Raw genomic sequence first — 144,179 nt, forward strand, 5'->3', positions numbered from 1 at the left:
AACGTAGCGTAGCGGTGGATCTGAGGGGCTTCTATGTCACTTCTGCAGCTGTGCTGAGGTGCAGTGTGTCTGCTCACTCTGTAGCTGTCTGGGCCCAGCCTGTCTCTAGTAGAACTGTTCTTACTGTTAACTCAATTCCTACTTCTACACAAAATGGAGTCTTATTGAATTATTCTGAAGTATTTATTATGAGAACATAAACAGAAATAAAAGGAGAAAACGTTTTGGGAATGCATAAAAATAAGGTATTGTAACGCGTAGCTCACCACAAACCAGGTGCGATCGCGAGGCTGAGGTAGAGAATTGTATAAACGCCAACCCACAACTGCGAGGGCGCGCCTACAGTGTAGATTGGTCTTGCAAGCCGGGTCAGGAACATAGAAGGTAGGAGTAGTCGTTTATACTTGCCGGGTCTGGATTGGAGAATAGCGGATCGTTGGGGTACTTTGCCAAGGTCAGGATTGGAGTGTGGAGAGTAGTCCGTTGTGAGGATAGCCGAGGTCAGGAGTAGAGAGTTCAGAATGATCGTATGTAAGCCGGTACAGGAGAGGAGAGATGCGGAGTCCAAATATGTAGTAGGGGTCAGGCAGCAGCAGGAACAAGGCAGGATGCAGCAAGGCATAAGGCAGGATGTAGCAAGGCACAGTGTCACACAAGGTTATGTTCAGCAATGAGTGAATGAGCAAGGCAGATATTTAAGGAGCCATCAACCAATGAAGAGCCAGGGCGGAGCAGAAGAGGGAAATCCTATAGGCTGCTGGGTCACACAGGTGTGCCCTATGACACAGCCAAATTAGAAGCGGAGGCGGAGATACGTGTCGCCCGCATCGCCGACGTGGAAGACTGGCGACCTGGTCGTGCGTCACTTGCGCACCGCACATGTCCCTCTGCAGAGCGTGCCCGAGTCTTGTAGGCGGTACCGAGCTCGCGCTGATCCGTACGCGTCACTTGGGTCAGGGGGCGGAGTCCGGTGCGCGCGTCACCCCCGGCCCGGGCCTGCCTGTCACAGGAGCGGGAACGGAGACTGGGAAAGAGGTTAAAGGGGAGGCTGGGTGAACAAGCATGCCACACGCCTGTGCGGAGGTGGGGCCTGGAGACGGAGCCCGCGGGAGGACAAACTGACTGCATGTAGTCCGCGCGCGCACGTAACAGGACCATGAGATCGCGCATCCTGGACGTCTGTCATGGCAGGGGTTCTCGGGTGAGGAGAGGGTCTCCAGCCGCCAGAATGGCGAATCCTCACAGGTATAGATAAGAAACAAAGCTCTCTCAGGGAGAGCAATGGGAACACGCTACGCAGAGGGCAGCAGCTCTGAAAGGAAGAATGCTGAACAGGAGACAGAACAAAACGCATGTAGCCACAAGACAAACAATGGTTTCACAGCAGGGCTACTATAACATGAATTCTGTTGCTTGCACAGGAATAGCTCTAATATACACGCCACACATTTTTTCTAGTATCATATGAGTATGTTATACAATGTGGTCAATCACTAAAGGACTCCACAGTAGGATGATATGAGCCCCCACAACCCCTTTGAGTGCAGAATGATTAGTAAAGAGAACAGAGGACAGAATGGATACAAAATGTACTTACCTAATTGAGATTTATTTTTTGTTTAAAAAAAACAGTTAAATGCAAGAAATGAATATACAAATATATGTATCTATACATGTATGCTATTTTTGGAAGCCCTTGCAGAAGCACATTGTAATGCACGTGCTGATGTACAGGACTTAGTTCTTCTGCAGCAACTTCACATTTGGAGCATTGTTCTTCCATACAGATAGTCTATACTTTGTATACCTATACTAATATGTACATATACATTAAAATATATGTGCAAAATACATGAATATATTATCTAGCTTTGATTACAAATGTTATTGTTTAGCCACAAAGCTGTTACCAGCTTATGATTTCTTGGATTTATTGAACTTGTAATTATGTATTTCTTTATTCCATAAACACCAGGATTTTACATTTTTTCTTCAGTTATGCTCTTTGTGAAATAAATCTCATCATATTTTAGCACAATTTTTTGTTGTTGTTACTAATTTCTGAAAGCACATGATGCTTTGAACTATAAATAATGAGAAGCAACAATTCACTCTTACATTTGTAAGTTTGACTTTTGTATTTCTTAACACAAACCGTTATGTAAATGATGTAGCCTGGAGAAGAACATGGCCGGGTGTCCTGAGCCCAGTGGTGGAGGGCACCTGGCTCAAAAACCGCCACTCCTCAACACTCCCAAATACCTCACCCCCTGTCTCAAAAACCTCAGACTTTGGCCCTCTGCTCAACAATTGTGCCCTGACCCCTCCCCCCCCCCCCCAAACCGCAGATCATCCCATCCCCTTGCGCTCATCAACCGCCAGGGCCTAGCCAGATAGTGGATGGAGTCCTGGTCCATCCGGTTGGTGGGCCTGTTGCCATGTGTCTTCAAGACCCTATCAGCTATCTTTAGAAAGAGTGTGCTAATTAATTTCCCAGGATCCATCATGTCAATTTGTTTTATTTCAGTCAGCTACAAACACAGAATAAACATGGACACAACTCCCAAACATACTTAATGCATTTCACTCCAGACTGGGCTTTGTTAAATCTTATCTTGGTGAAATGCACCACCATTTATAATTTTAGGTAACAGTTTGTCAAAGGCCATTGATCGCAATGCATCTTGCACATAATATGCCAAATAGAAACTGAAAGCTACAAATATAGATTACAACTACATTAACATTTGTTATATTTTTAATTTGATTAGAAATGTTTCTTTTTTCAACTTTGGCACATTAAGTTTGTTAATAAACATAAATTGTAAGGAAACCCCAACCCTCTCTAATAGTGCATCTGAGATCAGATGCATTGTAAGGAACCCCAACCCTCTCTAATAGCTCATCTGAGATCAGATGCATTGTAAGTGTAACAGTGTTTCCCCCCCCCCCCCCTCTCTGGGAGATTCTGCCATTACATTGCATTGTGCATACCTGCTGTCTTACAGTAGATCTGAGTCTCCTGCGGTGTTGTGGAGGAGCACAGGACAGTCTTCTGGGGTAATAACTGATTCTTTCTCAAGGTGACAGCGCCTCCATCTCTTGCAGGCCCCAGGGATGTGTAGACTACAACTCCTACAGGAGAACTTATTTCCCCTCCCCCTGATAGATTGTAGTCTCAGGCAGGAAGATATATTTTAGCAGGATCACTTTATTCTGACAGCACACTCAGTTCTTACAGCATGCACATCAGAGATTACTTCTTGGGGCTTCACCCTCAGGATGTACCCTAGACCACTCCAGACCAAGGGGCCCTGAAGCAGTACTTGCTCTTCCCTTACTCCCTGGTGGGGTAAGTGGTATAGACTCCCATCCACTCCCCAAGGGGAGGGAATAAAGATTGGCAGAGCCCTGCACAAATGTTGTGGTAGACCAGCATCTCTCAAGCAGGTAGAGGCACTGACTAAATTTGGTATTGCAACTCCTTAAGTACAAGGGAAGCAGGTACCAGGTCTGAGTCCCTGATTGGACACACACAGGCCTAGTCCCACCGCCTCCCCTGTGACTCACTGAAGCTGCTGTGGGTGGTGTGACAAACGCCCCTCTTTTGTAGTGCTGACGTCTGTCTGGGTTCTTCCCGACACAGTCTTCTAGGGTTAATTATACAACAAACAGGATCATGCAAAGTATTATGCTGCTTAACTCAGGCTTCTGCCTGCTTTATTTTCATCCAAGTAAGGTACTGCAGCTTTAACATGTGTAGGTTAGAGGTACTCAGATACTTTCATTCAGCAGTTCACACATTTCAGTGTTACAGTATTTCCCACACTGTTATTTCAAGAAATAAAACCAAAATCATATAAGCAAATCCTATCCCTTTCAGGGATCTAACTACACATCAGAATCAGTCTCTCTAACAGCTGCTGGCCAACTAAACTGGTTCCCCAGCTTAAAACAATGCTCTCTCATTTAGGGACACAAGATACAGCACAGTCTTTTAGCAACAGCAGTAACCATTTGTTTGTCTTATCTGTTTGGGGTGTCCAGGCAAATCCTCTGATACTGTGATACGTGGAGAGGCCGTCAACCTCGATACTGGATGCAGGAGAGTAGCGACACCCCCAGCCCCCAGGCTCCAAGGAGAGAGAGTGAAATGCAAAACCTCTCTGCTCTAAATACCTGTGCATGTGATTAGAAAAGCAGGTGAGGGAGAACTAGAGCCATTGTAATCTGTGGTCTGGATTTTCCATCCAGCTGCCTGAGTTAATGTGAAGCTGTGGAACGGATAATTTTTAGCTATTCCTGCACTTTCTGCTCTAAAATGGGGCAGAAAGCTGCCTAACATCTTTGGACTATGTCACATATCCCCCTCCCCAGCTCACACCTACTGGGGTGAGCGGCCATGGACCTCACTGGGGTGAGCGTCCTACCTGAAATGCTTGAGCTAACTGCTCAGTACAACATTAAGTATTTACATGACACGAATATGAACTTCATTATAAATTTACCAACCGAAAAGGGCATTTTTTTTTTTTTCCCCATATTGTAAGCTACCAATATTTTTTCTCTTATACTACAGCCTTGTAATCTTAAGGGCCATCAACCCTGTATATTAATTTGTAGTTTAGCTACATTTTCAACACAGAGAACCAATATAACATTGTAATATTGACAAAATGCTTATTTGCATAGTTAAGTGTCCGTGACATAGTCCACACGTGTAATAAAAAAAAAAAATCGGTCAGTTCCCCCAAACATTTTTTTTTTTTTTTTTTTTGACTTCCAGTCTATTGCATCCTTTGACTTTATTTCATAGCCCGCTGCAACCTGCAAATGACTGGACTGTTTCTTTAGCTTCTGATGAGACCCTTGGACCAGATTCTCCTTGGCTCCACAGTGTGGTCCAGATTGGTGAGATATGGAACTATTCAGGCGCCGTGTTAACCTTCGTTGTTTTTTCTTTTCAATCTTTGATTTCCCTTTTGTGGCCATTACCAGGCCTTTGGGTTTTGGAGACCTAGTTGCCTCTGTACAAACGTAGTCCATATTAACCATGTCATCAGGATCTGTCAACAAGTTTGTTTTTTCAGGAACTGCCACCCACTTGGCTAAAACATCTTCTGTGTTGTCCTGGGTGTGTCCACTAGTTTGATAATCTTCTGGACAACGTAAATGAAATTGAGGATCTGGATTTTTGAATCCCAGATCAGGGAGTATATTCTCAGGAGGGTGCCTATCTGTTTCTGGAATAACAGCAGCACAATCAAAGTCAATTCTTTCTCCTTCCTCTTTGTCATCAGTGAGGGCATTGAGTTTACTTTCCCTGGTCTCCTTTTGTGACCGTGTCTCTTTTAGCCTTGGAATCTCTTTCTCCAACTTCATCTTTATAGCAAATCGTAATATTGCAACAGCATTGAAGATACACGTATAGGAACGTACAGCTTGCTTGGTTAGGAGGTAGGATTGATAGCCCGACTGAACCACTTTAGCCGCTTCTCCCATGTCCGTCATCTGTTTCAGAGCGAGGTTTAACTCTGTTTCATTTTCTCTATTCTTGACCTGCAGCTGCAGGTGCTCCTTCCGGGTCTTGTCCAGCTCCAGCTGCAGCCGGGCCCCCTCATTTGCCGTGTGGTCCAGCTGCTTGTAGATATCGGCCATCTCGCTTTTATAGCGCAGTGTCAGGCAAACCACCTGACGGACGGACACCTCCTCTCTCTTGGCGCACTGTATCTCGCGCTCAGCCATCTGCTTCTGCAGCTCTTCAACCTGATCGTGCCAGACCTCCCTCAGGGTCTTCACCTCTTTCTGGTGCTTGCTCTGGGTTTGCATCAGCGCCTCCATTTTTTGGAGCTCTGCAGTTTGTGTCGCCTGGATCGCCGCTGATTCTGTATTCTGCAGTGCTTCCTGCATTTCTAACTTTTCCTGGATCAATTGCTTCTCCACTTTTTCTGCTTGGTGAAGCTTCTCATCACCTTCACTGATCTGGTCAGTCAAGTCTGAATTTTTCTGTGTCAGACTTACATTCTCTCTTTTTACAGTCTCTAAATTACTCAGGGTATTCTCATAGGTTTTCTTCAATGTACACAGCTCTGTGCTGCGAGCGTAGACCTCATGGCGTGAGAGTTCCAGCTCTGCTTTAAGCGCGCTAGCCTCTTGCCGAGAAACCCCCAACTCTGTGATGAAGTTTTGCACATCTTTCTGGGACATCTCATAGCATAGTTTCCAGTCAGTTCTTGTTTTCTTTGATTCGCTTGGCTCTCTGCCTATGATGGTAGCAGTAGCCTTTGTCATCTCTAGGCGTGTCGTCATTCCTGGGACGATTGCGCCAGGCCCTATGGGCTGTTGCTCATCTCGGCGCCTTTCTGACGCATGTCCTGACAGTGCAGGTTCAAGTGGCTCGGTCACTTCCCCTGTGACTTGAGGAACAGTTTTCTTTCTTTTTGCTTTATTAGCTCCAGAGATATCAGTGGTACTGGGCACACACTCACTGTTATCAGCTTCCACATCTTGCTTGCACTCACAGGGCGTTGCTTGCTTTTGCAGCTGTTTGTCTTTGAAAATTTTGGGGCACACATCTTCCATGTGACCTACTTCACGACAGGCCCAGCATACTAAATTCATCTGTGGGTACGGCTCTCCTCCAGGGTCGTGATCATAGTATGGCCTGAAGGGACACTGTTTTGTATGGTTACGTACATTACACAACAAACATTTCACGTCGGCCATTTTAGAAACCCGGCAGGGACAATTTGCTAGCTGCAATTTCACTTACTTCAGCAGCTTACATACAGCACTTGCTAGCTGCAAATTCACTCACTTCAGCAAAAGGCATAAGCTTTACAAACAGCACTTGCTAGATGCAAAAAAAAATTTTCTCTTCAGCAAAACATTTTGGTTTTCTGTTTGGGTTCAGGGTGCTATTGCATCCACACTTCGCACATTCTCTGTGTATGCTAGAAGCACAACTGATATACACAGCGGGACAGACTTCACTCATAGCATCTGTACTTTAGTTCAGCTGGGCGGCCATTTTAAACCCCCGCATTTATTTGCAAACCCACAGACTTTTTAGTGTCTGCCCGCATTCTCCACCATATGTGACAAACGCCCCTCTTTTGTAGTGCTGACGTCTGTCTGGGTTCTTCCCGACACAGTCTTCTAGGGTTAATTATACAACAAACAGGATCATGCAAAGTATTATGCTGCTTAACTCAGGCTTCTGCCTGCTTTATTTTCATCCAAGTAAGGTACTGCAGCTTTAACATGTGTAGGTTAGAGGTACTCAGATACTTTCATTCAGCAGTTCACACATTTCAGTGTTACAGTATTTCCCACACTGTTATTTCAAGAAATAAAACCAAAATCATATAAGCAAATCCTATCCCTTTCAGGGATCTAACTACACATCAGAATCAGTCTCTCTAACAGCTGCTGGCCAACTAAACTGGTTCCCCAGCTTAAAACAATGCTCTCTCATTTAGGGACACAAGATACAGCACAGTCTTTTAGCAACAGCAGTAACCATTTGTTTGTCTTATCTGTTTGGGGTGTCCAGGCAAATCCTCTCTGCTCTAAATACCTGTGCATGTGATTAGAAAAGCAGGTGAGGGAGAACTAGAGCCATTGTAATCTGTGGTCTGGATTTTCCATCCAGCTGCCTGAGTTAATGTGAAGCTGTGGAACGGATAATTTTTAGCTATTCCTGCACTTTCTGCTCTAAAATGGGGCAGAAAGCTGCCTAACATCTTTGGACTATGTCACAGTGGGAAAAACCTATAATAACTCCTGGCAGACCTGCTTTTACCAGGACTTACTGCCAGGGAGGACAGACTGGTAGCCAAGGAAACCAGTCCTGGCTATACTCTCCCTCTGGTGGAATCCAATGGTCCCCACTTGAAGCCAAATTTACGGGTCCATCCTGCAGATGAGTAACCTGAAACAATACTACATGACATTAACAACCAATACAATGGTATACAGTTAATTATACCGTCATATGCACACGCAGGTATACCCACCCACCATTAAATCAGGGATAAATAATAACTTGGGACACTCCCAACATGGAAAATCCCTTTAATTGTAATGCCTGGGATCAGGTTTCTTTACTATTCTGCTCTCATGATTGGCTACGTTAACAAAGTACACTCTGACTGGACCATTTTCCGGCCGGTACTCGACCCTATCCATGTAGATCCCTCTACCTATACTCCATACTCTCATGAGGTCACACAGCCTCTCCTCAGTGTGGTAGGCAGAATAACTGGGCTTGAAGCGCATATAGTCCAGAATAGCATCCCTAAGCCAGGACTCTCTGTTAGCCTCAATCTCCCTCATGATGGGTTTGGGAACATAGAGGTACCCATACCATGAGATTGTCTATATCTAGCTACAATAGCCCTGTCTGCCCTGCTTAGCTTGGTCAGCTTTTTACCATGGGCGTGTCCTGGCAAGACCCAGTATTTTGGTTCTTCTTTGGACACCTCTTGGTATAGTATGGAGGGTGCAGCAGGCTTCATGATACCCAGCTGTATCTCACTACTTCTCTTCCTTAGCGCCTCCGCTGTCACCTCAGGAGTAAAGGGTCCTTCCTCCCACCAGTGATCTACTACCTCCCCATCTATTAGCACAAATATGGTGTGGTTTATAGCCAAGGAGTATCCCAGAAAGAGAGGATCCCACCACTTGCGTTTAGTACCCGGGGACACAATAGAGGAAGCCGACTCCTCAGTATCCACCCTGGAGGATACACCTGAAGTCTCCGACCTACAGGACAAAGAGCGACTTGGCTTATTCTTAAACATTTCTAAATAAGACGTCGGGTTCTTAACCGGGATCCTACTGGACACCGGAATCTCCCCCTAAGACCCCTCATCTGATTCCACCCAGTCCCGGTAGTCAGTAGATGGTTTGGGGATCTTCTTTTTACCCACTGATCCGTGGTGACTAGACCGAGAACCTGAACAAGATGGGGCATGAACACGGGCAATAGAGACAGGGGCTGAGGCCTTGAAAGCAACAATGTCCGGGGCAGAGTCCTTGAACCTTGCTAGGCCACGACCTGTCGCAGGTGGTAACATCTTAGTGGTTGTGTCCGCAAGCCGTCGCTTTCCTCGGCCCCCAACCTTATGGATATAGCTTTCCTTTTCTTGCCTGGATAGACCAGTGCTCACCGGAGCGGTCACAGCATAGTCCAGGTCTGCTCCGGCAGTCACCTCGGAAGTGACGTCATCTGAAGACCTCGCAGGATCTCGGTACAGGTCCAAGTCCTGCAATGGTCGTGGGGCTTCTCCGTGGTTCTGGCCGCAGCAGCGCTTGTCACCTCATGGTCTCTGGACTTGGCCGCTCTACACCGCAGGTAGGTGGCTCTCTTTTCAAAGGATCGCTGGAGTGGTCCACCGGATGGCACATCACCACAGATTAAAGGCTGTCTTCATCATCCGATGATGGGGGTAGGGATGGCTCTTTTGGGGAGAGGTTCCGCAGCGCTTGACCCGCACTGGTGGCAATTGTTCTGAAGCCGTCCGGCTCCGATGCCGCCAGGGGACATGCTCTGGTCTCTCCTAGGCCTGTCACCGCACCTTGGGGTCTTTGGGTTCCAGCCTCAGGAACCGGGGTGCACGGGCCCCCTGGAACGTCTGTTAGGACGCACAGGCTCTTGGTGGTCGTAGCATCGAGGCCTTCCATCTTGATCAGCGTAGCCGTAGGGCCTTCAGTGGGTGTTCCGAGGGCTAACAACGGTACTACTGGCCATAGATAAGTCCCGCACTGATGGCAGCGATCTGTAGTACTCGGCTCACCTCCGGGTGCTCTTCATTGCGAGCTCAGGGACTTCGGGAACTCTTGGCCTGCCATCTCCACCACCAGGAAGCCTCCTTGGAGTTGATATATGGTTAGGTGACACTCGGCCATTCTGTATTTGGTTAAGGCAAATTTGAGCAGCAGCACTGTTAGAAGGGCTCTGTCTTGTTCACCAGCTCCGAGGAACTGTGGGTGCGGCAGCTCGCATCCGGCTCCTCCCTCAGTGTGGATGAGATTCTCCCTTTGGTGGAGTTTAAAGTAGGGGGACACAGTAGCGAGGTGTGACTTCGGCTCTGCTCTGAGCCGGTCACAGTGTAGGTGGGCGCGGCTTCTGCTTTCGCGCCGAGCACCGCACAGGCTTTGCAGAGGAAAGCTTGCAACTTTCTGCAAACTATCCACGTGGTCTCCCAGTTCGGCGGGAACCGCCATTTTAGATCACACAGTCCACGGGGTGCACTCCCTTGAAGGGAAGCAGCCATTTAAGTTGAAATAAAGGGATTCATTACCGCGCGACCCTCACGATTTTGCAGGGGGCCCGCTCTCCTGGTACATCTGCAGCACATGGTAGTCTCTGGTAGTGGAACATCAATATACCCCAGGCTAGGCAAACCCTCTTTCTGTGGTACACTGCACACGATTACAGCCCAGTTTGAGTACCCTGTGACTCCCTGTGCATCAATGGCTAGAACTGTGGTGGCTCTTCCAGCAGAGGTTCCAGCACCTGAGTACGTCCAGACACCCACCTAAGACCCCATCTAGCAGTACCTTACGCCACGCCGTCTGGCTCTGACCCCCCAGTCTCCCTTCAGGTAATTCTGGCCCCTGGCAACTAGATCCCCTCCAGATGCCCTAGGCAGCATCAGACCACAGGGTAACTCCGAACAGCAATAGCCCTCTGCTTCAGCACAGTTTGCCCTGTAGGTCAGCACAGGTTGTAGCTCTCTGGCGGGGAAGTTGAGCCCCGGTTATGGTATGCCGGAGTCCCCTTGACACTAAACCTAGCCTCCCTCCTTCTCTGTCACGCTCACTGGAAGCATACCTCTTATCTTACAGTTCTGCTTCACTGAAAGCATGTCCTGATGATCTCAGAAGCGCCTCCAAATGTATTTCCCCCCTCTCTGGGAGATTCGGCCATTACACGGCGTTGTGCATTACTGCTGGCTTACAGTAGATCTGAGTCTCCTGCTATGTTGTGGAGGAGCACAGGAAAGGCTTATGGGCTAGTAACTGATTCTTTCTCACAGTGACAACGCCTCCATCTCTTGCAGGTCCCAGTGATGTGGAGACAATCCCTGCAGGAGAACTTCTTTCCCTTCCCCCTGATAGATTGTAGTCTCAGGCAGGAAGATATATTTTAGCAGGATCACTTTATTCTGACAGCACACTCAGTTCTTAGAGCATGCACATCAGAGCTAACACTGACTAAATTTGGTATTGCAACTCCTTAAGTACAAGGGTAGCAGCTGCTGTGGGTTTGGAAAACCCATGATAACTCCTGGCATACCTGCTTTTACCAGGACTTACTGCCAGGGAGGGCAGACTGGAAGCCAAGAAAACCAGTCCTGGCTACATAACGAACCTCAACCCTCTCTAATAGCTCGTCTGGGATCAGATGCATTGTAACTTCTTCTGTATTTGGTACTATTTTCAAATGGCCTGAAAATTACAGGGGGCCCTTTAGAGATTCCCAGGGTACCAAGGCTTCCTAGGAACCCCTGTTGAAAAACACTGAGTTTAAGTATGATGGTACTAGGGCTTTTATAAAGTAGAGAACCAACTTTGCATTTGCATACTCCCATAACGGGATAAAAATAAATCCGGTTCAAATACAGTTGGCACGAAATTAAAAAAATATATGTCAATACTTAATTTCTATTCAGATGTTTATGAACTTTAACCTAACCTTTGTTACACGAATGCCTTGGTATTTGCATCATACACTGTAAGGGTTCCCTGTGAGGGTGGAAAAGGTTTGACATACACAGGTATTCAGCACCAGTGGTCCAGCAGGTGATAATACTATGTTATGGAGTGTCAGTTTAGTGAGACTTGACATCTTTACACGTGGAAAAACAATATATACATATATAAAAATGTGTTCTCAGTCTGTTTCTTGTCATGCCGTTCTACTGTCATTGTCCTACACATAATAACAGTCATGGAGATATATAAACCGGTACTTCATGCGGTCCCCTTGCACTGCACATTCCTTGCGCCCGCCCGCTCCACTTGCACTGGAACAGATCCATCCGTGAATCATTTACAGCAGCGTGCTTTTGGGCGCCCGCCCCACTCAGCTCTCGGAGCTCGCTGATTGGCTGGCTGCGGGCACTCGGCATCCGGTTAGTGACGTTTCACCTCTGCGAAGAACTTTCCCGCCAGCGCCAAATCCTGTTGAGCCCGTTCCAGAGAGGGGACGCGGGGATCTGCCTGATATATTGTGTGACCGCTACACGGGCTCCTGCTGCAGGCAGCATGTCTAAGCAAAGCACTCTGTTCAGTTTCTTCACCAAGTCACCGCCTCTGTCCAGCAGCACGAAGGGGAAATCCGGGGGCATCTCCGCTTCCCCAACTGAGGCTGACGTCCCCTCCTTGTCGGGGGGCAAGAGGTCCAACTCCTCACCCAAAGAGGGAGCCAGGGAGAGGCCTGCGGGGGCTGGGAGGAAACGCGATGGCGGGAAGAAGCCGCGGGCTGCGACCCCCAGGTACAGCAGGGCCCACTCTCCCGGTCACCAGAAGGGTGGGACATGTATATCAGAAACTGCTGCAGTATATAGCAGGGCATAGTTACACTAAACTGATTGAGCAGGGAGCTTAAAATGTAATGTGTGTGTGTGTGTGTGTGTGTGTGTGTATATATTTATCAAAAAATACTGTTGGACTCTGTAGAATATAAATCCGGTTTATGCATCAAGCAAGCACAATGGGTCAATACAGGAAATAAGGGAGCAACGTTTCGGACCTTCTGGTCCTTTAGTTGGCTACAGGAGCTAGATAACGGACCGGAAGGTCCAACACGTTCCTCCCTTTTTACTGTATTGACCCATTATGCTTGCTTCATGCAATAAACCTGATTTATATTCTACAGAGTGCTACAGTAGTTTTTGATTTGTGTACTATCAATTTCCATGGCTGGAGGTGATGCCAGCTGCTCTGCAAAGATAAGTAACTTATTTTTTGTGATACCCTTTGAGTGCCCTTAGCTGTGTGTGTGTGTGTGTGTGTGTGTGTGTCTATGTCTATATACACACACACACACACACACGTACGTGCTCTGGCTTTGCAAGTATTTGCTTATATGGATTTCAGGCAAAAGGGGGCACGTGTGCTCATTTCCATATCATTTCCCAGAATCCCTTGCTACAGTGAAAGCACTGAATGATAGGTGTCTCAAGACGTGAATGTGCTCACAAGTGATTCTTCATTATATATATATATATATATATCAGAATAAATGAGTTCTTCAGTATTAGGTGATGGCTTTTTTTTTTTTTTTCTATTTGGACTAACAATTTGTCATAGGACAAGCTTTCTCTCTTCCTCAGGTTGGCAATACTATTGCAACTGGACTAACATAGCAATTTCGTTTTTTTTTTTATGTATGTGTACATATATATGCATACATGCTTTTCTGAAGCCAGGGTCACGTTTGGTATGAATGGCTCCCAATAGCATTAACACAGTTCCCTTTTAAATCACTCCAAGTCCTGTAATATTTCCTCCACTTTATTGGGAAAAGGCAGCAGGATACAGATACTTGTGGATGGTGTGTAGTGGTGATTATTAGTTAGGAACCGGTAAAAAAAGATGGCCTCACCAAGGGGGATAAACAGAGAAGGGGTTCTTTACTCACTGTCTCCAGGGTGGAAAAGGAAGTGAGATGCAGTGTGGGTAAAGGAATAGTCTAGGGGCAGACCATGTCTGAACAAACAGGAGGGGGGGCAGACTAGCCCATTCTGGTGAGGATCTCAGAAACTGCAGTAGCAGCTCACTGATTCCATGCTCGGAGGCAAAGAATGCAACATTGTTGCAAGCCACACAGGCACAGTATGTGTCTGCAGACTCCATGCAGCTGGGAATAAAATCTGACAGGCAGAAGCTGCAAAGGAGAGAAGGGGGTGAGTCAGAAATGTGGTTCTTGTTCCATAACACATGCATACATGCTTCAATATCACAGGATAGTGGGTGGTACGCGGCACATAGGAATTTTTACACAGTCCCCTGATGAGTTTACAATCTGTTTTTGGTGCCTGAGTCAGTGAGAAACTGTTGCCTAAAGTGACGAGGAGCTGGGTGGCTTGGAAAAATGTATTCCACCTATAATTTATTTGTTATAGTGCACCTTACTTGCTTGGCTGTGTAGGAAAGTCTTGTCTGTCTCTCGTACTGGGGAACATGTGGCTGAAAGGGATTAATGCATGAACCTAAACATGTTATCCTGCATGTGATCAGTTGCCCTGGAGCTGCTTATTTCCAGTATAAGACTGTACCTGGTGACATGTGCTTGTCCAGGCACGGAAGGAGATAAGTGATTTAGAATGTAATTATTGGTGGCTCTGATCAACTAGACCGTTGTTACTATGTAACTATATAAGGACTAGTTTTCCTAAAGAAACCATGTAAAAATTGAGAAATTAGGTTGCTCAATCGAACATTTAAAACAATACACTGTCCGTCTGCTTCACTCACAGCACTATCAGCTGCTGCTGGTTCACTTCATTGACTCATTCAGAAAGCGGAAACCAGCACATGCCGTCTGGAGAAGATTTATTTTACTGTGGGAGCTGGCAAACTCAAATTTGCCAAACTTTCATGGCCAATTCGCCACTTGTGGCGATTGGCGACAGGGTTGCCCACCTCGGTTCTAGGAGTTTTAACTGGGGGGGGGGGGGGTCGTGTGTGTGTGTGTGCACACGGGAAATCCCCAGAAGTGTTTCCATACTATCTTTAACGCTTGAGACCCACTGGTTCCCGAGATACTTACTTTTAGTTGCCAGTGTTTTCGCTGTAAATTTAAAGATGGCCATTTGTACTTTCCAATGGGGAACCCACGCAATCCACTAGCTGATGTCGTGGCTTCTGAACCACAGGACCTACAGTATTTGGCCAGAATTTTGAGTTCCCGGACAGAAGCTGGAGCTGGCAACTGAAACATAGTGTATCGTGAACTGGGAGATCTCCAGAGGGATTTACTGTATTGCTGCTTTCATTTCAACCAAACATTCACACGCTACTAAAGTATACATTGTTTCTGAGCTGCTATTTTGACATTGCTGTGGTGAATTAAATCACAAGTCTGGGGCTGGTGTTTTCGGTTTATGTCGGTACTTTTGCATAACTGGAGTAGCTGCCATGGGGGCTTTCACAGGAACAAAAAAATTGACACTTTTTTTTCTTAATGATTTGCCCTAATTCCTTTGTAATTTCAATGTGGTGACAGTTTATTCCACCACAATTTACACGAGTTCCTCACCCCGTCTCGCATTTGATAGCTGTGGGAGTGATGGTTGACACAGCTCCACTCTTCTGTCTGGATTGTCTTCTCATATCCTACTCCCAGGGCCCATTTATGCGTTTAACTAATGAATTTTATTTATTTCTAAAATGTTTTACCAGGAAGTAATACATTGAGAGATACCTCTCATTTTCAAGTATGTCCAGGGCATAGAGTTAAGATGACAAATAATATACATGGTTACAAATACAGTTACATAAGTGAAAAGGGTATACATTATATACAAGACATTGCATGCAGTGTTAGAGATAATATATACCCTATTTCCTCGATTCTAAGACGCCATCGATTCTAAGACGCACCCTTGATTTAATAAAAAAATTGTGGAAAAAAAAAACCCAATATATTAAATGTGCAGATTTTTTTATTTTTTTAAGCAAACAGTAGCATACATTTATCTGCACTAGAGAGAGGCAGATACAGAATGGGGAGAGAGAGAGACAGTATCGGATGAGCAGAGAGAGAATGGATGGGGGGAGGAAGGAGAGAAAGGAGGGAAGGGGGGGAGAGAAAGGAGGGAAGGGGGGGAGAGAAAGGAGGGAAGGGGGGGAAAGGAGGGAAGGGGGTGGGAAAGGGGGGAAGGGGGGGAGAAAGGAGGGAATGGAGGGATGGGGGTAGAAGGGGATGGGGGAGAAGGGGATGGGGAGAAGGGGATGGGGAAGAAGGGAGACAGTGGAGGGGAGGGAGACAGTGGAGGGGTGGAGGGGAGGAGGGGAGGGAGACAGTGGAGGGGAGGGAGACAGTGGAGGGGAGGGAGACAGTGGAGGGGAGGGGGGAGGGAGACAGTGGAGGGGAGGGGGGGAGGGAGACAGTGGAGGGGAGGGGGGGAGGGAGACAGTGGAGGGGAAGGGGGGAGGGAGACAGTGGAGGGGAGGGGGGGAGGGAGACAGTGGAGGGGAAGGGGGGAGGGAGACAGTGGAGGGGAAGGGGGGAGGGAGACAGTGGAGGGGAGGGGGGGAGGGAGACAGTGGAGGGGGGGAGGGAGACAGTGGAGGGGAGGGGGGGAGGGAGACAGTGGAGGGGAGGGGGGGAGGGAGACAGTGGAGGGGAGGGGGGGAGGGAGACAGTGGAGGGGAGGGGGGGAGGGAGACAGTGGAGGGGAGGGGGGGAGGGAGACAGTGGAGGGGAGGGGGGAGGGAGACAGTGGAGGGGAGGGGGGGAGGGAGACAGTGGAGGGGAGGGAGACAGTGGAGGGGAGGGGGGGAGGGAGACAGTGGAGGGGAGGGGGGGAGGGAGACAGTGGAGGGGAGGGAGACAGTGGAGGGGAGGGGGGGAGGGAGACAGTGGAGGGGAGGGGGGGAGGGAGACAGTGGAGGGGAGGGGGGAGGGAGACAGTGGAGGGGAGGGGGGGGAGGGAGACAGTGGAGGGGAGGGGGGGAGGGAGACAGTGGAGGGGAGGGGGGAGGGAGACAGTGGAGGGGAGGGGGGGAGGGAGACAGTGGAGGGGGGAGGGAGACAGTGGAGGGGAGGGAGGAGACAGTGGAGGGGAGGGGGGGAGGGAGACAGTGGAGGGGAGGGGGGGAGGGAGACAGTGGAGGGGAGGGGGGGAGGGAGACAGTGGAGGGGAGGGAGACAGTGGAGGGGAGGGGGGGAGGGAGACAGTGGAGGGGAGGGGGGGAGGGAGACAGTGGAGGGGAGGGGGGGAGGGAGACAGTGGAGGGGAGGGGGGGAGGGAGACAGTGGAGGGGAGGGGGGGAGGGAGACAGTGGAGGGGAGGGGGGGAGGGAGACAGTGGAGGGGAGGGGGGAGGGAGACAGTGGAGGGGAGGGGGGGAGGGAGACAGTGGAGGGGAGGGGGGGAGGGAGACAGTGGAGGGGAGGGGGGGAGGGAGACAGTGGAGGGGAGGGGGGAGGGAGACAGTGGAGGGGAGGGGGGGAGGGAGACAGTGGAGGGGGGAGGGAGACAGTGGAGGGGAGGGGGGGAGGGAGACAGTGGAGGGGAGGGGGGGGAGGGAGACAGTGGAGGGGAGGGGGGGAGGGAGACAGTGGAGGGGAGGGGGGGAGGGAGACAGTGGTGGGGAGGGGGAAACACATAGAGAGACATACACAAACACAGAGACACACACACACACACACACACACACACACACACACACACACACACACACACACACACACACAGAGTGACAGAGAATCACACAGAGAGACACATACACACACAGAGTGACAGAGGATCACACAGAGAGAGAGAGAGAGACACATACACACACACACAGAGTGACAGAGACACACACACACACAGACACAAACACACACAGAGTGACAGAGAATCACACAGAGAGAGACACATACACACACAGAGTGACAGAGAATCACACAGAGAGAGACACACACACACACACAGAGTGACAGAGACACACACATACACAGAGACACATACACACACAGAGTGATAGAATCACACAGAGAGAGACACATACACACACAGAGTGACAGAGAATCACACAGAGAGAGACACATACACACACAGAGTGACAGAGACAAGGGAGGGGTCGGAGGGCTCGTGGGGCTGGCAGCCGAAGCTGTGAGTAGCGGGGGGGGGGGCGGATTGTTCATGGGGCTGGAAGCTGTGAGTAGTGGAGGGTTCATGGGGCAGGAAGCTGTGAGTAGCAGAGGGGGGGCGGAGGGTTCATGGGGCTGGAAGCTGTGAGTAGCAGAGGGCTGGAAGCTGTGAGTAGCAGAGGGCTGGAAGCTGTGAGTAGCAGAGGGCTGGAAGCTGTGAGTAGCAGAGGGCTGGATGCTGTGAGTAGCAGAGGGCTGGAAGCTGTGAGTAGCAGAGGGCTGGATGCTGTGAGTAGCAGAGGGCTGGAAGCTGAGTAGCAGAGGGCTGGATGCTGTGAGTAGCAGAGGGCTGGATGCTGTGAGTAGCAGAGGGCTGGATGCTGTGAGTAGCAGAGGGCTGGATGCTGTGAGTAGCAGAGGGCTGGAAGCTGTGAGTAGCAGAGCGCTGGAAGCTGTGAGTAGCAGAGGAGGGGCGGAGGGTTCATGTGGCTGGAAGCTGTGAGTAGCGGAGGGCTCGTGGGGCTGGAAGCTGTGAGTAGCAGTCAGGGGCGGTCAGCTCTTGGTGCCGCTACAGCCGCACTGCTGTGGGTCGCAGAGGGGGGGCCAGCACTTCAAGCAACCAACTGAGACAAGGGGGAGAGCGGGCGGGGGGCCGTGGTTCAAGCAGACGGCTACCGCGCTTTTTGTTAAAACGCTGAAAGCTGCAAGCCCTCCGTCTGCAGCGCCCCCAAGCAGGTTTTTTTTTTTTTTTTAGTACATCGATTCTAAAACGCACCCCTATTTCAGAGATGTGAAATTGGGAAAAAAAGTGCGTCTTAGAATCGAGGAAATACGGTATTATAGGCGTATGTAACAGTTACAGACCAGATTAAAATGTGAGACAGCTTTAGTTTTGAAAGAACTTAGACTTGTGGTGGCAGTGAGAGTCTCTGGTAGGTTGTTCCAGTTGTGGGGTGCACGGTAAGAGGAGGAGCGGTCGGATACATTGCTGAACCTTGGGATCATGAACAGTCTTCTGGAGTCAGATCTCAGATAAGTGCTGCATGTGGTAGGGGTGAGGAACTTGTTCAGATAGATGGGTAGCTTGCCCAGGAAGTATTTGAAGGCAATACAGGAAAGGTAAACGTTGCGCCTAGACTCAAGTGATGACCAATCTAGTTCTTTGAGCATTTCGCAGTGATGTGTATTGTAGTTGCATTGGAGAACAAAACAGCATACGTATTCAATTGTGGAGGATGCCAAGTTTGATAAGGTGGGTTTGGGGTGCTGAGCCATATACTATGTCCCCATAGTCGATAATTGGCATTAGTATCTGCTGTGTGATACGCTTTCTGACCAGCAGACTTAGGGAGGATTTGTTTCTATAAAGAACACCTAGTTTGGCATAGGTTTTGGATGTCAGAGTATCAATGTGCATCCCAAATGTTAAATGGGGTTCAAACCATATGCTCAAGTATTTAAAACTAGTAACAGGGGTTAGGGTGGTGTTAGCGTTGGTTCTGATCTGGAGCTCAGTCATTGCAAGCTTTAAAAATTTAGCCTTGGTCCCAAATACCATTGTTAGTCTTGTCAGTGTTTAAAAACAGTTTGTTTTGGGAAATCCAATTTTCAAGTCTCAAAAAGTCAGATTGAAGTATCTGTTCAAGGTCAGAGAGGCTATGGCTGTGTGCATTTAAGATTGTGATCTGCATACATGTGTATTAAAGCTACCTTACAAGCTATGGGAAGATAATTGATGAACACTGAGAAGAGTAGGGACCCCAGAACAGAGCCTTGCAGGACACCAGAGGAGGGGTTGGAGTTAGAGCCTGAGATGGACACATATTGGGATCTACCTGATGTAGAAATTAAACCAATTTAAAGCATGCGTCCCTAGACCAGAGCACTGGAGTTTAAGCAAGATAACAACATGATCAACAGTTTTGTAAAATCTAGGCATATTGCACCAATCAGTTGTCCCCGTTCCATTCCACACTGGATTTCATTGCAAACTTTTAACAGGGTAGTTACGGTGGAGTGTTTGGGGCGAAAGCCAGATTGGAATTGGCTAGGGAAATTTGTCTTGGTATAGTAATTGCTTAATTGGAAGTGGACACATTTTTCCATGACTTTGTATAGTATTGGGAGAAGAGGGGTTAGCCTGTAGTTCAACAGTGTTTTTGTCCCCACTTTTGAAGATTGGGACAACTCTGGCAGTTTTCCAGGTCTTGGGGATATGGCTTGCAAGCAGAATAGAGTTGACTATGGAAGCAATTGGTTTGGCGATGGCTGGGGCACCAAGTCTTAGGAACTTAGATTGCAGTAAGTCAGGTCCACATTGGCTGCTTAGTTCTAATTTGAGAAGCGCTTGTGTAATCTCCTTCGGATACTGGGACAAATTGAAAATTGTGGGCAGTGTTGGGAGGGAGTGGGGTACTCACAGAATGAGATTCATGTTTGTGGTTTGGGATGCGTTTCTCTAAGTTAGTAGCACATCCCACAAAGTAGTCATTGAATTCATTTGCAATGTCAGTGGGGTTTGTCAGAGTAATATCCTCCTTAGATATTACTTGGTGGTTGATAGTTAGAAGGCTGCAGTATATTGTTGATAACTTTCCAGAATTAGCTGGGTTTGATGTATTCTGGTGAAGATTGTTAGAGTAATATTGTGCTTTTGCATGTCTTGTTTGCCTTGTGCACATATTCCGCAGGCATCTGTAGTGATTGAGATCAGATTGCAGGGTGCTGTATCTAGTTGCAAACTCACTGTGCTGATAAGGCCTGCATTAGTGGGGGGGGCATGTTGACGATATAATTGAATAAAAACTTATGTTTTTAAACGTTTATTCAAGGCGTTGTGTATGCATGTGGACACAAACATAAGGAAAGGTAAGTGCTTCCTTGAAAATTACTATTTTGAAGGGAAAACTTTTGCTTCCGCTAGGATAGTTTTCTATTTCATGGTATAGGATTCAAAAGAGCTGATCATTATATTTTGTCAATTTTAAATGTCTTAACATATTCTTATTGAAATAACAGGATAGGAATGAAGCCAGTGAGTGTAAATGTGCTTATTTTATTTGGAGGGAGAATTGCAAATGGTGTGGGAGCGGATGCACATTTACATGTATTCTTTTATGTAATGCTAATTTTAGTTCAGGTGATAATTACGTTCCACTTACCAAAGATGTAAAGGTTTTTTATTTTATTTTTTTATATAGCATTGTATGTGACTTCACTCAAGGGGACCTTGTGTGGGCCAAGATGGCAGGTCACCCTTGGTGGCCCTCTCTTGTTTATAACCACCCAAGAGAAGACACTTTAATCAGGGGAAAGGGCAAGTCCCTTCATGTTCACGTGCAATTCTTTGATGACAACCCAACGAGAGGATGGATAGGTGCAAAATATATAAAGCCTTACACGGGTAAGATATGCCCCCTTTTCTCTCTTTTTTTTGTGAGCGCGTGCATAATTGTACTGGAACATAATCTCGGGCCGCGGGCGTGAACATGACAGCCCTCTATGGGGCCGGCCCCAGTCAGTCCATGCGCACGCATGCACATGGCGCAACCACATTTTGAAAAGTGAAGAAATTTGACTTGGCGCGATGGTCACAATGGCGGTTCAGCCAATGAGGGCGAACCAGCCGTGTGACATTGTGGCCGCGCCTTCATCATGCCTCCATCGCGAGTGATCTGAAATCCTCAGATCGCTCAGGTGAAGGCTACGAGCGCTGCCAGGTGCTCTGTTGCGTGCGCTCACTGGGGCCATAGCCTTATAGTGCCAATTGTCAACAGGTGCGTGTTCATGGATTTGCTAATCTTTTGCCACCTTCAAAAAGCGTTGTTGTTACTAGAGCAGAGAGCCTCGCTATCCTTCTAAGCAGTGAATTTAAGGCTGCCATCCCACCCATTATTGATATTGGGTATTTTTTATTTATTTTTCCCCCTCAGAATTAAAACCGGCAGGGGGTTCTCCATAGCTGAACTACGTTGTTTTTAGCTCGGGACCCCTGTTCCTGAGATACGTATTGGTGTAGTTGCCAGTGTTTCTTCCCTTCCTTGATTTTTCAATCATGGTGCCTGCAGCCATCCAATAGGAAGCCACAACTTAAATCTCTCCAATGACGACTCGGCTTCCTATTGACTGGCAGGCTATGGTGGCCATTTTGATTTTCCTGTCAGGAGCTGAAACACCTGAATTTAAACTAGTGAGTAGCTTGAAGAGGTGAAGGGTCCTCTGCTAAATATACCATGGTTGAGCTCAGAGAACCTTGTATGTTGGAGGGGTGATTGTTCCTTTTAAAAAGCTTAATTTGTAGAAATTGTTTGGATTATGCATAGCACACCAAAGTGCAGATCTCCTCAAAGATCGAGATTACGAAGTAGAGCTCTACTCACAAGTATATGATGAAGGGTCCATATGGGACCTGAAACGTTGTCTTTCCACTGTTCTTGGCTTTCACATTAAAGGAAAATTTCATTATGAACTTGTGATTAGAGCTCTACTTTGTGTATCTATCTTTGGGGATATCTGCACTTTTGCAATTTGTGTTGTTGGCTGCACAAGCAGGTTTCTCCTCGCCTGAGGCTGTCTCCTCGTGCCTTTTGGAATTCTACTATGCATAATCCATACATTGATCCTTTTTGTAACTTTTTTTTCAAATAAATGTATTTTTTTTATAATAAAGGTTCTACTGCTGTAGAAGTCCAGAAGGGTGGCATGTTTTTCAGTACCAAATCTGAAATAATAACGGCAATGAAACTGGCAGATGATGCCATGAAAAAAGATAAAGAGAACCGCCTTCAACTGGCTGTGTGCATGGAACCATCTGACTCAGAGGAAGACATGGAGGTAACTATATTATGTGGGAAGTATGTTTGTGAAGGACGGGGCTGAGCACGTCTCATCACCAGCTGGTTGACAAATGCATAGTTCACATTCCATGTAAATTTCATGTAGATTGGGATACCTTTCACTTTTTTTTAAATGTTTAAAAAGTAAAATCACAATAATTGAAAGCAGTTGTATGTGGACAAAATGGAAATGTGAGTAAGAGGTACAGTTATATGGAACATAACAAAGTATATGCAGAATTACATTTTAAAGGTGTGCAGTTCCACATAGCAAACAACCAAGAGTTGCAAGAGTGCTCCAGATATGCCTGTCTATTAATGACCTGTAAAGCAAAAAATCATTCAAAATCCTTTTTTTTTTTTTCCATATAAAGCGGTGAGTAGTTATGTACTGTACTGCATTTGAAATTGATGTTGTTTGTTTACGCTTTAGGCCCTTATTAATGATTTGTAATGTACTAAGCTTCCTTGGCTTGCATTCAAAACTATTTAGGAAGCCACGGCACTTCCTCTTTTGAAAGTCAGTCATATTGGGTGTACTGGGAAGCAGAATCTTGACAGATTGGCATCTTGGATAATTTAAAGAACTGCTGCATTTGTTAAAACAAAATAAAAACAGCACGAAGCAAGGCCCTTTCTTAACAGATAAAACCAATACTGCTATATACACTTTACAGGGAGTCAACACGTCCACATTTGAGTTTTTTATTTTATTCTGCACAGGTGGCGGAAGGCTCTGCTTCTAGTGAGGAGGAGTGTGAAGAACAAAAAACAATCGGACCAATCCGTCAAAGTAGAAATGATGAGAAACCCAAAAGAAGAAGAATTATGATCGAATCTGACAGTGACAGCAAAGGCTCTGATGATGAGTTCAAGCCAGATGCCAACGAGGGTGCGAGTAGTGACGGGGCCAGTAGTGGAGTGGATGAAGGTGAATTGTCAGAACCAAACTCTGCCACAGAAGAAAGCCCAGTCAAAGTCCCCCTAAAACGCAAGAGAGAAGCTGAAAAGACTCCTGCCCAGAAAAAGAGGTTGCAAAATGATCTCTCAGAAACACCCAAAAGAGCAACCAATGTGTCTGCCGAGGCCAAGTTGAAGTTATCATCATTTTCTGCTCCTGAAGCGTTTGAATCGCATGTAAACACTGGAGGAACAGGTGGGATATCTGTTTGGGACCATGACAAACTTGAGTGGCTCCAAGATGGAAAGCGAAAAGATGCCAAACGGAGAAGGCAAAACGATGCAGATTATGACCCATGCACATTGTATGTCTCAGAAGACTTCCTCAATAAATGCACTCCAGGAATGCGAAAATGGTGGCAGCTGAAGTCTCAGAACTTTGATTCTGTTATTTTCTATAAAGTTGGCAAATTCTATGAGCTGTACCATATGGATGCTGTTGTTGGGGTGAATGAACTGGGCCTAACGTTCATGAGAGGCGCTTGGGCTCACTCTGGTTTTCCAGAGATTGCCTTTGGACGTTTCTCTGATGTTCTAGTACAGAAAGGTTACAATGTTGCCAGAGTGGAGCAGACAGAAACTCCAGAGATGATGGAAGCACGCTGCAAGTCCATGTCGCATCCAACCAAATTTGACAAGGTTGTAAGACGGGAGATATGTAGGATCATTACTAAAGGAACACAGACATACAGTGTTCTAGATGGCAACCCATCAGAAAGCCATAATAAATACCTTCTGTGCTTCAAAGAAAAAATGGAAGATTTTTCTGGTCAGCAGAGAGTGTATGGTGTCTGCTTTGTGGATACCTCGGTGGGAAAATTTCATATTGGTCAGTTTGATGATGACCGCCACTGTTCAAGGTTTAGGACTTTGGTAGCCCACTTTTCTCCAGTTCAGATCTTGTTTGAGAGGGGAAACCCCTCTGTAAATACCAGGAAAATACTTAAAAGCAGTCTATCATCTTCTATTCAAGAGGGCTTGCAATCGGCCTCTCAGTTTTGGGATGCATCTAAAACACTAAAAATTTTAGCTGAAGAAGCATACTTTGCAAAAGACGGTAAACATGATAATGGCACTTTACCACCGGTTATAAAAGATATGACCTCAGAAAGTGATTCTTTAGCACTGACTCCTAGTGAAAACAGTGAATTGTCTCTGTCTGCACTAGGAGCGTGTATATTTTATCTTAAAAAATGCCTTATAGATCAAGAGCTGTTGTCTATGGCAAACTTTGAAGAATACGTTCCTGTGGATATTGGTATTGACAAAGCAAAAGATTCAAGCAGTTTTTTTGCTAAAACGAGCCAACGTATGGTTCTTGATGGAGTAACATTAACAAACCTGGAAATTCTCCAGAATGGAACAAATGGGTCCGTGGAAGGAACCCTGTTAGAAAAACTAGACACATGCGTCACACCTTTTGGAAAGCGTCTTCTTAAACAGTGGCTATGTGCCCCTCTCTGTAATCCCATGTCAATTAACGATCGCCTCAATGCAATAGAAGACCTCATGGCAGTCCCAGACAAAGTATCTGAAATTGGGGAGCTCTTAAAGAAGCTCCCTGACCTTGAGAGGCTTCTTAGCAAAATTCACAGCATTGGCTCTCCACTCAAAAGCCAGAACCATCCAGACAGCAGGGCTGTCATGTATGAGGACACGACGTATAGCAAAAAGAAGATTGCAGACTTCTTATCGGCACTAGAAGGGTTTAAGGTGATGCGTGATGTGATTATTATCATTGAAGATGCTGTTGCTGACTTTAAGTCGAGAATACTTAGGCAAGTTGTCGCTCTTAAAGGTAAAACTCCCGAAGGACGCTTTCCTGACTTGTCAGCAGAACTTAAACGGTGGGATACATCCTTTGATCATGAGAGAGCTCGCAAGACTGGAGTGATCAGTCCCAAAGCTGGTTTTGATCCAGACTATGATGAAGCATTAAAAGAGATTAAAACTGTCGAACAGCATCTTAATGAGTATTTGGATAAGCAACGCAAAAGGCTTGGATGTAAAAGTATAGTGTACTGGGGGACTGCCAAGAACCGCTATCAAATGGAAATTCCTGAGAGTGTTACCGAACACCATTTACCTGAACAATATGAATTGAAGTCTACAAAAAAGGGATTCAAACGTTACTGGACTAGGGCGATTGAAAATATGTTTGGAGACCTTGTGAATGCAGAGGAGCGAAGGGACACTGCTCTTAAAGACTGCATGAGGCGGCTATTTTATAATTTTGACAAAAATTACAAAGAATGGCAAACTGCAGTGGAATGCTTTGCTGTGTTGGGTAAGTGTTTGGGCCAGGGGTGGCCAACTCCAGTCCTCAATGGCAACCAACTGGCCAGGTTTTATGGATATCCCTTCTGTCGTTGATTGAGCCACCTGTGCTGAAACAGCGATAGCCTTAAAACCTTACCCGTTGGTGGTCCTTGGACTGCAGTTGGCCACCTCTGGTTTAGGCCTTTGAATTGACCACATACATTTTGGCTTGACTTACCAGTACTCGACGGCTACATTTTTTAATCTACCGCTTTCTGACTTTCATAGGGATAACCTGACTACATTGCTATTCGGCATTCTTTTGTTTTGTTTTTTAATATAATCTGAATTCTAATAAAGACTGAGGGTTAAGATATCAAAGGAGGGAAAGGATGGAAATAAAGTAAATAATGTTGGTAGAGTAAAATGCACAGTTTTTTTTTTAAAAAGGATAAGATTTTGCTTATGCCAAAGCAAGAAAGTACACTTATACAAAAAAAACTTGAGACCAATAGTGGGAACATCCTACAGAGGACCAGAGGCGGTGGATCCTAGTGAATGTTTAAAATACTGTGGAGGATGCTAACTTAACTGCTTCATATACAAGACAACTGCTGTTATTCCCAAAGCCTGATTTTATTGAAATACATTCATTGCTCGTAGAATATTCACATGGCTGGTATTATGAACCGTGCTACACATGGGTAAATCTTGCAGACTTAAAAGCAAGAAATTAACACATCTTTGGGGATAGCATTATCTACGTGTTTGTTTTTTAATTGTTTTTTGTTTTTTTTGTAAAGATGTCCTCATATGTTTGGCTCGGTACAGTGGTGGCGGCGGCGATGGACCAGTTTGTAGACCTCTAATTCTGCTGCCAGACGATACTGCACCTTTCTTGGAACTTAAAGGGTCACGCCATCCCTGTGTCACAAAGACCTTTTTCGGGGATGATTTTATTCCAAATGATATTGTGATTGGTTGCAAGGATGAAGACACTGAGGAGAGCAGCAGTGATGCCCACTGTGTGCTTGTGACAGGCCCAAATATGGGAGGCAAGTCAACCCTTCTGAGACAGGTAACTGGATGACGGGGCTGTCTGTTATACACATACAGGCAAAGTTATCACGTCTTTCTTTTCATTTACAAACATTATACAGATATTGACTTGTGATGAGGGGGGTCCTTATCTGTCCATATCACATAGTTGTGAGCATGATCTCCCCATGAAAACCAGCAAAATAGGCATGACTTTCACCTTGTCATAAAAGCCTCCAAAGCCTGACATTGTAAGGGCCCTCCACCGGTTAAAACTGCATTGCCTCAAAAAATGGGTGAAATTTAAATCATGACTTTAACTTTTTGCAGAGTTTACACCTGCTTTTCACTGGCATTAGCGCTTACATGCGGTATTGGTGTTTAACTTCCCTGGGAGTGCAATTTTCAACCACTAATAACTCCTAAGTGCCCCATCGGAATTTAAAGGGCGGCATTGCTAAAGACTAGCAAAAGGTCTTCACAATGGTCGAGTGCTTTAGATACTATGGATTGTTCTTAAATAACGAGATGCTGCTTGTCAATCGTGAAACTGCTTGTATTTATTTTATCTGTATGAATATACATGCCTAATTATGAGTGTACTGTGGAATCATTACCCCGAGCTTCACAGCCCAGGAAATCCTTGATCCTTGCATCTACAATTGCTTTGAACTATTGCTGTTTGTACTTGCATGTAACTCTAAATCAGGAGGGGGGGGGGGGGGTTTACAGCTGCAATTTTCAGGACCTAAAATATTGTACCAAATACAGAAGAATTTACAGTGCATCTGATACTGATCTCAGATGTGCTATTAGAGGGTTGGGGTTCCTCAGCACTTTACTATGTAATCGGGTTCTTTAACCAGAAAGTTTAACACTACTCTGAAGACCAAGTACAGTTATGCCAATGAATCGGCACATTTGCAACCCTTAATTGGCTATTCTTACTTAATTTTGATTAGCTAAATCCTCATTTGGACTATTGTTTGCTTGCCAACATTCACCATTTCCTTACTACTAGTCTGTACACAATTCTAATCACCTTCTTGACAATTTTACCAGCACTATGCAACCTTAAGATACAGAATTGTTTTATTCGTTTGGAGACTAAATGATTAGAGATATATATTATTGTATATATAATTTTTTTTTTTTTTTTAACACCTTGTCTTGTAGACTGGTCTCCTAATAGTTATGGCTCAGCTGGGATGTTATGTGCCTGCTGAAATATGCAGGCTGACTCCTGTTGACAGAGTATTCACACGACTGGGAGCTTCAGACAGAATCATGGCAGGTGAGGAGTATTCTTACAAAGGTGTATTTTTTTTAAACTGCGATCAACTATAACCCCCTTATAAATGCGCATCAGATTTACACTTGCTGCTGTATTTTAGTGGGTTTCAGATCCTAATAAATTCTTTAAGTATTGAGGGGGTGGGGGGGAGAAAGAGACGTTAACAAATATATTATCGGGCAGATAAAGTCTCAGTTCAAATATCTCCCTATTTTAATGAATTTATTTCTCTAATTGAAGGGGGGCGATACATGGGAGTACTGTCCTGAACCTAACACAGGAAGAGGGCCTGGCAGTGTTCAGATGATCAGAGCCATCTATAATAAAGTGTTTACAGTCTATGGGCAATTTAGTTAGCCATATAGTCTGTCACATTCTCTACATGAGCATTACATACTTGTCCAGGTTATGCAGTTGTACTTAAACCGTACTTGTAATTGCATGGAATTATTACATGGAACATTTTTGGATGTTGATAAACATTACATGACTTAATTTGTAGGTGAAAGCACGTTTTTCGTGGAACTGAGTGAAACGTCTAGTATTCTCCAGCACGCAACAGAGCATTCCCTTGTGCTTCTGGATGAACTCGGTACGTCTGCTTGTGTTTACCGGCCCTTCTTGAAATAGTTCAGTGCAGTAAAGGTATCGCTGACATCGAAGGTCAAATGGGGAGATTGACTGCAGAATGCAGAGCTTAGTGAATGTGGGCTTGAGCTCTCACGCCCCTTATTAGTGCTTTGTAAGTCCTAATCTTTCCATAGAAATCAAAATTGAAAGCTCTAGTCAGCACTTAATAGCTTTTTTGGTTACAGGGCTTAAAACCCCCACTTGTCTGGAGCAAAAGTGACAAGACTTGTGGAGCTGAATGACCATAGGTACTGCAAAAATATCTGTGGCCGGTTTGCTGCTTGATATCCCACCCAATAATGCTTTGTATAGTCATATGCAAGGCATAGTGGGGGGCAATTCTGAGGAGCAGAGTGGCAATTGACAACTTTGTTCCTAAAGACTGTGCTGCAGCAGCTACGGTCTTTCCTGCCCCAGCCCCCATGGTAGACACGCCCTGTGGACCGGTGCAGGCAAGTCAAGTTTGGCCTCAAGTCAAAACCTGACCTCAAACCAGAGGTACCATATTAGCTAGAACATTTGAGTTTGTCTGGAGTGGTTGTACAAAAACAGACATTGACACTAATTGTGCATCAATGTATGTTCTTTTAGGAAGAGGCACAGCTACGTTTGATGGCACAGCTATAGCCTGTGCCGTTTTGAAAGAACTTTCTGAAAATATAAAAAGCCGAACACTGTTTTCAACACACTACCATTCTCTGGTGGAGGATTATTCGTATACCCCATCTGTACGTCTGGGACATATGGTAAGTTGAGTTACTATTTAAGTGTAAAATCTATACCAATATGACTCAGTTGAACCAAAGTATGCAATCTCTTTTCAGGCCTGTATGGTTGAAAATGAGTGTGAAGATCCAAGCCAAGAGACCATTACCTTCCTATACAAGTTTATTAAGGGTGCCTGTCCTAAAAGCTATGGGTTCAATGCAGCAAGGCTTGCTAACATTCCTGAAGATATCATTCAGACAGGTCACAAAAAGGCAAAAGACTTTGAGAGAATTACTCTCTCCCTGAAAATATTTAGGTAAGTTTTAAACTTGAACCTGTTACATGTTTGGTTAGGAGGTGCACACTATATCTTCACCAGATAATTCAAATATCTAGATTAGTGAAAGGGGGTACTGGACAGTGGGAGAAATAAAGATCAGTAATTGTTTAGACGTAACATTCCTATCGTACATATGAAAATGGAGTTCCCACGTGCTTAAATTTACAGCCCAATGAAGAAGCGGTGCACTGAGGGTAAGTAGAGAACCACACGCAGCTCTAACACAAAACGACTAATTTATTGAAAAAAAGGGAACAAACATCATGAAGCTAAGAACCTCGTCAGACGTTCTTAGCTTCATGATGTTTGTTCCCTTTTTTTCAATAAATGTGTCATTTTTTGTTAGGGCTGAGTGTGGTTCTCTACTTACCCTCAGTGCACCGCTTCGTTTGGCTGTTCCGGTTACCTTTGCTGGTTGCACGTGGATCCCAGGACACACATCACTGCAGGCATTCACTCAACGGTGGTTCACCTTTATCTCTTTGGTTACACCGGATCAAGCAGCGTGACAGCAGGTATTTTCATTGGGAGAGGGGACGGTGGGTGACTTAGCGTCAGCCTGGCTGTTCTCTGGATGGTCGGCGACTCTTAGCGTCACCTCACCCCTCTCCCCAGCCTGCTCCACTGGTTTCGCTTAATACGCTTGTTTAGAGTGATAGTTATATGCTGCAGACGTGCGCCATTATGTTCTAAGAATAAGACATTCTACGCTTGTTGGCCCTTGAGCACTGGCAGCAGAATTCTTCTGTGTTTCCTCTGCTTAAATTTACAACCAAAAGAGGGGGGGGGGGGGGGGGGGGCGGCTCTTGTGATGCTAGCCAGGAGCAGACTATGCCTTCATATAATTTATCAGCATCTTCATTGTAAAAGACAGTTCATAAGACTCAGGAATCCAAATGTCCAATATGATAAAACACACTCCCATACACATGCCACTAGCCTATATAGGTATATCTTATGTGGTAATCTGGGTATTGTGCAGGACTGATCACATGAATGAGGTAAGGTAAGTTACTCACTGCTGACCTTGGGGGATTTCCTGGTCCTGTCGGCGTGCTCCTACCCAGGAGTATCGGCAGAAAGTAATAGAAGAAACGGCGGTGCATCTGCTGCTGCTGAAGATAAATAGTAACCCGCAAACTGCAAAGATCTAGGTGCAAAAATTTTTGCGCCTAGATCTTTGCAGTTTTTGGGTTACTATTTATCTTCAGCAGCAGCAGATGCACCGCCGTTTCTTCTATTACTTTCTAAATTTACAACCAATAAAAGAAATGTTAATATAGAGAATCTTAACTGAATCCATGCTCAACTCCTCCTATTAAATATACATTTTTGAGAAATGAGTTGACCATCTAGTATTACACTGGAAGGATTCGACTGCAGTCCCCTAATTTAATTTTACAAAATGCTACAAGGACTGCTTTGTGTTTTGAGAAAATTAGTGCAGTTTCATACTTTGGATGTGACAAACATGGACTTTCTCCTAAGACAAAATACTTTCAGGCGAAATGTAACTTCTATATTCCCATATACTTATACCTTACATAATCTTTACTGCACCACTTATCTGTTGGACCGTAGCAAGCATGAAGTTTGGACATGTTACCCCAGCCCTGGCATCGTATAGTTTATTCCCTGCTGGCTTTACAGAATAGACTAATGTAAACTGCAGCTGAGATGGAGTATTTATACCAAGCTGGTACAAATGCAGTTGTCTGGCTTGTGGATGAGTCTATTTTTTCCCCCCATGTATTTCTGCCCTGTAGATATGCTTTACTGTAACTCAGGGGAGTGCTAATTGGGGGTGCAAGATACTCTTGGGGAGGGGGGGAGAAAGGTGGTTGTGTGGTGCAGCACTAAGAGCCACGTGCTCTTCCCAAATGCATTTAAATTAAATGCCAGGGGAAAGCACAAGGTCTTCTGGTGACGTTGCCATGGCAGAAATGCTGAAGGTCAGTGGGGCCACACAGGGAAAAGTTTGCACCCCTATGCTGTAACTGATGTCTAATTTACAACTACAGTAATAGTAGGAACTCAGTGACCCTATACCAATGTTTTCAGCCTCCAGGCCTCTCTCCAAGCATCAATTTAGTATCCAAATACATCCCTTTACTCTGATCTTAACAGCTATTTTTTCCCCTCCACAGGGAGCTACACCACTTCATGGAGAATCCTACTGCTGTTTGTCAAGAGTTCCACAAACTGGTGATGATGATTTAATAACTTGCTAAATGCAATTACTGTTTTTGGTGTTTATTCACAAGGCTGGTTTTCACACATTATGATCTAATAAACTTTATTTTTTAAAAATGACCATATTTCCATTTTTTTTTTTCTTTCCTAGGAAATTAAACCCCTTTTTTTAATTCATACCTACCCTCTACATAATGGTTATTGAATACTCCACAATATATTAAGTCTAGATGTTATGGTACATGCATACACTTTCAGGCTGTTTGATTACCCACTGTCACCAATACATATAAATGGGGGAGGGGGGGGGAGAGAGGAGAGGGAAGAAACAAAAGCTATGAAACTGGATAGGGCTGTATATGCTTGTCTCAGCTTCATCATAGCAGGAAACCTTTTGTAGATTTCCAGCAGTTTACGAGGGTTGCACGTTCCAGGCTGTTCAAAAAAAAAATGAACAGTAAAATACAGGAGCATTCTGAGGAGACTTTACAGTAAACTTTAAACTAAAGTCAACACCCGCCAGTTCCCAAGAGGAGTTATCGAAGCATCCATACACCGCTTCAGTGCCTCTTCCATGTCTCCTTACGACAATTGTTCTTGTCCAGGATGTTGTGAAGACTATTGCAGGAGCACGAGAGGAAAGGAGACAACATTCTAACTTCAAAAGGATACCAGAAAAATTGCTGGATTAAGATTAGTGTTTTTCTCTTTCATAGAAAGAACGTAGATACTGGGACATGAGTACAGTTTACAGCAATTCTATGGTGTGCTAACGAAAACGGGACACATTCAAGTACAATAAATTTTGCTTGAAATTAAAAAAACTACATGAGATTAAAGCATTAAAATATCTCAATCTGAATACATGTTTTTAAAAAAAAAAAAATCAAAAGAAATGCAGAAGTGCTAGCTCACATTTTACCATGTTACAAAAGCAATTGGTACCCATGTCCATAAGGGCAGCAACAACAAATGCTGCCTGTCTACACAAAAGTACTACTGCAAATTGGACTGCCTTTCAATGCTACTTGCAAAAACACCAGCTGAAGTTGGTGTCTGTACAAAACAGTAGCTTATTTTCTTCACTTCTGTCCCTTCGAAAGTCTTTGACCAGAGTAATGCTAAAAATGCCCAGTTCTTCCTTTTTATCCTGAGTCAACATATTGCCTCATTCTTCTCTACTTCCTTTTTTGGCAGGTTGAGTTTGACAGTATCAACATCAGTCTTCCAGCAGAAATGGGCAATTTCTTTTTTAATTTCTCCAAAAAAAAAAAAAAAAAAAGTTTAACAGTTGTTAGAATGGCAGGTCTTCCCCTTCGTTAAGTTCAGTTGTGTTGCAAAGTATTAGATTCTATAGGTGGAGCAGAGTCATATAGTGTATCTGTGTCATGTGTGGGCTCTCCAGCTAATGTACAGGGGTTAGACAGTGTTCCCGCACCACAGTCGCAGAAAAACCTTGGAATGAAACAAAAACACAGGTTAAGAATTTAACAGTCTTAAAGCAGCAGTTCGTCATATCCTACGTGTTTTTTTTTATATATATATATATATATATATATATATAAATCAGTTCTGTACTATGAGAAAATTGTTGCATTAAAAAGACATTTTCAATGTTTCTAATGTAGGAAGCATTTCTAAAGTGACAGCCCCCTTCCCCTTCTGATAGGCTCTGGCTCTTGAGACCTGCCCTCTCTAGCAGTGCACCAATTGTATCTAGTAACTGCCCAGTCAATCATTCTAGGAACTACATTGCCTAGAATGCTGTGCAAGAACTGAATTAAATAACCCTGAGCAGGCGATCTATTACAGGAGAATAGATCGATCTGCAGCTTAGCTACCGTAAATTCCAGACTATAAGCCGCACCTGTATATAAGCTGCACCCATTGAATTTTAGATTTTTTTTATTTTGACCATATATAAGCCGCACCTCACATTAACCCCCCCCCCCCTGGCACCACACATTAACCCCCCAGCACCTCACATTACACAGTAAATACCTGCCGTCCAAGCAGGAGTGCACGCGCTCGCTCTAGCAAGCAGCAGGCAGGAAGTGCCTCAATGCTAGAGTGTGCTGCTACGAGGGAGGGAGAGGGAGAGGGAGGGAGGGAGAGGGAGGGAGAGGGAGGGAGGGGAGGGGGAGGGAGGGAGGGGAGGGGGAGGGAGGGAGGGGAGGGGGAGGGAGGGAGGGGAGGGGGAGGGAGGGGGGGGGAGCAGAAAGCGGGAAAAATTCACATATAAGCTGCACCTGAATATAAGCCGCGGGGTTCAATGTGTGGGGAAAAAGTAGCGGCTTATAGACCGGAAATTACGGTAATCACTTGTCAGTGTGCAGTTTGTATTGATGCACATAAACGGGAGCTTGAACGTAATAAGGAAAAAAGTGTAATGCAACATACCTATCATGTCTAATAAACTCTACATCATGTCCTTGGTGACACTTTTTAATGCAATTCACGCAGATGGCGTTACGGTCTGTGGTGTTACAGGTGTGACATCTGAAATAAGGGCAGAATACAGCAGTGAGTTTACCATTATTTAAGCTCACCTTTGCTTTTAGTTCAGGGGTGGCTGACTCCAGTCCAAGGGCCACCCCTGCTTTTTAGTACATTAAAAGTTATAGCTCTATACATACACACAAATTCACAAACCCTTACTACATCTCTCCAGGACCCCATATTCACTCAACTTATTTCAAATGAAATAAAGCAGACTTTTGGTTCTCTAAATTACATTTCTCTGAAACGCTACACCACCATTAAAAAAAATTCCATATAATAAACACCACCTTGTTTAGCAATGTGGAGTAATTTTTCAGCATAGGAAAAACAGCACTTTTAACCACCTTTAAATTTAAAACCGTTTTTCTCACCCATCCCATTGGGATATCCCAGATAGGCCATGTTTTAGGGATTATCATATAATCACAAAATAAATTAATCAAGCACACATGTCAATTATTCCTAAATTCAGATTGAGAAATGCTGGTATAAGAAATCATAGCCAGCAAACAGTTCTCTTTTTGAAAGGCCAGGATATGATCACCAAAATCCCACAGATCAAATAATCTATATTACTTTGCCATACCTCAATGCTAAAGGCCTGAATAGTGCAACAAACAACAAGGTGATAAATAGGCGCTCCCACTGAATCAACGTGATAAATATAAAGTGAATCAGGTGAAAAATGTTAACAATAATTATATGAATATATTGTGCAGATAAATAGGGCATTAGTGAATGAATATACTGTGAATAAGTGGAATAAAGCAGAATTAAGTTGCAACCCTCTGCTCAAACCCTGTGGTTGAGGCTGTCTTCACTGGTCCCTAATAGGCTAAGACAGTCTTCAAAAATCCAGGGGGAGCATGGGTGAAAATAAACATAATAAAAGAATATAACATCTAAGTGCAGGTGTCTTGAAATAATTTGTAGATCATATACATATCTTGGCTCATATAGAGTGCCTACTCAGTGTGGTACAGCAATGTTGTTCTTGTGTGGGGGACTCAGATAATTGGTGCCTCAGTGGAAAAGCGAGCGAAAAACCATAGCGCAGGTCAAATGGTAACAAAAAAAATAAAAAGTGAAAGGATAGGAATCGTTCTCACATGGTGCATTATTTTTAAAAGCATGTAACAGCAAAATATGGTATGGGACATCGTGAGTTGTCACCCTCTCACCGCCACCGTCTGTGCTGCAGATGGTCTGGGACGTCTTTTCTGCCTTGCCGGCGTCTCGCGTGCTCAGCTATGTCACATTCGGGTTTCTTGGCGTCATTTCCGGTTTCTTTGCTGGATAACATGTCTACGAGTGCTGTGGTCGCTCTGGAGCTTCAAATTAACAATTTGACCTCGCTCAGACAGGCCGCGTTGCGATGCACGCACGTCTGTCGCAATTTCTGGTTGTTCAGTGGGAGTTTTCAAACTGAAAACTCCACCGGCGGCAAAGCGCAGCGTTGTCGCTGCGACATTTTGCCGCCACAACCAAAATTGAAATTTTGTGCTACTGTCGCGTGACGTGAGCTGGTTCAGCCAATAAAGGCGAACCAGCTCTGACTTGTGCGTTATGCCCCCTGCCATGCCACGACCCAACTCCTGCAGTTTGAGCAGAGATCGCTGGGCTGCAGGAGCGCGCGGCGGAGGTGCGAACGCAAGCACGCTGAAGGAGCGGTCTGTCTGAGCGAGCCCTTACTGAAACGCATAGCGTAGCAGCTTCAGAGCAGCCACAGCACTTGTAGACGTGTTATCAAAAGAACCCGATGTGACGACGTGAAGCCCGCGAGAGACACCGGCAAGGCAGAGAAGACATCCCAGACCATCGGCAGCACACACAGACGGTGGCTGTGAGGGTGACAACTCACGATGTCCCATATCATATTATGCTGTTACATGCTTTTAAAAATCATACACCATGTGAGTATGATTCTTATCCTTTTAAACAATGTAGGTTTGTTTTTACCATTTGACCTGCGCTATGGTTTCTCTCTTTACCACTAAGGCACCAATTATCTGAGTCCCCTACACAAGAACAACATTGCCACAGTTTTGGATTTGCCCATTTATATCCACCACACTGAGTAGGCACCCTATATGCGCCAAGATATTCATATGATCTTACAAATTATTTCAAGACACCTGCTTCATATATGTTTTTTTCTTTTTTGTTGATTTTCAACCATGCTCCCCCTGGATTTTTAAAGACCGTTAAAGGCCTGAATAGTACCATCCTCATGGAAAGGCGGGTTATACTATACAACAAACATGGTTAATTAAACATCATTGAGTGGTAATAGAAATCCCAAACGCTATTTCTAAGAATTCCATTGTTTACCTGTAGAAGTCATGCATTGGATAGCTGGTATAACTTGATATCTTATATAGACACTGGCCTCTATTGACAGCTTTTTCTATGGCATCTTGATTGTTCATTATTTTATTATCTGTAAAAGTTATCAAAAATGTTCTAATTATTATTCAGATTTTAGCAGAGAAACAGTCTATTTTATATTTATTTAAAATAAATAGTTGTAACAAGTGGTCGGTGTAGCTTCAAAAGCAGAATTACAATTTGGCGGTTTTATCATTTCTTTCCCCCCCCCCCAAAGAAAGCTATTAGCTCGAGGCGCCTAAACTGCAGACCCTGTGACGTTAAGGAATCAATTCATGGACTGCCAGTAATTTAATGTCACTTAAGTGAAAAATATCAGTTTTTTGTTAACGCATACGCACTGGGCTTAACTATACTATAAAACATCCCTTTTCGTCTCCACAGTTGCCAAAACAAAGTTACACACGAGCCAATAAAACATTTGCATTTTTGTTCCCCTTATTACATAACTAGACTGGCAGTAGAACCATATTTTTTATTATTTGGTGCTAATGTGCCCTGCATCGAATAATCTGCAGCTCAGTACAATGGGGCTGAGACAATAGCATACTGAAAACATTACCAAATGTACATATAGTGTGGCACGCAAAAAGTCCCTTTCCAGTGAGCTTATAATGTATATGGCTCTACACCAGCTGATACCCTAGAAATACAGAGAATTTTTTTTTAATGTTACTCATCAATACTCAATTAGTCAAATCAGTAATCGCTCCGTTAATGAAACGTACTGGTATTTGGGATCGGTGCTGAAATCAAAGCACCCATTACTTTGAGGAGGTGTGCTTGCACATACCCAGTAAGAAATTTTAATATGAAGATAAGCCAAGATAAGGAAAAACAAACGCACGAGAATCATACTTCAGAAATGACTGCAGGTGTCATTGGTTACAATATTAAGAAAATGAATTGGCTTTTTTTTTTTTTTTTTTTAAACAAATACAAAATGCCATAGCAAAACTAGATGCATGGCAAGTGAACAATTTGCTTAAGAAAATCGCTTTATAGCATTAAATTACACAACGAGAGTGTAACTTAAAACGTATACATTTATAAATGGCTAAGCCATGTGAATAAAAATATATATGGGTGAGACATACCTTTCATTGTTACGTTTACACCAGATGCTAGAAATAAACCCCCAAAGCGGTTGTTGAAAATCTGATTGCCTTCAAGTGTTGCAGTTGCATGATTTGTAATTTCAATACCTTTAGTTGGAAAAAAATATTCACGTTGAGATATATAGAGAGAGACAGATATACTGGTGTGAGAAGACGTTAATTTACCTAGAAATGTCATGACTGTAATACACAGTCAGACATGCACATTTTGGGAACCCCTTTAAACATGACAGAATATATATAGATAGATTTCTATGACATTTCTAGGTAAATTACAGTCTTCTCACACCAGCATTATACAAGGGTTAGATTCCAGAGGATACCATTTTCAAGGAATCGAATATTGTGTTAAAGGGTGCAGAAAAAACCTTATACACAAGTACTAAGACTATATTGTTATGCAGCCCTTAATAGGCAGAGTTTATAGTGGCATCGCACGCGCCTGTCACTCAAGCGATTTGTGCTCATAGGGTTTGCGCGACGGTGAGGCGTGGCCGTGACGTCACCAGGCTGGTTCGCTGCAATTGGCTGAACTGCTCACGTGACTCGAAAAGACAAAAGTATTTGTCTTTTCAAAAATCTGCTGCATGGGTCGCTCTTATTCGCTCGTGTGCACTATGGGCGGCCTCAGAGGTCTGTTTGCAACGCACGCACTCTCGCACCCACTATAAACGCGGCCTTACATTTCAAAAGACATTCAGAGCCATACAAGAACATTTCTTTCTTTTTTTATAAAATTGAATGAAGATACATTTAATAAAGCTCAGTTTAAAGCAGCACTCCTGTGGACCCCACTATTATTATTTTTAAATAGGTTTGAAGCAGGGGGTCTCTAGAGCTGAACTGCATTGATTTCAGACCTAGAGACCCCGCCTTTAACGAGATACTTACCTTCATAGGGGGTGCTGTATCTCTCCGCTGTTTAAATGTCACGTGGGCCATCAGGAAGACGCAAGTGATGATGTCATGGCTTCTTAATGGCCCGCAGGACACTTAAGCCGCCATTATGTTACCCCAAACTATCCCAGCTGGAGCCGCTACCGGCACCCCCTTTGGAGGCGATATCTCCAGAGGCCCCCCGCTATCTATTCAAAATAAAGTGTCCCCAGAAGTGCTGCTTTAATGAGTCAGTGTCATCCTACAGGAGTAGCAATGACTATTCATTTATTGTTTTACACAAAGGACATTTACTAGGCATGTTTAATTTTGTATCATACTTTCAGAATGGAATCCGTCTAATTATTCATTTATGAGGCTTCATAAATATATCTCAACGGTCAATGCGATTTATTTCTAACAATCCATTTCTTAACTACGACATGATCGCTGCAGCGCATTACTTCCTCAATTAACAGCGATTTCTGAACTAGTCTAAGGAAAGGAGCATGTAAATATTCCATGATGGGGGGTTTTTTTTTTTTTTTTTTTTACTGCAAATACTAAACATTTCTTGAAATTTAGATTTCTTTTTGATCATATAAGGATCTTAAATCAGCAATGCCAGCTTTCTCCCACCTCTTAATTTTTTATTTTTTTTTACCAAGATGAGAGCTCTGGGGGCTCCCATGTTCCAGAGATACTTACTAGTGAAGTAACTTGGTTGAAATGTCCCTCCAGTACACAAAGTGGCCACTATAGCTTGCAATCCTGTGGGCCAATAGGAAGCAGCAACTCCAGTTGCAGCTTCCTGTTGGACAGCCATCGATATCCCCTGTAGGTAACTCCACCGTAAGTATCTCAGGATTCAGGGTTTTCTGGAGCATCCCCCTCTATTCTCATCGCTTCAGGATATAGGTTTCCTTCAACTGCTACCATAGTAAACCTATGAGGCCCACACAGCTCTGTACACCGATTTAAAATACAAAGAACTCTTATTGGTATGCAACAGCATCACAACTTACAAATCTTAATGGAAACAGTAGCCGTATGCTGCCCTGTTCATGCTTCTTGTCAAATATATAATTGAACCTATACCAACCTGCAGCAAACCCATCGAATATTCTATTCTTCCGTAAGACCGGGTGACTGTTTGTGCTGATGAGCACCCCTGCTTGAGCGTTCCTGAAGATGTCGTTCTCTTCAAGAAGTCCTGTAAAATCAAAAGGATTACTCCAAAGACACTTCAAACTATTTACTATATGTCCAGATCTACCCTATTATTATTTAGCTGGGTGACTGGTCAACAAAGTGCCTGAGTTTTCCCCTGCAGGAGCTAGAGAAAGATGGAACAGGTCAACGTGCACATTATATATTAAAAAAAATAAATGATATAGGAGTTTATAAGAACAGCCTTTTAAATGTAAATCTACAATTCAAGGGCAATAAAAATTAAAAAGGGATTACAATATACTATTGTATTGGGTGACGGTTAACAACCATCTTTGATTTGTGACTTCGTTTAGGACAATCATTTCTATTTCTATTTAATTTTCCTACAATACACACATTTTTTAGGCTGCAGTCTACCTTTACGAGTTATCATGACTGTCCACTATTAGTTGGAGAGGTTCCCTTCACGTGATTCAGTGCATGCAAATGGGCAGTCATTTGCCGTTTTGCAAAACCAATGTTTTCATAATGGGGTCATTCAAATACTAAAGAGCTAAACAAAATCGACGTGTGCTTCTGCTCTACATTTTCTACTGCAAGATGTTTAGCAGAGATCTTCAAATGACCGAGCAGCATCTAAAAATTGAAATACGTACCTCTGCCTCCATTAAATATACAGATGCCACCATCTCTCCCATCATGAATTTTGTTTCTTCGTAACGTCGGGTTGCTATCGGTTTTGATCCAAACTCCAGCCATTGCATTATCAAAAATTTCATTGTCTTCTATGAATCCAAGCCCTAAACAGGGAGGCATAAAAATTAAGTGCAGCAATTTACACCTTAAGATCAAGAAATGTTGCAAATGTGCACCAAAATAAAAATAGACATACCGGAATTATAAACAAGTATTCCTCCATTCTGGCCTCCCCAGATTTTATTGCGTCTAATTTTGGGGTTGCTTCCAGTTCTACATACACATGGAGGGGGGAAAAAACATTTTGTTTTCTTTAAAAAGCACATTTACACAATATTTAAGATTTCTGTTGGGATAAAACTGGCTTACAAACAAAATGACTGCCATTTGGTTTATCAATTGAGCATTTAAGTCAAGTAATTATTAAACATTTTGCAATGCAGCTTTACTTATGCATTTTACCCTATAGCTTTTGAAAATGAATACACTGAAAAACTGACAAATTAGTAAGAGGAAAGAAAAAAGATAAATGCCACCAGATGAAAATAAAAAGCCTAACCAAAACCCAATCTCGGGATGGTAATCATTCAGTGTTTTCTTTTCAAATCGCAAACCCTACTTTTTAGTGAGAAAAGACAGATAACGAATGAAACTTTCTGTTTGTTGGTCTCCTTGCATTATTTTTTTTATCCATTCTTTCTTTGCTGGTTGGTTTTAAGTAATATATAGGTGCCAGGGTACCTCAGAGGAGCACAAGTCGTGTTTCCTACTACCTCAGGATAAAAAACCCATCTGCATTAAACTGCGGGTACCCTGGTGGCCGTCTTCGATTTCCTTTAGGATACTCACCGTATCTGGACCCCAGAATACATATGATTATAGATGTCATTGTCTTCTAGAACTCCATGGCCATTGTCATAGAAGTACACGCCAACCTGATTGAGAATGCCAAAACATTAGTTAAGTGAGGAAAAGATCATTCAGATCAACGCAGGACAGTTGCTTAGTGATTATTACTGACCTGCTTTCCGCTGTGTATTCTGTTCCTCCGTAGCACAGGCGTGCTTCCTGTTGTCACCCAAACGCCAGCCAATGTATTACTGTAAACCTCGTTTTCTTCAATTACACCCTGACCTTTTTCATGCTGTAGTTTGGGAAATAAAATGCAAAATACCACTATATATGACCGACCACTCAGCCAAGTTGAGTTCAGAGTATATTATCCAAAAAGTACAAATACACTGGTGCTTAGGGACATGGTATACCTATGATGCATAAAGTGCAAACTAGAGAATTTACACCAGATCCCTCTCACTACTGCACTGTGTAGAAAAATATGTCAGACTTAGTAAGCCAAAGAATCCCAATATTCTTGATGTAGCAATTTAATGAGTCATGCTAAAATAGCAATATTCTAGGGAAAACCAACCAGCAAGAGTACTAAAACATCCATTAATTTCAATGCAAAACGATAAAATGTTATTAGTGATACTACTAAACAACGACGCATGTGAAAAAATGATGTACAGTGAAGAATAAAAAGCCCCAGGATAGGCGACCTCAGCTGCCATCAATGCAGCGCGAACACACCTCATTCATGATGAGGATTGGTGTAGGATATTCGACAAAAGAGTACTTCAGTCAACAGCGCGGTCACGTTCTTTAGCTCCTCCCCCCCTGAAGTGCGCGCGAGCACATGAAACGGTCGTTTGGTTTTAAGTGACGCCACGACGGTGGTGTCAATGGGATATTTGTAGCCATCCCACCATACCAGTTGCTGACAGATGTTGCAATTCCTTATTTGAACCAAGTGGAGGATCCAGGGCACTACGGATTTGTAGAAAATAAATTTAATCTAGGCACACACAACGTTTCGAGCTGTACAAAGCTCTTTCTCTGAAAGAGCTTTGTACAGCTCGAAACGTTGTGTGTGCCTAGAATAAATTTATTTTCTACAAATCCGTAGTGCCCTGGATCCTCCACTTGGTTCATATACTTTGAAATTACACCAGACAGGTTTTTTCCCTGAACCACGGAGCACCGGTATCTCTAATCGCAAGTATATTGCTTTTATTATACATATTTTGGTGTGCAGACATAACTCTTCATTTGATTGCAGTTCCTTATTTGACACATATTTCTACACCAGCTTATGAACTGACCTAGTTTAGTAGTATCACTAATAACAATTTATTGTTTTTCAAAGAAAGTAATGGATGTTTTAGTACTCTAGCTAGTTGGTTTTCCCTAGAATATTGCTATTTTAGCATGACATTAAATTGCTACATCAAGAATATTGGGATTCTTTGACTTACTACGTCTGACATGATATTTTTCTACACCTGAGTGCAATTGTGAGCGGGATCTGGTGTAAATTCTCTAGTTTGCACCAGAAATAAAATGCATAAATGTTAAAAACAGAAACACAGAACTTCAAGTTATTAAAATATTTACTGTGTTTGCTGCAAGAGGAGCTGCAGGGCATTTGCAGTACAACAAAGCGGGTAATAACAAAATAATACCACTAAAACATTTGCAATATTCTACATACCCAAAGTTATGTAAACTTTACAAACGTATGTTAAAGCGGCAATCCTAGCTGCTCTTTGTTCCCCCTTAAACAGGGTTATAAACAAGGGTGCCAGCTGAAGCTGAACCACATGATTTTCAGCTTCAGTTGCAGAGATACTTACCAGTGAAGTTACCTGTGTCTCTGCCCCTCCAGGGGAAACAAAGTGGCCACACAAATCTTGTCAGTCCTGTGAGCCAATGGGAAGTCACAACAGCATCCATTGTAACTTCCCATTAGACAGCCATTTAAATTCCCTAGAGAAACCAGGACGTAATGCAGGTAACCTGACCGGTATGTAATCCAAACCCTGTGAGTCTAGCATATTTAAATTCAAATAAGGGTAAAACTTACCACATAGATTCCACCATGTTGACCATCATGAATTTTGTTGTGTCTGACAATAGGGCAACTATTTGTCCGAATCTGTATGCCTGCTAATGCATTACCTATTAACATAAAATATAGTTATAAATTCCTGATGCATACAAGGGGGGGGGGGGGGGGGGGGCGGAACAGATTCAAAATAGAAAGAAAAACAAAAATCACCATATATGTCATTTTCTTCAATAAGGCCTCGTCCGTCACCAAAGATGTATACTCCACCTTGATTTCCATTAAAAATTGCATTTCCCCTTGGAAAACAAAATAATCACTTCAGTGTAAACATAAATACAAGAAACAAACATGAATCATGGTACAAGTCCAAAGTGTTGAGACTCATATCATCCAAATGAGTTCTGCACTAGGTGTTTGAAAAGGTTTACAGAAATCTTCATACGATTGGCCAATTTATCAAAGGCAATCATTTGTTGTACAATGGCCAGGTATGGTATTGTACACAAGTACAAAACGCCAGTGTTTTAATTGGGCATGGAGTAGCTGAATGGTGCATTTTTACTTCGAACCAAACGGATACAATGACTTCTGTTTAATAGGTTAAAACATTTGATTCCTTTATCACTGGGATGCCATGTACAAAAATGACAACTATATACTCTGCTATTTAGAACTCCGATGTTCAAAAGCTTGACATATTTCTTATTGAACCAACATATGGTTAGCACACTACTTCCTCATTCTCCCTCATTTGCTACCTCTCCCCTCTCAGAATTGTAAATTGAAAACAGTTTATATACAAGATATATAGTTGGTTAAAAATGATTAGGTCAGCGTGAGGTTGCACCATTACATGAATAGTCGCCCAGTTCTCTCATCAATTTTACTGGCCGTCTTCAACTAGTGTGGGAGAAGCCTTTTATCTCATGGTAAAGGCAGACTTTGACCTCAAGGTCCAAGGCTAACAGACCATCTATTGGGGTTTCTAAGAACGCAACTGTGACAAATTACAGTGGTGAGAAAGTTTGTGAACCCCAATGATAATTACAGAAATTCCGTCATTTTTCCATGTAAACCTTCTTGAATCAAAACCAGTCTTTTATTAAATATTATTCTAAGGATTTGGGGCTCCATCAATCCACAGACAGACAGATAGTCTGCAAATGGAGAAAGGTCAGGACCACAGTCACTCTATCCATGATTGGTCGTCCTACCAAAATGTCTCCAAGAACAAACCGGCAAATCATCCAGGAAGTCACAAAGAACCCTAGAATAACAGCCAAGGATCTGCAGGCCACTCTTGCCTTGGCTAATCTGACTTAACTATCAGGAAAAGACTGAACAAGAATGGTGTTCATGGAAGGATAGCCAGGAGGCAACCACTACTCCAAAAAGGAAATTGCTGTCTGTCTGATGTTCACTGGACAGATGAGTCAATGGTAGAACTTGTTGCCTTCAATGAGAAACGTTATGGTTGGTGAACCTTATCCCAACCATTAAGCATCTGGTAGGAGTGTGGTGGTTTGGGGCTGCTTGCTGCCTCAGGACCTGGACGGCTACCCATCATTGACACAACCATGAATTCTGCATTGTATCAGAAAATTCTAAAGGAAAATGTCAGGCCATCCATCCGTGAACTGAAGCGAAAGACGGCCATGAGCTGAAGTAGTTCTGTAAGGAGGAATGGGCTAAAATTCCTCAAAAACGTTCTGAGACTGACCAGCAGTTAAAGGAAACGCTTAATTGAAGTTATAGCTACTCAAGGGGGTGCCACCAGGTACTGAATCTAAAGGTGCACATACTTTTTTATACATGGATATTGAATGTTTTATCAATTATGGATAAATTAATATTGAAAAAAAGTATCATATTTGTGTTATTTGTTTCATCAGGTTATCTATATCTATTAGCAGGATTTTGATTAAGATCCAATAACTTTGAAAATCCTATGGGCTTCACAAACTTTTTCTCGCCACTGTACATCATACAAATATTGTGCTGTTGTTCATTTTGGACTGTGAAATTCAGTACACCATAGTGGTGTACATACTGAGGATATATAAAAAGCAAATACATTTTTAAAATCACTAGTACCACTTAAGAAATATTCAAGATGTATAAAAGATGATCAATGGTCACCATACTGAAATATTCTGGTCTGAATATCTATAGAAGTCTAGATAAAGTTATCCGTTTTTAATAAAGGGGGGAGGGGGGGGAGAGAAAGTATGACATCCAATCTTTTAGGTTGTAATTCCATTTGTGGAGTCTTCAATGTGCCAAAGTCTCTGTATTTAGTTTGTTCCCCTTAGGATATAACGATCTCACCATTTTTTGGCATGTATTCAATAACCGGTTCATCTGTAAATAGCATTTACAGACTAGCATTGAAAAAAGTATTTAAACGTGCTTACAAAAGACAAGCCTTCTAAACATTACTGTCAACTGTTCACTTGTCACCACATGGAGTGGAGTTCCACATTATGGAGGTGTTTTAATTAAGTACCGTATTTCCTCGATTGCAAGACGCAGGTTTTTTCCCTTTTTCACGTGGCTGAAGTAGGTCTGCGTGTTACAATCGATGTACTGGGGGGAAAAAAAAACAGCCAGGTGGCGCTGCTGGAGATGCCTGCCGGGTTTTCTGTGCAGCAAAAATGTCTGCGATCAGAGGCCCCCCTCCGTGCAGAGAGATCATGGCCGCCCCCCCTCCATGAGGTGCAGAGAGTTCAGTGGAGATCCCACGGACAGGGGTATGTTTTCACAGCAGCCCCCCTCCCCCCTGTCAAATCTCTGTGTGAGCTGCACGTGCAGAAGAAGATCTGTGTGTGCATCTCTGTATATGTGTGTGTCTGGCTGTCTCTGTGTGTGTGTGTGTGTGTGTGTGTGTGTGTGTGTGTGTGTGTGTGTGTGTGTGTGTGTGTGTGTGTGTGTGTGTGTGTGTGTGTGTGTGTGTCTGGCTGTCTGTGTGTGTGTCTGTCTGGCTGTCTCTGTGTGTGTGTCTGGCTGTCTCTGTGTGTGTGTCTGGCTGTCTCTGTGTGTGTGTCTGGCTGTCTCTGTGTGTGTGTGTGTCTGGCTGTCTCTGTGTGTGTGTCTGGCTGTCTCTGTGTGTGTGTCTGGCTGTCTCTGTGTGTGTGTCTGGCTGTCTCTGTGTGTGTGTCTGGCTGTCTCTGTGTGTGTGTCTGGCTGTCTCTGTGTGTGCGTGTGTCTGGCTGTGTGTGCGTGTGTCTGGCTGTGTGTGCGTGTGTCTGGCTGTGTGTGCGTGTGTCTGGCTGTGTGTGCGTGTGTCTGGCTGTGTGTGCGTGTGTCTGTCTGTGTGTGCGTGTGTCTGGCTGTGTGTGCGTGTGTCTGGCTGTGTGTGCGTGTGTCTGGCTGTGTGTGCGTGTGTCTGTCTGTGTGCGTGTGTCTGCCTGTGTGTGCGTGTGTCTGTCTGTGTGTGCGTGTGTCTGTCTGTGTGTGCGTGTGTCTGTCTGTGTGTGCGTGTGTCTGTCTGTGTGTGCGTGTGTCTGTCTGTGTGCGTGTGTCTGTCTGTGTCTGTGTCTGTGTGTGCGTGTGCGTGCCTGTGCCTGCCTGTGTGTGTGTCTGTGTCTGTGTCTATCTGTGTGTGTGTGTGTGTGTGTGTATATCTGTGTGTGTGTGTGTGTGTGTGTGTGTGAATCTGTGTGTGTGTGTGTATTTGTATCTCTCTGTGTGTGTGTGTGTTTCTGTGTGTGTGTGTCCTTCCATTGTCTCCCTCTCCCCATCCCTCCTATCTCTCTCCCCCCCTTCCCTCCTATCTCTCTCCCCCCCCTTCCCTCCTATCTCTCTCCCCCCCCCTTCCCTCCTATCTCTCTCCCCACCCTTCCCTCCTATCTCTCTCCCCACCCTTCCCTCCTATCTCTCTCCCCCCCTTCCCTCCTATCTCTCTCCCCCCCTTCCCTCCTATCCCTCTCCCCCCTTCCCTCCTATCCCTCTCCTCCCCTTCCCTTCTTTCCCTCTCCCCCCTTCCGTCCTTTCCCTCTCCCCCCCTTCCCTCCTATCCCTTTCCCCCCCTTCCCCTCTCTCTCCCCCCCCATTCTCCACTCCTCTCTCCCCTTTCCCTCCCTCCCCCTTCTCCCCCCCTCTATCCCCTCTCTCTCTCTTCCCCCCCCACCTCCCTTCCCCCCCTCTCTCTTTCCCCCCTCTCTCTTCCCCCCCCCCCCCACCTCGAAAAAAATTCTGCACATTTAATATGTTTTTTTTCCCCAAATTTTTTTTATTAAATCAAGGGTGCGTCTTAGAATTGATGCCGTCTTAGAATCGAGGAAATAGGGTAATAATCCCCGAAGAACAGGGCATTACTGGCCAATAATGCCCTGGCTGGAAGAGTTGAAGGCCCGAGGAGAAGCCGAGGGACTTTAACCCAGCCAGGGCATTATTGGCCAGTAATGCCATGTTCTGAGGGGATTATTACTATTATAGGCTTATTTCATAAATAATAGACACTTTTGTATAGTTATATAGATTTTTTTATTAAAATAAAATGGTAAATACATGAAACCACCTCTATATACGCTTACACTGCAGATATCTATATCCACACACTGCCGTCCCCTCTGTGTACACACACACACACACACACACAGCACCTCTACACACACAGCAGCTCTACACACACACACAAACTCTGCTGCTACACACACGCTACAACAATAAACACTGCTGCTGACACACTGACACACATGCACACAGACACACATGCACACAGACACACATGCACACAGACACACACAGACACACACACACACACACACACACTGGAGCTCTATACATACACCGTAGCTCTACACACACACACACACCACATCTACACACAAACTCTGCTGCTACACACACATGCTACACCCATAAACACTGCTGCAGACACACACACACACACACACTGGAGCTCTACACCTACACACACACACACACACACACACACACACAAAAAGAAAGTGCAGACAGCCACTTACTTCTTTGCAGACCCCCCCCCCCCCCTCCCAATTCAACTGAATCTGCTCAGAAAATCTCAGTCAGCTCGGGAGGGGGAGGAGTCAAACCGTGGCTTTTTGACCAATCCCCTGCCCTGTCTCAGCTGTTCTGAAAGCTGATTGGCTGCACTTTGCAAGCTGCTAAAATTCCAGGCATTACGGATTGGATAATGCTCGGAATTTTTACCAATCAGAGAGCAGGGTTTTCAATAATGCCCTGAATTTTACTGCTTTAGCCTATAATAATCTATAAAATATTTCACAATATAACAGGAATAAAAAATGTAAACATGTATCTACATAGATAATGTATATGGATTGGCACTACCAAAATGCTAGTAAAGTATTAGTCACAGGCTATGGCTCTAAAATTATCTGGACACCTTTCAAAAACACTAAAAGAAATCAATAATTGTAAGTATAGGAAATATCAAAATCTATAAAAAAATGTTCACTGACCTATAAACAATGGCACACATTTGGGACATTCATAATGAATTACTGACTTCCTTGTCAAGATTATACATTTTACCACACTGCAATACAAGTAGTAATGAACTTACCTTATGGTTGGGTCACTATTTGAGGTAATCCATACACCTGCAAAGTTGTTTGCATAGATTTTGTTCTCTAAGAACTGGCCTCTCCCTTTTTCATGGACATATATTCCTCCTGTCTGGCCATGATGGATTTCGCATCGCACCACTGTGGGGTTGGCATAAGCTTTCACCTCAAAGCCTGCTATTCTGTTCCTATGTATGTTGCAGCTCTCAAAATAACCCTGCAAACAATATACAAATGTAACAGGCATACATTTGTGCAAACACCTTTGCTTTTCTAACACAAACAAGCTTATTATCATAACAATATCTAACAAGTACGCACATAAAAATACCAAAAAAGGTTAAGATAGACTATTATAAAAGGTAACTCCTTACCAAATAAAGAGCAGTTAATAATTTAGCAAACATACAATCAATTATAAAGTTAGGAAGATAAATTATAGTGAACAGACTACACAATAAGATGTCATGACACCAAGTGTAGCCTGAACCTCAAACTTCTCACAATCACACCCCCCCTCCCCCTCTATTGCCCATGTGGCTTCCTTCTCACCCCACAGGCTCCTCACACCTCCTCCTGATTGGCTTCTGCTGGGTAATTCAGCCAATCAGGATAGTGGAAACTGCCCTGCTCTGGGGAGATCAGGGAAATCCCAAGGCACCCTTTTGATCGTCTCATGGAACCCCGGAGTGCTGTGGAACCCCGGTTAGGAAACACTAGTCTAAGTATTAAGAATGCTAAACAATGTTTAATCCTTGAAGTCAGAAAATACTCATACTAAAAAGGGTACAGTTTCAACATTGCCTTTTACAGAATCATGGATATACATGGCATGCAGACAAGAAAATTGTCAGAACAATTAAAACAAGCACTTACCATGCCGTGGTCAAATGTGAAAACACCAACATCACGTCCGTGATGAATGTGATTTCTTCTAATAATAGGATTGCCGTGGTTTTTAACCCATATTCCAGCTAACGCATTATTAGAGATTTCGTTGTCTTCATAAATCCCCTATGAAAAAGATCAAAAATGATTCTCAAATAGAATGTAAAGAGGCAATGAAAGCAAATAGCTGGAAAGGGTATACAATATACCTGTGCGTGATCTGTTATATACAGTCCTACGTTTTCACAGTCACTGATATTACAGTGTTTGATAGTGGGACATGCCCCCTGGCCGCTGACGCATACCGCTGAGCCAACTGCAAGAGAAGGAGAGTCAGCTGTCAACAGACACATTTATGGCTCACAGTAGCTCATCTGCGATATCAGCGGACAAGATTAAAAAATATTATTATTATTGTGCCTGGTCTTTTTAGTTGTAAAAAGTACAGTACGTTCAGGCACCCTGTGTTTTCACTCCTTCAACCCCTTCATTGCCACGACAGTTGTCTCACGTGTGGCCAGTGAAATGCAAGATATTTGCAATAAAATGTACAAACAATGATTTGTGTCAGTTTTGCAGTATATCCTTGTAAGTCATACACTTTGTACTGAAGAAGTTGCATCATTACTTGGTATTGGTCCCAAATGCATAATGTGTCTTGTGACCTCAGCAATCTTAATATGCAAAAACTATTTGATTTTTTTCTTCTTTGCCAAGTATTATCTAATTTGGCTATCCACATTGTGTCAGAATTGGCCATATTACACACCTATATAGTGTGTGTGAGATATATAGATAGATATTAAAAGGAAGAGACAGCACTCCCGTAGAGTAATTGAAAATAGCCTGGTGCTAGTCCCCTAAAGATACGTTACCATCCGGATTGAACGATAAAGTAGAGTAAAAAAAATAAACATAGCGGTGCTCGTGTGGGAAGGATAAGTGAGACAGTGAGGAACATATACAGAAGAACAAATGGAAGAGCATATACAGATGAACAGAGCAGAGCAGTACGCATGCGCAGGGAGGCTATAATCTGTCGGCTGAGAATGAAGAGCTGACTCAGACATACGGGACTGCCTAAATTCACAAGATGGCAGGCCGCTATTGATTGGAGACCTCGTGGGATGCACGGGTGATACACATTTTCTTGATTGTTTATATTGTTTGTGAGTGTGGCAGCACTGGGGATCAGGTATATAAGTATTCACTTGGTTGGTAGCACTGTATACATATCCCCTTGATAAAGATCCCTCTGTGGGATCGAAACGTCGGTTCTATGTGATGTTCATATCAATATAGTTATTTGAAAACCTTCCTACTGCATCGTTCAATCCGGATGGTAATGTGATAAAGAGATATATATCTATATCACATTACCATCCGGATTGAACGATAAAGTAGAGACAGCACTCAGTAGGTAAGTATGTATATGTATGCTGTTCATGCAAAGTCTGCAGGCCTGCATGTCCTCAGGCCTGTTGTTCTATACCATCTTGATTGCTGAGAAGAAATGCCATGCAATGTCTTGGGCTGATTGCTGGATGAAACTGCCAGTTCAGATGGGACTGTTTTCATTATTTTCATCTTTTACGTAAGTGTCTATATTTTGCCTGTTATTGTATAATCTGTTGTGTTCACCTTTATCAAGGAATAAAATCACTTTATTATATCTTAAGTCTCGTCCCAGTTCAAACCCAGGTATATATATATATTTATATATATAGTTTTGGTGTAAAATTACAGCCTGTCGCAAGCTCTCGTGACAGGCTTGTAATTAACTGGAACCATGTTAAAAATGGTTATTGAGGCAAAAAGTGACACTGTGTGCTCATTTGCATGTCATTTCCCAGAATCCCTTGCTGCAGTGGAAGTGCTGTATGCTGGGTGATAATGGGGAAAGGCGGGGTTGCAGACCTGCCTAAGACATGCAGATGAGCATACAGCTATATTTGCCTATTTGCTTTCCTGTGGAGGGTTTTTGTCACTTTTTTTACTCACCATAACTTAACTCAGTATTATGGTTTAGCCTATCCCATAGCCTCTCTTGCATTCCCAGTAAAATCAACCCCACACTGATGAGACCCATCAAGGTTGAAACAGCTGTCTGTGGGTGGTTTTCTGGGTATGCACCTTAACCCTGGCTGTGCTCAAAGCTGTGACCATGCAGCAAGCTTAAGCCTATAGGGAACCATGTTAAAAATGGTTATTGAGGCAAAAAGTGACACTGTGTGCTCATTTGCATGTCATTTCCCAGAATCCCTTGCTGCAGTGGAAGTGCTGTATGCTGGGTGATAATGGGGAAAGGCGGGGTTGCAGACCTGCCTAAGACATGCAGATGAGCATACAGCTATATTTGCATATATATATATATATATTTGCATATATATATATATATATATTTGCATATATATATATATTTGCATATATATATATATATATATATATATATATATATATATATATATATATATATCCAATTGGCCCAAGCAGCACACGTGTGGTACTAGGTGGCGAGTAGATTTTTTTGGTGATTTGTCGATAGATATATATATATATTGCAGAATAAATGAGTTATTCAGTATTAGGTGATACCTTTTTTATTGGACTAACAATTTATGTCATAGGACAAGCTTTCGAGAGTTATCCTCTCTTCTTCAGGCCAAGCAATACTGAATAATTTCCCTGGCTGTGCTCAAAGCTGTGACCATGCAGCAAGCTTAAGCCTATAGGGAACCATATTAAAAAAGGTTTTTGAGGCAAAAAGTGACACTGTGTGCTCATTTGCATGTCATTTCCCACAATCCCTTGCTGTAGTGGAAGTGCTGTATGCTGGGTGATGATGGGGAAAGGCGGGGTTGCAGACCTGCCTAAGACATGCAGATGAGCATACAGTTGTATTTGCATATTTGCTTTCCTGTGGAGGGTTTTTGTCACTTTTTTTACTCACCATAACTTAACTCAGTATTATATATATATATATATATATCAATTTCCATGGTGGTGGGATCCAAAGTAACTGACAAGATTTTGGCACGCTATTTTCTCATGTAATGACAGTAACTGAACAGTGATACAGAGGCACAACTTGTACTTGTCGCGTGCTGTTCCGTGTCGTCTCCTCTTTGTGCCAGAGTGATACCATAATCACCCAGAGACCTGGGACGGCATACAGCCTTCTGCTACAGAAGCACAGCATGAGGCTGCAAAGTGAATCGCCCCTACACTGCATCCTACAGATTAGAGCAGGAGTACACATCGTACAGTGTGAATTTTTTTTTCATTAAATAGTAGGATATGTTGTGCACTCAATCAAAATAGATGTTACCAGGTGCTCCAGGAAACAAACTGCCATTCGTCATTAGTACAAGGGGACAAATATGAAGGGTTTACCCAGCACTCCAACATGTGACATTTCCGTAATTATTTTATTAAGTTACGTGTAATTGAATAAAATAATTACAGAAATGTCACGTTTGAATGCTGCGAGAATCCTTCTGTCATGCTCCCCCCACCCTGACTACCAATGAAGTTCAATGTCACCTGCTAAGTCAGAGGGGGAAGGGGATCTTGAAGTTTAGAGGGAGAAGAGTAAAGTAATAACTCTGATTCCCTGGGAGTCCAAAGTAGCAGATGGCAGTTGGTGGGGGCAGACTCAGACCCCCCTTCCAGCTGCAGGAGGATAACATGATCAGTATAAAACATACAGAATGTTAGCAAGCGCAAAACCCAGAAACCGTATTCTAGATTTAATTGTGCCAACTGGAGCTTTACTGGGAAAGGGACCTCAAATATACAACCAGAAACAAAGACGCCCCAATGCGCATCCAATATGACAAATGATTTAGACAATTTCTAAGTTTTTCTTCTCATAAGTACTGGTCATTTAGTTCTATGTTTTGGGCAAAACAGATCTTGCCTGCAACGATGTCAAGGTAAAACCCTATCAGCAAGTCCTACACTACCAATTTGTATTTTCTCAACGGCATAGAGAAAAGAGGAAACAAAACGATGGTTATATCGCATGGGGTGTGTGTGGTGCCCAAGGGGATAAAATGTAAGAGCACTATATGTGCTATATTGCCATTAAAACCAACTTATATAAATATTAGTGAGAAAGAAAAAAATCTTCTAAAAATATATTTCCAACGCTTATTGCTATAGCAAATGTTATCACCGCCTTTTTCCTGGGGGTAGAAATATCTCACTGGACCACTACATTCACATGTCTGCTTGGACATACTGATTAAATAGGGATGGGATGAGCAAGCTAAGAGGAGGGGCCACATACATCCCAAACTATTAATAGACGTACACAATGTTGACAAGCTCAAGACCCAACCGCACAGTATTCTAGATTTAATTGTGCCAACTGGAGCACTTCTGGAAAAGGGACCTCAAATATACAACCGGAAACAAAGAAGCCCCAATGTGTGGAATATATAATTTTTTCCACTGTACTTATTAGGGTACTTTTTCTAACTGTACTGTAGCTCTCACACAGTGGTACTAAATGTCAACCCCTTAGGCTAAGGCCTGCAGTCCTGGCGGCGCGTGCACGGCACTTCACTGCGATCTGCGGTCTGTAGGGAGCAGTTTTTAGGCGCGGGGGGCGGGGTCATGATGCACATTTTCTGATCCATGTGTTTCCAGCATTGAGGGCTGAGCATGGTTGAGGAAGGATCCACCCCCTTGCCGGCGATCTCCCTTCTTCATTGGCTCCCTGAAACACCAAATGACACGTCGCCACTGGGGATAACAATCCTATTGTAGCCCCTGCTGGCTGATGCGTCACAGTGCGAAGTGAGCCTGCCAGTGCATACAAGTCACGCGTCCCATGCAGTTGGCTATATTATTGTTTTGTTTCCTCTTTTCTCTATGTAGTGGAGGAAATACAGAAGACAGTATAATATTGGTAGTGTAGGACTTGCTGATGGGGTTTACATTGATGTGGTTGCTAGCTTGATATGTTTTGGCCAAAAGATTGAACTAAATGACCCATACTTATATCAGTGCTCGACAAACAAGGGAAAAACCCACCTCGCGCCCCCCACACGGCTCTTACCAGCAGGGAGGTGTCCAGCGGCATGGTGTGGCGATCTCCATCTTCTCCCCTGCAAATTGTACTCTTTCCCCTTCAGGTCCTGAAAAAATGGTCACACCGTGACAAATAATGCTGTGTTGCCATGGCAATGGGACGCCGTGATGTCACACGTCGTCACCTTGCCATGGCAACATGGTGGTCATTTTTCCCTGCAGGGGAAAGAGTACAATTTGCAGGGGAAGACAGATCGCCGCACCACGCCGCAGGACCCCGCCGCAGGTAAACACTTGACAGTGGCCAAAATGCACTCGTCTGTGGCGAGCGGGCGAGTGCATTTGTTGAACCCTGCTTATAATAAAAACATACAAATTAACTAAATAATTTGTCATATTGGATATGCATTGAGGCTTCTTTCTTTATGGTTTAATATTCTAAGGGCCATGCAGATTCTACACTTAGAACATTTATAAATATACTAAGGGCAGTGAAGGGGTTAATCAACATACATCGAGCACCAATTTATTTACCAACAACCTGCTTAAAATCACAAGCAAGCAAAAATGCTTTCCATATGAACACAAAGCTCTAGCCAACTAAACATTTTTCGCTTTTTGTAAGAAACTGAGGCAAAATTATTTAACAACCTTTGTACAGCAAGCAAAAATACCACTTGTGAGCACATTCACGTCTGAAACATGTCCACAAACCTGCCTTTCGCCATTATCTCTTTGCATACAATGCTTACACCACAGCCAGGGATTCTGGGTAAGGACATGCAAATGGACACAGTGTGTCACCTTTTGTTTCCTGTCCATTTTAACAAGGAGCCCTATAAGCTATACAATTTCAGTGACAAAACGCAAAGAAGTTTGAGTTACAATGCTCAGCACACGCCACATCTCGTTTTTGTTATAAGCATTATACGGACTATATTGTAATAATCTATATAGAATTTATGTGATATATGTTTACATACGTTGCATCTTTTGCACTTCTCCAGTTTATATTAGAAATGGTACATTTGTAAAAATTTTGCTATTTGCACTTCTATATTTGCACTCACTGGGAATTCCTCTAATATCACCGTTCCTTTTGTTTGTTTGTGTATGTGCACACACACACACACACACACGCACACGCACACAATACAGCTGCTGGAGCGTGTGTGTCCACGCTCCTGCACAGGCAGCCGCTTCTGCACAGGCAGCCGCTTCTGCACATGCACAGCCATCAGCAGCCAAATAGTTAACTTCCATTTCACATGTTACTGTCCATGAAGGCGTTTTGTCCTACTGCAACACCCGCGTCTGTGCATACACGGCCAGCACCAGCTAATTACGTCTGACATTTTCGTCTCCATGAAGGAGTTTTGTCCCATCAACATTTACTAGGTGCCACTAAAGAAGTTTCACTTCAAAAAGTGACAAAAACCATCCACCGTACAGTATAGAACAAATAAAAATACCACATGTGAGAACATTCACGTCTCAAACAGATCTGCAAACTTGCCATACCCCATTATCACGTAGCATACAATGCTTCCACTGTAGCCAGGCTTTCTGGGTAATGACATTTAAAAAGTGTGTTATCTTTTGCCTTTTGTCCATTTTAATATGGACCCTTGAAATGTAACACCTTTATTCATCTATAAAAAGTTATTTAACGCACAAGATTAATTTGAAGCTGTAATTACCGATTAATAACGGTATGTGTTTTCTGGTAAAAATGCTGAAAAAACGCATGACCGATTAGACTGTTGTAGGCCCCATAGAAGCAAGATCAATCATTTGGTTTCTCTAAATTCTGAAGGGATTGGATACAATCAATTAGTTACAATTAATTAAAGGGAATTGTCTTAAAGCGTCACTTACCTGTGCAAGTACTTCGAATGATACAGTGATCAATAACTGGACTGCAATTTACGGTGATCTCTAAGCAATGATGGGCATTATGGTGCTGGGCTGATTTATCATCAGGGTTAAACTGAAAGAAAAGTAAATTACATTTAATCTGAAAATGAAGTTCACTCAAGTAACAAGTCATCTAATTCTAGATTCTATAACTATACCACAAAATACCCATAATACAATGTGAACATCTTGTGCCAATCAGAAGTGTATTGTTAATCTAGTGCAACAAATTATTTTTATTTGTAAAATAAATGTATCAAAATATTTCCAGTCTGAACGGCAATCCTACTTTATATTATATATTGCTATTGCAACGTGACCCAAATGACGCCGCGTTGCCGTAGACAACGTAAATGAAGTTGCAGGCCTCACGCGATCCCCCGGCATTAACTTAAGTGCTTTGGGGGAAGAGTGCGGGGCCTCTGCAACTGCCGCGTCCCCCCTGAAAAACCTTGCGCCTCCATGTGGGGTGTGCCCCCCAGTTTGCCCACCCCTGATATAGATAATCCAAATCCCATCTAATTAGCTACGAACCAACGCACACACAGTTTTACTTGAGCATTAACTCTTATTTAGCAAGTCAGTTAACGAACACCAACATTTTCTAAACTATAAATACAACAAAACTGCGTAACCATAATAAATATGAAGCAAACGGTGTCTTACCCTGATTGTCATATACCCAACATACGCATCCTCTGAGCCTTCCATAAAAACAAACGTGGAATCTCTAGTGTTCTCAATGATAACTTTGTCCGCTACTTTTCCTGGTGCTGTGAAGTTAAACACAATGAAATGTAACCAATGCAAACACTTGACAAAAAATACAGGAAACAGCAGAAAAAGGTCAGCTGTGGAACCCACATACACTGCGGTTCACAACATACTTCCTAAATAATGAAGTAACTTTTTTTAATCCTTCGTGTCTGTATCAAAAATGTTTGGCAGTGCAACTTTTTAATGCGGCTAAAATTCAAGAAGCCTAATATTGTGGCTACTGTAATTGGCAGTATATCCCCGATCTCACAGGGGTGGGGCTGGGGAGGGGAGGGGAGAGCGGTCTGGGAACTAAAATGTTGTGTAAATAAACAGTCACATTTCTAGTTTCTTTAAAAATGAAACCCTTCCTCCTTAACCTTCAACGGGGATCTTAGAACACCTTTTACAATCTTGCACAACTTACCAAACAGTATGCATCTGATAATATACACAAACTGAAAAGTGCCTATGTATTTTTGAACATGCATACTTGTGTATTTAGCCAGATATGTTGTCCTTTACATAGTTTGTTATATTTTAGGTTATGCAAAAAACATTTTTTTAATATGTTTGGAGCACCTAGACATCGCTACGGTGCATATTGTATATTATGCGAAGTTGTTTCCCTGTGCTGAAGGAAAGTTTAGCCCCATTAATTCGATTGTAGCTGAATTGTAGGAAGCGGCTTTACAGTATATTAACAGTGGCTGTTAGATGGAAATAGCTAAATAAAGTGAAGGCAAGATACAGAAGTAACATTGTAATAGCCTATTAACATTTGTCTGGCATGGTCAACGTGTGTAGGTAGTTTGTAACCATAAACGGCCACAATTACTCGCACACAAGAAAAAAAATGGTATAATTCAATTACAGACACCATAACCAGCGTCCAACATATCAGCCACCAGAGACCTTCCTCAGGAGTCCCCTATTTTATAAATAAAAGTATAGATCAGAAATAATACCAACAAAGGGAAAAATACTGAAATGCAAAGAAATGAAAGACATTACAGGGTCACTTTTACGTTAGCAATATGTTGCATCATAGTGCAAGTGCCAAAATAATTACCTGCACCAATCATGGTTATTGGAGACTCTATGTAGATCCATTCATCTGTGTAAATGCCAGAATGCACAAAGATGAGTCCATCAAAATGTGCTTCCTGTACGCCACCCAAGGCATCCTCAATGGTATCATAGTACTTAAATAGAATAAGAAAAATATAAATATAATATAAATATAAACCAGTCACTGTCCCAGAATAAACATCCTTTAAAGGAAAAAAATATATACCTACATAAATACCATACACACAAACTGTACTTACCAACATATTTTCTCTTCCTTTATATCTTGTGGGGTTACTGTAAAAGTGTTCTGCGAATCCTGGCTTAACGTGTGCGCCTTTGTACTATAAACAAAAAAATTATTAATAAATGGCATGTGCATTTTGGAATCCAAGGATTTTGGGACCTTTGAAATATCCATCTTACCCTCTTTCTAAAGGACCAAAAACAGTTAATATTTCCAAAAATAGCACCTTATGGAAAACCATGTGCTAATTTTACCCTGAAATACCTTGCATAAACACACAGCTAAAACCTGTTCAAAATGATCATTGAATGCAAGACAAGTCAGAAGAGATTAGGGGCTTTATTTTGCAGTCTGTAGCAGCCGTTTGGGTGGAATTTTCTCTTCCGGAAAACAGCTGGACTGGCTGCTTCGACTACATGGAATTAATCCTTATGTGTTACACAGAGAGAAGAAATAACATTTTTACACTGCCATCTAAAACTCTATAAGCTGCAGTGGTCTCCAAAGAAACTGAAATCTTTGCAGATTATGATTATATTGGACCATAAGAAAAAATGACTTGGATTTTTTTTTAAACATATGAAGGTGGTGCATGAGTGCAATATAGCATACTGTACAAATCATTTTAGAAAAAAAATGTGAAAATATGCAGCGATGTACATAGAATTTTGCATGGGCAAAGTCCCTGAATACCATACAATCTAATTTTGGTGAGAGTACCACCGACACTGGTATTCGAACAAGTTTCAAAGGCTCACATTTTTAGCTCCCAGAGATACAGCTTTGGTTGCAGATTTACTTTCTGGATTTTCTAAGATGGCACCAAGCCTTCTAATAGGCAGAGCTTTCCTATTGGACGGACTAAAATCCCCAGGAGAAACCAGTGAGTAACATTAGTAACTTCACTGGTAACCATCTCTGAAAATGGTGATAGAAAAGAGCTGAAAAGCACAGTTCAGATCGCAGGGATCACCAAAATGCTGCTATAATACTCGCTGAAAAGCAACACGTTACTGTCTCCCTCCCCCCCTCACCAATGTGTTGCCAACTTTCAATCTGCCCTCAATACCAGTTAATGTTTAATCTATTGCCCCCTTCAGATGTCTATAAGCTTTGTAGAATGTAGTAATTCTGTATCAGTTTGAACTAGAAAACATTCCTCTGCAATTTGCAAGTAATTTGTTGCTTGCAGTTCACTTATCACACCACGCATGGGCAGTACTGGTGGAAAAGTTGGAAGTTAAAACACACAGCTCTGCAACACTTGTGTAATATTAGAACAGTTATCAATTTGGCCATTTGAAGACTGTAGGAAATGACAAGCAATGCAGAGTTTAAAGCTGCAGTTCATGCAATATCCTGCATGTGTGTTTTTTTTTAATAAATCAGTTCTGTAGTAAGAAAAAATACTTTTAGCATTTTCTGTTTTAAAAAAACAACTTTGAAAGACCAATTTTCTTGTATTCTATTTTAACAAGCATGCTTCTTCCTATAGCACCGATTTACATTCCCCATATTTAAAGATGTCGCCAAACTTTGCCGATCAATAGACGGAGAACGAATTGACCGGCAGCTATGCAGTTCTTTAGGTAATTAGAGATTGCACACATTAAACTATTGAAGTAAAAAAATAAATAAAATAAAAAAAAGACTGAACTGCAGCTTTAACGTGAATACAGACACTTTAAACCATCTCCTGATAGATCTTATATATTACAATAAATCAGAAACTGTGGTGCAGACAATGAAAGCATCATACAAAAAAAATTGTTACATTCATTGGGCTTTATATTTCATTTGTGACATGTATTACATCCCTATACCTTAAAGACAATATCCTAAATTAAGTACTTTATGTCATTATACAAAATGGTAGAACAGAGTTCCACCCTTCTTGGTGTAATTCCTGGAATGTACCAGGTATATTAGACCTAGTTAGTCAGATTTACAGCTGTCCCTAGATGACATGATGTATTCTTTTAGATGATGACCAAATTGCTTTCACTGGTAAATGACCTCAAGACGGAACAGCTGGACAGCAGATTGGTGCCGAGCACAGAACATAGCAGCACAGGGCAAAACCAAGACCATTAATTGATATAACTCTATGGCTTCCCTTAGGCCTGGGACATAGTGAGTTTGTCCGGGCTGAGGCTCAGGGAAAGCGGTGCTTTCCCTGGCCTTACACAGCACGCCGTCAGGGGGCGGGACGGGGGCGGGCCAGTGACATCACGGAGCTGGTTCGCCCTCATTGGGCGAACCGCTCACGTGACCGGCCCTGCGCTCCGGCAAGCAGGAAAATCTCAAACCTCCGTCAGACACACGCTTCCCCAAGCGTGCAGACGCGTGCGCGAGCCCCTGCTAAAGCCGCTCTCATTGCGGCTGCAGGGGCTCAGTGCCGAGCAGCAGCACGGTTCAGCGCATAAGCGCTGACCATGTCCGAGGCCTTAGACGTAGCGTCTAGGTCATTGAGTTTGACACTCCAGGGGCCCCTTGACATAGTGGCTATGTAATGGCCTTTTACTGCTCGTTTTCCAGGGGAGGTCCGGTTCTGCACGCCATGCAATCTGTTTCCACATTCAGTTTCAGTGACTCTGCGGTCAACAGATTGTGATGGGCCAGGGCGAGGAGATCTACACCAGTCTTCAAAATTTATGAACAACTGAACAGAAATCTTTTAAAAATAGTATAGCAAAAGTTTGGATTAAAAATGTGCACTGCCTTGACATTAAATGAAGGAATTTTATACATACTTTTTCTATGGCTTTTGAAACAAGGATAAGTTGGCTGTAAACCACTTGAAATTTGGCACTTAAGCTGGTACTAACCGTACTTTACCCCACTCACCTTGGTGTAATGAAGATGGCTTATTAAAAGTACAGATCCATCCGGATTCAGATTTCAGATATTAACTACTGGGCAAATTATTAAAATTTTAATATTTTCACTTTCGTGAAATATGTTTTGAAGTTCTAAAGTCTACTTTGACAGTAATAAGTATATTTTCTCTGGTCACCATTGTGGAATTAAGCAGGAATAAAGCACCGCTTTGGCTACTGAGCACCAACTGAATGGAGTATCCTCCTGGCCATAAATTATATCTGGAGGTCAGGGTACAATACATATGCATCATGTAAAATAAAAAATAAAAACCATCTCCCCCTAGAAAAAGGAGCACTGCATTCTGCCGCTTTAAAAAAGGTAATTTATAAGCTACTATCCCCTCCCCAAAAGTAGAAATTCAAATTTCCCCAAGAGCCATGCGATTATCGACGAGCAGAAACTATTTCCTATGTAACGACTCACTGCATGCTCAGTATAGCTTATTTTTCTAAAGTACGTTGGGCTTTTAAAAGCACATATTCATACCAACTGCTGGAAGCTCTCCTTCCATGGGTTTGGATGCTCATAGTCTTCAGGATTAATCTGATAGAATTTGCCAGGTTCGGGATGCATCATTGGACGTGTATACTCAAATACTTCCATGTACAATCGTTTCCTACAAATAAAACAAATGACATATACATGAATGTAGGTAAAGTATCACATTTACAAGGTTAGAGTGATCGGATTGGACAAATAATATATTTTCCTTTTGTACCTAAGGAACCTGCAATGTACCGAAACAAATATATCACAAATCCTTTTGCCAGAGAAATGTTTAAAGCCATTTAGCAACGTCAGGTGTTTGAAAAGAGGACGTTTAAGCTGAAGATTTCTTTTGAGATTGGGTTTCTATGGCAATAATGTATCAGTGTTACAGGAGTCCGTGCTGTCTCATATAGTTGTTACATTTTATCCACAGTCCTCTACATCAGGTGTGCGCAAACTGGGGTTCGCGGTGCTTACAGAGGCCTCGCGCTCTTTCCCGCCTTTAAATAAAATGGCGGGGGAGCACGCAAGACCTCTGTATGTCTCTCACCTTCTCTCCAGCAGCTTCTATCAAATGACGCCACCCATGCCGGAGGAAAGGTAAGGGGGGGGGGGCAAATAAAAACATTTGCGCACCCCTGCTCTAGATCAAACCTGTCAAACCCGTGGCCCGGATGACATGCAGCCCACAAGGTGTTACCATGCGGCCCGCGCCCGCTCAGCAGCAACAGACCACATCAGGTATGGAGATGCTGCGCACACGAGCCTACCTGCCTGATCGCCTCCACATGTTACCCACCCAGGAGAAATAGAGAGATAAGGGGTAACAGGCGCGAAGGAACCGGGCGACGGAGAGGTGAAAGGGGGAAAACAGTGACTTACGTTTTTTTTTTTTTTTAAAGCTTTTTTTATTATTTATTAAAAATGACTATGCATAGGTTGTAGTGACTATTTTCGTTTTTTCTTCAGCCGCTCTGATGATGCGGCCCGAGTCTTGCAGTCGGACTTAAGAATTGGCCCCCAAGCTAGTCTGAGTTCGACAGGCCAGCTATACATTGAATTGAACGTCTTTACCCCAACAAAAAAAGTTAACTAATAATTGACAGATGTTCTAACCTTGTACGTATTGGTAAATATTGCATGCAGATGCACAACAAGGGGAGGGGGAATTAACAGAGATACTGCTGCCCTGACAGAAGTGGGAAAGAAGAAATGACATTTTTCAGTGAGAAAAAATCCCCTTTTCTTCATCGTCCATATATCAGTGAGCTATTATGGGATAAACCACAGCAATACAAAAAGAGCTGGGTTAATTGGACAGCTTGGAGTAGTTTAAGTCCAACCGCAGCTTCTGACAATTATGAAATGTCCAGGTTATAATGCTTCAAAGTATTGATACCCATCCGGGTTGCAGCCATACATATATTTTCACCCATAACGTAGCTATAGTTCTTGTAGGGTAAGATTCTAATTTCTCTGGAGGTATCTTGTCACGATACGCTATGGCTATAGGCATCTTGTGAATTATGCCATGTAAAAAAAAAAAATTGCCTTTGTATATTCCCAATTTCCATTGCAATTTTCATAGCTTTAATAACTGTATCTTTGGGGGGAAAGGCAGGGTAATGTTTCACCCGTCTTCCTCTGATGCATTTGGTCAGATTTAGAGCCTAATTCTAGTGTTTCTGCTCCTTATATCCTTTAAAAAAAAAAAGAAAAAAGAAAGAGTCCTGCATCCGAGTGTTTCATCTCCTGCTGCCAGATTTAAGCATTCAATGCACAACTTATTTGTATATTTGACTGGTAAGGGCTGTTCACATGAAGCACAGATAAGGTTTAGCAGTCTTAGGCAATGCTTTCTTATGCCTGGATGTCTTATCAGAGGAGCTGGGATGTTTATTTCATTCAGGATTAGAACTTGGAGGGGTAGACATTACTGCAGGGCAACCAAGAAAAAATAAAACTTGAAAGAAAATAATAAGAAGAAGCAATATCCTACGTGTTGTTTTTTTAAATAAAATCAGTTCTGTAGTATTAGGTAACACCTACTACATTTCTTTTTATTCAACTGCACGTCATTTTTAATGCGTTTTAATATACTGAGCATGCTTTGATTTCTCTAGCACAGGGGTGTGCAAACTTCTTGAGCTGCGCCCCCCTGCCCGGGAGCCGCAGCGTTCACGCCCCCCTCTCCCTCTCCAATGACTCGGCGTCAAATGACGTCGCGGGTCATGTGACGTCACGTGACCACTCCGCGTCATTTGATGCACTTGCCATGGCGATGTGTGACGTGACATATCCCCGCGGCGTCATTTCATGCCGCGTCGCCGAAGACCCGGCAGAGAGCAGGTAAGTGAGTTACAGAGGCCTCACGCCTCCCCTGGCATTTAATTTAAATGCCGTGGGGAAGAGCGCGGGTCCTGTGTAACCGCCCGCGCCCCCCCCCCCCTTCGGGGCGCCCCGCTGCACTGCCACCCAATTGCAGACTGCCATAGGGACAGCGAAGAAAACAAAACCAATGATAAGACGACTATAAAGGTTTGTAGTGACAGACTTCGGTTTTTCAATGTAAGTAATTCCTGGAATTTGGGGTGACACATTTGTACAAAGACATGTGAAGGCTTCCTGTGGCATGCTGAAACCGTTTTATTTTTTCTAAAGACCGAAGTGATTAATGATGAACAGCGACATATCCGGACACGTCATACAGAATATGCAAAGTCCGCAGGCACTACTGAAGTAAAATGGATATCAGCTGCAGTGCTTTGCCTCACCTCATAACGTATCATGTTTTTGTATAAAAAGAAGTTACCCTTTGATAGCACCGATCACTAGCGATAGGAGCCATTTGCAACCATCTCCGAATTTAAATGGTGCTACGGAATACAACTAGAAAAATAATGTCAGGCACCTTTATCAAATGGGAGAGCTTTTATTTCCAGAAATTGTGTGAAATCACATGATGCTACTGCCTTGGTCTCCATAGCTGCAGCTACAATCAGTAAAATAGCTAACAGAGCCACAGTAAAGGCAAATATTAAAGAGTGCACCCATCTCTCAAACATCAGTGTTCAATGAACAAACACAAGAGTTCTTGACACACAATTGAGCACTTGTCCTTTTTTAATGTCACCCCTTTTTAGCAGGGAATTCCATAAAGCTTCAACATTCTGCATTAAAAAAGACCCTGTTTCAGACCAGCCTTATATTTTAATCACCTTAAACAAATGCTCATATTAACCAACCTCAGGCACGAATTGCGATTGCCAAATAGATTGTTTCTCCCAAAAATTTTTTAGCAGTAATGTACAAAAATGTAATATTTAATCATTCTTGCGAAGTTATATCTATTTTTGCAACTCATTGCATACAACTTGCTTTCAATTTAGCATTTGATTACCCAAAAAAATCTATTCCACTATAAAACTGAAATGTTGCCCATAGAATACAATATTTTGCATTTAAATAATTCAAAGTAGAAAAACAAAATGCACATTTGCAGCGGTCTGTCTAAAAATATTGCAGCACCAAGTAACTCTCCAACTTTAATCCTTTGACAGGGTAAGGCAGAAAAAACTGGCCAGGAACATACAGCATGCCATTTAAAATGGCTGTTCATAAATACACTATTTTTCAAAAGATTCTCAGATGTGCTCAGATTCTTTCTTGCTCCACGTTTGAGTGCTTGTGTATTTTGCTGAACAACACTTTCAGAAGCCCTTTTATCAGCACTCTTAAAGTACAGGCTATACAACAAATGCTCAAACGTGAGATTTTTAAGCTAGCCTAGTAACAGCCACTTTCATTTGCAACCTGTTTATGTTCTTATGAGCAACGTATGAAAAACACACAATCCACGGGTAGTAAGTTTCCACTTACCACAAAATGGGATCATTAGCGAGTTCGCTGAAGCGTTTGCAAACACAAGCTGCTCTACAGAGATCCTGCTCCAACAGGTAGGAGAAGATCTTTAGAACCACTTCATCTGGTAGTTTTTCTTGAAGATATTGCTCTGCAGGTGCTGCTATTAAAGTAGTATAAAGAACAAAAAACTCTTAATTTTATACACAGAATTTACAGCTCAGAGCCCCCCGCCCCCTTTGACTACATCATGTACATGTGCCACAACCATAAGGCCGCGCTTATAGTGCTGGCGACGTGACCAACGACGTCACCCATTGCCACCAGCGAAAGTTATAATTTAACTTTCAGCGACAGGGTTATTGATTGGTTCAGACACAGTCACATGAGGCGACAGTCTCTGAAAAATCAAATTTACCCGGCTTCCAAATTTTTGGTTGCTCCGTCGCCCTAACTATAAGCTCTCGCAACGGAGTCAATTGTTTTGTTTTGGAGCGATGTCGCGTCGTGGGCACTATAAGCGCAGTAGGACAGAAACATTAAGGGCGGTAAGCAAGCGATATTCATGACTGTCAGCAAGTCAAAGAAAAAACATATTGTTTCCATTACACAAATAGTACATATGGTTTAAAGTTGAAGGTCATGAAATATTCCTAAATACGCCCCAAAAAATAAGATCAGGGTTTTTTTTTGCCTAATTTGTGGGGCTACCTCTTTAAAAAAAAATTGCATGCTGAACTGTACCAATCATAACATGTATTTGCAATACAGTAAAAGGGTTTCTATAATAAAGCATCAGTTCCTCCAACATTACGTATTCAGAGTTGTAATTACATTTAAAATAAAAAGAATTGCTTTCTATGGTATTTTTCTATTTTTACAACCTCTAAGTCTGCAAACTTATTAATACATATAAATAAAATGAACCCCCTCTTTCCCTTCTCTAGTTAATGCTGATCATATGCGAGGGGAACGTCTACTTCTATTTTAAGTACTGTAGCAACTACACTGGAGATGCGTGGACCTATTTGATCCAGTGGATGACTTGGAGCTGATGAGCTATGGAACCCCCTTGTTGCCCAGAAATGTTACATTTTATTCTTGCACACCCACACGCACATGCACGTACCCCTCAAGCAGCAATGAGTGAAACTTCAAACTGTATTACACAAGGTTTCTAAGGAAACCCACAACGGCAGACACTTCAAGAAAGGAAAAACATGGGAAGCAGCATTCCACAAACTCCCCAATAACGTGGCTTGCTTAAGGTTGGTGCCTCATTCCGGGGGATGAGCTTCATGAGGTCAAAACGTCTGCCATTACCACGGAATACATTATACTTTGCATACAAATGTTTCAGAGCCTGCTTTCCCCCCCACCTCCCCAACCCCCCCACTGTTCGAGACTAGACAATTTTTCTGGAATATTTCACATATTTTTGTAAGTACAAACCTTTAAATGTAAGGGAAATTTTAAAGCTACATACACATTGTTCTATCTTATTTTATATCACTTTTAAAAAAAAATTGAAATGAAAGTGACCTTACCAGCCAAATCTTGGGATTTCCCAGACACTCTGGCACGTTTTGCTCGATGACCAAAGTTTTCGGTTGTCGAAGTGGAAGCACCCTGTAGAAAAGGATAAATGGTTAATTTAAAGAGGCAATTCTGCTGAACTGACAAACAAATTATTTTACAGTTTTTTAAAGGACTAACACAGCTACCCACTCTTGCTTACACGGTTTTAACAATCCATACGGCTTATTCAGAATGCAGCTATAGTGGTTCGTGCATTTAATCAATACGAATTTCTTTGGGGTTGCTCAATTATTGCTTCCCCTCCTCATATCTCTTTTGTCCTCCATTAACTCTACGCTGCTCAATGACTTCGTAGAAATAAAAGTCATCGTTGTGCAGGCGCTGCATTAAAGACAACTCTAAGGCCTCGTTCAGAAACAGGAGGTGGAGGGCGCGCGTCCGCGCGTCTGTCTGCTGGGCGGTGTGTGTACATCATCCCCAGCAGACCTTTTCAAGCTTTCAGGAGGCGGGTCTACGACCTCAGCTTAGAGATGGGTGTTACAAATATCTACACACAGGAAGAATCTGTGCACCGCCGGAGAAAATATGGAGAGGCTGGGATGTGTGATCGTGGATTCTTTATTAATGGAGCATAGCAGCAGAGTCTCTGGCAGATCCTCTAATGCGTTTCACCCCATAGGGCTTGCCTTACGGGGTGAAACGCGTTAGAGGATCCGCCAGAGACTCTGCTGCTATGTTCCATTAATAAAGAATCCCCGATCACACATCCCAGCCTCTGCATATTTTCTCCGGCGGTGCACCGATTCTTCCTGTGTGTAGATATTTGTTGCTCGTGACGGCATCGGGAGCACGCCGATTAGATGAAGTGTTACATTCCCTGCCGGTTGCAGACCACCCACCGGGACCAGAGAGTCATCTGCAGGTTGCGGTGTGTCAGCATGGACAGGGGATTTTTTTCATCCAACAAGGACGGCCGCACTAACATCATGAACTGTGAGTTTCACTACAACCTTGCTAGAGCTCATATGTGAGCCAGTTGTTTAGGAGAGACTTCATCACATTGATGATCGGATTGCCTGTTCCCTCCTCTTGCCCTTCTATATGAGATATAGAGAGGCATACAGCATTATACAGCACATTACCCAGCAGCTTATATTCTTCTGAGCGCCGGATTGGTAAACATATCAAGTTTACTATATTACATAGGCATGGGTGTTGCTATGTTCAAATCATTTTCAAGAATGATTTGATTGGCTGCCGAAGTACCAGTGACGTTGCTGCAGCTTGAAAAAACAACTTGAGTTGTTTATTGAAACTGTAGCAAACGTCAACTCCGTACTTCGGCGACAAGGTAGCTGCTACCCTGACAACCGATATTGACTTAAAATACTTTGTTTCGAACGTGCGCGCGCAAGTGTAGTTGCTACTTTAAAATAGGGGGGGTGGGGGTGGCCTAGCGCTCCGTCACGACTCCTGCGGCTCTTGTCCCTGCAGCGTCTGTCACAGCGGGCTCTGCAATAGCCAGCGGGGACCTGGCCTAATTGTTTTTTCAGCGCAGGCATGTCTTTAAGCAGGGGTGGTCAACAACGGTATTTGGAATGGTCCGTGTGATGGACCAAAAAAAGAACAAAGAAAAAAATTGGCAGGAACATTTTTATTTTATTTTTTCGCTAAAGGAACTATACAAAATCCTTACAGTAAAAAAACATGACAGGAGAAACTCATGAATATTAACAAAGATGTTATTAAAATTGTGTTCATTTTCAAAATGTAACAATTAAAAACGTAAAATAAATCAATCAGTTTAAAGTATAATTACATGCAAGTTATTTCCCATATTTATTTAGTTAACAGACTTTTTTCAGCAATGAACTTTGTTAAAAAGAAGTACGGATCTGTACTGACAGAAGCCGATGTGGGCGTAGTCTGCTTCTGTTAGGTTTTTATTATCCTTGTTTACTTTTGGCCTTTAGTTTAGGATCCGGTATAAATTAATAGCTGATGTAAAATTGTTCCCCATTAATTGGCACACCTGAAAACAAAAAAAAACATAATAGAAGGTTGGCCACCCCTGACTTGAAGGAGAACAGTGATGCACAAGTTCGGTCCTTAAGGGCCACAAACTGGCCAGATTTTCAGGGTAGCACTCACACAAGCAATTTGTCCAGGTGAAATCTATAGATAACCGAATGCACAATTAATTAGGAAAACCTTATCCTGTTTGTGGTCTTTGAGGACTAAATGTGTGCATCATCTCTAGCATTCCCGGTTGCAATAGGGACAACAATGACTGTAGTTTAGAGTGTAAAAAACAAAAAAAAACAAAGAGGGCAGTCCCTCTTAAGACTAAAGTAAACTTAGGACAATGGCATTGTGACAGAAGCAGCAGCATGGCAACCGCACATTAAAGGCTAAACCCGCCTGGAGCCTCTGACCCCCAATATGGCTAAACCGCTTTAAGGGTTAGCCCTACTCCTGAGAAAAGAGTTGTTATATTGCATGTGGTAAATGCATTACAGTAGGTGTTAATGTTAACCACATTATCATTGTGTTTTCAGGTTGAATACATTACATTTGTCTGGGGCATTGTTGCGTTTGGGAGCTCGGCCACCTGCTAAGGGGACACTCGTTTCAAGCCACGGGCATTGCCCTCTCCCTGGCAGCTCGGAGCCAAGATTTGTGGAGAACCCTAACTCTGCCCAGTTATGTTACTGGATAGCACTAGCTGTCGACGCTGATCTGATTGGCCCGTTTATGTTTCCCACCACTCCTGGCCCTGCCCATTCGTTGGGCAGTGCATGTAGCCATAACCCCACCGCATCAGCAATTAGTCCATTTCGGCTGGCCAGTATCCTCCGGATTGGTGTCCTGCAAGTCTGTACCTATGATGCCCGACAATTGAGTGGTCTGCACGTGTTTTGTGATGGGCATGTTTTACATGTTAAATGTTGACCAGCAAAAAAAAATAAAGTACTATGAAATATTTGTTTAAACGCAACTTTTCCACTCACTTTGGAGAGTTTTTACAATCTTCATCTAATGAATGTTGTTTGGTAATAAGGCCTCGGGCATGGTCAGCGCCTAGGCGCTGACCCGCGCTGGTGCATGCCAGTGAGCCCCTGCAGCCGCAATGAGAGCGGCTTTAGTAGGGGCTCGCCTGCGGAAGCGTAGGTCTTATCCAAATTTTAGATTTCGCGCTCATGGGAGCGCAGGGCCGGTCACGTGAGTGGTTCGCCCAATGAGGGCGAACCAGCTCCGTGACGTCACTGGCCCGCCCCCCGACGGCGCATTAACCAAGGCCAGGGAAAGCACCCTCCTTTAGTACCCCGAAGTGGCTAACGGCACCCATTCAGCTCCAGAGACCTGCTGTTTCAAGTGTGTGTGTGTATGTATGTGTATATATATATATATATATATATATATATATATATATATATATATATATATATATACATGTGTATATATATATATATATATACTGTGGTTGACAAATCACCAAAAAATCTACTCGCCACACAAAAAAATCTACTCGCCACCTAGTAACAAACGTGTGCTGCTTGGGCCAATATTTACTCGCCCGGGGGTTAAATCCACTCGCCCGGGGTGAGCAAATGTATAGGTTTGTCGAACACTGTATATATATATATAATGTGTGTATGTGTGTGTGTGTGTGTGTGTGTGTGTGTGTGTGTGTGTGTGTGTGTGTGTGTGTGTGTGTGTGTGTATACATACACACATTTTTTTTTGAGGAAGATTGAAGCTAAAAGAATCTATATTATTATGATGTTTTTTTTTTTTTTTTTTTTTTTTTAAGTGACTGTTCTTTCCAATAAATCTCTGCGGAACCTCCTTTATTAAAAGAATGATCTGAGTCAGGGGGTCATCTAGAAGCAAATGTGGTAAACATCAGAGGTGGAGCTACCATAAGTGCAGCCGCTTCATCTGCACTAGGTCCCCGACTGGTTAGGGTTCCATCTTTTCGGCTGTTCTGCAGAGTCAGCAGCACTCACTGCCTGGCACTTCGCCCTCTATTCCCTGCAGGTAGCAGATAAGAGGTGCAGAATGGACTCTCCAGCCCCTCCTATGTAGGGCAGCCTGTATGACTGACAGGTTGCACATCCTGGGCCTCTCTGCTACTCTGATCCAGGTAAGGGTGTGTGGGGTTACTGTAATGCATGTATGGGACATATCATTTGGTGTGTGTCTATATGGGAGTGTGGAGAGTTAATTTGGTGTGTATATTGAGTTTCTATACATAATTTCAATACACTTTGGGATTGTGTGTATGATGTATGTATATATCTGGTGTACATTTGTTTGTATGGCACATCTGGTGAGCATGCATGCTTTATGGTGTGGGTGTCTTGATATTTGGGCAGGTTGTTTGTGCTTGCCCCCCCCCCCCCCCAGTTTAAAGTTTGCCAGTCAGCGCTTGGAAGTCAGGGGGAGGAGGGGCGAGAATTGCACATATATTTTTTTTAAATGTGTCTTTCCATGTGGGGCCCAGCTCATACTTGCACTAGGCCCCACAATTCACTAGCTCCGCCCCTGGTAATCATACTCTGAGACCCCTGGGTTTAGGAGAATATTCACTACATAAAAGAAACTATATATATATATATATATATATATATATATATATATATATATATATATATATATATATTTATTTATTTATTTATTTATCTGCAGGGATTTTTAGTTGTTCTGGCGTATTTATTTTATTTAAAAATCAGTGTTTACAATAAGATGGGGGGAGGAATTTACATTTGAAATTGGTGTTTTCATATGCCCCTTATTTTGCATTTGTGTCCTGCCTGTGGCTGGGCTGCTACAAGAGGTGGAACTCCATAGGAATTTATGCTTAATTTCCAGCTGGAAGTGCAGGATGATCAGTAGGCGGTATTTGTTTGGTTAAAACACCGGAATACTTAAACATGAGCAAGGAATACAGAACGTGGTTTTCCCCTTACCTCCATACTGCTCTTCGTTGGACAAGCGGTTCTTTTTGGGACAATAGTTTTCCTGCGAAGTTGATATGGACTATTCTGTGCACCAGGACCTGATTCTTCTGCAACCATGTCTGCAGGCACTTCATCTGCACAGCAATAGGGAAGAAATGGTTACTGACAGTCATGAACAGTTATTCACAATTTAAATTACATCAACAGGGTATCTTAAAAACTATTGTACAAAAATCTGAACAAGGCGGAAAAATGCTCATTCATTTAGTTTCAAACACAGGAAAAAAATACTTGGCTTCTAAAAAAGCAAATCTTTTAGCGGATGTTAGAAAACCAATTGTGGCCACATTGGTGAGCTTGCACTGCGCTCACGGGTTTAGATATGTGATGAGCTGAATGAGGCAACAGAATACGGAAAGTGAATTGTACTCTTGATTGAAGCGCAGGCGAGTCTGAACCTGGATTTAGATATGTAACATCGCAACACGTATGATCCATAAATATATTTGTTTGCTACCGTCACTTAATTACTGTACTTAAAACCGTACCACTAAAAAATGTAACTGACAATTGTATTCACTGTAAATTTATCATTAGAAATTTTTCAAAAGTACACACCAAATTAGGTTTGCTTTTGGAAATAATAAAATTGCTAACAAAGCATTAAAAGTGATTGTGAAAATTGAAAAGGCTAAGAAAAAAATCACTGAGGGTATGGGGTGATTAAAATGTCCGGTAAGGATCATTCGGGCAACTAAAGTTGATACTTAATTTGGGATCCCTATGCACACAGCTCATAACAAAAGCAGCGAACCCAAAGGTTCTCTCTTTCCTAAACATCACAAATATAAACCATCAACTAAACGGACACATTTTATAAAAAATAGCTTTGCCGTTCTGGTGTTTGGATGAAGTTTCAACTGGCCGATAAAAATTGCTCAGCTCAAACAGTCTTAATGTCCAAGATAAATAGATTTTACATAATTACAAAATAAATAATTATTTTAATGATGCAATACACCATTTACTTTATTATTAAAATCTATTGCATCAAAAGAACACGTCTAATACAAAAATTATTGTTATGTTAATTATACTCAATTATTTTATCACTCAAAACATGTTAAAGGTATAACTAACCATATCACCTCAATTTTGGAATAACTGCAGTATTTTTAAAAGGCAAATCCAAGAGGATTCAAATAAATTGCAAACCCCAGCAAATTGCTTTTCTTTGCATAAATCCATGCAACTACAATACCAAATCTAAACAGCCTAGAGATCTGTAGGTTATACATTCCTGAAAATATTAATTATGGAGTCCAGCCAAACAAACACACACACACACACACACACACACACACACAATAGTTGAACACGTCACATCACTAATCCCCTCAACATCCCCTGCACTACGGATCAGTGGTTTAGAGAAATTATTTCAAGAATGAAATGTAAAGACTTCCAAGATACAAACGTGGGAGCCAAACAAGGTAAAGGCTAACATTTGTAACAAAAAAAATTCTTTAACTTGACATTACTTATTTGAATTGCTATATTTTGATCTCGTCTACACAATATATTGGATAAAGGATAAAAAAAAAAATAAACAAAAAGGGGGGAACTTACATCATGTTATTAGGAACAGCCTACTCTGTATTCCAAGTGAAATTGCTGTGAACCAAACACACACAGGAAACAGCAAACACTTAGGAACAAAACATCAACACGTCACGTTGTTAGGTTACCAGTTAAAACGCATTTTAGCTGGCAAAGGTTTAATCTGTATACGGAATACTTTAGTGCTGGAGAGGCCTCGCATAGGTTGTATAGAGAATCGAGTTATTTCAGACCGATCTGTCAATGTAGAGATTAAGAAGCCAGCAAAATATACATGGCTAGTTTTGCTACTTCGATTGGTTATTCAAAAGTCATTAGACCGTAGAGAGAGATTAGCAGCCTGCGACATAAAAATATAAAACTTCAACTCTAAAAATTCAACTGTAAAAATAACAGAAGCAAACCTGTCAGAAAACTAAACAGGTAATGCCACTCATATACAGAAGTATGATAATGCAAGCCAGGCAGCAAGCCAGTTTCCTAGGCTGCACACAAAAGCAAACGGAGCACAGATTTGCAAAAAAAGTCACAGTAAAGGAAATGAGCTACCATGTGACAGAGCCTTACCAAGGACAACTCACACAAACTAGGCATAGCAGAGCCAAAAAACATTACATGTGCAGCTGGCAAAGAAAAACCACTTACCACTCCAATTCTAATTGGTTTCAGGTCAAACAAAAGCATCACTTTTAAGTTCTCTTATTCAATCTGGTCAGTGGTGAAAGGGTCTAGAGCTCATTGCCTTATACAGCAAGATCTCGTCTAAGCAAACTGAGCAACGCTGGCTGATTAACAGGAGTTTACAAAATGCAAGCATTACTTCTGCCTGAACCTCAAGTCCCTGCCCCAAAGAGCTTTCAATCTAATTTTTGTGTCAGAGATAGGTTTATAAAGTGACTTGCCCAAGGTCAAAAGTAGATGAAGTCCTAGCTACAGGACGAAACACGTAGGGCGGAGGCTTTTGAATATTTCTTAGTATCCCCTATCCAGAATTTACATTCAGCATAATTCCCTTAATATCTGTGCATCCCTTGGACTTTATCCCCGAGTTACGGCTGTAATCTCGGCCGAGTGACCTCAGCAGTACAATCTCGCGACGTCAGCAGAGGAACCAGGGAGCTCAGGAGGGCAGCTGCAGGCGGAGGAAACCTACCACAGAGAATCTTGGCGTTCCACGTGGAGTGGAAGCAGACCATCACTCCAGGCAGCAGGACGGAGAGGATTTTATATCCTATATGCTTGTATAACAAATCTACGTAAGTACCAGCACTCACTGTCTAATAGCTAAATGATGAAAACAGTTGTAATGCAGAATAAACATTTAAAAATAAAATGAACCAGAAATAAATCAAATGTGTTTGCAGAAACCAGTATCACAAATGGGCATGTCACAAAGTGAGGGGTGGGGGGGGAAAGAAGGAAAAGGGGAAAAAACATGAAACACAAGGAATATACACAAAAAAAAACCGGAGAACGGAAAGTATGCTAGGGGGGCGACGTTTCGAGGGACTATCTCTTCATCTGGCCCATTCCCCCTGGTCCAAAAGGACCGAGAGGTACTTCCCTAAGCCTCCCTTCCCCTATACCTGGTCAAATCAGACACCCCTGAAAATAGCTAGTAAACATATAGTGTAAGCTAAATACAGCTAAACAGCTAATAGCAGGGCAGCAACGAGCAGCTGAAGGAGCAAAGCCACTGAGGGTTTGACCACTTCATTTATTTTTCTCATTAACCTTTCACTGACTGTGTGGACTCTTGGTGCTCATTTGCAAGCTGCTTTCTTGCAAGCTGTGTTCAGCTTTAACTGTACCATTAGTGGATTCTTGCTGCCCTGCTATTAGCTGTTTAGCTGTATTTAGCTTACACTATATGTTTACTAGCTATTTTCAGGGGTGTCTGATTTGACCAGGTATAGGGGAAGGGAGGCTTAGGGAAGTACCTCTCGGTCCTTTTGGACCAGGGGGAATGGGCCAGATGAAGAGGTAGTCCCTCGAAACGTCACCCCCCTAGCATACTTTCCGTTCTCCGTTTTTTGTTTTTTTGTGTATATTCCTTGTGTTTCATGTTTTTTCCCCTTTTCCTTCTTTCCCCCCCCCCACCCCTCACTTTGTGACATGCCCATTTGCGTTACTGGTTTCTGCAAACACATTTGATTTATTTCTGGTTCATTTTATTATTAAATGTTTATTCTGCATTCCAACTGTTTTCATCATTTAGCTATTAGACAGTGAGTGCTGATACTTACGTAGATTTGTTAGTACTATACAGGGGAATATGGGTCCCCTTTTGTTCCGTGCACCCTGCAATTGCATATATTTAACACCATCAGAGTGCTGTCTATCGTCCCCTTTTACCCTTATATGCTTGTATACTTCTGCTACTTTGTAAGTAGCGATCTACCTTTGCGCATTGACCATTACAAAACGTACTTCACCATATTTTGTCTCTTTTCTATTTTGTTTCAGAGAAATCAAGGACTCTAATATATCCCCAGTCTATTCATGCTCATATTTTATTGTTTAGTTAACAGTTTGCGCCCGTGTTTTCCCCTTTTCCCTATATATTTGCTATTGTGTGTAGTTTAACACTTAGGCAGCAATTGTTACTATTTTATTGTTTAAATGTTTTAATTTGCGTATATATATATATATATATATATATATATATATATATATATATATATATATATAAGCAATACGATACCGTTTGAGCGAATATCAGAGGCAGCACTCCAAAAAGTAGTCAAAAAAATTGTATTTAGTGTGACATATAAACCGGTTTATATGTCACACTAAATACAATTTTTTTGACTACTTTTTGGAGTGCTGCCTCTGATATTCGCTCAAACGGTATCGTATTGCTTATTTGATTCATATAGGATTTGCACCCACCTATATCTACCTGACGGAGTGCCTTGTTCTCATTTATTCACTATATATATATATATATATATATATATATATATATATATATATATATATATATATATATATATATATATATATATATAAAGGTTATTGTGGGTAAAAAAAGTGACAAAAACCCTCCACAGTAAAGCATAAAGCAACTGTAAATATTCCTGTATATTCATTTGCATGTCTTAGACAGGTCTGCAACCCTGTCTTTCCCCATTATCGCCCAGCATACAGCTCTTCCACTGCAGCAAGGGATTCTGGGAAATGACATGCAAATGAGCACACAGTGCCACCTTTTATCTCAAGCTCACATTACATGAGCAACCCTTAGCCAATGCATGCCGCTTTAGGCTAAGGCCCCACTGCCTCAGACCACGCGCCCGCACTGCAGACAGGCGGCGCGTGGAGAAGCACTTGGGGCTTTTTCTGGTCCAAAAGGGATCATTTTTGCGAGTGGGGGGGCGTGGCCAAACGGGTCAGGGGCGTGGCCATGACGTGAGGGGGCGGGACCGCCCCTCAGCCGTTCAGCCCCTCAACTGTTCAGCCGCTCACACACACAGACAGGCACTCACGTACTCAGGCACACACATGCACTCACGCACTCAGGCAAACACATACACACACACAGACAGGCACACACTCACAAATACACACGGGGGGTGAATCGGAGCCCGGGGGATCGGAGCAGGGGGGGGAATCGGAAGGGGGACCCCCTCTCCCCCCCAAGAGGAGAGTCTGTGGGAGGGAGCAGGGGGGACTTCCTTGGTGCTGCAGTTTATTTAAAATCGCTGCTTTCCCTCCACACTCTCCTCCCCACCCCCCGAAGCCTCCCCTCCTCATTGGCTCACAGCCACACCACGTGACGCGTCGCCGCTTGGGATTACAATTCTCTTGAATCCCCTGGCGGCTGACGCGTCACAGCGTGCAGTGAGCTGAGCAGTGAGGGGGGACTGGGACCGGCTCGGGAGATTCCGCTGCTGGTGGGGAACGCTCGTGCGGCCGCCCGCGCCGCCGGGCGCAGCGGGTCCAAGCCCTTAGACACAACTTTTAAGCAAGGGCTTGGGAGATGCAAAGCCAGTAAACCCACTCACAGACATGTTTCAACCTTGATGGGTATCATCAGTGTGAGGTTGGTTGCTGGCATTTGCTCAAATGAGATAAGAGTCGGTATTCACCACACTTAAGGTTATGGTGGGTATAAAAAAAAAGTGACAAAAACCCTCCACAGTAAAGCATAAAGCAACTGTAAATATTCCTGTATATTCATTTGCATGTCTTAGACAGGTCTGCAACCCAGTCTTTCAACATTATCACCCAGCACTTCCACTGCAGCAAGGGATTCTGGGAAATGACATGACATGTGTGCTCATTTGCATGTCATTTCCCAGAATCCCTTGCTGCAGTGGAAGTGCTGTGTGCTGGTGATAATGGTGAAAGACAGGGTTGCAGACCTGTCTAAGACATGCAAATGAATATACAGGAATATTTACAGTTGATATAGTTATATATCTATATCTATCTATATATATATCTATCTCATTTACTTCGTGCTACAGAATCTTTAAGGAAGCAGATTACATTAATAAGTGGCTTCCCTTTTTCATACAACCCCGCATTTAAAACAAGAAATGTAAATTTTCCACTTTTTTTTTTTTTTTTTTAATGTTCTAAAAATGGACTTGTATTTTGAACTCGTTTATTGAAGTGTACGACGGCATGTTCAAAACTTGGGTAGAACCAGTCTAGCTACTGTGACTGATACTTCACCCATACTTTTAGTTGTAAGCAACTCTAGAAATTATCCTTTACCAGTCAAGATTCCAAGCAATTACCTGCACTGACAACTGGTGGCAGGCATTTCAGAGGTGTTCGATTACCGTGAACTCTAAAATCAGACAAATGGTACAAAAAATATTGAGAAAAAGAGCAAAATGTCGACCAGCATTCTAACAAAAGACATGGTTATTAAAAATATATCTATATAAAAAAAAAAAAGTTTAGGAATTTTAGGATTGCATTTAAAGACTTTGGATGCGTTTCTTTTCTCACCATCTCTCCCAACAACAAAAAAACATGTAAAAGGAGAAGGAACAGGTTTCCCTGCCTTATTTATGTACTCCCACAAACCTAGTCAGCAGCACGACTGAAAATGCAGCATACACCCTTGAAATGCTAAGATCAGAAAACACAAACGGTGAACCACACCCATTTCAGAGGCGCACTATGTATGTATTGGTCTTCAGGAGTCTGCATGATTATTTTTTTAAGGACACACAGTAAAATACAGCTCATGGCACACACTGGATTTCATTACATCACTATACTCTGTGCTGCGAGGATCGCGTATCCAAACTGCAGTAACAAACAGCTCAGAGAGGCCAATGCTTCCTTCTTTTGTGTTACCTCAATTAATCTCCAAGTGAAACTGCAGCATACGAGCAACATTTCCTATTACAGCTGAGAAAATACGGTTTATTTTGGAATCGCTGTTGAATAGAGTACTTGGAATTTAAAATAAATAAATAAATACCACCCCAAGCTTGTTGACAGTGCTGCTGAACCTGGCAGGACATGAAAATGACAATATAATATAAATGAGTAGAATCATAGTAACAATGAAGCTGGAGAGGTTGATGCAGCAGCGACAACCACATGTGCTGTGCTGCAGTCAGATTCCATCACTCCCTGCAGCATGACAAGCTCACCATTGTGTCAGGCTACCATCTTCTGCGGCTTCCAGTTTAACCCTTTGCCAGCTGTCAGAAATTCAGATGACAAATTACCAATATGTTCTCAAAATATTTTCAGGAAATCAGAGGACACAATTACATTCTGCAGTGGAAGCTTACAGTACTAGAAATAAAATAAATTAAATTGGAGGTGAAAATCCTTCCATAATAAAGTAGCACAATTTAAGTAATGTCTACATTTCCCCTCCAATTTGACTTGAAATTGTAAAATAAGTGGTACAGTATATGTTTTAAAGAGATAAACTTCCTATTCGCTATAATCTGGGCTCCTTTGACAGGAGCATCCCAGGATACATCAATAGCCACAATAAATGCGTGCACTCCACTTTCCCCTTAGGCCACGATTATATTCGCTGCGCGCGTGCGACGCCACCGGAAAGAAATCAATGGAGAGCAATGAAGGCGCACGTAGTGCACGTGACCATGCTACCAAGTGTGCGATTTTTGAACCTACAATTGGAATTGTTCAGCCAATGCGGGCGAACCGCTCACGTGACATCACGGCCACGCCTCCATGTCGCCTCAATGCCTGCAGTGCATGTTTCGCATGCGTGACACCACGCGGTCACGCATGCAGTATAAACGCGGTCTTAGAAAGGTTATTCCGAGCAGACTTTCAAAACCCAGAACATTAGGAAAGTTGGCAGTCCAAAGCAAACTATCTTTGCACTTATTTTCAGACTACAGCAGGGCCCCGCTTCTCGGCGCTCCGTTTTCTGGCGATCCGCTGAAACGGCGGCACCGAGAAGGGGGCCGCCATGTTGAAACTAAAATCACGCATGGGCGGGTGCGCCCGGCGTGCATGCAGACCGCAGGTTGTGCGCGCAGCGTATAGATCGCACATGCGCAGAACGGCGAAAATGCCGGTTTGCGCATGCGCAGCACTGAAAATCTCACGATCCGCTTTCCGGTGATTTTCACTATACGGCGGGCCTCTGGAGCGGAACCCGCCGTATACCCGGGGCCCTCCTGTACATAATAAAGACTTTATGCACTGAACAAAAAAATATTTGCCAGAATATGTGCAACACGTGGACTCTCAGTTAATGGAATCAGCCAACCACAGATATAATTGTTCTAAAATGTGGCAATTTTCCCAAGTGAGACTAAAAAAAGTCAAATTCAGATCAGTGGTTAGAGCAATTAAAAAAAAAAAAAAAAAAGTCCTCATTTGTCTAAAGTTTAACCTGAAATATTTGTAAATATTAATCTTAAAGCTGCAGTTCAGTCAATATCCTGCATGTTTGTTTTTTTTAATAAATCAGTTCTGTAGTAAGAAAAAATACTTTTAGCATTTTCTGTTTTTAAAAAAACAACTTTGAAAGACCAATTTTCTTGTTTTCTATTTTAACAGCCATTTGCTAAGGCACTGCCCCTTCATGTCCTGTCACAAGCCCTGGCACACCCCTTTGTCAGCCCTGCCCTCCCTGTAGCACTTGTCAGTTCAGGATTGCTCATGAATATTCATGAGCTTCCACTGCCAGTCAAGCAGATTATAAACAAATGCCAGCTTTTAATATGTCACCATATTTCGACCTATCAATAAATGGAAAACGAATTGAGCTGCAGCTATACAGTTCTTTAGGTAATTAGAGATTGCACACATGAAACTATTTAAGTAAAAAAATAAATGTAAAAAAAAAAAAAAGACTGAACTGCAGCTTTAAATGCAACGTGTATAAATGTTATTTCAAACTGGTGCTCAAATATGGATTAAGTGTCGAAAAATCTGATTACGTATCACTGGAGAAAAGTAATTAGAGTGTTAATGCCCATCCATGTAAAGTCCCCATTTAAAAAGCACACACAAACAAGTTTAAACTTAATAAATAATAATAATTGTCTGATTTATAAAATGGTGTGAAACCTACTTTTACTCTGGTAAACCTATCACTGCTATCAGTTCAGGATAAAAGAATGGCTGCACCTTTGCAAAGTACAGTACAGTACTGTATAACAGAATTGGTTATGTCTGTGACACAGAACCAGTTATATATTCAACAAAAGCTACAGGAGTTCAGAAAATGAAGCAAGCAGAGAACATTTGAAGAAGGGCCATGAATCTTCAAGAGAAAAGGCACATGGGAGACTGACTGCAGGAACATTATCAGCTGGCCTGAATGTTTGGGAAACAGGGAGAGAGGCACCCAAATGCATGTTATGTTTGGGTGTTCAGCAAATGGACTTCCCAAGTAAGTTCACATTCCAAACATACTGAAAACGCAGGTGCCATAGATCAGATCTGTTTATTTTGCTTTCCTTTTGAGGAACAGCCAAAAATAGGACATTTGATGCCCTTTTCACGCTATCAAACCAGCACTTTGCACACACACATATAATTTATTTTTTAAACAAACCGCTTGCAATCATAAATGTAGGTCACATAGGCATCTATTGTTTACAAAGTCATCGATAACAAGACACTTCGGTTTAGCTTTAAACCATTTAAAAGTGGTAGCCTCCATTAGTTCACACAAACTATAATAGGCATATAAATGGCATTCTTAAAATGCAACTACTCTTAAACAAAATATTTAAGTTGTCTGTTTTCTGTGGAAATACTTTCTTTTTTCTTCTTTTCTTTTCACAGGACATCGTAAAAAGCAGAATGCATTTCACTTATTTCCCTAACCGCTAGACCCCCTCCTGATCAAAAGAGTAACACCACACAAAATGGAGGAACTAAAAGTCAAAATATTTCCTAAGATAGCAACATTTTTAAACCACTATGAGAACTGAGCTTTTAAGCCAGGAAGGAAACATTTAACACGTTCATAAAAGTCTTACATGAAGGAATATTTTAGATCAACTTGGGAAATTGGCTCCTCAGCACATTTCCTTTCCAAAGCAGTCCAAAATACACCAAAAGGTGTTCGATAGAATTTACACAAATGTGAAAATATTCATATATTGATGTCATCTCTTAAAAGTCAGGGGGTATATGGAATAGTCACTTGAAATCACTGGACATATTTGTCTCCACTTTTTATTCATCAATTACGCTGGAGCGACAAAGGTATTGCAGATACTAAATGACATAATATTTCTTCAACAGTGCATGGCATTAAGTAGGGGCTCTTGACTACATGTAAAGTTTAACTCTAAGATGGAGTTTAGACTAGTAATATTACATTATTAAGATGTTACGTAGATGGAAAGGGCCATAACATCCATATTTAAAATTACTTCAATTGAATGGTAACCGATGCCATGGAGAAGCTACAACATTGTGCAAGACACAGGTGGTGACATTTTCAAATCCACACCCTACTTTTTATATTACAGCTCCAACAAGGATCAATATTCAAACTCCTTGCCCGATCAGATAAGTGATGGACAACCCTACCTGAAGTCCAAGAGCAACGGTACTGAAGGAGAAATATAACACTTCAATAGGTAAAGACTCGGTCCATCTTAACAAAGATTACTCTCAGCTCCAACATGTTAGCGTTTGTAAAATTACATTTGTAATAGACCCCAAGACATCCTGGAAACAAGATTTATCTTATGTAGCTTTCCTGGTTAAATATTTTTAAATTAAAACAGAGTTAATAGGTTCTCCATGCAAGCACAAAGGCGAATTCTAAGTAGAGCACATATCATTTACATAATTTCCATCTTTTGTTTGTAGTCAGTTCAAGGATCATACTTAAAGAAGCACTCTTAGTGATACCGTTTCTTCTGTTTTTATTTTCTTATGTAGTTTGAAGCAGGGGGTCTCCGGAGAGGAGCCACGCTGATTTCAGCTCCTCGGACCCCCGTGCTCTATGAGATACTTACCTTCGTAAGCCATATTGATCACACAGCCGAGGATCCAACCAGCACTAACTACAGAAGCAAGTATCTCAGGGGTCCCCGGAGATAAAATAAAAACTGTTCAGCTCCAGAGACCCTGTGTCAAACCTACTAAAAATGAAATAAAATATATATATTTTAAAGTGTTGACAGGAGTGCCTTTCAAGAGATGATTCCAAAGTGCAGTTGTTTTGGGCTAAGTTAATAGGCATATCTTAGATAATACAACACACAGAACCCCAGCAAGCTCATTTTAATCCTAATAGAGGTATATTAGTATTTTATCTGGTAGTGTTAGGACCTGCGAACTGGGTCTGGCTTGTCGTGGCTCGCAGGCTTACAATGCTTTGGCCAAAGGGTTAAACTAAATGACCCTTTTTAAGAGAATATCTAAGTATTTTACTGTGTATTTTTGTCATATTGGATGTAGCATTGGGCTTCCCTGTTGCTTGTTGTGTATCTTAGATATTGCTAAAATGCTAAAATGTCACCTGTATTTAAAAGCACGAACTCCCCCTATGCTTTTTTTTTACCCTTTGTTTCTTATTATTACAGAATGGGTTCCCAGATAAATATCAGTGAAGTTACTGTGTTTAAATCTCCATCCAAGGTAAACAAAAAACACCTGCCACACTTGGGGCCAATAGGAAGCCGCAGCATCTTTGGTTACAGCTTCCTATTGGGGAGACTTTACATCAGCTTCAAAAAACTAAGTATTGCTGGTAACTTCAACGATACGTTTCTCATCAACCATGGGGTCCCCGAAGTTGAAAATAGCACTGTTCAATTCCAGGAGATCCCCTCCCCCCCCCCCGTTCCAATGTTCTAAATATAACAAAAAAAATACAGAAGAGGAAGCAGGGGTTAGTTAGGGAGGAATGCTGCTTTAACCTTCTCTATGCTCAAATGGTGTACCTGGTGACCCGACACATGCTCTTTTTCTAAGGGGTGATCAGACTGCCCACTCTGATGGAATGACCAGCCTGATCGAAACGTAAGTGGAGCCCCATTCACTTCCGTTTCCAGGGCCTCTCGAGTGTCATGTGATCCGGTGACACTGAGGGTCAAGAAATAAAATGGCACAAATATTGTTACCCAGTGAGCTGGTGTGTTTTAGTGACACGTGTAGTTAGGGAGAAAAGGAAAGCAAACGCAATTTCTTTATTTAAAAAAAAAAGGGGGGGGGGGAGAGGAATGCCTCAGATATGTAGTTTGATGCTGTAAAGTATTGCATTGGGAGGAACAGCAAGTCTTGTCAGGGGCACATCCTTAGGCTACAGATTAACCCCTTAAGTAAATTACTACTGTATTTTTGTAAGGGGATATTGAGGTTTGCAACCTTTAAATATTACAAAATGGCTAATCCTCGTCATGTCAGGAGAGGAACTCTATCCGGGCTTTAAATAATTTAGGTTTGTTTGGATGTATAACACTTATTCTGTTATCAATTATTTTAAATGGCCACTCCCCCTAGGATACAAGTTAATTAGGAAGGGCATGTTTATTAGGTTAAAGGTGTAATCCCCCATAGAGGACGAGTTGCATTTCTTAAGGGGCTCTGAAAGAAGTTTTTTTTTTTTTTTTTTTTTTTACAATCAAATGTTTTCTTTACCCTTATTCCTCCCTGCCAGAGAACCAATAAAGATAAGGGGAGGCGGGGAAGGGGGATTCTGGTTGTACAAGCACTTGCATAAAACAGTAACATCACACAAAAGGGAGCAGCTAGAGAAAAACACACACACACACACACCTCAATTACCCAAGAGACCCACGATACTGGAATTAGTTTTCTTACACGTACGTTTTCCATGGTAAACTTAAGTTATGGAGGGTTTTTACACTTTAGCCTATCTTTTGCTAGATAAGACGAATGTATTGGTTCTATTTTGTCCATTGCTTGTAAATACTATACAGTATACAAGTTATTGCGATCCAAGTGGCTGTTATGTTCTAATGGAGTAGCCCCCCAAAAAAGGGAAACATTGATTTTAAACAGGGATATTATTCCAGCATGTTAAATTCTTACTTAAAGGATAATGAAATATTTCTAAGGAAGCCGATTGCAGGATTGGAACAGGGGGCCCTTCGGAGCTACACCGCACAGTTTTTAGCTCCGGGGAACGCTCTGGTACCCAATATATTTACCTGCAAAGAGACTAGTATTATTTCCTGGTTTTTAAAATAGATGTTAAATAAGAAGCAGCAACCGACTTCTTTTTGGCCCGACATTTGGCAGCCATTTTGTTTCCCTGTCTGAAAGATTTAAACCTGGTGCCTTCTTCAGTAAGGATCTCGGGAAGCAGGGGATCTCCAGAGATAAAGAGCACTGTTTTGCTCTGGAGGACACCCCCGCGTTTCCCATCCTGTAAAAACAAACCCAGTAAGGTTACCGCTTTAACCATCTTATCCACCTTAAAAAGTTACCCAAATCTGCTAAAAGCATTAAAAAAAAAAAAAAAGGAAGGAGGAACCTTTTGAAAGACAACCTTTTGCCTTTGAAAGCACAAATAAAGATAAGGAGAGGGTGGCAGACATGGGCTCTGGCTGGAATTGAAACCCCTATCACATCTCAAAACACCATGTTTACAAACCAATTTTTAAAATGTAGACTAAACTGTAGATTTAGATAAAACACTGTCAATCATTCAATGTTGTAATTAATGCCTCTTTGTTCCTAGGATGGACTGCCCCTTTAAAATCATCTACATGAATCCATGCAAGTTAGAAAATATTCATCGGATGGATCATCTAGGGACAATACCTCTTACACTGTCCCTGCATGACCCATTTCCTACTGAAAGATGCAGCCCAATTTTAGAACACGGGGAGTTATAATAATACAATAAGTGTAAACATAAAAGGGAATCCCTGCATCGCAAAGCTTACACTCTAAGTGGTATGTTGGGAAACCTACAAAGACTGTAGCAAAAGGAATAAATGCAGTGTTTGGCCAGGCATGGACCACAATGGTTAGTGAGGAGAAGTGGTAGTAATCCCAGGCTATTTAAAGGCTTAATTTAGAAGGTGTATTTTCAGATTCGGTTTGAAGCTGATGACGGTATCTGTCAAGCACATTTTGAGTGCGAGGGAGTCCCACAGGTAAGAACCACCTGTGAGGACGTTTTAGGCATGAAGTAGAAGGAGAAATACTTTGGAAGGTGTGTACGAGTATATATGAGGGTCTCAATAATTCTGGATGACCCTCAAAATGAAAACTATTGTCAATTTTGAAAGGAACTGCATCTTAACGCCATGATTATACCAAAAAACGCCGGCAGCGTGGGGCGCCGCAGCGTGGTGCAAAAACAAAATGCATTAATCCAATTGAGGTAAACATACCTCGAGCGACGTGTGCGCCGCCTGGAACTGCAGGGCAGCAGACAGGAGAGGAGACAAAGGAATTTGGTCTTGGCAGGCGATGCCCACGTCACGTGAGCGGTTCAGCCAATGAGGGCTAACTGCTCACTGCCACGCCTCCCCTGCTCCTCTCCTCAGCCTGTTCAAGATGCCGCTCGGCGGCAGCGTGAGGATGACGTCACCACATCGTGCTGCGGCATCTGGTATAATCGTAGCCTTAGGCCGAGCTCACACACTACGCTTACTTGCGAGAGTGTGAGCTCCTTAGATGCCGCGCAGCTGTAGCACAAGCGATCTGTGCGCAGTGTTTCAGGCGATGGGAGGGGGGGGCATAGCTATTATATCACGTAGCTGGTTCCCCATGATTGGCGGAACCAATCACGTGACACGGCAGCCGCCTTTAAAGACATTTGTCTTCTCAAAACGCTACAGCGTCAACGCGATACTTCAAGAACGCACAGTATGTTTGACGCGCATGCACGCAGCAACTCCCGAACTATGAGCTCAGCCTTAGACTTGGTACATCATTCTTCCTTCAGTTAGGCGTAAAACTGCATCTCACAAAAGCAACATTTATTGTGGAACGTGTCAGTGTGGTGGCAGGCAGCATAGGACGAAGGGAGAGCAACGTTTGGTTGCTCACATTTAAAAGTAATGAATGGAAAACACTTTGTAATATTGTTCATATTTGGATTGTAAAGCATTCGCAATACATGTTCATTGGATCGAAAGTAGATTTTTTTTCGTACCCTTTTGAACCACTGCTTTGCAGGGTCTAAATGAGCGATTACAATGATTGCCTTGAACTGCACAAGCCAAAGTAGATAAATAACCCTTTCATCTTTAGGGAAAAAAATGCCTCTTATGCTTCTAAAACAAGGTCGCATCACAATACGATTTTCTAAAAATGTGATTTGGAAGAGATTATAGTTTTGCACACATGGTAAAATCCCTCTGGGGAAAAAAAACAAAACAGGATGGGAATCAGGTCCCCAAGGTTCTAGGACAGTAAGCCACGGCAGTTTCAAAATGGTCATTTGGCCACTGCATATGACCCAGGGAGTCTGGGGGATTTCAGGCTATTTTGGATAATGGTAGACATGATGGATCAGACCGCTCACCATTAGTCTAGTCCTAATAATAAAACAACTTGGATCAGTTCTGTGTCTATCTTGGACAACGCCAATAACTGCAACCTACGACCTTAATCCCTAACCCCTCAACCATAATATTTCCAACCTTAAAACACCTAACCAAACCCTGCGACAAAACTGCTGTGGCGAGTTGTCCCACTGCGGCCTTCAGCTCTTGAGACTCACCAGTTCCCGAGATACTTCTAAGTAAAAATACCACTTTTACTTTATAACTGCACAGCTAAAAGGCTTAGGGGGGGGGGGGGAGGAATTAAATAATGTGTGTACACACACACAAAACTGAAAGTGTTGTTTGTGCGTCCCTGTGTAGACAATTTGATTGGTCCGTGTGTCTCGCCACCCCCCCCCCCCCCCGTCTCTCATTGGCCGGTGCGCTCTAAGGCCTGGGACATGGTGCAGGGAAGAGCGCTGGGCAGCGCTGACGCTCATGCTCTCCTGCTCAAGCAGGAGATTTTTCTTGTCCCTACATGAGCGCCAGCGAGCGCGCTTGTGTGCCGGGTGGGAGGCGGGCCTGGAGGCAGGGTGGGAGGCGGGCCTGGAGGCGGAGCAGGAGGCGGGGCTAGCGTGCCACGTCACGGCGCCGACGTCACGGACTACCATTGGTTTCTGGCAGTCACGTGACCGGCCCTGCGCTTCCCACAGCGGGAAAACTAAAATTGGGTTGTCGGCTGAAGCGTGCAGAAGTGCTGTCTAAAGCCGCGCTGATAGTATGTTTCCCCTCAGCGCACCTCAGCACGGTCTTTTTGACCAAGTCCGAGACCTTACCCACTCACACCACACAGGAGGGGAGCTGTCTGGAGCTACGGGAGGGAGGCAAGTCTGTATGGCAGCCGTTAGCCCTCCTCTTCTCCGCCCCCCCGGTGCCGTTTCGCAGGCTGCTCCTGCGGCTCCGTGAGGGGGAGCACTGCAACACCCAAACACAGAGAGACACCGTGGAGTACGCACCGGCAGACAGGGGCACCGCCACACATCACCTCCCTGCCTGACCCTGCACTTCCCCGGCACGCTGTCACCGAGGCCCCCAGGGCTGCGAGTGTGGAGAGGCGGCAGCACCGGAAGGCCCAGGAGGAGAGAGGCCTCACTCCCGGCTATACCGCTCACACACATGGGGGGGGGAGAAGACCCGGAACCCCCGTGTACAGCAAGGAGACCGCAGCAACGCATTCACTCTGTGGCTGGAGACGGAGCAAGCCAAGAGACAGCTTCTCCTGTGCCCAGAGAGAGGTCACGTTATACAGGGGTGACATGCTGTATACAGGGTGAAGAGACTGCTTCCAAGGGACACTCAGAGTTGGATACACATATGGTACATATGGCCCTGCCCCCGACCTGTTTTGGACACGCCCCCGCGCCAAAAAAAAGTCATCTGCAGACGACAAATGGCGGTGCAGTGAGTTGCATGCGCCGCCGGCAAGCAAGACGGCTGTGCGGACGCGTGCCGCGGGTTCTTAGCCTCATACCTCCGCATCACCGCCACCCCCCTCCAGCCGGCCGCCTCTCACCCGCACCGCAGCCTCCCCTCCGCAATTCTCGCGCCCCCCAGTTGTCGCACTGCTGCTCTAATATACATTCCTGCCTTTGAATCTGGTGCGCTGTTTCTTTTCTCTATTTGTTGAAGATCCTGTGAAGGACATTTTAGAGGGAGAGCGAAGCTCCCTCTGTGGCAACAGCAGCAAGGATTCAGCCTTTTAACCCCTCCATTACCTGGAACAATTTGCGCGATTGGGATTTCTTTTTCTACATACATATACCTACAGTTGTGTGAAAAAAAAAGTACACCCTCCTTGAATTCTATGGTTTTACATATCAGGACATAACAATCTTCTGTTCCTTAGCAGGTCTTAAAATTAGGTAACTACAACTTCAGATGAACAACAACACATGACATATTACACTGTGTCATGATTTATTTAACAAAAATAAAGCCAAAATGGAGAAGCCATGTGTGAAAAACAAAAAAGTATACCTTATGATTAATGGCTTGTAGAAACACCATTAGCAGCAATAACTTGAAGTAATCGTTTTCTGTATGACTTTATCAGTCTCTCACATCATTGTGTAGGAATTTTGGCCCACTCTTCTTAACAACATTGCTTCAGTTCATTGTGGTTTGCAGGCATTTGTTTATGCACAGCTCTCTTAAGGTCCCACCACAGCATTTCAATCGGACTTTGGACTTTGACTGGGCCATTGCAACACCTTGATTCTTTTTTTTTTCAGCCATTCTGTTGTAGATTTGCTGGTGTGCTTGGGATCATTGTCCTGTTGCATGACCCAATTTCGGCCAAGCTTTAGCTGTCGGACAGATGGCCTCACATTTGACTCTAGAATACTTTGGTATACAGATGAGTTCAGGGTCGACTCAATGACTGCAAGGTTCCCATGTCCTGTGGCTGCAAAACAAGCCCAAATCATCACCCCTCCACCACCGTGCTTGACGGTTGGTATGAGGTGTTTGTGCCAATATGCTGTGTTTGTTTTTCGCCAAACGTGGTGCTGTGCATTATGGCCAAACATCTCAACTTTGGTCTTGTTTGTCCAAAGGACATTGTTCCACAAGTCTTGTTGTTTGTTCAGATGCAACTTTGCAAACCTAAGCCGTGCTGCCATGTTCTTTTTAGAGAGAAGAGGCTTTCTCCTGGCAACCCTTCCAAACAAACCATACTTGTTCAGTCTTTTTCTAATTGTACTGTCATGAACTGTAACATTTAACATGCTAACTGAGGCCTGTTTAGTCTGAGATGTAACTCTTGGGTCTTTTGCAATTTATCTGAGCATTGCACGGTCTGACCTTGGGGTGAATTTGCTGGGACGTCCACTCCTGGGAAGATTGGCAACTGTCTTGAATGTTTTCCACTTTTAAATAATCTTTCTCACTATAGAATGATGGACTTTAAATTGTTTGGAAATGACCTTATAACCCTTCACAGATTGATGGGCAGCAACAATTGCTTCTCTAAGATCATTGCTGATGTCTTTCCTCCTTGGCATTGTGTTAACACACACCTGAATGCTCCAGACCAGAAAACTGATAAAACTACGGCTTTTATAGAGGTGGTCACACTTGTTGCTGGTCAATTAAATCGAGGGCATTTAATTAGCAGCACATGTCTGCTACTTAGCATCTTAAAGCTGCAGTTCATGCAATATCCTGCATGTGTGTTTTTTTTAAATAAATCAGTTGTGTAGTAAGAAAAATTACTTTTAGCATTTTCTGTTTAAAAAAAAAACAACTTTGAAAGACCAATTTTCTTGTATTCTATTTTAACAAGCATGCTTGTTCCTATAGCAACGATTTACATTCCCCATATTTAAAGATGTCGCCAAACTTTGCCGATCAGTAGACGGAGAACGAATTGACCGGCAGCTATGCAGTTCTTTAGGTAAGTAGAAATTGCCCACATGAAACTATTGAAGTTTAAAAAAAAAAAAAAAAAAAAAAAACGGGAGTCTGAACTGCAGCTTTAATTCATATGGAAGCAGTAAGGGTGTACTTAGTTTTTCACACATAGCTTCTCCATTTTGGCTTTATTTTTGTTAAATAAATCATGATACGGTGTCATATGTCATGTGTTGTTGTTCATCTGAGGTTGTATTTACCTAATTTTAAGACCTGCTAAGGATGATTGTTATGTCTTGATATGCAAAACCCATAGAATTCAAAGAGGGTGTACTTTCTTTTTCATACAACTGTATAAATCTATCTCTTAAGTAATGCTACAGATATCGCAGGGGTGGAAAGAGGCGAGTCTGTTAAAATAAAAATGTATAATCCATTGTGAAATATGAATACAAAAATGTTTGCAACTTTCAGATAATATTTTAGCATGAGGTCAAATTAGTTTTTTTTTTTATCCTTCTTTCAGGCAGAAAAGTCAGCGTTTTGTTTTAATTTTTTCCACTTTTGCAAATTTGCTTTCTTTTATGGACTGGATTAAGAGAAATGAAGAACAAATATGAATATAAAACATAAACAGGTAAACCCCGTTATAACGCGCCTCGTTATACCGCGATTCGGTTATAACGCGGTTTTCCCGTGGCTCCCGTTTGCACACACACACACACTGCACACACACACACTGCACACACACACACACACACTTTGTGTGCATTGCTCATACTGCACACACTGCTCATTGCTCACACTCACTGCGCACACTGCACACACTCACTGCACACACTGCTCATTGCTCACACTGCACACTGCACACACACTGCTCATTGCTCACACTACACACTGCACACACACTGCTCATTGCTCACACTACACACTGCTCATTGCTCACACTACACACTGCTCATTGCTCACACTGCACATTCTGCACACAGCACACACAGTTTCTCTCCCATATACTGTATACTGTATACTGTACATACACACACACACACACACACACACACACACACTCACTCTACACAGACATGGGGGGGGGGGGAGGTCGGAACAGAGGAAAGACCGCGACCAGCACCACCACCCGCTCCCCCCCCCCTCCTCCCGCGCAGGCAGCGGGGACAGCGGTGGGGAGAAGGTAAGCGGTGACAGGGGGAAGCGGGGTCCGGAGGGACATCAGCGCTCCCATCTCCTGTCCCGCGGGCTGTCACGCGGTGACAGGGGGAAGCGGGGACCGGAGGGACATCCCCGCTCCCATCTCCTGTCCCGCGGGGTGAAGGGTGCTGCGGGGAGAGAGGGTGATGATGCGCCGGCCATTTTTTTTTCCGCGACCCCGTTACTAACGCGGTGGTCTCTGGGTGGACCCCGAGGACCGCGTTATAACGGGGTTTACCTGTACCAACATTATATATTACTATAAGAAAATTCTGAGCTCCACTTAGCATAGCAACAGAGATATATATATACAGTGGTTGACAAATCACCAAAAAATCTACTCGCCACACAAAAAAATCTACTCGCCACCTAGTACCAAACGTGTGCTGCTTGGGCCAATATTTACTCGCCCGGGGCGAGCAAATGTATAGGTTTGTCGAACACTGTATGTATGTATGTATGTATGTATGTATGTATGTATGTATGTATATACATACATATATATATATATATACACACACACACACACACACACACACACACACACACACACACACACAATATTGTTAATCAACATAAAAGATACTAACATCATCAATTGATAGAAATAAATATACGGCAGACTGACACCAATAAAAAAAAGGTGTAACAAAGAGCATAACGTACTTGGTCAATTGAAGTAGGGAATAGGCTAGAATTGAGGCCTGCACTACACTTACACAAAATACTATTGTGATAATCACCTCATCCCATTGTCATGTTTATAACAATAACTCAAATAGACATTTTTACATAACTTAAATGAAAAAAAAAACACGTGGAAAAATCATAATTATACCAATAATTTGACCAGAAGGTGTTAAGATCAAATATGTAGCAGAACATCTGATGACTGGTCCAAAAAGTGCAGCAGTTCCTTTTTTCTCTATTTTAAAAAAGGGGGAGTCACATAATTAAAGTTGTTCCTCTTAACACTGCTACCAATTCTTACCATTTGTGCTAGTATCGACTGTATATAACAGAAAAAGGTTGCTTGGAACCAGACATGGTCTTGGGACGGTAGTGTCAGCTACCAGTCAGGGGTGAGCCCCCCTTTTCATCCATGAAATTTCTCGGGCCCCCCTGCCTGATGTAATCAAAATCACGTGAAAAAAAACAACTTTATTAAACGGTATAAAATGTAAATACAAATATGTCTAAATACTTACATCTTTCAACAACTCGCGCTTGAAAATTAGGCTGCGTCCACGCTGCTGCTGAGAGCGGTGACATCCCCAACTCTCCAAGCATGAGCACAGGGTGTCCTGCTTAATTTTGCAAGCACGAGCGCAGGGGGTGGGGGGGGAGGTGGTGTGGATCGGGGCTATTTTTGTGTGTGTGTGATGTGTGTATTGACTGCTGATAAGCGCACTTCAAAGTCAATTTTGTTTATCTCCCCAAGCTTGGGAACGTACGTGCACAAAGGCAATACTTTTGGGGGCATTCATCCACCTCTTTGCTACCTCCCTTCCCTCTCTTCCCCCCCCCCCCCCACTTTTTAATTTATTTTTTCTTTCCCCTCCCTGCTCTTTGTCTTGCTATCCCCAGTGTTATCCAAATTCCTACCTACAGTATTATTTATTTTTTTCCGTTTTCAATGTTGTGTTTTCACTGGTTTTTTTACATTATTTCTGTACATTCATAGTATGATTGATATAGTGGCAGCCTACCCTCTCACTTGCAGAGGATCGCAGCGAAGCAGGTTGCCAGCGGAGGAGAGCAGGAACACAGCGCTATTGCAAGGCAGACACCGGAAGGAGGGGCGTTTGACATCACAGCGCTCTGGTGTGCTCCTCCCCGTACCTCCAAAGCCCCCGCGCGTGCGCGCACGCACCATCACGTGGCCGCCATCTGCACTATCCTGTTCGCCCGCCCGCGCACAGCTTTTTCGCCCTCCCGCGCACAGCGTCTGCCGGCCTGCGCACCCAGGTTTCGCCGCATGACGCCTGCGCCCCCTTAAATAACCTTGCCCCCCGTTTGCACACCACTGCATTCAAATCACGACACACACACACAATCACGACACCCACACAATCACGACCCACACAATCACGACCCACACTAAATCACAACCATCACAGACAACACACATACCAATCATAAGTCACACACTTTCACCTGGGGGGGGTGGGGGCATGCTCTGATCCCCCATGCTGCTGAAAACTGGGGCGAGAAACAGACAGCAAGAGAAGGAGGGCTTGTCTGTGTGAAGAGAGAAGCCCTGCCCCCTCTGCAAGACAGAGAAGAGAAGCAGCCTCAGCACGGAGCTTCTTGGCCGCCGTGCACAGCTCTGCCCGCCCCCAGGTTTCCCCGCATGCAGCCCGCGCCCCCCCCCTACATAATCTTGCGCCCCCCAGTTTGCGCACCGCTGAGCTACCTGATAGACACAGAATTGAGTTTTTGTTCCAGCAATGATGCCCTCGCTAATATATGTGAATGGCTGCACACAAAGTAAACTGTCCAAGGAGCAGTCTACATGGAAGAGGGCTTTTTATGTTCATCAGTATTCAAATAATTCCAGTAAAGCAAAAATAGAACATGTAAAGGGGGGGGGGGGAACAAAAAAACAAATGCATGGTACTATCCCTAGAACACCATAATTGAGCTAAAATGGCTGCTTTTCAGTGAAAAGTCCTCCCACATTTCCACTTAGCAAGTCATGCATTCCTAAATTACTTTCAAGTGAAGTACACCTCCTGAAATTAGGCCAAGGGAGAGTAATATGCGATTTCTGCTTCACACATCCTTGTCAAGGACTTCAATTAAATAAATATCTTGTAAATTATCACTCTACAGAAAAAAACACCGATTGTGACCTGGGGAGACTTCTCAGAATGGGACGTCTAAAACGTGGATCCAAAAATGCTAAAAGCCATATCATTCAGGTTGCAAATGCTTTTAACCTGTACCTAAGAGATTTCCATGAGTGTTTGAAAAACAGCCAAATGGTACAGACTTTGCAAAAAAAAAAAATATATATATATAATATATATATAATATATATAATAATAATAATAATAATAATAATTATATATATATATATATAAATACACACATACACACCAGCTCCCAACTCTGTTGCCAACCTAAGGCGTGTAATATAGTGCACGCGCCAATTAGAATTGGCTGTGTTAGCCAGATGTTTCTATACTAGAGACGTGCGTAAGCGGTGGCACGGCAGACCAGGGAAAATACAATAAAATTGTATTTTCGCGCTGCTGCCACGCCGCGAACCAATCACAGCGCGGCCTAACGCTGTGACATCAGCGTCCCGCCCCCTAACCACGCGCGTCACCGCTTGCAGCCTACCAACTAAACGAGGACTATAAAACAAGCCTAACGCCAACCAAGAAAAGTTTACTGTTATGAGGAAGAGAGGCAAACTAGAAGTATAAAAACACTGAGCAGGATGAGAAGAGTATAGTTTTGTTATTTTGTACCCATATGTGAAATTCTGTTTTCAGAGGGATTAACATGCAATGAATGTTTCACAGCCAGAAATGGCTGAGCCAAATCTATGACCTATTATTTAGCATGAAACTGAAACCATCATCTGGTTACAGACAAAATAGCAATCCAGACAGTGACATTCCACACCCTTTACTATGTAACAAGTTTGTCCAGTTGTGATTGAGATAGATATATAGATACTGTATATAGAGATATATATAATTATTTTTTTACACTTTAATAGCTCTGACAGTGTACACAGCGCAGTACATATCATTTTTGCAGGCACAAGTCCCTGCCCCATAGAGCCAACTATCTATTTTTAGGTGGAGATATATTCAGTGACTTGCCCAACGCCCCAAGGAACCAACATCAGGATTTGAACCAGGTTCTCCTGCTTCAAACTCAGTGTCATTGTTTTCAGTCAGTATCTTAACTCACTGAGCCACTCCTTCACCCCAAATGAAAACAATAATAAAAATAGCACTCTTTGCCTCGTTCAGGATGCCTGCTTCGCGACGTGCGCGTGCACATTCGAAACAAAGTATTTAAAAGTTAATATCTGTTGTCAGGGTAGCAGCTGCCCTGTCGCCGAAGTACGGAGCTGACGCTTGCTACAGTTTGAATAAACAACTCAAGTTGTTTTTTGAAGCAGCAGCAGAAGCAGCGTCCCTGGTGCCATTCGGCAGCCAATCAAATCATTCTAGAAAATGATTTGAACAGTGCAACACCCATCCCTAACCTCAGGCCTGTAGCCCCGCCTCCTCAACGCTAGCAAAGGTCTGCTGGGGATAATGTGCACACATCGCTCAGCAGACTGACGCGCGCACACGCGCCCTCCACTTCCTGTCTCTGCCACCCTGAACGAGGCCTTAGCTTAGCTGGGATGCTAAAGCTCAATAATATACAATCAAGAGCCCATTGCAATTATATCGAAAGAAATATCCACTATTGCAACACCATATAAAGAGGTTATATGTTTGTTCCTCAAGCACGGCAAACACGAGTAACTTCTTCAATGCTAAAGGAAGGGCAAATCACTCCTTGCGTTACACTAAACTTTAAAGTAGATCAGAAATGAAGCAGTTAATGTAAAAAACAGGAATGTTTAATTCCCCTCCCTCACTGCAGAAAGAAGGATGTGTTTCTGTAGTGTCAGCCAGGCCAAATAAGGTTTCTTCCCGTTTTTGTAAATCTGAAAAACTGTGAAAAGGTGAAGCCACCCCCATAATCTCCAAACCCTTGCTAGACAATAGGAGCTTGGCCAGGCAGCACAGTGGGGTCGAAAGAGACAACAAGGGCATAGGGAACACACTGCAATGAAAACACAACAAGGTCCTAGAAAAAGACATGTATTTCTGTAGGACCCAGAGGTGGTTTGTAGATTAAGGCAGTTGAAGGTGCAGGCTCTCCTAACACAAAACAGGCAACAATATATTTGAAGGGATTAAAACAGGGTGATTTCTTACATTTAAAAGGATCAATCCAAGCATTTTTTTTGTTCATTTTTGTTATACAGGATTGCAGGGGTCTCCAGAGCCGAACCACATTAATTTCAGTTTTGGGGCTTACAGCTTCTAGAGATACTTACCAACGAAGGGGGCGGTGGTATCTTTACCTGCAGTTTCAGTTCCGGCGTCTGGGCCAATAGTAAACCGCACCAGATGTAACGGCTTCAAATTGGCCCGGTAGCTTTGAAAATCCGACATAATGTGAACCCTGGAGTGGCTAATGGCACTCACTATGGAGGTCTGCATCTCCGGAGGCAGGGGCTCCCAGAGCTGAAATTAATGGGGTTCAGCTCCGGCTTACACATATATATATATATATATATATATATATATATATATATATATATATATATATATATATATACACACACAACACACACAACACACACAACACACACAACACACACACAACACACACACAACACACACACAACACACACAAATTAACAACAAAAAAAAGCGTATTGGCTTGCTTATTTAAAAGTGACACTTTATAAATGTGCTGCGTATTATGTTTGAAAACCTGGATTTCAATTCCATTAAATGGGTTGTCCTTAATTTAAGATGTACTAAAATTGCAATCAAATAAAAACCCTTCATGTAACACATTCCCTACCATTTCAAATAATTAGGCAGCAATCCCCTCCAAATTGGGTCTCTTTATTTTAATGACACTTAACCGATTCATGGTCCCCCGATATCCCAGTTCGCAAGTTGTATTTTTTTTGTGTGCACTTTCAATAAAACTACAAATCAGTCCCCTGGGTCACCAATAAAAAGTTGCAATGTTACCCCCTAATGTTGCATTTTCTTACTGGCCGCCCCAGAAACAAGTATGACCAGGGAATACTTCTGTCTGAGGGGAAATATTCTCCCCTCAGGGATCTATGGCTGAGCTTATACTGTGCGCACGCACAAACCAAGGACAAATTGCAGTATCCCTTACAGGCCGCTCCTAGTGCGCGCACACGACAGAGCGCGATGGCACGACCGCATTTTTAAAAGACAAAAAATGTCGTTTCAAGCAGTGGCCGCGTCACGTGAGCGGTTCAGCAGCCAATCAAGGCAAACCAGCTCTGTGACATCATAGCCACACCCCACACGCACGCCCCCCCCTTATCGCCTGAAACACTATGAGCATCGGGCGCACGCAAGCACACAGTATGATCTCAGCCTTAGAAGTGATCCCATGTCAGGGGGGAGAGTGGAACAGCCAATAGACAACCAAAAAGACCCGTCAGAAAAATATGGCTAGAGCTGAAAAGACCCAAAAGTCTAATGGTTAAATTTTCAAACGCAAGTTACAGTATGTACAACACATTTTGCTTTTTTAAGCACCAGTGAGGAATTCATACCCAACTAAGGACACAATACAATAAAACTTCCAAAGTTGCAGTGATCTGATTTGACTTATGAAACAGATTTAAAAAATAATAATTGTGATAGATATAGAGATAGATAGATAACAACCCCATCTTTCAGAGGCTGGCAAAAAATATGTTTATATTACTATTTCAAGGGGTATGTGACCAGGATTAAGAAATTAAAGGTAAAAAAAAAAAAATATTTTTGTTTTACCAGTTGACTAGGACTGTGCCCTACCTATTTCCCCTAGTGTGATGTCATGGTGTTTAGCAAGGCTTGCACGTGGTTAGCGAATCATTATGAATCGGCTGAACAAGTTGTGTGTTAACATGCATCCTGCTTTTGGGTTCAACACTCAAAATACCTAATTTCCAGAGAACTGTCACGGAACAAAAAACAAAATAACAGGTGATTTGAAGAAAAGTAAATGACAAAGTTTTTTTTTGTTAACCAAATTACAATTACACATGGAAATTAATGACACTGGTAAGCGGTTCACATTTTTTGCCTGCTCCCAGGGACTGCCACATAAAATATGTTAACTTTATGAATTTATGATTTTTAATCTTAGTCTATATATTAGTCTGTAGTAGTCACTGCAAGTGAGAAATTGCTACAGAATTCCTTCTTCAAGTAGGAGAGCGACATAAAGAAAATCAATTTGTAACAAATACAAATGTTGTTGAAGTCGTGAGCCCTAAAAATGTTGGCTTTTATCACTTGTGTTTCCATGTCCTTGTACTGTGAAGAAGCAGCAATGGTAATTTGAAGTAGGGAACACGTGCGAAGCCCAGCCTGACCTACAGATCACAGTTATCTTGTGACCTATAACCATCTCCCTGTGTCTCAGGCACCAAAATTAGATTGTAAGCGCTACAGAACAGTATAGTCACTATTTAGAATGGAAAATGTATCTGTGTGCAGGTGTATGGAAATCACATGCATGGTACAGCGTGACCTGGAGTTTGTACAAGCACACCAGAAACGACTTGTACAATCTAAAAACAAGGATTCATGGGCTACGCCAGGGGTGCGCAAACTGGAGGGCGTGAGATTTTCTGGTGGGGCGCTTACAGAGGGCCAGCACTCTTCCCCAAAGCATTTAAATTAAATGCCGGGGGACCGCGTGAGGCCTCTGTAACTTCTCTTGCCTTGTCTCCGATGGCGCGTCACCATGGCATCAAATGACGTTGCGTCACATAACCCTGTGGCATCATTTGACGCCGGAGACAAGGTAAGAGGGAGGGGGGAAGCAGACAGGGAGGCGCGGGGGGAAAAGTTTGCCCACCCATGAGCTACGCCATAAGTTGTGCACACCAGGTGTGTGGAATGTGCACTTGTATGTGTTAGAGATATATAGATCGATATCTCTCTATCATGGAAAAAAAAAAAGGACCAGAATGGTCTAATTATCTGCACCAGACAAAATGAATGCAAATTATAGAGGGGGGGGGGGGGAGGGGGGGGGTGTGTGTGTGTGTGTGTGTGTGTGTGTGTGTGTGTGTGTGTGTGTGTGTGTGTGTGTGTGTGTGTGTGTGTGTGTGATTACCGTAGGAGGTAAATAATGTATGTTACAAACAATGAGAATTAGTGCAACAGATAAATTACAACATAAGGCTAAAGAAGACCTTGCGCCAAAAAGTGTTGTTGGGAGGCTTACAGACACATTAAAAGTAAGAAGTGCTTTATTAGAAGTGTAGTCATACAGACATTTATATGCATATACGCACACATTTCTGCTACTGATTCTCTGTTTCTACACTATTAGATACAACGTTAATATTCTCTGTGCACTTTCCAGTTAATAAATAATTGTTATTCTTTGAATCTTCACTCTTACATTCCTGCAGGTGCTATCCTTTGCATATTGTACAGTTAATACGTTTGTTTTACTCTGCAGCTCGGCTCCTAGTTTCCCTGTGGTTGCTAGTCTCAGCCCATTGAATACATGCATGTTTACTAGTCATGTCACAGCTGCTAGTTGCCAAGTGGTTACCATTCTATTAACATAGCTGTTAATCTCCATCTCTGCTCCTGGCTGATAATCTCTGTATAGTTAATACATGGTTGTTACTCTATGTATAGCTGCTCTTCGTTGCGATCCTCAGTATATCTGCTAGTAGCTAATATTTGATTTTTGTTCTGTCATCTCTAGTTTCTCTGCGGTTAACATTTGCTGTATATTGAATAGTTTCAGAAATTCTTTAGACTATTCCCTTAAAGGAATCAGTATGTAGTTTGTGCTCACTAGTAATCATGCGTCAACATGGGTGTTGCACCCGTATAGTACATTTACTACAAGTTTATGCTAGTCACTGTATTGATCCCAGATAGAGTAGGATACGATACATTTTTTTTTTAAATGTATTATTGGACCAAGGTATGCCGATGGAGACCTCTGCAGTTCTTGCGCACAAGAAAACCTTGTATGATTGATCCGTTTGCCCATTAAAAAGATATTACAACTTTTGAAGTGTCTTACTATATGATAAATGCAAACTAACTCTATACATTAAAAATTGATTTTCAAAGCGTAATTATATTGTGACGAAACACAGCCCCCCGATGACAGCCCCAGCTGGCGACTGAAACGTTAGTGCCTTTCCTCACAATATGTACAATTATCCAATGAAAAATAAATTATCTTTCCTGTGTGCGGCTGAAATTTAGTACACTATATGCTTAATACATAGTTGCCATTTCCTGTGACACTGCTCCTGGTTGTCCTGTGATTGATATGAATGAATACATTTGGTATTTTCCGTGCTGCTGTCCCCAAATGCTATTCTCTGTATATTTTAAAGAAAATGTACAATGCTCTCGTTACTCGCTGTGCCTTTGCGCCTGGTCACATCAGGGTCTATTCTATGCATATTTTCTACTTAAATACCTTTGTAATTTTCTGTGTTGCTGCACCTACTACCTGCATAGGATTTAGTTATGTCACTGGTTGTAGCTGCTGTTCCCTTTATATCTTCTAGCTTTACACACAGTATATTTTCTGTACCCCTGCTCATAGTGGCCCTGTGGCTGCTAATAATCTGCATGGTTAACACAAGGTTATTATTTTCTGTGTCACTGCTCCCAGCTGCTGATCCCTAAATAACACAGTGTTATTATACATGGCTGGAGATCGGCGCGCCGCTGCATGAAGCTGCTATTCTCTGTCCCTTGCACAGTTAACACATGGGGTTGTTCTGCTCCGTGGTGGCTGCTGGGCCGCGGTCTCTGGGATCTCGCAGACAAAGCGCGGCCTGAGGCCCGAGCACAGGACAGGCCGCGCACTTTCCTGGCAGCGCCCCCCGAGGCTGCTCGCGGAGTAGCCCCCAGCCCTACGGGCCGGGAATGCGCTATACACCCCCTCCCCCCCGTGTCTTACCCCGTTCCCCGGCGTTATTTCTTTCCGGCTGCACCGGGCGCGGCCTCGACACTCGCCTGGGTCTCCTGTTCGCTGCTCTGACCGAGTTCATTTGCTGACTGTCGGGTGAGGGCCGCAGACCGGGCGCGTTGGGCTGCTCGGAGAGCTGGGGTCGCCCTGTCCGTCCGCCTCTTGTCGGCGCGGCCGGACTCAGTGTGTGGGTGTGAGTGTGTGTGTGTGTGTGTGGGGTGGAGGGGGTTGCACGACCTGCGACTAAAATCCGACTCCTCGCTCCTTTGTCGTCGTCGTCGTCGTCGTCGTCGTCTTCCTCCCCCAACCTGAAGCCGGTGTGTGGAGCTCTCACAGGAGCCCCGAGAAGATCCCCTCCCGTAAGCCCCGTCTGTCCGCGGCAGGAGGAGCCATTGACACCGCCAGAGACAGTCACACAGCGGGGGGAGGGGGGAGACGCACGGTCACAGCCTTTGCCGCTTGCAACCAATCACAAGCTGCGATACAACGCGCGGCCTCCACCGCGCCCAATCAGTAGCCCCCTTTCTTTTACGGCAGAGCCCTGGTTGAGGGAAGATGGTGGCTGGGGTGGAGTTGCACTAAACACTCAGACACAGACAGGAGGGTTGTGGGCTGCCCAGGGTGTGCGTATGTATGTATATACACGGCTGTGAGGGACGCTCACACAGGAGGCCTGATCCGCCAGCGTTGTGTGGCGCATTATAGTTTGAAATGTGGCTATTTTTCACAGGTATAAGGTTGCAGTGTGACGGGGTTGGTGGTGACGCAGTGCTGGGACGTGACTCCCAACTTCTGGGCAGGGAAGCACAACCCAGAGAAACAACATGTTACTCCTCAGTGTTGTACTGGAGAGCACAGAACTGGGTTTCTGTTCAATGTTTTCAGCCCTGGCATGTGCAGTTATTATAAAGGGGTTTGAAGGGAGCTCTATTTTTTTTTATTATTATTATTATTCCTTCATTTAGACCTGTTATCTGAGGTGTAAAGTGCATATTTAAAAATAGAATTTAATTTTTTTGCAAAAACCTGCATTTTCTGTACATGAGAGTTAAGATGGCTGCCTCTGATGTATTCATTTGCTCTAAAAATAAGCGGTACATGTTAGCGGTTGCTGTGTATTTATTTTGAGGACGCAGTAATGCCACATTTCTGGAATGCTCAAGGGCCAGGTTTGCATCAGCAGCAACATAGAGGTGATAACTGTTACACATCGCGTTGTTTTTCCAGTGTGACTTCCAAGCATTTTACCATTACAATATTCAGTAGTACAATACACCGCACTGTACAATCTGGTCTTTAACTGTTACGCCTATAATATATTATCTCTACTGTGTATGCTATGTCTTGTATATATTGTATACCCTGTTCACTTATGTAACTGTATTTGTAACCATGTGTTATTTGTCATCTTAACTATGCCCAGGACATACGCTGGTGGGGCACCGCTGTCTCACACACGGGTGGGAATTGCTACTTGTGGACACAAGGGTGGTTGGGTGCCCAAGGGCCCCTCGCGACTTTGTGGGACTATCTATCCAGGTGTGGAAGGTACGGCCGTGCGTTGGCTAGTTGGTGGGGTTGTACATTGTCATTGTTCTATTGCATACAGTAAAACTGTTACTCTTAGCAGTGTGTGTTTTATTGCATGGGGTCCTGTAACGGGGTTATCCCACATAGTAGGATCTTGTGGAGGCGCTGTCACCAGACGGATCAGACACACCCCAGGCTCCCAGCAGTGTGAGCCACATTGTAACGCACCACACACAAGGCAGCCGCCATATCTCCCAGGGGGTGGGGGGGGGGGGGGGGAGTGTGCTACATAGATATATTACAAAGAGAGAAAATAAAGATGAGCTCACACATCAAGTCAGTGAATGTCTATTTAGTACATTTTGCTAGAGGAGATGGGTATACCTGAGGAAGGGCTACATCTCCTGAATCCTTGTGCAGTATTCTAACAGAATAAATGGTCTTAATGATTTTATTTGTGCGATCATCTTTATTTTCCTCTTTTGTATACCCTTGTGAGCCAGTGGGTTATATCGGTCAAATAGGCATTAACACCATCATCGAAATACTATAACCTTATGAATAGCAGCGGGCAGGTGAGGGGAAAAGTTTTCTTATAAATATATTACCAGAAAATCAGCTAGTGTTTTCTGTGTAGGAAACGGTGCCTCTACGTAAAATTTTGTAAACGACACATTCATTTAGACCGTAAAAGGATCCATGCACTATTTTTTAAATACGTATGTAAATCATTCATTTTTAATAAATGTAGAGCCTCTCACTTTTTCTCTTGTATATTATCTGAAATCCACTTGCCTGAGTTATTATGCTTTTCGACAACTATTATTTTTCTTCTCGTATGTCTTGAGCAAAGGCCATGTGTGCCCTGAAATATCGCCCATTTTTGTATTTCTCTTGATGCATTGAATAAAGTTCCGATGTTCCGATGTGTTGTGGACAATTTTTCCTTTTGTATTATATGTTGGTCTGGTGAAGGTGAACCCTGACTATCCAACATGCACCCAGTGAATGAGCTAAGTCTATGTACCTATTCTTTAGTGTTGGGGCGGAACCTTGCCGAGGCAAGGAAAGAAAGGGGCCCCTATATACAACACTCTTAATCCAAAGTAACGATGAATGTACTAAAATGTAACCTTTATTAGGAATGTAAATAAAATAATGTTGGACTAATATACACTAACAATACATAAAATGGACGCACATTAACTGATATAGGGTATGGCTAAACCCTAAACAGGGTGAATAAACCTAAAGGATAGGAGACCTGATTAACCAGAGTGGTAATAAATCGGTCTCATATAGTATGTCCCTATAGGTCCTTGTCCTGGAACAGGATTGTGTTTTTTCGCTGTCTTCAGGCTGCCAGCACTCTTCAGCCTAGCTGTGGCGATCCCTTGTGGGTTTCTTGGCTTCAGCCGGTTGCCGTGGCAACTCCCCCTGCCTTTTACCAGGATGGACTGCTCTCTCCCCCCTCCCCCCCCCCCACTTGCCAGGTGGTATTGTCCCAGTTCATTTCCCATCAGCCCAGACCAGCATGCTGTCTTTTAGTACCAGCAGCCATCTTGAGCGGTCATCTTTCCTATCCTGGTAAAGTTACTGATTTTTTTACCTATCCCTATATCTTGCATTTAGCCCACTTCCTTCATAGCTCCCCTTCCCCTCCATTACTCTCATGTCCCAGTGTTCCCTCAGTACTTTCCCTACTTTTTATTTGTATGTTGTTGCCCAAATAAACACTTCAGCAAGTAAGGTTCCTTTGCTTGATATATGGGATTGAGTTAACCTGCCTGTCCCTACGCATCTATTAGGGTGTGCTTGGGCCAGAACTGTAAAAATCAACTCTGCAGGAGAAAGGCTGAGACAGCTATACAGAGCAAGTAGCTCTAAACAGCTACACAAAGCCCGCAGCTTTAAAAACAGTTTCACAGACACAGAAGCTGCAGCACTGCTTCACAGATTAGTGCATTATACACAGCACTGTCACTCTCTTATCCTGGGCATGCAGGCCCACACAGCGAGGTACAGACTACAGCTAGCACTGTGCTATGTCCCCACGGCATGGGCTACCAAGGGCCACACTACAGACATCCGCCAAGACACAGGTCAGAGCCACGAACACCTATAAGTACAGCTACCGCTAAGTTGACCGCTGCAGGACACCGACCACCACCATCTAAGACAGTCGTTCATCGCTGACGCAGGTAACAGACTGCACGCCACACGCACTGGCTAAAGGCCTACATACACCTGCAGCATGGAAGAACTCAGACACTCACCAGACCCCATGCATGAGAGTGACAACTCAGACGCTGAGAATGAAAACAATTGGAAGACACATTACTTGATATAAAAGAAAGATTCATATCAAGAGGGCATAAACAAGAAACTGTAACGCAGGCCTTAGAAAGAGAGCATTTACCTGTCACATCTAGAGACAAGCCAGATATCATGACTTTTGTTTGACAAATTTGCTAGCTGTTGTAAATTTGCTAACAAGCTATCAAGTGACATTGGAAGATGCTGCAAACTTTGCCTTAAGTCCCATTTGCGATAAATATCCTAGATTCGCTTACCAGAGAGGAGCCAATCTTAGGGATATTTTAATTAAAGCAGACAGAAGTGAGCATTATGTTATACCCCATATTTTGAGTGAACCTAGGCTGGGTTGTTTTAGGTGTTGTAGCTGCTCAATCTGTAATAGCTTGACTGTAGGCAATGAATTTGTCCATCCAAGGAGTGGCAAAAAATACAAGATACGCAACAGAATCACCTGTACTACTCATTTCGTGTACATAATTAAATGTCCATGTGGACTAATGTACGTCGGCAAAACCAATAGGATGCTCAAGACGAGGTACATTCAGCACAAGAGTAGGATCAAAAACAGGTTAGATGACACGGTATTGATTAGCCACTGTATAGAGCACAAACACACTACCTCATCATTGAGAATAATGGGCATTGAACACATTAAGACAGCTAATACAGGTCAGGATAGAGACACTCTATTGTTATAACGTGAAACGTTTTGGACGTTCACGTTAGACACAGTACATCCTAAAGGATTAAATGATTATATTTCATTTGGGTGCTATTTGTCTAAAAGGTGACTTGTCGAGTAATGTGGTTGTTGCTGCCGGTTGATCTATATGTATAAAAAACTCTATTATATATATTTGCTCAAAGATTCAATTTTTAAAGATTTTATTACACATGGGAGTAATCATCAGCATAAAACAACACAATTTTGAAAAAAAAATCTCTTTTACACCAAGGCTGATTGAGATTGTGCTTATCATTTCTTTGAATAAAAGAAATGGACGATTTCTGATCAAATCCCCACTGATTAAGAAGAGGATGGCGACGGATTGATAAAGATGATAGCCCCTGTGCAGACCTGAGAAGATCGGCATATAAGTGGAAAAGGTACCAGGATGTGAAGGAGGGCCGTAACCTCGTGGGATTTCGGCTGAAGGACCAAACCGGATGAGGAGTGACGGCGCTGGAACGCAGGAATGGATGCGTGAAACGCACGACAGCGCATGAGCGTGACGCACTTCCGGGATCATCAGAATCAACGAAGATCAGAAGCAGCAGTGGGGATATCAGGAAACAAGAGAAAGAAGATGTTACAGCCAATCAGGAGCCTAAAGATAAGACTGTCTGGGTTTTTATCCAACTTCTACCTACAGGTTTGCGGCACTGCAATGGGGACAAGATTTGCCCCCAGTTTCGCAAACCTGGATGTGGGAGAATGGGAGTCACATGTTATCACGCCAGGAAAACCCTTCCACAGGAATGTCGTAGTATGGAGACGCTACATAGACGACATCCTGTGTGTTTGGGATGGCGACCGCGAGTCAGCTAATGCATTTGTAGCTTATCTTAATGTAAACGATTACAATCTTGTTTTTACACATAAGGTTGATGCTGCTCAGGTAGACTTCCTTGACCTTAGACTTACAGCCTTTGCGGATGGAACCGTAGAGACAGAGACCTTCTTTAAGGAGGTGGATACAAACAATCTGCTTATGGCGAATAGTAATCATAAAAATTCATGGAAAAATAACATACCAGGAGGACAATTTGTCAGACTCAGACGTAACTGCAGTAATATAGAGGTATTTAATGATCAGGCTAATAAATTGCTTCATAGGTTTAGAGAGAGAGGTTATCCCAGAGAACTGCTGGAGAAAGAAATTGAGAGGGTACGCATTATGGATCGTAGAGACATGTTAATCCAAAGCGGATCTAGAAATAGGAGAAATGAAACGCAGACAATAAATAATGACACTTTGAATGTGGCTTTTATTACGGATTTTAATTCTGTGCATAAATATATAGAAAAAAACCTTTACAAAACATTGGGGCATCTTGTGCAACGATCCAATTCTGGGGCCACATTTGAGCACGAGACCACGATTTATCTATAGAAGGGCAAAAAACTTAAAAAATCTGTTAGCACCAAGTGATATATACCAAACCCCGGATACATTATTTCAAAGAGGGTGGTTGGGTTCTAAGCCTAAAGGAAACCATATTTGTGGCAAGTGCTCAATTTGCAAATATTTACACCCGGATAGGAGCAAGTTTGTTTTTAAAATTAGTAACGAGATCTTTCCCATTGATGACTTTATTTTATGTACATCTACATACATTGTATACCTATTGGAATGTGCATGCGGATACCAATATGTTGGTAGGACCAAACGTAGTCTCAAAGTTCAAGTACAAGAACATGTCAGAAATATTAAAAATGGCTTTGATAAGCATAGTGTGTCTAGGCACTTCCTGACCCACCATTATAAAGATCCCTCAAGTTTGACCTTTAAGGGGATCCAACAAATTCCTGGTAATAGGAGGGGTGGAGATAGGGTTAAAACCCTATCTTCTAGAGAAACGTATTGGATACATAAATTAGATACGATGTCCCCGAAAGGGTTAAATGAGGATGTTGACATCTGGGCACTCTACTGAATATTGTAGTCCAGATTGATTAAAGTACGCGACATCTCCTCCCTTCCTCTATCTGTGCTGATATTGTTTGCTAGTTTTTAAATATGCTAATTATGTGTTTCATTTATTACAGATTTCTTAAACTGTTTTTTATATGTTAGGTTGTATTTTAAGTTTCATTGTTAATAAAGTTGTTGTTTTACCTTAATCTCACATTTCTCCAGTCATCCTGACTGCTACACTACCCAGGTGATTGATTAATTATCTCCAAATTGGTTGACCAATGGGATGTGTTTGAGAGGTATATATTACCTCTGTGAAATAATTATTTTATTCCCTGATGAAGTAGTTTGTACTACGAAACGCGTAGGATATACTTTGGTCTATGTGTTTCATTGCTATTTTATCATTTTTGTGAACATTGGGCATTCTAGAGACTATTTTCCACTCCTGTGTTGTGCTCTTTGAAATTGCGACTGTGACGTCACTCCGCAGCGCCCCACCACGGAGCGGTAGCGCTGCACATTGGAGTTTTGTTCTCAGCCAGCTAGTTTGTCTCCGTTTGTGGCTGCACTAACCGGAGAACATTGTGAACCATCCAAGCCCTCACTGCTCAATCCGGGGACCTCCGGAGTGCGACTGCAGGCTGCAGATCGTTCGGATTACCTGGAGCCCAGCTGACCAGAGGGAAGGTTTCCACAGCGGCAGTGATCGAGTGTCGGGGTGTTCCTAAGAAGGAAAACATCACAGCTGCTGCCCAAGATGCTGGCCAAAAGGAAGCAAGCTCCTGACTCCTGTACCAACAGCTGCCGAGTGGTAACTTGTGTGTTATACACACTCAATGCTTATGTCCTAGCACCTTGATGTACGCAGAATATTTTTCCCTTATTTTAATATACATTTGTAATTTTCATACTTCACTATTTGCGTTGTGCGCTGTTTTTTTGTCTCCGTATCTTTAGTGTTTGGGGGGTGCCGAGCCACCCCCTGATTTATAGCAGCAGACGCTTTATGTACCACACTACACGGTTATGTAAAAATTCTTTATTTATTTTTTCCTCACACAGTGGTTTTCTGTGGTTTTACCATTTGGTTGAAATTAGAAGGGTTTATGTTAATGCACAATTGATCACTGATATTATTAGAGGTTTATTAGTTGCGCACAATATATTCTGTTCACCTTTGTGATTGAGATTGTGCTTATCATTTCTTTGAATAAAAGAAATGGACGATTTCTGATCAAATCCCCACTGATTAAGAAGAGGATGGCGACGGATTGATAAAGATGACAGCACCTGTGCAGACCTGAGAAGATCGCGGCATATAAGTGGAAAAGGCACCAGGATGTGAAGGAGGGCCGTAACCTCGCGGGATTTCGGCTGAAGGACCAAACCGGATGAGGAGTGACGGCGCTGGAACGCAGGAATGGATGCGTGGAACGCACGACAGCGCATGCGCGTGACGCACTTCCGGGATCATCAGAATCAACGAAGATCAGAAGCAGCAGTGGGGATATCAGGAAACAAGAGAAGGAAGATGTTACAGCCAATCAGGAGCCTAAAGATAAGACTGTCAATTTGGATTCCATGTGTTGAGTGCTATGTGATTTGCTATTTGTTCAGCAGTTTTGGTGTTTATCACTTTGTTATTGATTGTGGGGGGTATATATACTCTTGTCTTTGGCGTTATGCCTTATCACTTGAGAAAGACATCTCATAAGGTCGAAACGGTCGTTGTGTATGGCGCAATAAATTTTGAACTTTTGAAAAATCCGTGGAGCGCTGGATCCTTCCTTTTATTCAAGACTGGATGATTGTTACAGGTATCCCTTGAACCAGCAGCACCGGTAATACTGTTATGTATATGATTTATGGTGTGCAGCATATTATTGTTTTTTTGACTATTGTTTTTTTGACTACATACACCTGCAGCATGGCAGAACTCAGACCCTCACCAGACACCATGCATGAGAGTGACAACTCAGACGCTGAGAATGCTACACAAGCACAACAGATTCAGGAAGGCGCAAGGCCTAAGCGGACAGTTACACTTACACAAAAGGCCCGCAAAAAATATGAAGCTGACATTGACGCGCACCGCAACAAGTTAGAGAAGGCCTGGAAACAAACTGGACTTGAAATATGTAATGTTCCTAGCATTGGCAATTATCAAAAGCAGCTTGAGCAGGCAATAACTCAATTAAGGTCTGATCACTCGTGCTACAGAGAGCTCTCAGAGACATACATCACCTACTTGACCAGGACTAATACCGGGGAAAGCCTGCAAGCACGAGATTTGCAGGATAATATCGATCTGACACATGACAGCCACGTGCGGACCACTATCATGGACGCTGTGAGTATGAGAAAAGACCTTGCGCTGGAGACTGCATCACAGCGCTCCAGTGCATCGAGCCATTCATCCAGGTCAGCAAAATCAGTGCGATTTAACGCATATAGCTCAAGCACAAGCGCTACCAAGGCGTGGGCTATCGCAGAGGCTGCTCGCGCAATGGCCCGCATAGAAGAGGGGGAGCAGAGAAATGCTAACGCTGCCGCTACAGCCACTGCCATCACCGCTGAAGCCAACTGCAGCAGCCACTGCGCGTAAGAAGACCGAGTTGGACGTGAACCAAGAGGCCCTAATTAGAGAGAGGGAAGCCGCCATAGCCCAAGCCGAAGTCGTAGAAGCAACCGCATGACAGGATGGCGGGGAGCGATCGTACAGTCTAAAAGCCTCCTGAGGATCCAGCTCAACGCACAAAAACCTATATGAGGAGCCTTCCCAGCGTAAACAGCAGCACACCATCTCTACATGATGAGGAGGATATCACAGATGCTGAAGCCTTGCAAAGTTCACGTGGAGAAGATGCTGTTTCTTCAAAGGCATACACTACCTGGAATAGCTGCAGCCACAAAAGTGATCCACACGCCCGCATGCATACGTATGCACTACAACAGGCTCGCAATCCAGGTACGCCCACACGGAGAAACACAGCTCCGCACACTAACCAGCAGTCATATTACATCCACACCAAGGAAGAGGCGATTGCAAGGTCCCTCCCGGCAGCCACCATTGCACCAAACGCACACTCTGCACGTAGGTCAAAGATGCACGATCGACCCCACTCGACCTTACAATCCAACGCAGCAAACGTAGATGGTGGACAGGGCACCATACAAGAACACAATCAACCACACCCTCCGCAAGACCAATAAACTGATGCATCCGGCCTAACAGACATGGACAAGTACATGATCCGGCGTGAGATGGTGCAAACAGGACTTACCAACTTTGACGACCGTCCTGAGAATTACAGAATATGGAAGTTCACATTCAAGGACGCAATCAAGAGTCTGGGCTTCTCTGCATGGGAAGAACTCAGTCTGCTAACCAAATGGTTGGGGAAAGAATCTGCAGAGCATGCGAAAAGGCTCAGGGCAGCAAACGTAAACCGCCCCCAAGTAGGTCTTGACTTAGTATGGGAAAGGCTAGAGGAGTGCTATGGTAGCCCTGAGGCAGTCGAATATGCACTCTTCAAGAGAGTCGACAACTTCCCCATAATCACGATCAAAGACTATTTGAAGTTACGAGAGCTTGGAGATCTGCTGCAGGAATTGGAGTCTTCAAGAGCAGATCAATCTCTATCAGGTCTCAACGTCTTAGACTCCGCTCGTGGAGTAAATCCCATCTTGGAGAAGCTACCTTACAACCTCTAAGAAATATGGTCTTTGCAAGGTTCAAAATACAAAAGGGAGAAGCGAGTTGCCTTCCACCATTCTCATTCTTCTTGAGCCTTATTTGCGAAGCAGTCAGAACAAAAAATGATCCCAGCCTCATCCTAGGTCCACAAACTGCACCCAGTGCAAGCAACCTAAAGAATGAAGGACCTGTGACAAGATACGGTAGCATCAGAATGCCTATCTTGGGCCACAGGACGGACGTGTCTTCTAAAACATCTACACGTCCCAATCATTCTACCGCTCCAAGCAGGGAGACGGGACCCAAACAGGGAACGCCCTATACACACGAAGCCACACCCACTTCAGGTGTTTTGGGTTTAGGATGAAGCCCAGAGAGGAACGCAAGAACCTACTCAAAGAATTTGGAGTTTGCTTCAGGTGCTGCGCTTCCATAACTCATCTATTCAAAGACTATAAAGAAGCCATCAAATGTACAGTGTGCAAATGTAACGCTGTGCTCACCACAAACAAGGCGAGACCCCGGTGCTGAGGTGGGAATGGGTATAAACGGCGCCCACAGCCACAGGGGCACGTCTGGAGAGTGGATGGTCGAGATAGCCGGGTCGGGGATGGAAAGGTCAGGTTAGTCTTGATACTTGCCGAGGTCGGGATCGGAGATAGTAGAATGGTCAAGGTTCGGGTGCCGTGGTCAGGGTTGGAGAGATGCGGAGGGTCAGAGGTAAACCAGGGTCAGTAAGCCAGAGGTATGGAATCCAAGAAGACAAGCCGGATTGGTCACTGAGAAAAGTAACAAGGTGAGGCTAGGCTAGGAACATCAAGAGCAGTGAAACACAACGTAACATGAACTATGCTCAGCCAAAGTGCCAGTGACACAGCTGAGCATAAATAGGAAGGTATAAACACACTGACGGACAGCACTCTAGACCGAAATAGTATTGATAAGGTGCAGTCTGCGCAGAGCGAAGTGGGCCCAAACAACCCCACTGCAAATCATAGAAACCCAGGAGTAGGCTCCAGCACACTTACGATAGATAGACAAATGTAGAGAGTCTCAGAATAAGCCACAAATTTAATCACGTAAACAGCAAATTAATATACAAAATTGGAAATGCTAACTGACTACTAATGCAAAGTATACAGCTCTAATTATCACACAAATGAGGGGAAACAAGATATAAAGGGGAAGGGAAGTGTGGGGTACAAATGAGGGTATGGAGAGAGGACAACAGCAAAACATAAAGACAATGGGGTAGGATCATTTGTGTGATAATTAGAGCTGTATACTTTGCATTAGTAGTCAGTTAGCATTTCCAATTTTATATATTAATTTGCTGTTTACGTGATTAAATTTGTGGCTTATTCTGAGACTCTCTACATTTGTCTATCTATCTTAAGTGTGCTGGAGCCTACTCTGGGGTTTCTATAAATAGGAAGGTGGACCAATGAGAGGAAGGGGAGCGGAACGGAGGTGCGACCCCTAAGGAGGCAGGGATAGGTGGAACGTTGCAGGTGAGGCTGGTAATGGACAGATGAGCAGCTGAGCGAGCTGCACACACGTGACGTGCGTGCGCCTCCGACGCCTCCCTCAGTTGGGAGGCAGGGCCAGTTCCTGCGGCATCAGTTGATGGTAACCGCGCACGTGTGTGCTCCCAGCAATCCGTGGCTCTGCACGAGGAGAGCGGTAAGGAAGGAGCGCGCCGTAGGGGATGCGATCCCTGGTTCCTTACAGAAACAGTGACACGCATGTAACATCTCTACATCCAGAAACGCTGACTCGACCAACTCAACAACCCTTCCTCCATGGGAAAAGGAGAGGAGGAGGAAGGAGAAGAGAAGTCAACATATGTTGCATACCAGTGCACCGAGGTTTGCAGAGAAGAATGTGACCAAAGGTCCTGCTCCAAAATATGCCTTGTTGCAGTATACCCCATGGGACAACCTGAGAGGGCTATTAGGATGTACACAATAAACAGTGACACGCATGTAACATCTCTACATCCAGAGACGCTGACTCGACCAACTCAACAACCCTTCCTCCATGGGAAAAGGAGAGGAGGAGGAAGGAGAAGAGAAGTCAACATCTGTTGCATCACCAGTGCACCGAGGTTTGCAGAGAAGGATGTGACCAAAGGTCCTGCTCCAAAATATGCCCTGTTGCAGTATACCCCATGGGACAACCTGAGAGGGCTATTAGGATGTACACAATCATTGATGATCAAAGCAACAGATCATTAGTGAAGTCGAAGTTCTTTAGCTTGTTCAACTCACAAGACAATGGCTCACCCTACACACTGAGAACATGCGCAAGACTGACTGAGACAACAGGGAGGAGAGCAAATGGCTATACTATAAATTCCGTGGATTGCAGAGTAAAGATTCCTCTTCCTACACACACAGAGTGCAATCACATGGCGGCAAACAGGAATGAGATTCCCACACCAGACGTGGCATGTCATCACCCACATCTTCAGGAAATGGCTGACCGCATCCCGCCGATAGAACAAGACTCCAAGATTTTGCTACTGCTCGGCAGGGACATCCTAAGAGTGCACAAAATCCACGAACAGCACAACGGACCCCACAACGCCCCATTTGCCCAAAGACTTAACATAGGATGGGTGATAGTGGCAATGTATGCATTGGCAAAGGGCACAAACCAGAATATGTTGATGCCTGCAGAACAAATATAATGGAACATGGACACACATCCCTCTTCAAACCATGTCTTGGCCAGGAAGGCCTAGCAAGGAAGAGAAACAAGGTCATAGCCCTGAGAACCACAAAAACATCTTCATATCAGAGGAATGTGACAATGACCTAGGATGTTCAGTAGTCCAGACGACAAAAGACCATGAGCCAACTTCACCAAAGGAGGAGAACAATCTCCTGAAGGTGATTGACAAAGAGATCTTCCAAGATAAAACAAACAATCTGACAACTCTGCCTCCACTCCATCAACCCAGTGGAAATCTCCTAACCAAAAGAAAGGGAGTTGAAAAATTAACACAGACAGATCAGTGGCACGATGGGTTAATGTCTACAGCTACAGACCAGGACCCTGCGGACCACACTACTGGGTTAGAGTCTACAGCTCACCCTCAGAGCACATCATTGCTTACAGAACCAGTCTCTAACGCAGTCGGAAGAGAACCCATCGGTTTCAGCGTCAAGCATCTCGCGACGCGCGTCAGCCACAACCTGCGCCCAGGCGCCGCGTTGCTAGAAGGGGTGAAGCCGCATGGATCGTCTCTGGGCTCCGCCCCGTGGTGCATCCTGCGAAGTCACGGGTGGGGCACATCAGCCGCAACCTGCATGCAGGTGCCACGCTGCTAGGAGGAGAGACACCGCATGGACCTCCTCCAGGCTCTGCCCCCATGACGTCATGGGCAGCGCACAGCGCGCTCTGACTCGACTACGTGCAGACGTCATGCGGACACAGGCACTCAAGGGGTTCATTCAAACCATTATCCCACAGCTGCTACTGACTCCGCCCTTGCCTATCGGTACACAGCATACCTATAGTGCTCACGCCCTGCAGCCCCATTGGCTCTCTGTGCTGTATATGCTCAGCCAGCCCCTTGGCAAATTGGCTGAACATAAACATGTTTTAATTTGTGTGCTTACCTCCAGCTTCCTGTTGCCTTGTCTTGTCTAGTTTCGCTCCTGGTATTTTTACCTCAGCTTGCACCCGGACTCCTGACTTCTCTGACCCCTGAACCACGGCTACGGACTTGACTATTCTACTCTCTCTACCCCTGGACCCCGGTACTGCATCAACGACTATCCGATCTCTCCACTCCTTGACCACAGAGAGTACCACGACTAAACTGACCTTGCTACCCTGACCCGGCTACACGACTACTACTCTGCACTCCGGACGTGTCTGCTCGTTTATTGGTCGGTGGCTTTCAATATCCCCACCTCAGCCTCGCGGTCCCGCCTTGTTTGTGGTGATCACTTTGTGACACAATTCCAGAAACAGCTACAGAAATCCACCATCCAGTCTGTGCTTTGGTTACAAACGTGACACCTGAATATACACTTAGAACTTCATCGTTCCTCTAAATGGATAATGCTCCAATGAGCGTTTGCACAGTTTATGCATATTACCACTGCTCTCAACCACACACCTGGTGGTAGAATAGACAGCTGTAAGCCTCCGTACAAAAGAATAAGTATTATCAGCACAGTGACCGAGGCAAAGATGGTCGTCCCAGTTGTGTCAAAAGGGGGGACGCATACAAACAAGACCAACTGTGTCAATGGAAAAGGGAACCTCTCTAAAGGGAGTTCCTTCTAGAAGCAGAATCATATGACCAACAAAGGTGACTCCACAAGAACAGGTGGTCGCCTTACCAATCCCCAAGTGTGCTGGGAATGCACGGTTGGAATTACCCAATCAACCAATCCAGCCTGACTTTCCCATGAGCCTTGACAACACTCATGGACGCGATTCCAATCTTTGTCGGAGCCAGAACCCTTGCTCGGATTTTGGGGACTTGGGGTGCCACCCCTTGGGTGTCCCTATTATCATCCATGGGCTCATCCATTTTAAGAAATAATGAGGAGCACTCAACTATCTCGGATTGGTGCCCCTACCTCGACACCTGGAGCACCAAACGACTTTGGAGCCCAATGCTAACCGGCCGGTACCATCTGTAATGCATACATAGATTGTTTATATATTGTTGTTATATTTATGTATTCCACATATTTATATTAATATAGTGGTATCTACAGGTACCAGACGGTGAGTATCCTGGAACAGGATTGGGTTTTTCTCTGTCTTCAGGCTGCCAGCACTCATCCTAACTGTTGCAACAATGTTACGATCCCTTGTGGGTTTCTTGGCTTCAGCCAGTTGCCTTGGCAACCCCCCTGCCTTTTACCAGGATGGACTTCTCCCCCTCCCCTTGCCAGGTAGTATTCTCCCACTTAATTTCCCATCAGCCCAGACCAGCATGTTGTCTTTTAGCACCAGCAGCCATCTTGAGCAGTCATCTCTCATATCCTGGTAAAGTTACTGATTTTTGCCTATCCCTATATCTTGTATTTGGCCCACTTCCCTCATAGCTCCCCTTCCCCTCCGTTGCACTAATGTCCTAGTGTTCCCTCAGTACTTTTTCCACCTTTTTATTTGTATGGTGTTGCCCCAAATAAACACTTCATCAAGTAAGAAGTTTCCCTTGCTTGATATATGGGATTGAGTTAACCTGCCTGTCCCTACGCATCTATTAGGGTGTCCTTGGGCCAGACAAGTCCTGTTAACAAATAGTCTCAGTTGGCTGGTTTAGAAACAAGCTGGACCTATAATGATGAACCATTGCTATTCTTATAGTCAGTATAATCCCATACCCTTATATGAAGGTTTAGGCAATAAGATAGTCTTACTGTCCGTATGGTCCCATATCCTTAAATGAAGGTTTAGGCAATATATGTAGTTGAGCAAATTAAGTAAAAAATTGCTCATATGGCCTATATCATAAGCCACAATAGCTCTCTCAGATAGAGTATATGAGTGTTCGTGTGACAATCAAGGGAGAGTGCTGGTTACACAATTGCAATATGTATAAGCTCATAATCTCGTATCAGGTAAGTATATAAAAACTGTTACTTATATTGAAGCAGCAGTAGAAGCATATGTTAATAACTTGCCTAGTTTTATAAAAAAAATTGTAGGATCAACATACCAATATCCACCACGAGGTTTATTTAAGCAAGCACACATTGATTGCAGTGCATGTTTGCTAATAGAGCAGAGGGATACCCACAAGGAAATGCCTGATTATGTAATAGTTTCTTATTGTAGAAATAATACCCTATGTGAGATATTGAGAGCATAATAGTTAGCAAAGGCTGATGTTCCAACACCTATTGTTTGCATCTAAATAACCTGGATATCCTTCATACTCTATATAGCAGCGGCAGTGTTTGTAAACAAGGTCAAGCTTGCAGGCAGAGTCCCGCTAAGGCAATTAGCCAGCGGTATACAAACTATCCTTACACTTAGCCAACACAAATAGAGAAGTGAATCTCACAAGATCAGTGCATCAGAGTTAAGGTACATTTCTTGCATACACGTGTGATAAATCTCTAATTGGAGAGCGGACACATAACCAGTGAGTTAGAAGGTAAGCTTGATTGCAGGGCTCATTAAAGGGTTAAAGAAATGCCTTCTGTGGAGTCATTAAAGAACCAGCAGCCGTCATGTGTGAAAAACGACTGTGTTTAATATATTCTACGAATAGGCAAATCCCCCCCTAGAGCATATAAGTTCCTCTTCATATATAAGAATTGAAGTACTCACATTTCTGGTTGTTGCTGTCCTTTGAAACGTGCATCCAGTCAATAAATAAACAAAGGGAGATCCAGAAGTAGGAAAAAACGGAGCACAGCAGTTCCAAAAAATCTGGGGCTTGGGAAAGATATGCAGTTAAAAAATAACTTTTATTGCTTGGCAGACATGGTGGTATGAAACCAGAATGATTTAGATAGGCGCTAAATAAAAGTGCAGTGGTATAATGATAGATTCACACAGGAAAAAATATATAAGTAACTTAAACGATGTCTCAACCTTCCTGTGGGGGATATGTACAGATCCCCCTCAAATGGAATGGATACAGGTGGTTGGAAGGGAGCCACAGTCGCAGGAACATCCAAAAAATAAAAGGAAATATAATAGTGCAATATGTTGTGATAAAGCGAATTTTGAGATGTCTTGGCTCTATAGAGTGTCTACTTACAATAAGTAGGTGTATAAAAAGCGTATTGCAAAGTAAGGTGGTGTGTAGCAGGCTGCAGAGACAGGATCCTCGCGAGTTTGAGGTGAAGGAGATCTCACTCAGGTACACATGCCACAGGAAAAGATACAGAAAAGACCATAGTACAGATCGGACAAAATCAGTTTGTATTAAAAGCAGGGTAAAAGTTGTACTTACAATAAGTACATAAACAATGTACACGTAGCGTTTACTTTAGAGGTGAAACCGGCGTCTATGTGGGTAGCCTCTAGCTGCTGCAACTCCCAGTCCTCCTCGTCGGATCGCGATGACTGGCGTCTGACGTCACTACTGGCGCAAGGGTGACGGCTTCCGATCCGGAACACAGAGGTTGGCAGACAGCAGGGGGACCGCAGACTAGGCACCTTCTCCTTCTGGGCAGCTGTGCAGGCTGCAGGAATAGGCTCAACGCGTTTCGCTGTGTTACACCACAGCTTCCTCAGGAGCAAGTGAATACCCCTAGTGGGTGTGCAGTTTATATACCAGAGACAATTACTCAATAAAAGCTTGATTTTACATAGGTCCTCCTCTTAAAGGTACATGACTCTATGGTCCAAAAACGACGCAATTACACTAAAACTTTAATATTACATATCACAAAAAAATATAAGGTGCATAAAAGATGCTAATAGATATTAAAATGTTTATAATGTTTATAAAAAATTTTATAATGTTTATAAAAAATGCCCTATACATCAATAAAACTATGCAGACTATATAGCTCAGCATGGTGGCGGAGAGATAAAAAAGGGAGAGAAATAAAATATGATCAGTGACATAGATAGTAGCGTATTCTTATGTTCATAAGATCTCAAAGGCTTGAGATCAAGGGGGGGGGGGGGGGAGGGAAGGGAACAGGAGAGAGATCTGTGGTAATGGGGATAAAGGAAGGAGTAGGTAGGGTATACAAGTGGGTACAGCAGAGATATTAGGACTATTGGACAGATGTTAGTTGATTAAGAATGGTATTATTTCAAAGTCTGCATTCAGACCGTGTGGTATTAAGGTGTTTAATTTGTGAATCCAAAACATTTCACGTTTACTTAAGTCAATATCTCTGCTGCGACCTCTCCAATGCTGTAACACATTTTCTATACCCGTAAATTTTAAACCTTTAGTGCTCGAATTATGAAACAGTGCAAAATGTTTGGAAACACTGTGGTTTAAAACTCCTCTACGAATGTTGCTCAAATGCTCTAAAATACGTGTTTTTATTGCTCGTTTTGTTTTGCCCACGTATTGGAGTCCACATGGACATTCCAATAGATAAATTACATATTCCGTGTGGCAGTTCATGTACTGTTTAATCTTAAAGGTTTCCTTCCGATTATTCCCCATAAATTCTCTTTTGTCTGTCTGTTTATATTCGCATGCTTTGCAAATTGAGCATCCAAAAAAGCCCTCAAGTTTTTGAAGCCAACCTGTTTTTTTAGGGCCATCAGTTTTCCTTATGGCGCTTGGTGCAATGATGTTTTTAAGATTTTGCGCTTTTTTAAATATTATTTTTGGGTGCTCCGGAATAATATCTTTTAGTATTTCGTCATTTTGCAAAATATGCCAGTGCTTGCGTATTATTTTACAGATGTTCTTTGATTCTATATTAAAGGAAGTTAGAAAAGCAGTATCAAAATAATTATTTTCAATAGCAGGTGTATTCTTAGGCCTAATCAGCTCCTTCCTATCTAGGCTTTTTGCCTTGGTCAGGGCGGTATCCAACATTGCTCCATTATATCTTTTCTCTAGGAAGCGTGACTCTAAGATTTTACATTGTTCTTCAAAGGTAATTTCATCGGTACAGTTCCTACGCATACGCCTATATTGATTATAAGGAACATTGTCCATCCATTGGTGATGGTGACAGCTTGAACGGAGAATATAGTTATTACTATCAACCGTTTTGAAGAACGATTTGGTCTTTAGGATACCTTCCTCTATATATATGTTAAGGTCCAAAAAGTTTAAAGATGTTTTATTTGTTTCAAAAGTAAAAATGAGATTAGAGGTATTGATGTTTAAATTAGCCAGAAAAACATCTAACTCTCTTTGCTCGCCCTGCCAAATGAGGATGATGTCATCAATGTAGCGCCGCCATAGGATAATGCCGGCCCCCAGCACACCACCGGGCCAGATGTTATTTTCCTCCCAGTATCCCATAAAGAGATTGGCGTAGCTGGGGGCAAACCTCGTTCCCATGGCGGTGCCACATTTCTGAATGTAGAACACATCCTCAAAAAGAAAAAAGTTCTTCTCCAATATGAATAAAATGGCGTCAATAATAAACTGTGTTTGTATCTCTTTTAATTCTGGGTCTTGGCTTAAAAAATATTTGACAGCTTCACACCCCAGATTGTGTCTAATGGAGGTATATAGTGCGGTAACGTCTATGGTAGCCATAATGAAATCTTCCTTCCATTCTAAATTATCTAATAGAAGCAATATTTCCGTCGTATCTTTGAGGTAAGATTTCAATGTTTTTACATAGCTTTGCAGGAAAGTATCTATATATGCTGAGAGGTTCGATGTAAGGGAGTTAATACCGGAAATTATCGGTCTTCCCGGAGGATTTACCAGACATTTATGTATCTTTGGTAATATATAAAAGATAGGTAGTTGCGGGGTCTCGTTCAGAAGAAAGTTATACTCATGGTCTGTAAGGATACCCTGATCTTTACCTCTATCTAAGAGGGATTTAAGTTCCTTAAAGAATATTTTGCTGGGATTTTTGTGTAAGATCTCATAAGTATTTACATCACCCAATAAACGGTTGGCTTCTTTAAGATAATCCTCTCTGTTCAAGATAACTATTCCTCCTCCCTTATCTGCTTGTTTAATTACCAAATTGGTGTTTTTAGTGATTTCCTCTAGAGCTGTTTTTTCAACCTTTGTCAGATTGTTTTTACCATTTATCTTTTTGTTTTTGGTTAGTTCTTCAAAATCTTTTGTTATTAGATTGTAAAATACGTCCAAATGATTACCTTTAAGGTAAGTGGGGTAAAATGTAGATTTTTTCTTTAAATTGGTATGTTTAAAACTATCTGCCTCTTTTAAGATAGGGGGGTTCAGGTTTGTCATTCTTGATTCAGCATTTTTGCTTAGAAAAAAGCGTTTGACCGTGAGTTTTCTCAGATACTTATTAGCATCTAGGAATAATTCAAAGCTGTTGGGTCCAACAGTAGGGGCAAAAGACAGTCCCTTTGAAATGAGGTTTACTTGTGGGGTAGACAAAATGGTGGAACTTAGGTTGAATACACTTGTATTCTTATTTTTATTATTCACTTTTGTTCTCTCTTTTTTCTTTCTTCTCCCCCGCTTCCCTCTCTGCCTGTTTCTCCTTTTGGGAGTGTGAACCCCTCTCCTTGGTCTGAGAGGGGAGTGTAGGGGTTTTTTGATTCCCATAGTGTTAGTGTATCTTCTATCTCTAAAAAATTACTTGGCCCTGTAGCTCCTATAGGTGAGCGGGATCTGCTGGTTTTGGCATGTTTTGTACATTCATGCCTATCCCTTTCTCTTCTTCTCTCTTCTCTATCCTTTCTGAGTTCCCTCTCTCTTTTTAATTCACGTTCTCTTTGATGTTCTCTCTCTTTCGTCTCCTTCTCTTTAATCTCTTTCTCACGTAGATATTTGCTAGTTCTATAATCCCTCTCTCGTTGAGCTTCTCTATCTCTTTGAAGTTCTCTCTCTCTGAGCTCTCTATCTCTTTGTTCTCTTTCCCTCTTTCGCTCTCTCTCTTTCTGCAACTCTCTTTCTTTATGTTGCTCTCTCTCTCTATGTTGTTCTCTCTCTTTGTGTTGTTCCCTCCTCTGTTTCTCTGCTTCTAGTCTATATCTATCACTTCTTTCTGTATCCTCTCCCTTATGACTCTCTCCTTCTTTATGGTGATCCCTACCTCTAAATATAGTGTTGTTTTTAGGGTGTTTATCATAGGTAGGATAGTCTGTTCTAGAATTTTGGTGGGTGGATTTGGGATCTTTATTATCTCCCCATGAATTATTCGATTTGTAGTCTGGTTTAAAATAGGTATCTTTAAAAGATTTGTCCGATTCTTTAAAAGTTTTGTCACCATATCTATCTGATTGTGACCTTTCTGGTTGATATCTAGTTTTCTTTTTCTTCCAATCTCTCTGTTCTCCTCTTAAATAGTCTCCCTCATCTCTTAGGAATTTGTTCATTTTTGTGGTATACAAATCATTTTCTAATTTATCAATTTTTCTTTTCAGATTTCTATCTTTAATTTTGAACTCTGCAGTATCCTCCAAATGAGCTAGTTTGTTTTCTATTATTACTACTTCTTCATCAATAATATTTATATGCTTTTTGTGTTGGTTAATCAAGGATACCATTAGATTAAAAGAGCATTTGTCAATGGTCTCGTGCCAGTTTTTCACAAAATCCTCATCATCAAGATTGGATGAGGGATTTTTGGAAAATCTTAGGCCTCTGGGTATTCTATTACATTCCATATACTTATTTAGGAAGCTTAGATCCAGCCATTTTCTAGTGTCCTTGATTAATAGCCTTTCTAATTTCAAAAATTCTTCTTCTAACAAATCATTGATAACAGGTGTATGTGATGTTTTTGTGTCATTAAAGCTAAAATGTAATTTTCTTGATTGTCTCTTTGCAAAAATATTTGGTGAAATAACCTCCATATTTAACGTGTAATAAAGTCACTTAAAAAAGCAGCCACCAAATCAAGTACAGAAAACCAGTGATGAAACCAGAATGATTTAGATAGGCGCTAAATAAAAGTGCAGTGGTATAATGATAGATTCACACAGGAAAAAATATATAAGTAACTTAAACGATGTCTCAACCTTCCTGTGGGGGATATGTACAGATCCCCCTCAAATGGAATGGATACAGGTGGTTGGAAGGGAGCCACAGTCGCAGGAACATCCAAAAAATAAAAGGAAATATAATAGTGCAATATGTTGTGATAAAGCGAATTTTGAGATGTCTTGGCTCTATAGAGTGTCTACTTACAATAAGTAGGTGTATAAAAAGCGTATTGCAAAGTAAGGTGGTGTGTAGCAGGCTGCAGAGACAGGATCCTCGCGAGTTTGAGGTGAAGGAGATCTCACTCAGGTACACATGCCACAGGAAAAGATACAGAAAAGACCATAGTACAGATCGGACAAAATCAGTTTGTATTAAAAGCAGGGTAAAAGTTGTACTTACAATAAGTACATAAACAATGTACACGTAGCGTTTACTTTAGAGGTGAAACCGGCGTCTATGTGGGTAGCCTCTAGCTGCTGCAACTCCCAGTCCTCCTCGTCGGATCGCGATGACTGGCGTCTGACGTCACTACTGGCGCAAGGGTGACGGCTTCCGATCCGGAACACAGAGGTTGGCAGACAGCAGGGGGACCGCAGACTAGGCACCTTCTCCTTCTGGGCAGCTGTGCAGGCTGCAGGAATAGGCTCAACGCGTTTCGCTGTGTTACACCACAGCTTCCTCAGGAGCAAGTGAATACCCCTAGTGGGTGTGCAGTTTATATACCAGAGACAATTACTCAATAAAAGCTTGATTTTACATAGGTCCTCCTCTTAAAGGTACATGACTCTATGGTCCAAAAACGACGCAAACGGTCTTTTCTGTATCTTTTCCTGTGGCATGTGTACCTGAGTGAGATCTCCTTCACCTCAAACTCGCGAGGATCCTGTCTCTGCAGCCTGCTACACACCACCTTACTTTGCAATACGCTTTTTATACACCTACTTATTGTAAGTAGACACTCTATAGAGCCAAGACATCTCAAAATTCGCTTTATCACAACATATTGCACTATTATATTTCCTTTTATTTTTTGGATGTTCCTGCGACTGAGACATGGTGGTATACAATGCAACCTCTTTGTTGAACTCCGAAAGTCCATGGGATGGCAGGTAAGTGAGTAATCAGTGTATTTACTGGCACCCACATCTCTACGGTAAAATACTGCATTCGTTATTGTGTGCTGTATGTAGTTAGCCATTGAATACTACAATAAGAGAGATAAATCAGAGATATAAACGAAAGATACTTCAAAGTGGGATAGTGGGGAAAAGGATAGATATATAGTCCAAGACTACATAATAGTGGAGATCACATATGTAGTTAGCTGCCCATAGTATATTATTTAGACAGCCATCCAAAACACATCGCCAAGTGAGCTGCGATAAGCCACTTATCGGCAGGTTGTAAAACTTGTGCAATTCTAGTAGCCTCGATTAATTTATTGAGGCTAATCGCGGGTCTAGAATGTTGATTTCCTCCCAAATTCCTCTCACCAGAAAAAGTTGGGGTGAAGCTGGTGAGGAGCTTCAGAGGCGGCGGCGAGAAAGGGACTTAGAAAAAAAAAGCATTTTTCCTGCTTTGCATTGATGCTGGGGGTCTCTGGAGCTGATACACATGAATACCAGCACTGGAGCCCCCCGGCATGAATCATATACATGAAAAATGCATTTACAGGCAACTTCATTACCTTAGCGGCTAACTGTTAAGGCAATGAAGGGGTTAACTACCAGTGCCCGGTTTATTGTGGGTAGCGGGGGTGGGTGAAGGTGGTATTTGGCCCTTGGTGGGTGTTTAGCCCATGTGGGGCGTTGCGGGGGGAGTTAACACCTTCATTACCTTTAGCGGTTAATACAGCTAAGGTAATGAAGGGGTTAACCCCTTCCGCTACCCACCTGGTAGGTATAAATACCCACCAAGGGCCAAATACCAACTTCACCCATCCTCACTACCCAACATAAACATTAAAAAACAAAATAACCCTAATACCCACCTCCTCTACCCCCAACAACACATACAGTACAGTAATGGGCACAATTACTATTATCCAGATATAGATAAAAGTTAATTTGCCAATTGAAAATCAAACATTAGCCAGCATAAAGTAAATAAAACTACTGTGTGTGTGTGTGTCTTTGTTTTTTTAGGCTTAACCAGCTTAGCGACCCACCCAGTTAGGAAGGGCTGGAGTAAAGGTTTTATTATTCTCTAAAGTGGAGTAGGCCTTTATTTAGTTTCTTTTTGTATATTTGCCTTGTTAAAGGAACAGGCGCAATAAAGCAAGTATTTTATTTCACCCTAATCGGTCTCCATTAAATCTGCACGCATCTCTTACATATGGTGTTTGAAGTGGGATGCGAGGTGGCCCTTGAATTTTAAAGGGGCCCCGTAGCCTGCCTATGAATTTGTTGTGCTTTTGCCTGCATACAGTTCCTGCAAACAGCCTGAGCAAGAAAACAAAGAATCACGTGCAGAAGTGACCAGATTTAATGGGTTATACAACCAGACAGGAAAGCTACACTGCACTAGAGAAAGTCACAATGCCACAGTTTGACTGGGAGGGCTACCACAGATGGTGACCCAAACAAGGGACTGATGCTGTGACCAGGGTCTACCCCACAACTTGTGGAAAAAAACCTGGGAATTTAAAATGGCTTCCCAGCTGAAGTCTAATACAGACTCTGCAAGAATGGTGAAGAAAATGTGTTCCTGGCCCAGCAACATGGAGCAGTGTCCCTTCAGGCCTTATTTGGATGATGAGGATGATACCTACGTGGCCCCAGAGAAAGGGCAGCAGCCAGAGGAATAATTTTTTCAACGAGCCAATGAACTGCAGCAGCAAGTAATGAGCTGTGGTCACAAGGAAGATACAGACGTTTTACTTGGCAAGGGCACATCCAGTTTAACTGATGAGAAAGAATGTGTGTACAGTACTACTGATGTTTCAGAACCTACCAAAGTAAAGAAGAAAAAGAAAAAGTCTACAGAGACGCCTATGAGAGCTACGAACACTGCAAGCAAAGTCTGCCCACCTGTAGGACTACCAACTGGGGTTCTAGTGAATACAGTGAAAACAGCTGCAATAGTGCCCCCCGAGGTCAGGAAGAAAAATACACTGATAGCCCCAAAATGGAGGACAAGATGTAGTGTTCCTGTAATGAACCCTACCCCATGGAAGAGTGGCCCTTCTGGTCCTATGAGGATACGGCTAAGGATGAAGATATCTCTTATGGGGAACCCGAACCGAGTCACACCCACAAAACACCCCAAGAATGATGGAGGTGCCTAAACTTGGTATGTACCGAACAAACAGGTCTCTATGACCCCGAATATTCCTGCCAGCTAACGCAACTGCTAGAAAAGCCTGGTGGATACAGTGAAGCTGCTGAAGTTTCAAATAAAGACGGAGACCCCAGTATCCCTGATGGGACGGAGTAGTCTAAAACAAAAAGGCAGCAAAAGAAAAGCGGTTCTTCACTTATTGTGGAAGGAACAGACACGTCCACAGATCCCGTGGAGGAAAAGGGGGGCCTAGATGTCCTGCAGCCTAGAGAGAATGGAGGATTCGTCACGCAGATGAAAGAATATCCAGAGGGCTCAAGGCAGAAGTTGTGTAACCCAAAGAAGTGTGTGTCCGGGGCTATCAGTGAGGAACCCTCAACCAACCATATTAGGGAAGCGGAGCCGGAACAAGTGAGTGACGATCCCTTGACCAGCCCTGAAGATGCACTGCAAGCTGCCAGGCATAACGGTGATCTGCTCCGTGAAGAATTGAAAATGGAGAGAGACAATAAGGCTGAGCTACAGAAGACTGTGCTCACAATTTACTCTGCAGCCAAGACCGAATTGGAGGATCTAAGGACAGATCTAGATACTGCGAACACTACTATTACCGCCATGGATGAAAAGCAGAGCAAGTCTGACAAAATGATTGCTAACTTGAAACAGAAATATAAGGATGCACTGAAAGAGATTACAGCCTCTCAGAATGAGGTTCATACTCTCCGCATAGAACTGAATGCCTCCCACCAAGAGATCAGCAATCACCGTACAGAACTGGAAGTCTCTAAACAGGAACTTCACAGTCTCGCTGTGGAGCTGGACATCTCTCAAAAAGCTATCTACAGTCTAAGGGAGCAATTCACGGTAGCGCACTTTTCCCCACCCCCTGGGATATATGGCAGCTAATGTGTATTATGTGCAGCTTTACCTGCAGCTCACAGGAGACTTGAGCCTCCGCTGCTGGGAGCCAGGGGTATACCCGAGTCATCAATCGGTAGTGCCTCCCGAGGTACGGGATCCTACTATGTGGGATAACCCTGTTACAGGAACCCCATACAATAAAACACTTGATAGTACGTATAACAGTTTTACTGCAGGCAAACAAATACTGAACATATATGTAGCCTAACCTGTGGCCACTACTTCTTTTCCTGGACCTTTCCAGTGTAAGTCCTGTTAGGTGCAGGCAGTGGAGGGGTTAATTCCTTCTTTAAGGCCCTGTGTGTTTTTGCAGACTTAGCTACATTAGCTATAACCATGGGCGGGCCTTAGCAACAGCCAGAGAGTATCAGGGATAGGTACAGACCATGAGCCCACCCCTGCTTCCTTAGGGCTGGGACCCGCTGCGCCCGGCGGCGCAGCCGGCTGCACGGGCTTTCCCCACCAGCAGGGGAATCCTCCCGAGCCGGTCCCGGTCCACCCTGGCTGCACAGCTCACTACACGCTGTGACGCATCAGCCGCTACAGGATACAAGAGAATTGTGATCCCTTGCGTTGACGCGTCACATGGTGTGGCTGTGAGCCAATGAGGAGGGGAGGATTCGGGAGGAGGAGAGGCTTTGGGGAGTGGGGAGGAGTGTGGAGGGAAAGCAGCATGAGTGCCTGTCTGTGTGTGTGTGTGTCTGAGTGCCTATCTGTGTTTGTGTATGTGTGTGCCTGAGTGCGTGAGTGCCTGCCTCTGTCTGTCTGTGTGTGTGTGTGTATGTGTATGAGTGCCTGCCTGCGTGCGTGTGTGTGTGTGTGTGTGAGAGAGTGCCTGCGTGTGTGTATGAGTTGCTTGTGATTACTTCCATCAGCAGCTCCAGCCCGAGCCCGTGGAGGGAGGGACGGGGGGGGGGGAGAGTAGCAGGTCCCTCCGCTCAAGCCACGCCCCCCCTCCCGCTCAAGCCTCCCACTCCCGCCCACCTCCCGCTCCGGCTCCCGCTCCCTAAGGACCGCATATCGCGGTCTGTGTATGTCAGCACCCCGCCTGTCTGCAGTGCGGGAGCTCTGATGGAGGGAGCGGGGCCTTAGCCTTAGGAAGAGGTACAGCCAAAATTTATTGAGTCCTGCTTCTGCTCTTGAAGAGAGAGAAGGTTCTGTTCCTGCTCTAAGGAGTGGAGGAAGCAGAGAGCTGTCAGTCTCTCCTATGGCAGGATGAGCGTGCTCACCCCCAGCCTCTGAGCTGAGGGAACATCAGATTCAGCCTAAAATGCACAATACATAGTATAACTCTATGCGTGTCATATACATGTGGAACAGAAAGAAAGTCTGCAGCACTTACTATGGTATGAAATAAAAAAGGTATACTTTTATTTCTAGCTAAATATTAGCTATGGGCGAAATATTTTTGTTTTTGTATTGCTAGATGAAATGTATACCTTTTTGATACCATACCATAGTTAGTGCTGCAGACTTTCTTTCTGTTGCTATATATTACCTGGGGCTGCATGGTTATCCTGGCCCTACTGCATGCACCCAGTAGGAGGCTAAGTATTTTCCTACTTTTTCTACATTTAACATGTTATGAGTGCCCTGGTCTGCTTTTTGTATATACAGTACATGTGTATATACAGGTATTTAAATTATTTATATATATATACTGCACGGCCCTGAGGAAGGTCTCCCTGTGGGACCGAAACATTGGCTGTGGTGTATTCTTTGTTCTAATACAAGACGTTTGTATTATACTACACAATGTACTGTCTCTTTTTGCTGGACTTTGGCCTGGTAAATATGTTCCATTGAATACCTATGGGATGAGCATGTGTCTTTGTGAGGAATATATATATATATATATATATATATATATATATATATATATATATGTATATATATATATATATATATATATATATGTATGTAGCGCCGTTTCCCTGACCCTCTGGGTTTTTCCCTGACGAAGTTCCCACGCTAGGAATGAAACGTGTAGTGTTATACTCTTTGTTGTGCATTTATTTCAAGTGGTTTTATCTGCTATATCCACATACGAATCAACAGTTTGGCTTTAAAGACCTCAGGACAGCTTACTAGTTTGTGTGCTACGAACGCGCTGTCACTGCCCTGTACATTGGCATCTGACGTGACAGCCACGTGATCGTGGTAATCGGTCATGGGATTGCAACACTGGAGACGTGATTGCACTGCTGGAGCAGCAACCCAATTGAGCAAAGCAAGCAAGACCGCATTGCGGGAGTCAAAGACTTCCATGACGGAGGATCCCAAGCAGAGAGGGAGACAGCTAATCTGTATGCTGATTGTTTGTGTCGTGACATTCACCCACACTGCCTGATTTTATCGGCTATATTGGACTCGTGACGAGGTGATCCTATGATCGTTTGGAGCAGAGCAGTACAAGCGGTGCAGTTTCCTGTTTTATGATGGGGCATGAGTTTTACTCATAACATGCACAAAAACTTCGGATGTTTGTGAGTTTTTATTTGTCTATGTTCAAGACCATTACATTTCTATCAACATTATCACACCAAGATCGGGCGCTTATCTCTATCTCTATATCTCTCTTTTATATCTCTCTTTTGTATCTCTCTCGTGTATCTCTCTCATGTATATCTCTCTCATGTATATACTCATATATATGTAACCATGCTGTAAAATGGCTGCAGTCATCTCTCCTGCTGACAGTAAGGCCTGGTAAGTTATGGGCATCCCAGCAGTAATTATGGAGGTTTGCCCTCACACCCTGGTGAGGTGCCCTATGTATGGATGGGAGTGGTCACGTGCTCTGAATCCATGATTAGCGATGTCAGAGCGGTGCCAGCCCCCAGAGGATACATAAGGCACAGAACTGCTCAAAAGTTAGAGTTGCTGGGGGTTGTTCAGAAGTTGTTGCTAAGCTGTTGGAAGATTATGTAAGAGGTTATGAGACAAGGAGCAAGTCTGAGTGCAGGCTTGGGAGGAGACAGCTTATAAGACTGTGACCAGGGACCTGGCACAGGGACTATCTCCCTTAGGGGAGATAGGGAATCCACCAATTTGGGAAAGGACACCTTTCAAAGGGGAGTGCGGTGAAAATGAGCGGCTAAGTACACCCACTGTGAGGGGCAGCTGGCCCGCCGCAAGTCAATAAAGATGATCCTGTTAAACCATACCCTCGTGTGTAAGTGTGGAGTGATTACACAGAGGAGTGCACCACAGAGGAGTTCCTCACCAGGACCATCCACAAGCGGACGCTGGGATCCTGATGAGGTGGAGGCGCTGCACTGGATATAGGTAGGACTCAAGCACACTACCTCAGCTGCCTGTCTGGGTTGGCAATCCCCACACAACATCATGCGGGAGACTCAGGAGTCCTGTTGCCAACAGGTGCACCACCAGACACTACACTGTAATGGGGACTGGTTAGACCACAGGGGCCAATGTGAGATTGGGTGGGTCAGGCTAGGCCAGAAAACCCGTTACATTTGGAGGCACTGCTGAGAGACCTGTCAACAGGACAGGCTTTTGCTAGGTCACTTGGAAACAGGGAGAGTGTCTGCTGCCACTTTGTGCTGCGTTGGGACGGACCTAGAGGTAGTCAGGGGGCTGATGGAGTATAGTCAGCTCGCAGGGACGACCTAGGGGCCTGAAGGGAGTTGGTGGTTTGGAGCCGGGCTATAGCTGTCCTAGTCACCTTGAGGCAGTGCTAGTTGGTAGGATGCCTAAAGGGATAGCCTGTTAACGTGGTCAGGAATTCTGGAGAGGGTCTGCGCTAGGCTAGCCAACAGTAGGTAGACGCCCAAGTACTGCATGGAAGAGCCAGAGTACTCTAGCCCATTCCAGACCACTTACCGAAGGGAGCACAGACTGGGAGGATGGAGATACAGCAGACACAGAGAGAGTGAGCCTAGCCTGAGGTAGTGCAACACGAGTCCAGCCTACATTAGGTACACAAGGTGGTGCATCAAGGTAATCTTTATTGTACCGGTGTGGTAGCTGCCCCGCAGAGAGGAGCTCCATGTACAATAATTCTAAGTACAGTGAAAGAATGGCGACCGCAAGAATGGAGGATCCGCGCGGTGCGGAAGGTCCAAGATGGCGGACGGAGGATAATGGAGAGAGCGCACATGGCGTGTGTGCGGGTGAAGGGCAAGCTAAGGAAATGACTTTCACGAGCCTGCTGTGGAGTGGTGCTAAGGCTGTGGCCGCACCGTTTTGGTCCTGCCTAGGATCGCAGGGTACTACCCTGGAGGACAGTGTTGAAGACATTGTTGTAATGTGTGGTGAAAAAGAAGGATCTGCTTGCCAGCCGGTGAGCGCTATACAAAGAGCTACCTCGGTAGCTGAAGTGAATGGACATGCAAACCAAGATGGCGGCTCCCGCTTCCCTGGGAGACCGCGTGGGACCATTGCAGAGAATTCTGCAAATGCAAAATTTGCAGAGAGTTGGCCAGGAGTGGCGCCAACAGGAAAACCCCGCCCTGATGGGGGTTATGGCACGAAAGCTGCAGCCGCGCCCTCATGGACAGTGACTAATTCAGCCCCAGTGCTGAGCCAGCCGATCAACCTGTGGGACCTCCCCCTAATCTCAACCAGGGGGAGTGGTTTCCAATTGTGCCCAGTGGGAACGAAGCTTGCCGAACGAGCAGCTGGTGAGCCGGCCGCACCCTTACAGAATGTAATCACTGTAATTGGTGCCGCCTGTGAAAGAGAGGATAAAGAGGCTGAGAAAATTTGGCCGGGGATGGCGCCAAATAAGGAGTGGTGCTTGGGTGTTGGCGTGAAACCTGAAGCCATGCCCCCCAGGACTGCGAAGAGTACAGCCCTAATTCCGGGACATTCTATAAGACTGTGGGACCCTCCCATAATTGCAACAAGTGGGGGTGGTTTCCAGCTTTGTCAGATGAGGGTGGAGCTGGTCAAGGGAGTGGCTGGCAACTCAACCCCTGCTTGTCAGTCGCGCGGAGCCAGCTTACAGAACAGACCGTTGCTGCAAGTGACTCCTGCAAAGACAATGGCCTGTCCACAAGAAGTGACTGCCATGGTATCCACCCAGCCATATTCAATACCGGGAGGAGTATTGGTGATTCGGGTGGTGGGCACCGAGACTATGGTGGGCCTCTGCCTACAATGCAGGCTACCCGGCGGTACCGTGGGTACGGCGGCACGCTGTCCGCAATGTGGCACCCAGTACCTGTGGCCTATGCCTACATTTGTGCCCATTCCGACTATCGAACCCGCGGGGGATACGGCTAGGCTGTCCGCCGGGTCCCCCGGTGCACTGTGGAAAGACGGTGCGGATCCCGGAGAATGGGGATCGGGGCCGGTTGTTAAGGCCGAGCCCGAGGAGAAAGGAGCGGTCGGTCAGCGTACCGACCGAGAGACAAAAAGGCGGTCGCCACGAACGGTGACCCCGAGCAGAATGGAGGCGGATTCCTCCGATGAGGAACCCAGAGTGCCGTCCGGTGAAGTAATCAGGCCTGTGGCAGTATCCTGTGGCGAAAACGGGAGGAGGTTGCCACTTACCGGGTGTGTCGGTGAGAGGAGTCGGGTGTCGCCAGTGGAGCGGAAGGCAGAGAGACGAAGCCCTTCCATTCCTGGGGCCGGCGGGTCCAGCGGTGACGGGCGATCCATGCCCACCCTGCGGAGCGGTAAGAGCAGCCCTTGTACTTACCAGGCTCCGGTGACGGCATCCGTGGAGGAGAGGCGGTGTCAGGCCCAGGCGGCGCTGGGGAAGGCGGCGGAACTACCGGACGTCGTCGTGGAGGAAGAGATCCCGCATGGGGATCCATCGCAAGATGGCGGAGTATCCGGTTCCGGCGATGACGTCACTTCCGGCGGAGGTAGCGGAACGACCGGAGAGAGAACCACAACGCCTCGGCGATCGGGCAGTGCTTCCCGATCACATGTGACAACCAAGAGCTGGCAGGCTGCGAGGAGAGCCGAGAAGGGTGAGGCTCAGCCAGCGGAGAGTCCTCGCAGTGATCCGGGACAATCCAAAGGTAGAGAGCGGGTCGGAACCCCGCGGATACCATTTGCCCGTCCTTACGCCCAAACCCATGCCCTAGATAAGGCCCCTGTCCCAGTCACCTTTTCCCGTAGGTATACGTCCAGTTTGGGGATGTCGGGAGGGTCCCAGGGAACCGGTGAGGAACGGACTGGGGAGAGACTGGTGAGTTATACGTCTCACCCGATGGGTCGGTGGGTGGAGGCTATTCGGGGGAGGCATCTACATCTAGCTGGAGCCCTAGCGTGGCTATAGTAAAGCTGGAAGTAAGGCCAAAGAGTGTGGGGTGGCCTAAGTCCCGATCTACAGGGACATCGGGAGTGTCTTCCTGGGGGGACGCAGAGGAGGGAGAATCCTTGGAATCCGAGCCCGAAAAGGTTAGGGAGACCCGGTGGTGGGCCCCATTATTCGAGGATTATGTGGGGTGGATGGACCGCACTCGGTTCCTACTACAAAGGGAGGATGTAGTGGACTACGGGTGGGCTAAGGGGGAATTTACACCGGAGAAACACCAAAAGGAGATGCAGGAGCGGTGGTTCCAAATCTGCCACGGCAGTATCAAGCCCAAGGGTCCCAGTATACTGACAGATCCCGTAGACCCAGACGAGCCCCTATCATGGGTGTTACCAGGGAAGGCAGGGAATGCAAACTTAACCAGGTGTAGCCGGGCTGAGAGGGCTATTACCGCCCAGTACAAATATTCCCATGGCCTGGAATATCCCTATGTTCCAGAACCCCTCATGCAGGAGATTGAGGACAATAGGGACAGATGGTTGCGAGTGACCATAGAGGAATATATGGTCAATAAAGGGGGTGCCATTAAGGGCAGCAGAGCTGAGGAGAGGATAGCGCACCTTATGCGGGTGTGGAGCATAGGCAGGAGTGTCTATAAACACAAAGTAGTGTACCGACCTGAAAGGGGGTCGTCGCGTGATTATAGCGTGACCGTCCTGGACATGGGGGGTCGGGAAGTCAAGAAACCTGATCCTCGCCACTATTATTAGGGGGGAACAGGATGGTTGTTGCGTAAGCTAGAAGCTGCTGGACAGGGCTTGCTTGGCGCAATATGTTGTGAATCTGTAATGTTGTGACTAATTATGTGTGTCATTCATTTTACAGTGCTTCCTGAAGAAAGGTACTTCAAATTTAGGTCCCAGCCGGGGACAGTGGGATTCACCAGGGGGAGAATGTAACAATGCTGTAAAATGGCTGCAGTCATCTCTCCTGCTGACAGTAAGGCCTGGTAAGTTATGGGCATGCCAGCAGTAATTATGGAGGTTTGCCCTCACACCCTGGTGAGGTGCCCTATGTATGGATGGGAGTGGTCACGTGCTCTGAATCCATGATTAGCGATGTCAGAGCGGTGCCAGCCCCCAGAGGATACATAAGGCACAGAACTGCTCAAAAGTTAGAGTTGCTGGGGGTTGTTCAGAAGTTGTTGCTAAGCTGTTGGAAGATTATGTAAGAGGTTATGAGACAAGGAGCAAGTCTGAGTGCAGGCTTGGGAGGAGACAGCTTATAAGACTGTGACCAGGGACCTGGCACAGGGACTATCTCCCTTAGGGGAGATAGGGAATCCACCAATTTGGGAAAGGACACCTTTCAAAGGGGAGTGCGGTGAAAATGAGCGGCTAAGTACACCCACTGTGAGGGGCAGCTGGCCCGCCGCAAGTCAATAAAGATGATCCTGTTAAACCATACCCTCGTGTGTAAGTGTGGAGTGATTACACAGAGGAGTGCACCACAGAGGAGTTCCTCACCAGGACCATCCACAAGCGGACGCTGGGATCCTGATGAGGTGGAGGCGCTGCACTGGATATAGGTAGGACTCAAGCACACTACCTCAGCTGCCTGTCTGGGTTGGCAATCCCCACACAACATCATGCGGGAGACTCAGGAGTCCTGTTGCCAACAGGTGCACCACCAGACACTACACTGTAATGGGGACTGGTTAGACCACAGGGGCCAATGTGAGATTGGGTGGGTCAGGCTAGGCCAGAAAACCCGTTACATTTGGAGGCACTGCTGAGAGACCTGTCAACAGGACAGGCTTTTGCTAGGTCACTTGGAAACAGGGAGAGTGTCTGCTGCCACTTTGTGCTGCGTTGGGACGGACCTAGAGGTAGTCAGGGGGCTGATGGAGTATAGTCAGCTCGCAGGGACGACCTAGGGGCCTGAAGGGAGTTGGTGGTTTGGAGCCGGGCTATAGCTGTCCTAGTCACCTTGAGGCAGTGCTAGTTGGTAGGATGCCTAAAGGGATAGCCTGTTAACGTGGTCAGGAATTCTGGAGAGGGTCTGCGCTAGGCTAGCCAACAGTAGGTAGACGCCCAAGTACTGCATGGAAGAGCCAGAGTACTCTAGCCCATTCCAGACCACTTACCGAAGGGAGCACAGACTGGGAGGATGGAGATACAGCAGACACAGAGAGAGTGAGCCTAGCCTGAGGTAGTGCAACACGAGTCCAGCCTACAGGGCTGGCCCGCAGCAAGTCAATAAAGATGATCCTGTTAAACCATACCCTTGTGTGTAAGTGTGGAGTGATTACACAGAGGAGTGCACCACAGAGGAGTTCCTCACCAGGACCATCCACAAGCAGACGCTGGGATCCTGATGAGGTGGAGGCGCTGCACTGGATATAGGTAGGACTCAAGCACACTACCTCAGCTGCCTGTCTGGGTTGGGAATCCCCACACAACATCATGCGGGAGACTCAGGAGTCCTTTTGCCAACAGGTGCACCACCAGACACTACACTGTAATGGGGACTGGTTAGACCACAGGGGCCAATGTGAGATTGGGTGGGTCAGGCTAGGCCAGAAAATCCGTTACATATATATATTGTGACAGAGTCATAGACTCTGTATATGTTAGCAGGAGGTTGCATTATGCCTGCTTTCCAGTATGTGATGAAATAACTCCACTTGTTAGACAGGCCACAGGTGATCCTAATTAAGTGAGCTTGTCTGCTTTAAAAAGGGGAAGAGGAAATGCCTCTGGGGCAGCAGTCTCTCTCAGACACTGTGAGAGGACAGAAGAGAGCTGACAGACAGACCCATGCTGCTCAGACTTAGGCTAAGTCCCCGCTAGCGCTGATCGGGCTGAGCGGGTGACGCTTGCGGTGGGGAATTACATATATAAAAAGATAGAATCCGCAACACACTCAAAACGAAAAGTTATATATAGTTATATATACATCAGGCAATCACAGAAACTCTAGCAGAGGTATATGTAAGTCCCTGCTCACACGGTGCTCGCGGCGCTCGTGCACACGCTCAGCCGCGATCGGCTCTTAGGTTCCCAAACGGGGATAGGATGAAGGAGGGGTGAGGAGCGCACAAACCAAAAGGAGCAGGAAGGACCCAAAGTCAAAAAATATATAAAAGGGTACTTTAATGTGTCATGAGATCCATCCAACGCCTTTCGAACGTCACAGCGTTCTTTATCAAGGATAATAATACAATGTAACACCACCCATTAAATACCCTCCTACCTGTAAGCAATTCGCGCCAAAAACGGGATCGCGATGACGTCATGACGCATTGCGCACCATTGCGCATGCGCAGAACGACACGGCGCCGTCTAAGGGCAGAATAGAAAAAACAAACAGGAGGAAGCCAAACAAGTAAGGGCAAATACATACGGCAGCTGTAATGGGACAAAAGGAATCCCAACACTATAACAGCAATAACAAAGATTGAAGATCTTCTATATCCTCCAAAAAATTATGATAATAAGGAGAAAAGCATAGAATGCATATATAGCCCCAAAAAATAAGTTAAAATAAAAAAATTTAAAACAGAAAAACTCGGAAGCTCAGCCCTCCTGTGAGCCTAACAGGTAAAGCACCACACCTGGTAACAATAGGTTCTCCGCACTCACACTATATCTGCGATTGGGTGGGGGAATACCCGTTACATATTATAGCCAAGACCACTTCTTCCCAAAGGTATTGTAATGAGTAATAATGGTAGTAGTATATAACAACCAGAATGCGTTCTTTATCAAGGATAATAATACAATGTAACACCACCCATTAAATACCCTCCTACCTGTAAGCAATTCGCACCAAAAACGGGATCGCGATGACGTCATGACGCAATGCGCACCATTGCGCATGCGTAGAACGACACGGCACCGTCTAAGGGCAGAATAGACAAAACAAGGAGGAGGAAGCCAAACAAGTATGGGCAAATACATACGGCAGCTGTAATGGGACAAAAGGAATCCCAACACTATAACAGCAATAACAAAGATTGAAGATCTTCTATATCCTCCAAAAAATTATGATAATAAGGAGAAAAGCATAGAATTCATATATAGCCCCAAAAAATAAGTTAAAATAAAAAAAATTAAAACAGAAAAACATGATAGTATGATAAAAAAAAACAAAATGAAACTATCTTGACATATAATGACAAAGGGATAACCATTAAGAATAAATATAATGATTGAAGAAATGATATGTAATATAATAAACACAAGGGAAGCGCGTTTGAAGAATAAATATCCAATACGCTTCCCTACGATTTAATAAATTGATACGGTCACCTCCTCTGGGTCTATTATTAATTAATTCTATAAAACCAGAGACAGAACATGAAACACAGACAGAGCTCAGTGCACATCCAGTGAAACTTATACACGGTACAGTGCCTAAATATATATGTATAGATATCTATTAAATAAAATGGTCTTTTAGTTTAACATTTTGGCCAAAGTGTTGTAAGCCCCTGAGCCACTACACGGCAGACCACATCTCAAGGGTCCCTAACACTAATATAAATTCTCAATAACCTGTGCATTACCAGGAAGAATGATTTATAATAAATCTGTCAAAATTAGTTGCATAGTTCTAAGTCTGATTGAAGCTTTTATTAACCTGTACATTACCAGGAAAAGCACTCTGTATTAGATTTGTCACAATCATACTGCAAGTGGGAGATGCTATGGAGTGAGCTTTTAACCATTTAAATATGGGAGGGGGTGAGCTTCAATTAGGTAGGAGGTTGCCACCCTCCAATCAGCTTAGACCAGCTGAACAAGAATTGTAAAACATACACAAGCTCATATTGAACCCCCAAATTACCACAACATATACCATTTAAATGTGGGAGGGGGTGAGCTTCAATTAGGTAGGAGGTTGCCACCCTCCAATCAGCTAAGACCAGCTGAACAAGAATTGTAAAACATACAGGACACCTACAAGCTCATATTGAACCCCCAAAATAAACACAACATGCAACATTTCATACAATTAATGAAATTATGAATATAAAATTTCTTAATATGAATACCTGTCCTATCAGGTAGGCATATTAAGAAATTCTATATTAATAATTTCATTAATTGTAAAAGCCAGTTTGTAGTATATCTTATAACATGTGGCTGCGGTAAAAGGTACGTGGGGAGAACGATTAGAGCTCTTAAGATCAGGATATTAGAGCATTTGAGACATAAGATTGCATGATACTAATTATCCTGTTTCTAAACATTTCTCCGAATGTGGTCAGGGGGGTATTGGGAATTTTTCATTCCTGGGTATAGAATTAATTAATAATAGACCCAGAGGAGGTGATTGCATCAATTTATAAAATCGTAGGGAAGCGTATTGGATATTTATTCTTCAAACGCGCTTCCCTATGGGTTTAAACATTTTCTGTAGATATAATTACTATAGAATTAAATATATATTTTTCAATTTTTGCAATTACAATTACATTTGTTGTTAATATATTTTATATCACTCTATTTCATAACGTTTTCGTTTTTTCATCAGTATTATTTTTTGTTATATATATATTTTCTTTAAACATTTTTTGCAAACATTTTTTCTACCTTTTTTCTGCTGCCCCCCTTTCTCTTATTTACATATACATTTGTGCCTGTGTTCTGCTTTTTTCTGTGTTTATTATATTACATGTCATTTCTTCAATCATTATATTTATTCTTAATGGTTATCCCTTTGTCATTATATGTCAAGATAGTTTCATTTTGTTTTTTTTATCATACTATCATGTTTTTCTGTTTTAAATTTTTTTATTTTAACTTATTTTTTGGGACTATATATGAATTCTATGCTTTTCTCCTTATTATCATAATTTTTTGGAGGATATAGAAGATCTTCAATCTTTGTTATTGCTGTTATAGTGTTGGGATTCCTTTTGTCCCATTACAGCTGCCGTATGTATTTGCCCATACTTGTTTGGCTTCCTCCTCCTTGTTTTGTCTATTCTGCCCTTAGACGGTGCCGTGTCGTTCTGCGCATGCGCAATGGTGCGCATTGCGTCATGACGTCATCGCGATCCTGTTTTTGGTGCGAATTGCTTACAGGTAGGAGGGTATTTAATGGGTGGTGTTACATTGTAATATTATCCTTAATAAAGAACGCTGTGACGTTCGAAACGCGTTGGATGGGTCTCATGACACATTAAAGTACCCTTTTATATATTTTTTGACTTTGGGTCCTTCCTGCTCCTTTTGGTTTGTGCGCTCCTCCCATCTCCTTCATCCTGGCAATCATCTTCGGAAGCAGCACAGCCTGTCAGCCACACCAAGGATATGTAAGTACTTGCAATTATTCAGGGGAACCTGCCAATGAGACTGATTGTGGGTCGGTTTGCACCACCCACCACCTGTCTTCAGGAGGATAGTACCCATTCTGGTTGTTATATACTACTACCATTATTACTCATTACAATACCTTTGGGAAGAAGTGGTCTTGGCTATAATATGTAACGGGTATTCCCCCACCCAATCGCAGATATAGTGTGAGTGCGGAGAACCTATTGTTACCAGGTGTGGTGCTTTACCTGTTAGGCTCACAGGAGGGCTGAGCTTCCGCCACGGGGAACCTGGGTCAAGTATATTATGAGTAACCCTGTACTCGGTGCAGCGCCTCCACCTGCGATGGCTCCCACCAGAGGGGGAGTGGTTCCTCGCAGGACAATATATATCACTCAGCACACAGTATATCTAACCACCAATACCTCTACTTGTGAGCATAGGAAACGTACTTGCATATAACATCAACAGATCAACAGGTGTCCCTCTCTAGAGGAGATACTAACTAATGCGTCTGGTTTTATAGAATTAATTAATAATAGACCCAGAGGAGGTGACCGTATCAATTTATTAAATCGTAGGGAAGCGTATTGGATATTTATTCTTCAAACGCGCTTCCCTTGTGTTTATTATATTACATATCATTTCTTCAATCATTATATTTATTCTTAATGGTTATCCCTTTGTCATTATATGTCAAGATAGTTTCATTTTGTTTTTTTTTATCATACTATCATGTTTTTCTGTTTTAATTTTTTTTATTTTAACTTATTTTTTGGGGCTATATATGAATTCTATGCTTTTCTCCTTATTATCATAATTTTTTGGAGGATATAGAAGATCTTCAATCTTTGTTATTGCTGTTATAGTGTTGGGATTCCTTTTGTCCCATTACAGCTGCCGTATGTATTTGCCCATACTTGTTTGGCTTCCTCCTCCTTGTTTTGTCTATTCTGCCCTTAGACGGTGCCGTGTCGTTCTACGCATGCGCAATGGTGCGCATTGCGTCATGACGTCATCGCGATCCCGTTTTTGGTGCGAATTGCTTACAGGTAGGAGAGTATTTAATGGGTGGTGTTACATTGTATTATTATCCTTGATAAAGAACGCATTCTGGTTGTTATATACTACTACCATTATTACTCATTACAATACCTTTGGGAAGAAGTGGTCTTGGCTATAATATGTAACGGGTATTCCCCCACCCAATCGCAGATATAGTGTGAGTGCGGAGAACCTATTGTTACCAGGTGTGGTGCTTTACCTGTTAGGCTCACAGGAGGGCTGAGCTTCCGCCACGGGGAACCTGGGTCAAGTATATTATGAGTAACCCTGTACTCGGTGCAGCGCCTCCACCTGCGATGGCTCCCACCAGAGGGGGAGTGGTTCCTCGCAGGACAATATATATCACTCAGCACACAGTATATATAACCACCAATACCTCTACTTGTGAGCATAGGAAACGTACTTGCATAGAACATCAACAGATCAACAGGTGTCCCTCTCTAGAGGAGACACTAACTAATGCGTCTCGCAGGACGCTACCCCCTTCACCAGGTGATCCCACCCTGTGTCCAGTAACCACATACACAATATGTCCACACCCCTAAAGGGAGAGGATATGTGTGACTGCGCAGTCACTGGTCCCGTGTGAATAATATAGGTAGGATCGTTGGTGCACTTGTTGATAAGGGTTACCTGCAGTGCTCGGGCCTACAACGGAGCTTCGCAAAGGATCCAATGATGGATGAACACAGGAACTACCGTCCGGGGCGATCCCACCCGGATGGCCTCTGCAGCAACACCGATGATCTGCGCCCAACCCTGGAGATAGTCTCTGTATCTTTATCACAGACTTGAGCCCAAGTCTCTTCTCAGGAAGCGCAGCGTCTGCTGTGTCCCTATCTATCACTAGTGCTACGATGACAGTGTCCCTAACCTAGGGCCTGTCCCTGTAGCACCACAAGCTGGGGAGTGAAGACCTACCTGGGGCCTAGGGGTTTACTGGCCTAATCCGTTCCCCTAGCTCTCCTGGCACTCACTGACACTCCCAGCCCCTGCAGCAACGCACTGCAATCTACACACGATGCCCTCTTGTCAGCCCTCACAGCACTGACAGCCGTGACCTGACAAGATTGCACCCCACACGCACCTAAGGGCAGAGTCCCTAACCTAGGGGCCGTCCGTCCCTTATTAATTACCCACTAACCTGGTGGGGAGTTGGGGCCTGTCTGGGACCTGGGGAACCTTACCTGGTGTAGGAGCCACTTGCTCACTACACCCTTCCTTCCCCTTCTTGCTCCCAGCTCCAACTGCCGTTGCTCTAAGCCCGCGAAATGTATCAATCTGTCTCCAGAGCAATCCTTCAGCCCTATTGGCTCCCTGGCGTCACGTGGGGCGCTGCTGAGGCTCATGGGACTTGTAGTTCCTTCCAAGGGCCTTCCCTGGTAAGCTAGTGTTCGCGCGCTTATCACTGCGCATGCCCAATGTCCCTGGCTGGCCGCCGCATGCAGGGACTCACTGCGCATGCGCGAGCACATAGGGAATGGCGGCGCCCTGCCGTCCTGCTTCGGGAGCGCCGGGATCCTTTCACAACGTGATCGCGGCCCTGGCAACCGGCCGCACGCGTCCCCGGCTACCCCCTTGAAGCCAGGTCTTCACCGCTCCCACTCTTGTGATCGGCCGACGGGACCGCCATTGGACTCGGCGGCCCCCGCTATCGCTAGCAAGGTGAGGGGGGGCTTGATAGGCAGGGGGGACCTGGCTACATCTTCTCACTGGTGATATCCCAACGTCCTCGCTTGGATAGCCGACATAACCATGCACAAACATTATATAAT

The 144,179-nt window shown here is 43.7% G+C and overlaps 2 protein-coding genes across 4 annotated transcripts; one reads left to right on the forward strand and one right to left on the reverse strand.

Annotated features, from left to right (window-relative positions):
• The first annotated feature begins 12,137 nt into the window (after positions 1-12,137).
• Positions 12,138-32,194, forward strand: MSH6 (mutS homolog 6). 2 transcript variants are annotated; one of them, XM_075595823.1, is made up of 10 exons: positions 12,138-12,506; positions 21,018-21,220; positions 22,487-22,650; positions 23,376-25,899; positions 26,675-26,949; positions 28,086-28,203; positions 28,706-28,795; positions 29,425-29,579; positions 29,658-29,857; positions 32,029-32,194. In XM_075595823.1, exons 1-10 carry the CDS (start codon positions 12,277-12,279, stop codon positions 32,099-32,101), a joined length of 4,032 nt encoding a protein of 1,343 aa, XP_075451938.1. In that variant the 5' UTR covers positions 12,138-12,276; the 3' UTR covers positions 32,102-32,194. The 2 variants fall into 2 exon arrangements, with proteins under 2 accessions (XP_075451938.1, XP_075451939.1); XM_075595824.1 differs by lacking the exon at positions 21,018-21,220 and having other exon boundaries at positions 12,335-12,506.
• On the reverse strand, positions 31,225-103,276 carry FBXO11 (F-box protein 11). 2 transcript variants are annotated; one of them, XM_075595826.1, is made up of 23 exons: positions 102,822-103,276; positions 72,949-73,073; positions 67,984-68,065; positions 66,455-66,596; positions 62,573-62,702; positions 59,217-59,300; positions 58,958-59,090; positions 57,796-57,902; positions 57,091-57,202; positions 50,385-50,491; positions 50,164-50,301; positions 49,287-49,504; positions 43,946-44,031; positions 43,751-43,845; positions 41,849-41,971; positions 41,677-41,762; positions 41,024-41,100; positions 40,788-40,931; positions 40,061-40,171; positions 38,062-38,169; positions 36,908-37,016; positions 34,475-34,573; positions 31,225-33,529 (listed from the first exon to the last, which is right to left on the reverse strand). In XM_075595826.1, exons 1-23 carry the CDS (start codon positions 102,910-102,912, stop codon positions 33,400-33,402), a joined length of 2,637 nt encoding a protein of 878 aa, XP_075451941.1. In that variant the 5' UTR covers positions 102,913-103,276; the 3' UTR covers positions 31,225-33,399. The 2 variants fall into 2 exon arrangements, with proteins under 2 accessions (XP_075451941.1, XP_075451940.1); XM_075595825.1 differs by having other exon boundaries at positions 66,455-66,599.
• Positions 103,277-144,179: the final 40,903 nt, after the last annotated feature.

This window comes from Ascaphus truei, chromosome 4 (genome assembly GCF_040206685.1).
Source record: "Ascaphus truei isolate aAscTru1 chromosome 4, aAscTru1.hap1, whole genome shotgun sequence".
In the NCBI taxonomy this organism is placed as follows: domain Eukaryota; kingdom Metazoa; phylum Chordata; class Amphibia; order Anura; family Ascaphidae; genus Ascaphus; species Ascaphus truei.

What these genes read in the sequence shown, in the direction of transcription:
- FBXO11 (XM_075595825.1), bottom strand. Translation starts at nt 102,912, where the DNA reads ATGAACTCGGTCAGAGCAGCGAACAGGAGACCCAGGCGAGTGTCGAGG. An exon ending in CATTCGAAGTACTTGCACAG is followed by an intron (nt 50,492 to 57,090) that starts GTAAGTGACGCT and finishes CTTCTCTTGCAG; the next exon opens with TTGGCTCAGCGGTATGCGTC. An exon ending in GAATACACAGCGGAAAGCAG is followed by an intron (nt 41,763 to 41,848) that starts GTCAGTAATAAT and finishes ATTCTCAATCAG; the next exon opens with GTTGGCGTGTACTTCTATGA.
- MSH6 (XM_075595823.1), top strand. Translation starts at nt 12,277, where the DNA reads ATGTCTAAGCAAAGCACTCTGTTCAGTTTCTTCACCAAGTCACCGCCT. An exon ending in ACTCAGAGGAAGACATGGAG is followed by an intron (nt 22,651 to 23,375) that starts GTAACTATATTA and finishes TATTCTGCACAG; the next exon opens with GTGGCGGAAGGCTCTGCTTC. An exon ending in AGTCAACCCTTCTGAGACAG is followed by an intron (nt 26,950 to 28,085) that starts GTAACTGGATGA and finishes CTTGTCTTGTAG; the next exon opens with ACTGGTCTCCTAATAGTTAT.